The following is a 141,729-nucleotide window of genomic DNA, read 5'->3' as shown; positions in this document are numbered from 1 at the left end:
TTTTGAAATATTTTTTGACTCATATTGAGTTACTTTCTTCCTTAAAGTCATTTTAGATCACTAGTTTTACATTGACGGATTTCTATGTCATCATATTTTCCTTTTCTACTCCAACCTGATTGATTTTCTGTGAATGTTCATTCTAGATTTTTGTTGTATTTGTATTGTCTTTTTGTTTTGTGGGTTTTTGTCTTTATTGTTTCCATTTTGAGTAGTTGAAGGTTTTATACTTCTAGACTATATATACCTTAAGGGAATAAATTAATGTGAGAATTAATTAATGCGGAATAAATTAATGCAGGATTAATTAATGCAAATTTGGCCCTTTTTCGCAAAATTAAATTCCGCAAAACTCAAAAAATTTTGGCCATTTGCATTATAAATTCAGCATTTTTTTTCTAATAAATTGCTGATTTTGGAGGTGTCCAGACGATCTCAATCGAACGGAATCGATGATCGAATCATTCGAACCAAATCGAACGCAATCGACCGATTGAAATTCGATTGTCAAACGCAATCGAATCTCAATCGAACGTCAAAATTCTGGGTAATATTCGATTGGTTCGATTGTTGTTCGACTGGTTCGATCGTCGATTCCGTTCGAATGAGATCGTCTGGCTTTATTCTTGCAGCTTTCCAACATCCAAGCTCTCAAACATCACAAGCCGAATGAAATTACTTTCAATTTCCCGTAGAAATTATGCGATGAACAATTCGGGGGTCAATGAATCGACGATAGAACGCAATCGAACGCAATCGAACATCAATCGAACGCAATCGAATATCAATCGAATCTGAAAATTGCGGTAATATTCGATTGAGATTGCGTTCGACAATCGAATTTCAATTGGTCGATTGCGTTCGATTTGGTTCGACTGGTTCGATCGTCGATTCCGTTCGATTGAGATCGTCTGGAGGTGTAAACCCCAAATATTCATTTTCTGGACTCCAGTGCATAAATTATTCCCATATTTGACATTATTCTCTTACTTAATAAGGGCCCAATCAATTGCTAGAAAGACATCTGGGGGGGCACTCATATGGTCCGTCCTATGACATGTGCACTGTATAAAGGGTGTACTTTCAGACAGTTACATCAAAATGCCTCGAGAATGTCAATATGAAAATTGCGTAATCAGCCGCCTTCTTACAATCACTTCAGCAGTTTCATGAAAGATCCAAATCTGCATTCCATCCTCTTAGCACCAACCACTAATCAAGAAATTGCGAAGGTGATTGGCTCTTTCTCATTAAATAAAGCAAGTGGTCCTCATAGTATTCCTATAAAAATCCTTAAACTTTTAAGACTTGATATTTCTGTGCCAATATCGGCGCTGATAAACTACTCCTTTCTCAGTGGTATTTTTCCCTCTACTCTCAAAATATCCAAAGTTGTGCCTGTCTTCAAACACAAAGGTTCTCCCCTTGAAGTCTCTAATTATAGGCCAATTTCACTCTTATCTAACATTGAAAAAATTTTTGAGAAAGTGATGTACTCACGTCTTTCTGATTTTCTTGAAAACCATAATCAAATCTACTCTCGACAATTTGGTTTTCGTAAGGCTCACTCTACTGAGCATACACTCATTAATATTGTCGAACGTATCCGAAACTATCTTGACAATGGTGGGTTTGCCTGTGGTGTATTTGTCGATCTACAAAAGGCTTTCGACACAGTTGATCACGAAATCTTACTTGAAAAACTTGATCACTACGGAGTCAGAGGCATTGTTAATGACTGGTTCCGATCTTACCTCACTAACCGCTCCCAGTATGTTTCTCTTTCAGGCTCAAATTCCCTTTTAAAATCTATTAATCATGGAGTTCCTCAGGGTTCAGTCTTGGGTCCTCTGCTGTTCTTGTTGTATATAAACGATCTTCACCGCTGTATAAGAACCTCTGAAACATATCATTTTGCTGATGATACTCATTTACTAAATTTTTCAAAAACTGTATGGAGTCTTTGTGGGAGGGTTAATGCTGATCTCAGAGTTTTAGTCAGCTGGCTTAATGCCAACAAAATTTCTTTGAATGCTAGCAAAACTGAGTTTGTTATTTTTCGTTCCCCTTGGAGACAGATGGACTGTATTCCAAGAATTAAGCTTTGCGGGAAAATTCTATCACCAAGTAAGAGTGTGAAGTATTTGGGTGTTCACCTTGACAATCATCTAAACTGGAAGGTTCATACTTCTTTCCGTGCTGCTACATTGAGAAGGGCAAATGGGGCAATATCCAAACTTCGTCACTATGTTCCAATTCACATCCTTCTAAACATTTATCATGCAATTTTTGCTTCTCATGTTCGCTATGCTAGTCAACTCTGGGGACTGTGTGACAATACTGTCACACATAGAATTCTTACTCTTCAAAACACTGCACTAAGACTCATGACCTTTAGTGAACCAAGAACTTCTGCCACTCCCCTGTTTGCTGAACTTAAATTACTCAAAATCTTTGATCAGGTGAAAGTAATGAATATCTTATTTATTCAAAAATACCTCCAGGGTAATCTTCCATCTGATGTCCTATCAACACTTAATTTTGATGAAATTGATCACAAAACTGGCACCAGGGGCAAAGCTATTAAACTACTAAAACTTTCAACGGTCAAAACCACAAATTTTGGACTTAACTCTTGTCTTTCGTCAAAACAATGGAATGAGTTACTAATAAATCATCCTGACACTGATTTTCACAACCTTGATACTGATGAACTAAAATCTTTAGCTACAAAATTCTATTTAGACAAATACAAAGCTGAAAACGAATAATCTTTGTGTGTGTGTGTGTGTGTGTGTGTGTGTGTGCGTGTGTGTGTGCATGAGGCTAGTGTGTTTTCCCAGGGTGGGGGGGGTGGGTCGTAACAGGAAGAACTTATAGATAAAACTACTCAAAGAAATTTTCATAAAAAAAAGTAAAATTTCTTATATTCATTATTTTGTGTCACTATTAATATTATGATAATCGTTTATTCATTTGTTCTTTAGTTCTGTAATAATTTTTCAGTTTCTTCTAGGTTCCCCATTGTATTAGAGAAATCTATTTTTTTTTTGTAAGGGGTTATCCTGCTGTGTTGCAGCGAAAATATATTCAATTCAATTCAATTCAGAGAACGTATGTCTCGCTCATTATAAAAAGGCCCAGACAAACTTTCAATAATTGGATTGTAACATCGAGTTAAGTCTCTTTTGTTAAGTCACCAGGGGGTAAATAAAACAGACCTTGATACATTTATCGTTCGTTTCAACTTGACGATTCGTTTAAAACTCAGCCTCCTAAATATTTGGGGTAGGTAAAATATGTACAAAGAAATTCATACTTTTCCAACCCGGCGAATCTTTAAAAAAGAAGCGAACAATAAAATATAATTACCCTTTCCAAATAAACCTCTTCGGTGGCGAGCGTAGTCTACTCTGACGTAATTGTAAAATTTATGTGATGGGAGTTTGACATAGTAATGTAATGTTGTTTGGGGAATTATGAAGTTCTCTGGAATTTCGATTGCATTTATTCAGGTTGATTTTTTATGACTTCTAATGGTACTTTTTCTAACGAGTTTGATTACTCTGTTCTCACACTTATGTCCTTTTTTTTCGCATCCTTTTCCGTGATTACTTTTATTTATATTTTTAAAGACAGGTAAGAAGGCATATTGATGTAACTGTCAGAGGAGTGCACTGTAAGGGTACATTTTTACACGTTTTTTTTTTGTTTTTAGTTTGTTCTGTTTCTTGAAAAGGAAAAAAAATGATTTGAAAGGCTATTTCACATTAATTAATTCCGCAAAATCCCTTAAAATGGGCCTATTCGCACTAATTTATTCCGCAAAACATAAAATTTTTTGGGGGTTGCTTGCATTAATTTATTCCATATTTAATTAATTCTTGCATTAAATTCATTCCCTTAAGGCAAAGAAAAATACAAGAAAAAACACCTACTAACTAGCTACTGAAGAAGTTTCTGTAACGTACCTGCCCTGTATAAAAAATGTGACCTCATTCATTCAAAAAAGATGGTTATAAAAAGTAACTGAAAATATTTTCCCAACCTAGTGCCTTGAAACTTTATTTTCATATTTTAACGGGTAAATCATTAATGATCACTATGGAAGTCATGAAAAGCATATTAAAATTAATGAATTCTTACCATTTTGTCGGCACCAAAGTCAAGAAAAATCAACAAAACGGATAAAAATAGCGATGTTTCGAGATTTACCAATCCGCCATATTTGTTTACATCGTATCGAAAACATTCGAATTTTTTTGTTGATGATGACGTCAGCAGAATTTCGTGTATTTTTCACACAGAGAAATGAACATGCTTTCACTTTCTTAAAAAAATTTATTTCGCTGAAAAAAGGAGATCGAACCTACCAGGCGAAGCAAATAATGAATCGTTTGAAAAATTTTGAAAGGTTTAACATCAGCTTTTTATGCCCAAGGTAAGCTTCCATTCGTCTTTTCTAATTTTGATTTTATAGCTAGGGCTGTTTTTCAGTTTAGGGAGGACGATTAGTTGCAGGGATTTTTGGTGGTGCAGCCAGCCAAAATTCGGAAAAATTTAATAAACGCTCCTGCTCAGGCGTTTATTCAAAGTAATATGGTATGTCACCTCATTTGTTTTGTTAAATCTCTGAGACCTGAAAATGTTGCTTTGTTCTCTACTTAAAATTCAGCAGCATAATGGACAGTGTTGCTTGAATCCCTCAGATCCTTGGTTAGAAAAAGCTATACCTGTTTACTTTTTTCTTGCCAGATTCAACAAGCCATCAACCAACAAAATTAATACTGACATCAAAAAATTCACACGACCTTTCCAATAGACACTTCTAAATTATCTGCCATTATGAAGATGTTCCGAAATTAACCAATCGGGTTTACAATCGGAATTCCTCTGGGAGTTAGCGATTCGGGAAATGTAAATTTATGTAATAGGTAATACATAATTTTCCGGGGGTTAAAGATAAATAAAATTGAAATGGTTTGTTTTTTTCTTCATTATATATTTAAGTTTCCATTATCAAAATTCTAGAAATGCTAGTTTGTAGACCATATTAGAAAATGGTTATATATTTCGCAAAATAAACACTTACAAAAGCTATTACTTACTACTATTTTTACCCCCGCTTTTTAAACAGCGTCTTCTGTGGGCGTGATATCAGGCGGAGACAAAACGCCCTCATCGTAAGATTCTCGGGTCGTCTTATTGTTTGTTCCTTTTGTCGAGTCTGTCGGTCCTATTGTTCATCACGTGCGTTTGGTTTGGGAATGCGAAACACGAACGCAAACTACCCATGTCTAAACTGTTCAATATATCTCCAGAACTAACAGATTTTTTGAAATTCTGTAAAAAGGTCTAAGTTCCTGAATAGTTTTACTATGTTCTATGAATAAATCATAAGCATCAGTCAAATACTCTACATCTATTTAAGATTGAAGACAAAAATCTGCGAAAGAAAAATAAACCTTGAGCACAAAAAATGCTTTTTTAAATACTTTTTTCCACCGAAAAACAAATAAATTTTACAGACTTACCTTCCCCAAACATTGAAGAAGCCTCTACTAATTAAAGTAAATGAGATAAGATAAGATAAAACCTTAAAATCAACCAGAATTTACAACCTTTCGTCCAAAGCAAAAGACGTGCTTTTCTCGCCGCCATTTTGTTTTGGAATGAGAATTCTAGAGAATTCCATTCGTATCCAGCTCCCGCGGTCTTTTTTCATCCAATCAGATCGCGCGATTTCACTTTCGCTTTCTCTAGTCCAATAAGACTGCGGGATTTGAGTCATGTGACATCTCTATTAAAAAACCCGCGCGAAATACAGGGGGTCACAAATAGAAATACAGGGGGTCACAAATAGAAATACAGGGGGTCACACTACTGGCTACAGGAACTGAAAGAAAGCAATTAAGGCCAATATTTTTGGGTTTTTCTGAAGGACAAAAGGTATAGGAAGCTTTACTTAAAGAGGGATAAGGCTGGGACAATCTTTAAAAGATATGGACATAAAAAAGGCACTTTTTTGGGTGATAATTAAGATTTTACTTAGAAACTTTAATTCTCTTACCCCCGTCTCGGGCCCCCCTGATATGAGCAAGGGAACCATGATGGCCACCCCTACTGAAAATTTCAGATCAAAACAAACAAGGAATTAATTCCCGTAATTCGAAGAAAATTGGAAAAAGCTGGTTTTTGACTGTTTCTGATCCTAAAGTGCTATTTTTTGGTAAAAGCTATGCAATTTATGTTTGGATTTCTAGAAAGCTTACCCATTCATTGTTAATACATTTTTTATTTGAAAGTAATCTCTTCATGGAATAAAAAGATATAGTCAAATCTTGTAGGCTCATTTTTCAAAATTTTTTTGCCAAATTCGATTTTCGCATTTCTTCATTTTACCCTACGCAAACGCACGTGTCATGCTAAATCCATACACGATGACGTCAATGTTTGGCGGCATACCTGAAAATAAAAACAAAAGGATTATCATATTATTTTTGCATGAATTACGCTTATTATAAAAATTATACAAAATTGTACAAAACGAAAGCGAGTCTAGACCGCCCGCCTAGAGCGTGGGCCCTAATATTTTTTCTCTCTCGGTCTTCAAGGGAAAACAAAAGCGATCGATATTCTTTTAAGGAAGAATTTGCCAAACAAACCCCTAGACAAAAAGATGTATTTTGAGGTTGGGAATAGATCCTGCGAAGATGAAAAAATTTTGACTAGGTGTTTTTTTTGGCAAAGCCAAAAACTCTAATTTTTTTCTTCCCTCAAGCTAAAAAGGTTACGGGTTTTGGGCAATCAAGGCAAAAATGAGCAAAAAGCTGGTGTTTTCCGTAAATCCGAGAATCGCGATAAGATCCTCACTGATGGAGACAAATCAGGAAGGTCAGTCAGTTCCATCAATATGCCAAAAACATTTTGTTCAACCACCTTCACTTCAAGATAGGCCACCATAGAATGAACTTCCTTTTATAGGATGAACCATATTCATGTGGCTTTCAGCTTTGCACTCCATCGCAGAGGCTAATCAATTTTAATGACTTTTTTGACTAAAGTTTAAAACTTTACTTTAATGACCAAGTTAAAATTTTGGAACTGTCAGTAGAAATTTCAAACTCATTTGCAAAATGTCCCAGACCCAATCAATCGAACTTGTCGAGCCAATCGAAAATCGAACTAATCGAACAATCGAACTAATCGAACTCCATTGAAACGATCAAAGTTCGATTAAAAAAATTAGTCAAACCTAATCGAACACTCACAATTTTTGAAGCAATAGCAGTTCGATTAGGAGTCACTCACATATCGATTCTTCCCACGACTAACGTCAAATTGACGCTAATTTGAAAAAACACCCACCCCCACCTCTTAACGTCAAAGTTTAAAAATCATCAAAATTCAATGAAACTCCAAATTTTATCATTCACTTTCGCCATTGTTTCGTCAGCAATCTTTAATTCCTAATAAGCTACGGCTTGCTCAGTTTACATTTTAAAAATAATGGAAATAATTTCAAAACTTTTTTCGTGAAGTTGCCAAAATTGATTATCTTCGTAATCATAATCAACAGAATAGCGGCATTTCACAAAAAAACGACCGACCGTTGGCAAAATTCAAGAGCCGCACGGCCCGTCTAAACAAAAGGAACACAAGATATAAACATCAGGCCGTTTGTTTAATTGTTCTATAAAATAGCGAAGGGAACGAAAACTTAGGTGCTCTCGGGTACCTAATAGCCGTCTCCCCCGCTAATTAATTTTTCGAAAATTTTCCACCCAAGGGGGGCCTGCTTATTAATTTTTGGGAAAATGTTTTTGAAAGTTCCGTTTTTTGTCCCAATTATGCTGTATTAGCCTCCTTTTCAAAAATTTTCCACCCAGGACATTTTTATTCCAACCCCCCCCCTCGCTTATTAAGTTTTGAGATTTTTTCCAAACCCATCGTTTATTCCAACCCCCCAGCTATTAGGTACCCGAGAGTATATAAAAGGAGGAAAAAAATATGGAAAGTAACATTTGTCACAGAATAAACGTCTCAAAACGCTCAAAAATCGATATTTCTGGTGAAATTTCTTAGCGTCACAGACTCTAACCCCTGGGGACCCCTTCGCGTCAATTTGACGTTAGTCGTGGGAAGAATCGATATGTGAGTGACCCCTTAGTTCGGTCAGTAAAAAGTTGGATTAGTTCGATGATATTGAATCCTCATATGTTCCCTTGCTTGCAAAAACTTTGTCCTGGCACGCGATTTTTCAAACCAAGTTGTTTAATGGTGTTTAATGAAAAGTTCTTATCCTCAGAAAAAAATGAGTGGTCACTTTCAACCTTGAGTAGTTTTTCAGATACTCCATTTTAAAGTTCCATATTTTGGAGATTTTTGTAGTAACCTCCTGCAGGACCTTCCCAGCGCTGCGGAAACTTCCGGAGTTTTCTGGCGGAGCAGCTAAAAAACACTATTTTTCTCTCCGGAAAGTTCTGAAGCTCTTCAGATGCTTCCAGAGCAAGTGATTTTTAACGCGTTCTAAAAACCGTTTAAACATGGTTACAAAAATTAATATTTGTCAGGTGATGGACTTTGGTCAAATAAAATACGTTTGTCTTACAGTCTTTGACCTTGAGGATGATGGTTCAGCTATTAATGAAATTGAATTTGTCACATTATACCGGGTGCACCAAAAAAAAGTATACAGGTTTGTTGAGATAATGTGAGCTTCAGGATTTAAATTTTTTGTTGATTCTTTTTTTATCGTATAGAGGATGCTCTACAGTAACTTGAATTTTGAAAATATTTTTTGAAATTTCGACATGGAAAAAACTCAGTTTTTTAAAAATAACTTTCGAACTACTTTTTCAAATTTAATGTATGATAGCTCAAAATTCAAGCTAGAGCATCCTCTATGCAATAAAAAAAGAATGAACAAAGATTTCAAATCCTGAAGCTCACAATACCTCGACAAATCTGTATACGTTTTTTTGGTGCACCTGGTATTCGAAAGCATCACTGGTCAAAATATGGAAAATACCATAAGTCGGCAGATTTTTTAAAAATATGCGTGTGCACGGTTAGTTTTCGCAGATATCTTGCTCGGGAACTCCAGAAGAACACTGGAATATTCTGGAGTTCTGGTGCAGATCAATCGCCAAAAATCGTGCTCCAGAACAGAAGTGCTCCATAATCTATCGGTGTTCCGGAGCAAAAAAAACAGCATTTTTTGCTCTGGACCTTTCTGGAGCACTGAGAGAGGTCATCTCCACTGCACTGAAATGAAAAGAGTTTCACAAAAAAATTCACATGCTAAGTTTAGGCCAACAGTGTGTTCAGAATGTAGTCAGAATGTAGGGGATCACTATACCATAATAAGCTTTCTTTTAGTGCTTTCCATCCGAAACTCTTTGATTAGAGAATTTTTCACATTTTGAAAGAAACAAAACGTTTATCTTTATGAAATATTAACGTTTACCTAGAAAAAATGAAAATTTAGAGGAAGAAATTGCATTTTAAGTGCATATTTTAACTTCCTGGCAATTGCAGGTTGTCAGCCGAAGTGGTACATTTCTGGAGCTGAACTGTTACGGAACAAAATGCCCAAAAATTTCAGGCTATTGGATGTCTCTGTTGGCTAGTGCTTTTGATTTTAGTTCCAAAAATAAGAAGTGCTCTTGCAAAATATGAAAGACATATCTTGATAATCTTTTTGCAAATAAAAGCTGAATAAAAAAATGGAAACTTTGCACCCCATTTCAATTGAAAGATTGAATCTAGCCCTTTCTTAAAAATTTTCACCTTTTATATTGTTCAAGTTTTGGGAGGGATCTACTTTGTACAAAAAATGTTGTAAAATTGTTGTTGGAAATATTTTAGTCCTATCACTTTCAAAGTAGAACTGCAGCCCCTTCATTCGCAAAAGCAAGTATCAATTTGTGCAAAAGATGAATTTTATGTTGCAAAAATCGACCTTTTTTGAGAAAAATCTCAGTTGCAAACCCTCAATCATCAGTATTTTTGGCACGGTGCGTAAAAAAGCCGCGGTATTTTAAGAACAGTCAGTAGAAGAAGCCGCGGTGTTTTAGGCACGGACAACAAAAAGACGCAGTCGTTAAAGGGTTGAGTATTATATATGTGAAAAAATTCAAAGAATTTCTGTCCAACTATCTTCTTTCAGGAGATTAGGGTAGCAGAGCAGCATAAACATTTCGTCCTTATTAGGACGTCTGAGATTTTAGTACCACCCCTCTGATTGGGCTAGTGTATCTTTTGGTAGTAAGGCAGGTGCTCTTGTACACAATACTGATATGCACTTATGGAAAATAATAACTTACACTGATGAAATTATTTAAAATTAAGTTTTCAATAAGGTCATCCTTTATAGATATTTGTAATTTGCTAGAAAGTCAGAATTTTCTTTATTTTTAGGTATCTTTGTTTTGCTCAATCGCTTCATCAAAATAGAGGAACACTTTCTAATGAAAACATTAAAACAACAAATGATCTCTCCAAAGCTTCTTCAAAACCTGTATGGTATTACAATAACAAAGCTATCAGGAGACGCAAAATCAGTCAAGTAGGTATATTTCTAGTTTTATTTTATTGGCGTCAATTTCATTTCATGTCTTGCCAAATGCCAAAAAATAAAATCAGCAATTTTTATTTATGATATGCACCACTGGAGAGTCTTCTGTGAACTTTTAAAATTTTCCAACCAATACGTCACTTTAAACAACAGAAAAAGTGACGTATTGGGTGGAACAAAAACAGAAAAGTTGCATAATTTCGTGAAGTCATTGCAGAGGTGCATATCATGAATTTAACTTTGTATAAACTTCTATTTTACGAACTCTTCTGGGAATCAATCACCATACAATAGCGAGATTATGTATTGGAGATATTCTACGGCTACGGTTGCGGGGCTGCCCATACGGGTCGTCACCAAAGGCGACATGTCGTTGTCTACTTTGCTCTGTACGGGAAAAACACCAAAACACCGTCTAAGCAAAGTCGACATAATGCCATACGTCAAATATCGAACTTGCTTTCACCCGCCATTACTTGCCTTACTCGCCATTTCCCTCGCCACTTTAGCCGTAGCCGTAGAGAATTCCAGATACATAATCTCGCTAATATTGAAAACATGGTAAGCGTTGCTCGTGACGCAATTTATGAGAATGTCAATCGACCAGTGATACACGCTTTTTTTATAAGAATATCTTCTACTATAAGAATATCAGGGTGAAAATTGGCCAAATCGTAAGAATACCCTAAGAATAACCTCTAGGGTGAGTTTCACAGAATTTGATAGGAATACAGTCATTTTGTATTTGGTTACAGAAAAAAACTGCTTCCATTGTTAGACTTGAATTTAAACTTTGAGGCAGAAATGTAATTTTAGCTCCAAATATTCATTCAAAAGTCCAAAACTCTCAAATTGATCATTTCTCATGTTTGTAAAAAAGTCAAGTCTAAAAAAGTAAGAACACGTTAAGAATATTTCACCCTCAATTTTGGCAATTTCGTAAGAATACTTGACCCTCATCCAAAGTACACTATTCCTATACAAAAAAAGCGTGTAGATCTGATTACAAAAAAAGTGGATGAATAGAATTGCCATTGACGAACTGGGAAAATTTTTAAATTTGATTTGTTATCTACTGATTTTTTATATTCCAATTAATATATGTCATTGTGACATATGTGAAAACTTGTGTGAAACTTTGGAGACGGTAGAGCGAAGGTAGAGCTAGGGGTAGGGGGTAAAAGTCGGTATCTTCAAATCTTCTTCGCCTGGTGTTTTTTCTGTTCCATATAATGATAGAAGACATTTAAAAAAAAAAAATTTCAATTTTAATTTATGCATTTTTGACGAATTCCAGCCCAAAAAACTGCCCGGGGGACTTTTTTACTGAAAAATCAGCTTTTTTGAGTTTTATTCTTCATATCTCTTCCAAAACTTGCTCAAATTCAAGATGTAGTGTTTTTTATGAAAATTTAACCTATTGTGAGGCATTCTGCGCAATTTTTAAGGTCAGAAGTCCAAAATTGGCCGAACGCCCCTGGGGGTACTGATTCGCACTACAGGCAAAAATTGGAAAAAAATGGCATTTTATGGCCTTTTCAGGCCTGTAAACATGTCAAAACTATTGCAAATCTTATTTTTTTCACTTGCTGTACTAAATTTTATGAAGAAACAACAAAATAATCATATTGGATTGAAAATTGTGCCCGTTGGAGCCCTAAACGAGCTGTTTTAAGCCAATTTTGGGTAGCAAAATGCTTTTTAAGGCCAATTTTGCAAGTTCATAAACTTTAAACTAAATGATTTACACGTCTGAAATTTTCAGAGATGGAAGTCTTCAGTAAAGTCTTTAAGCAAAATGAATTTCAAGGTTTCCACTTTTTTCAAAAAATCATAATGGCGTCTTCAAAAATCGCTTTTTAGCAAAAAAAATCATATTTATCAAAAATAGCATTTTTTTAAGGCAAGATTCTACAAACTGAGTTTAAATGCTGATTGAAATTTTTTTTGCAGTGATAGTACTCTGGAGATACTCCAGGGAAATCAAAATCATTTGGGTCTGGGATGCGTCCATGTCCCCCATTATGAAAATAAAATCCCTGCTAAGAGCCATTTTTCAGGCAAAAATCTAAATTTGGACTGAAAAAATCTCTAAAATGGGCCCGAATTTTCTTGCAGTGATAGTATTCTGGAAATAATGCAGGAAAATCAAAGTCATCTGGGCTTGGGATTTGGGTATATCCACCATTTTGGAATTGAAATTCTTGCTAAAATGCAATATTTCAATCAAAAATCCAATTTTTGACTGGAAAAATTTAAAAAATGGCAATAGACATGATCCTAAAATCTTTTTGCAGTGATAGTCTTCTGGAAATACTCTAGGGAAATCAAAATCACCTAAACCCAAATGATTTTCATTTCCCTGGAGTATTTCCAAAAGACTATCAATGCAAAAAGATTTTAGGTTCATGTCTATTGCCACATTAGAGCAGTTGTTAAGTCAAAATGGGATTTTTGCTTGAAATGTTGCAATTTAGCCAGTTTTAGCACAGATTTCAATTCCATAATGGCAGATATACCCAAATCTTAAACCCAAATGATTTTGATTTTCCTGGAGTATTCCCAGAAGACTATCACTGCAAAAAGATTTTAGGTTCATGTCTATTCTCATTTTAGAGATTTTTTCAGTCCAAATTTAGATTTTTGCCTGAAAAATGGCTCTTAGCAGGGATTTTATTTCCATAATGGGGGACATGGACGCATCCCAGACCCAAATGATTTTGATTTCCCTGGAGTATCTCCAGAGTACTATCACTGCAAAAAAAATTTCAGTCAGCATTTAAACTCAGTTTGTAGAAGCTTGCCTTAAAAAATGCTATTTTTGATAAATATGATTTTTTTTGCTAAAAAGCGATTTTTGAAGACGCCATTATGATTTTTTGAAAAAAGTGAAAATCTTGAAATTCATTTTGCTTAAAGACTTTACTGAAGACTTCCATCTCTGAAAATTTCATACGTGTAAATCAATTAGTTTAAAGTTTATGAACTTGCAAAATTGGCCTTAAAAAGCATTTTGCTACCCAAAATTGGCTTAAAACAGCTCGTTTAGGGCTCCAACGGACACAATTTTCAATCCATTATGATTGTTTTGTTGTTTCTTCATAAAATTTAGTACAGCAAGTAAAAAAAATAATATTTGCAATAGTTTTGACATCTTTACAGGCCTGAAAAGGCCAGAAAATGCCATTTTTTCCAATTTTTGCCTGTAGTGCGAATCAGTACCCCCAGGGGCGTTCGGCCAATTTTAGACTTAAAAATTGCACAGAATGCATCACAATAGGTTAAATTTTCATAAAAAAACACTACATCTTGAATTTGAGCAAGTTTTGGAAGAGATATGAAGAATAAAACTCAAAAAAGCTGATTTCTCGGTAAAAAAGCCCCCCCCCCGGGCAGTTTTTTGGGCTGGAATTCGTCAAAAATGCATGAAATTAAAAATTTTTTTTTTTAAATGTCTTCTATCATTATATGGAACAGAAAAAACACCAGGCGAAGAAGATCTGAAGATACCCCCCAAAAAAGTTACTCTACCCCCTACCCCTAGTAGAGCGTCTTCGGTTTTTCAATCCCCAGGCGGGTTAAACCAAAGTCTTCGTACTTAGTATAAAATAATTGTATTTTTTAATGCCTCACTGTTTGACACTCAGCAATTTAAGAGCAGGAACAAGGATAAGTGGACCATTCTAGGGAGAAAGAGTTGAGCCCTCCCCAAGAGGAGCCTTCAGGTTGCCATCGAGTACGGTAGCAGACTTACTACTATGTGAGTAATCGACTGAAGCTGAAATAGTTTTTGCTGTCAAATTTGTGCTAAGCAAGTTTTTTGTGGTATGATATTTGTATTAACTTTTTGTCATCGAAATCGAATTTTATGACCTCACGTAACATAATCCTTTATCACTGAATTTTCATAACGTCAGCGATTTCAACCTCACTCTAGTTTATCATGAGACTTGCTTCTAACAAAAATTGCTATTAGTTGTATGCGATTTTTGAGGCAGATTCACTTTCCTATAATAAAACAGACAGCCAGACTACCATAAGTTGGTCTAATGTCGACATCCCTCATCTGATTTCGAAACCGATAGATAGAGAGAAATTCCTTCCTACTATTCGTATCTCTGAAGAAAGGATGTCAAAGTTAGAGAGGTATGTCGACATTAGACCAACTTGCGGTAGTATGTTGATGTATTATATAGCTTTTTCCTTCCTCCCTACAGCTCCTTCGCAGGGCTACAGACGAACCAAATGATGTAGACGAAACAGTGCTTCAAACAAGGCGTTTAATTGAAGTTTTCAAATCTTATGACTTCAAAGATGAAGATATCCATACTATATTCTATGTCAAACCAAAACTTTTACAATTATCAAAGTCGAAACTTAGGAAAAGGTTTTTTGGATTTCTGACACTCGATTTACCGTTAGATGTTGTTAGGGAAATGATTATCAAATGTCCAGGAATTTTATTGGTCAAACAAGAGGACCTGTCACTTCAAAAACGAGTAAGTTTATTCTTTTACGTCCCTAGATAAAACGAAAAAATTGAATATACTGTCAACACTCACGTTATCTAGAGCCCATAAACCGATATAGCTCAATTACCTTTTTAGTGGAAAATTGCTCGGTAAAAAGTGACAAAAAGTTGCCTCGGTAAAGAAATAATGATTTGGAAGGATTTCCTATGTAGAGTCAATTTTACATCTGCAATGAAAATTCTGCTGTACTGTATGTAGCATACTCTTCTAACTCTATTGACTCATTAAGTTTTATTCTGCATTTTCCCCCTCTTCTCAGCTCAACCATTTACAAGAATTGTCATTACAACCACGGCTCACCCAAGATCGATGCTTGTACCTCATTCAAAAAATCCCTCAAATTCTTCTCATCGATACTAAAAGCAATTTGACGGAGAAAATCAAGAATCTTCAAACACTTGGATTCAACGATCAACAAATCTTCGAATTGGTCATGAAACATCCAGCTATATTAACCTACAGCGTTGACAATGTTAAAGAAAAGGTATTAAAATTAATCAAGTTTGTTGGAGACTTCTTTCTGCTACTTTGAAGGAAAGAAATTTTGGCGAAAAGAAAATTTAACATTTACCGCCATCCGCCAAATTAAATTCCCGCCTAGTTTAAATTACTGTTTTGGCTTCCCCAAATGTGTGCTATTGCAGGCCATAAAACAGGTGTTATCTTATTTAATGGCGTTTTGGACAAAAATGTTCTTCATCCGCCAAATTAAATTCCCGCCAAAATTTCTTCCATATGGTACTTCACTTATATATGGACATGTTCACATTTTGACTGATTACTAAGAGATTTTAGAAGTCTGATTGATTGATTGATTGATTGATTGATTGATTGATTGATTGATTGATTGATTGATTGATTGATTGATTGATTGATTGATTGATTGACTGATTGATTGACTTCCATTCCAGGTGACGTTTATATCGGAGAAAGCAAATGGGCGTTTAGCATTGCTGGTCAAATTTCCACGTGTCTTCACATCATCCTTGGTAAGACTAGAAGAACGATATCATTATTTATTGCAGGAGGGATTCCTGACAGAGAAGTCACGTTTTACAGAAAACAAATTACGTGCACTGGTACTTACTAAAGACTCTGATTTCGTGTATCGCGTCACGAATGGTCGAATGAAAGATTACCGACAATTCCAGAAAGATTTTCAAACGGACAATAAACTTGATGATTTTAACGAGGAAGAAGAGGAGGAAAGTAATGATCAATTTGACTTTAACGACAAAGATGCTATTGAAATATCAAGATGAAACTGACGTATTATTGTATCTTGGAATATTGCCAGATTGGTATCTCAAGTATTCTTTTTATAAGCTTTTGTCAGTCATTGACTAGCCAATTCATCGTAAAATGTCATGTTTGATTTTTTCCTAGGAAAAGAAAATACTCGAAATTTCAGAATTTTACTCTTCTCGTCTTACGGGTTCGAACAAATTATAATTTTCACCTTTTTTCTTGTGATTGATTAAACCATAGTCATTATAAAAAAACCCTGGTCTGGCAATGTATTGTTGTAGCTTTTCGTTCAATTTTCTTTTGTTACAAACTAAAGATCACGTTACCAAATTCTCCTCTTGGGATTGGTCTATTTTCTAATCACATGATCAAAAAGTTTGCAAAATAAATCGATTTTGGTACGTACTCTCTCTCTGGGTACCTAATAGCCGCCCCCTGCTAATTAATTTTTTGAAAATTTTCCACCCAGGACATTCTTATTCCAACCCCTCCCCCCGCTTATTAATTTTTGGGAAAATGTTTTTGAAAGTTCCCTCTTTTGTCCTTCCAGACCAGGGGGGGGGGTCGGTAGTAAAATCTCAGACATAATGACGTTTACTACGGTGGTGGTGTGACGAAGAATGGAGAAAAAAATTTACTACCCAGGGTAGTTAAATACTAAAATGGGTGGTATCTATGTGTTAAATGTTGAAAAATTTTTACTACCTGGGTAGTTAAAACTGGTAAAATTAACAAATTTTAGCTGTTTTTGTAATTCTTTTAATTTTTGGATGATTTTCTGAAAAAAAAAAAATTATAATTCGAATATAAATTGTCAATATAAAAAAGACTTTAATTCTAAGAGCAAAGCATCAATTTTTGCACTAAATGAAAAATGTCTCACAGAAATAATCATTTTTTAGCTTTTTTTTGTAAAATCAATCCGAAAAGCAACCAAAAAATAGGTGGTCTCCATGACAAATTATCCCAAAAACTTTTACTACCAGGGTAGTAAAATACCTCTACCAAGAGTCTGGGTGGTGGTATGTAAAAATTCGTAAAAATCCTTTTACTACTCATATATGTCTGAGATTTTACTACCGACCCTCCCCCTGTCCAGACCAGTGTTTTTATAATGACCCTGATTAGACCTTATTGTACTCCAAAATGTACAATTACTATCTCTAATGAACTCCGTCAAGACATTTCATTGTAGGAGCTAAAGTGTATAAATCCCAAAAATTTGCCTTTAAAAGACCTCTATTTACGAAATTCTTTTTATAGTTTGAAGTTTCTTATGGTACAAAGAATAACTATTTACCTATATATAATTATGTATTACAAAAACATGATAAATTGTCCTGCAACCAGTTTACTTATCTGGAAAGGTATCTCAGGTACCTGCTGATTCTTTTCCAACCCCGGTCCGTATTAGGAGCCCCCTCCATTTATAATTTTTTAAAGATAAGTCCTAAAGTCTGTTCACGATAAGTGTGCACTCTTTTTTCTTTTACCTATAACTTTTGAAGGAATTATTCAATCTTTATAAATTTGGTGTCGTTGGAGAGATAATTGTGAGTGGAACAAAAAAGTCTTTAAAAAAATTATAAAAGTGAAGATGAAAATGAAGAAGAAAAAAATGAAGATCTTTTAGAAAAGTGCTATAACTTTCATCTTTCGCTGGAGAGATTCTTTGATCTTAGGAGGTCATCGCTGTGAACAAATTTCACTAAAATATTTATTCAATATGAAGTTATGATACAAAATAAGTGATTGACCCCAAAAAACAGCAAAAAACTGCAGAAAACAGCGTTTTTAGACGTCAATCAGCTTATAACTTTGTTTGATATCTTTTGACTGAATGATTATCTTTGAGAGATTTTTTCACTAATATCTTTCCAATGATACCAAATTTAAAAAGATTAAAGAATTCCTTCAAAAGTTATAGGTAAAAGAAACATCTTAAGAGCTTAACCCTATACGGCCTAGGGGGGGGGGGGGGCTGTTTCTGTTCGGAGGTCAAATTATTGGTAATAGCTCCTGAAATAACAGAGCTTTTGCCTTGAAATGTTCTGTAAATTCCTAACTTTTATTTAGCTTCAAAATAAAAGAAAATTTTGACACCTAAAAATTTTCACACCTTGAGCATGATGACATTTCAGACAGTAGGGTGTCACAAAAATTGACAATCTTACAAATTTATTTTAATGTCAAATATCATTTAAATCATAATTTATTGAATATTTATGATAAAATAAGCATTTTAAACTCAGGCAACTTTTTTCTAAAACCTTTGTTAAAATACAATTTATAAGAACAAAGGAAATTTTCGGTTTTTGCTGACTTTGGGCATGATGAGAGACGGCATCAAAAATTTTTTTTGTCAAAAGTTACCTTAGATGACAAGGATCTTGTGTGCCAAATTTCAGGGGTGGAACAGGAAAAGTCCCCCCCCCCCCTAGTTCTGAACCGCCCCTAAAAGCCTAGGTTGAATAGGGTTAAACTTCAGCTAAACCACCAGATAAATTGTACTGAATTAGGATTTTAAGGTTGTGATTTTTTATTATCAAATAGAAACATGATTATTATACAATCAAAGTAGGTGTTATATATACGAATCAAAGCCATTGTCGGCTGATCAGCAAATCATATTTTCACGATAAGTGCACACTTTTTACTGTCATGTGGAAAACATACCAGCGCAGTTAGGCTTTTCCCGTTAGGGTGGTTTCCACATAGAAGCTGGAAAGAGTGTACACTTATCGTAAACATACTTTAAATGTGCACTTTTTTTGTTATCATATGAGAACCATGTCACTATGATTTGACTACTTCCCATAAGAGTGGTTTTGACATGATAGCAAAAAAGATTGCACGCTTAAAGCAACTAAACTTTAGTTTGTATTTTCATCTCCAAAATTTGATTAAATGTTCATAGGTGCGTGTCTTTTCGTTTGTTTTAATTTTTTTTGTTTTGTCGTAGCATTTTAGTAGTTTTTGTTTTCGTTTTTTTATTGTTGTTTTTTGTATTTTTATTTGTTTTTACTCAGTTTTCTTGCATGTTTTTTGTAAACCATTTACCATAATGACGCTTGTGGAAGATCGTTGGTGAAGTATTCGATTATCGTCTCGATGTAAGTTTTAGGTGGTGGCTGCTCGAACAGAGATGAAAACAGGCTCCATCTAATAAGAAAATTGAATTGTGAATTAAACTATCGTAAAAGTACTTTTACTCTTAGATACCTATTATCTGGTGATATATTAGAAAGAGTTACAAAATTATTAAAAGAGTGGTGGTCTTTGGTTAGGCAGCTGAAAACTTGAAGGGTTGAGGTGCTTTAACCCATTTCGATCTAATTTTTAATAATCGCTGATGAAAGCTACAAATCATTCTTTGCAGAATTTGCAAAACATTGATATGACCATTGTTCCAGTGACCAGTCTAGATGTCCAATGTAAGAAACGTATGGAAAATTTAGTCCTTTTTTTGCGGGGATAGAATTGCAGCACAGTGGATTTTCTCATCGTAGACAATTATTAGGACGGTTTTCCATAATATACCTTATCGGGTCGGGGAAAGGTGACGAATATTTTTCCCCGACGAAAATTTTCCCCGACCTTAATGCGTTTACCCGGGGGGGGGGGCAGCTGGGCAAAAAGACCGACGGGTATGTGCGGGTCCTAAGGGTACCTTTTCCAATATGTTTAAAATGCGCTGTAAGGGTCAGAAAAACTAGAGATGCACTGTAAGGGTAGAAATTTCAGAAAATTTTTGAAAAATCTAGATATTTTGACCAAAAATGCTAGAATTTTGACCATATTTTGCACGAAAAGGATCGAAAATTTTGGGGAAAATGCACTCTAAGGGTATGATTTTCACTGATTTTTGCTGCACTGTAAGCAGTGGCGTGGTGGGAAAATTTCTCTGGGGTGGCCAAGGCAAATATGGTGCCCTTTTTAAAGATTTTTTGTTTTTTGGCGCCCCTCTCTATATATACGCTCATTTTACTTACGAATACAATACAAAAAAGGGAGTGTGCGAGCGAAGCGAGCCAGAAAATTTCGGGTTTTTGAGGTGATGAGGGGCGCCATTTTTGTTTTTTTCATTTGTTAATCTTTCGATATGGGCGCCTGAAAAATCCTTCTTGGCGCCCCTTATTTTTGCGCGCCCCTTCTCAAAAGGGCTCCGCTGGGGGGGCCTGGCCCCCCTGGCCCCACCCTGCCACCACGCCACTGACTGTAAGGGTGCAATTTTAAAAGCCAATTTTTGGCCCGCACATACCGTCAGTCCGCAAACCCAGTGCCCCCCCGGGTGCGTTTACCAACTACCAGCAAGTGACGAATATTTTTCCCAATAAGGTAATAAGGAATCCTACCGGCTCTGTTTCAAAGTGGAGTGTAGAATATGTTTATACTTACCCAGAAGATTTGTACGTAGCCTCTTCCTTTTGAAAATAATTAGAAACCCATTCAAGTTCGAAATAACTCGATGACTCGGATGGTGATTCATGAGGGCTGAATGAATCAACAAGCCAATTGAAACTGAAAATATTTAATAGAGAGAAAGCTGATTATATAAATTTGGCGGGTAGCAAAAATCCTAAAAAAAACAAATTTGGCGGGGAACTTATTTTGGCGAGACAGCAATCTTTAAAATTGGCAGAGGAAATAATATTCTCTTTTGCCTATAAAAATATAAGTGTTTTACGCAAAACTCAGGTCTTAGTATAGTAAATCATGAAAAATAATATTTTGTAGCGAGCACCTCACTAACAATCAAAAGACGCTGGTGACATCTAGTATATGCTTACTTATCTTGGCAATGTGGCAATATATTTTTTAATTTTGGCGAGAATTAGTCATGATAAGTTCCCTTAAAGTAATTAAACTAATGTTCCGACTAAAACCAATTTTGAATTGATGATATTTTGAATAAAATATGGAATTACAAAAACAATATTACCTTAAGGGGTTTTTAATGATTTCCATGTACCAGCAAAATGTGGTCAAAGATACCAATAAGAAGCATGTAAATGCAATGATAATACGGCTGAACGATTTCGGTTTTGAAATATTGATAAGATTGAGCTTCTGGGTTGATATCACAAATGATCCAACTAGACAAGCTACCACTGTTGAGATTACCATTGGTAAAGTGAGGTTGATGACTTTGTTCTCGGTAACTTCAGGTTCGGTTAGAGGGCGATCACCGAAGTGTGTAGTCTCGGAACTGAAAGAAAGATAATATATAACCAATGAAAAATATTTAAAAGATCCTGGTATTATCATCCTCCAAAATGTTTGTAGAAAATTGATAAATAGTGGAAGAAAAATCATTTCAAATTCAACCCTTTGATTTAAGCAACTTTAATAATTGATTTGTAAGGTGTTTTTCTTGTTTTTCTTGAAGATTTTTGCACGGCGATCTTTGCGTGGAACTTTAATGCGAAAGTGAAAGTGTTCTGCAAAATACTAAATTCAAATATTTCGAATTCCCGGTTTTCATTCACCTGTACATAGTTAGTGGCGGAGTTATATCTTCTACACACAGTATTCTTTGTGTTCAAAACAAAATGGCGATGGAGATCGAACGTAATGAACTGCTGAAATTTTTTGAAGACACATTTCGGGTCACACAAAAAGCAATTTCCAAAAAATTGAACAGCAATAATTCAATCAAAACAAATGCTGCCAATCCATACGACCGAACAGTAGAGTTACAAAAGATACATGTTTTGACATTAAAAAAGTACTTTAGTTCTATTCAATTTTTACATGGTGGTGCTGTCATTGATGCTTCTGAGGGTGACAATGTCAATGGTGTAGAAGATGACAGACCAAATAATTCAAAGAAGAACAAATGCGAATTACATTATACGATACAGACACTTGTTGAACTGCAAAAGCTGTTCCCCATGGAATCAATATTAAAACATCATCATTCAGGCGATCTCACCTTAATTACCCCATGGTTGAAAGTTGTTGCTGAGATGAGTGTTATTTTTTTAGATAAAACTCGTGGGACCTTTGAGGAAGGTTATTTGGTTATTCCGCTTGCTAAATTGAATGAATCAGAGATGTTAGTTTTTTTCCCAAGCAATGGGCTTGATGCCAATGATGAGATTCCTAGCTGGGTTAGAGATAAAACTCTAGGAAATTTACTAATTCGATGTGATCCATCCATCTTAAAGAAGACATCTGGTATCGGTACCGTCACATTGTCAGTTAAAGATGGTGATGAAGGACTTATTTTACGAAGTCAACCCATTTTACCTGGTGATTTTTTAAAAGTGCGTAGTGAATATTATCAAATCATTGGATTTTTCCAAGCTTATGATCAGCCTATGTACAATTCTGTAAGGTTCACAAAGAATATCAAAAGAAATGCAAATAATGCTAATTATGACATCATCCACCAGCCTTATTTCAAAGGCAATGTGGCAAAGTTATCATGTAAAGCCTTAACACTTCACCATGGTGTAACTATTGATTTTAGCAAACTTGATGAAAACAACTGTGGTACATTAAACATTGGATTTAAGAATGCAAGCTTTAATTTGTTGGGATTTCTAACACACGATGTTGCTGTTTGATTTTTACTTGTTTTGATCTTCTTGAATTGCACTCTGTGGGATGTGGGATTTGTTTACGATTTTATTTTGCCATCATGTATGTGAAGCTTACACAGTACATAAAAACTGAAATTCACCATGATTTATGTATTTTTGTTGCTACAAAGCAACTGAATTTATTTTGACGGTGCATGATTTAGAGTGCGTGGCAACGTCTTATGAACAAACAACAGCTTATTGAGCGTTTTTTTTGTTTATGGCATGTTATAGCTTTTTGTTTCTCTTGTTCACTTAAGGTTTACATACTTTTTTTCAGATCTTATATTGTTTATAAACCTCCCCTACTAGTGTATCACTTATCTAAAATTTATCTTTATCTTTTCATCTTTATCATTATCTTTTGCTTGACTTTTAAATCTAAGTAGTCTTTTTGACTCTCTGGTCTCTAATTGATGCCCTGTTAATTCATATTCCAAATCCCCCCGTAGAAGCAAGATTTTCAAAACTTGTTCATTTTGTCCAGATTCTTCTATAGCCCCATTTTCAAGCAATTTTAAGGAAAAAGGCAAAAGTTAACAAAAATGCCAAATTTGATTTGTTGGAAATAACTCAATTTGGGAATTTATTTTTTGTTTTTACATAAACCTGTTTGAACACTACTATGATAACTGGAAAAGAATCTGATTTCTGGACTAAGAATCTGGGGCATTTCATTTTCAGATACCTGGAGTTTTGATCTTTTTTTTTTATATGGGGTAATCAGATTCTCAGTACGGAAATCAGATTCTTTACCAGTTCTACAATATTATAGTTTTTTTCATTTTAAGCTTAGATTAGTTATTCTTTTTAATCAAATTACCATATTTTTGTGAAGATGAAAATTTGAGTTGTTCGTTCAATTTTATTTTATTTTTTAACTTTATTTAGTTTTAATTGGATCGATACTTTTCACTAATCAAAGTCGCCTGAGCTAGATTTTTGGAGTATTTTTTATCTTACATTTTTTTCATAGTTTTATTATTTCCAAAAGAGCTATGTTTTGTTTATATTTATTTATGTATGGAGTAAGAAACAGAAAACAGAAACTTTTTATACATACATTTTATTTTATGTATATTATATAAAACAGAAAAGAGACTTTATATGCATTTCATTTATCAAAAAACAACAAATTTGTCGTCTCCATTTTTTTCTATACTTTTATACAAAAATGTAGGTGTCGTCGTCACGAAAATTTAGGTTCCTCCAAGAAATTGTTTAAAAATCCTTCTGAGAACTGGTTTTCAAAATTCCAAGAAATTTAGTCCTTCCAACTTCTGAGAAATCGTTTCGAAAATTCATCCTTCAAAAACGTTGACTTCTGAAGTATAAGTAAGTTCTCCTAATCTTAAACTTCTTTAAATTTCCAAAAAAGGTGCCAGTATATGAAATTTTCGTCCTACTGTATAAGTGGGGAGAGTGAGCTTTTACAGAGGAACGGAATCAGCCTCTTTTTCGTCTTGAGTTTCGGAATTTGACGAAAAAATGGACAGAATTCCGGAATTAATCTCATGGTTGATTGAAATTCGATTGACGTTTTTGCTTACGTTAATTTGTAATTTCCCGCGAACTTGTAATTTCCCTCCTAGCTTTTGTAATTTCCCTCCTAGATTTTGTAATTTCCCGTAAAAGTGAAATTTTCATCGTTTGGAAATTCATCACTTTTTTCGACTTTCTTACTAACTTCGAAGGCTTAAGTAAATGGAATACTATCCAATTAAAACTCGATTCGCGTTTCAATGACTTTTTTGACCTCTTTTTTAATTTTCAGATTGATTTCCAGTGTTAAATTGACGTCTTTCAGAATTGTTAGAATTTCAATCCAAACCATGAGATTAACCAGGAATCCCATGCTTGTTTTCGTGAAATTCTGGATAAATTACCCTCGGTCAAGTTTTGAAATGTTTTAAATTTCCCTCGTTGCACTCGGGAAATTTCAAAAAATTTCAAAATTGACCTCGGGAAATTTATCCCGAATTTCCCTTATAACCATGAGATTACTAGTACTAATTTCTTTTGACGAAGACTTGGTATTTAGCTAAACGCTGGTCGGATTTTCAGAGTCTATATGAAATTAACAAAATTTCCAGAAATTTCTAGAAAAATCGTGAATTTCAAAGAAATTTTCGGTGGCGGAATTTTGGCTTTCTTTTAAGACGGTATGACCGGAAATTGGAGAAATACTCGGCATGACGGAAATGAGAACCTCTTCAAACCCCCCTATAAAAAGTCTTTCCTGCTAGTTTTTACAGATTTTTAGTGAAAATCGTATCTCGCTGTACACCCAAAACGGCGAAATTTAGTTCCGCAAAAATTCGTTTACCGTTTATACTTTTTTCACCACTCCTTCAATATTTCGAATTTTTTTCTTGCTTACTCTCGGGTACCTAATAGCCGGGGGTTTGGAATAAGCATGGGGGGTTGGAAAAAATCTTAAAATGTAATAAGCGGGGGGGGGGGGTTGGAATAAAAATGTCCTGGGTGGAAAATGTTCGAAAAGGAGGCTGATACAGTAGAATTAGTAGGGCAAACGAGGTAACTTTCAAAAAAAATGTTCCCAAAAATCAATAAGCGGGGGTGGGGGGTTGGAAATAAGGATGTCCTGGCTGGAAAATTTTCGAAAAATTAATTAGCGGGCCCCCCCGGCTATTAGGTTCCCGAGAGTAGACCCTTAAAATTGAATTAGAGAGCGTCAACTGTACTCAATCTCTCCAAGCAAGCTCGATAAAAATTATTGCCCTAAAACACCTCAATTTTCTAACGTCAGAAAAAAAGCATGTGAAAGTCCATTAAAATAGGAATTTCCATCAAAATTGTTCGTGTTGTAAAAAATGTAGAAATAAAGAATGAAAATGTATTGCGAGAGAAAAAAATTACTAGATGATGAAGATCTCTTTTCTTATCCATATAGAGGTATCTCTAGGAAAATATAAAACAAAATAACTTTAAACAAATAAATCAAATTTCAACAAATGTAAGAATACTTTCATAAAAAAACCTAAAAATAAATAGGAACCAAAAACTATCCGAGCTGGCACATAATGTTGTTTCAACGTTAATCTAACGTTATATGGGCGTTGTGAACGTTAGATAAACGTTGAAACTTATATAGACGTTGTGAACGTTAGATAAACGTTGAAACAGGACTGGGGCGGATAAAATGCAAGAAATAAGTTTTGTGAAAATTGGCTAGTTGAAAACTACATTCTGGAATACTCGTACATGACACCTCGTTTTTAAGGTCCCGAATATTAGGGGTTCCCAATAGTAGGGGGTTTGAATAAAAGGGAGTTCGAGTTTTTTTGAAAATTTGATAAATGAGGGGAGTCCAAAGGGTTAATCGCTGAAATAATTTTTTTAAATTTAATAAACGAGGGACTGTAATAAGAAGTTTTTTTCTTTCTAAAATTGATAAGTGGGGCAGGACGTTTATTCCCGAATAAATCAGGATACATGAAGAGTAACAGAACTTCCTAAATATGGAAAAAACGACGAACATATTAAATACGAGAAGGTAAAGTTCAGAAAAGCTGGGATTAAAGAAACAGATTGCTTAACAAGTAATAGCCAGGGGATTGTAATAAAAGTAAGATCCTCGTAAAAAATTACTGAAAAGAAGGCTTACGAATAACAAATGAAAATCAAGGGAAGAAAAGAAACTTAGATTTATAGATTTTTTCCCCAAAATAGTAACAATCAAGGTGGAGTGAGCATATTATTAGTGAGAGTTATTTGCGAGGAAATTGACAATTAAACAAAGCAATACAAAAATAATACCTTAGAATAAAGACAAAATTTAGTCAAAAATTTACCAAAAAAATGGATAGATTTCATACATCTTCAGTTTCATCATCTGTTTCATCAAATACCAGAGGCGGATGCGATGGGTGCATGGGACAAGATTTATTTTTCTTATTATGACCCTGCTGATTACAAGCAGAGCAAGTTATTGGTTTGCTTTTTGATGGCATTATTGAATGCGTAAATTCAAATTGTTTAGTGCGAAAGATGTGCATGATTGTAAAAAATCGTTTTTCGTCCATATTGGTATGAGACAATTCAGTTTGTTTAATTCTTTTGTTCAAATGTTCGCCAGCATTAGTTGAAAAGTAACCATATCCCCAGTTAAAGAGCCTCATATAGAGTTTCATTAAATCACCAACGTGGTTTCTAAGATAATGCAGATATGGCATTTTCTCATACATGATGTTTGGGGAGTGCTTCAAGAAAATCTGTACAAATGATTCTACTCTTTCTTGAAAGGTTGAAATGCGTTCTTTATCTGCATGAATGGCTCTCAAATCCCTGAAAAAATAACAATTAAAGAGTTGAACCTTTGAGCAAAATACACTATTTTGTCTCTTTTCCTAGGGCAATTTAACTTGTTTCAGCCTTCAGCCTCTCCACGTTGACTGTCGTCTCGCCGGGCCTGTATCAAGTAAAAAAATTTGGAGCTTTACCTAAAAAAATATGAAAGGGATATAATCAATTCATCCCTGTACAAAAAAAGTTTCCAACTTCTATGTCTCACTAATCACTCACGTGTACAGACTGATAAAAAATTCTCCTTCACAAAAATTAAGACTTTTCGTACCTAGCGATGTCAGTAAATAACTGGTAAAGCTTCAAGACATGTCTCAGCGAGCTCGCCTTCTGTGATTGCCAGGATTGTTCACGGTCTTGTACAAAGACATCGAGAAAAGAATCGATATTCTGTTCCATCAGCTTACAGTCGTTACCGATCATTTTCAATGTATCAGATCCATCGTAGCTCTTTTTCTTGCTGAATAAAAAAAATATATTTTTATTCCAAATTGCTCAGGAAAACTTCTTAAACCCAGGAGATTCCTCATTTTTAGGCAAAAAAAAAACCAGAGCAGCAAAAATGGTCGCTGTTGTCATATTTTCCCACTATCTTTCCTGTTTTGTAATAAATATTCAGTGATCAGATGATAAAATTTAAAATCCACCAATATAATATATTCACACAGTGACCGAATTAAAAGAACAATATTTGATTTGGTCAGGGGGTCAGTGTACAAGCCAGTGACATGTATTAGTACTATTGCATCAATTTTCCATTTTTGATAAAAAAAATCAAAAGAAATACACCCATATACTGCCTCAAAAATGAAAATAACTACCCCAAAAACATCAAAAGATTTGCAAATATTCTCATCGTTCTAACCTGTTTGTTCTAACAGGAAAAAAAAATTGATTTTAATTTTTTTACAAAATTTGCCTAAGAGTTTCTTTCTAAAATAAAAAAGGTTCCCTGATTTAATAAAGTTATATACCTCTTTTGATAAGATTCGATTTGAAATGCGAGATATGTACATCCTATCTTTCGTAAAGCAACTGGGAGCAGATGTTGTTGTGTTCGTCTTGTAATTGTTTCGTGTAAAAATTTCCATAAATATCTGTGGTGCGCCAGTATCATATGGAGACCACACGGTGGAGTGAATTCAATGATGGTTCCTTCAAAGAGGACAGGTGCCTGAAAATGCAAACTAAAATTCAGTTTAAAGTCTCCAAGAATTAATTTACCTTATTACACTTATATAACTACTCATGTTATTAACACGAATTGCTTATCCCGTGTAAATTACAAGCTTTTAAACAAAATTTGAGCCGTGGCAATTTTCGAAAACCCTGCCTTTCGCGTTAATAAATTCTCGCACTCATTTTTACAGGATTAAATACTTGATTAGTTATATAAGTGTAATAAGGTAGTTAGCAAAGACAACATGATGTAAATAAATGATGACTCCATTTCCCTGTTCCTTGAATATTCAAAAAAGAAGAGATGGCAAACTTCAAAATAATTCCAATCAAACTTTCTAAATGTAAAATCGTTATAAAATCGATTTTTAAAAATTTTGTTGTTTTTTATCAACGAAATCATACATACCCATTGAGCAAAATGTGTAGCAGTAAATTTCTTGTAGGGTGCACTATTTTTGTCTGGATTACTACCTAAATCTTTGAAAGCTTTTTTCCCACGTGTAATCATTTTTCTGTAGCTCTGGGGTGTTCCTTTTGTTGGTTTCAAAGAGCACCATTGCTTGTTATCTAGCTCACAGTGGAGACAGCCAAACGTATGGGTACATTGACATTTTCCAAGAACTTCTTTGGTAAAGCTCAAGTCTGCGACACTAATTACAATAATATTGAAATGTTCCTCGGCATTGTCAATTTTCAGTTTCACTCCATTTTTCACCAAGTGAGTAAGCTCTTCGTAAATTTTGCTAACATGCAGCTGCAGAGTTTCCCGCGACTCCTTACCACGCCATAGCGTTGATATAAACTGGCCGTAAGGGCACGTGACAAGCTCTTCAATGTTTAAGATTGAAAATGACGTTTGTTCAGTGGGGTACTTTGATGATGCTCTGAAGTTATCTCCAGTGTCTCTTATGATGATAGTTCTTCTAGTGCTATCAAAATTTTTATATAATTCAGCATCTTTTGAAATTATGAATTCTTTTATCGCGTTGCATTGCTCAATTGAAAAAAAAATCATTTTTGAATAAAGACTAGGGCATGATAGGATCATTTGTAATGTCTCTTTTACAGTGCAAAAATATCCCATGCAATTGCATGTACTTTCATTTTCGTGGTGTATCGGGACAATTTTTCCAACATTTAATTTATTGACATATTGCTTGACATTAGTGTATGATGGAATTTTCACAGATTTGGCGGCGAGAATGTTCCTAATGTTTCCATATCCACGTTGTGAGATATCGGCTTTGCCTATTAGCATTTCGGCTGTGTCTTTCTCATCCAATGTTTTGGGAAGAGTATGTAAATTCAATTTTGATACTATACGACACAAGGCCTTCTCATGAAATTCCAAATCCAATGCTGAGTCAATTATGTCCGGACAGTTGACAATGAGATGTTGGACGAAAGCTGGAAATAAAAAGCATATACAATTTCAGAAAGAATTTCACATTACTTTTTTATGTATCAAGTATTGTTTCGCAATAATTTTAGTGAATAGAGCAAATTAAGTGAAATGAGTTCTTGTCCAAATTATAGATATTGTTGCTTTGTCATTTAAGTTCTAGAGCCTATTTACCCTGCTACTGGCCAAATTAGCTCATGTCAAATTTAGAAAATTGCGTTCTCATAGAATCTAATTTATATTTAAACAGAATATATCCCAAAAAATCCCTTGTAATCACAATTAAACATTTAAGCAAAAAAGAAAAAAAAATCAAGGAGTAACACAAAACTATTTCACTGCTGCGGGTACAACTTTTCAAAATAAAACTTTAAAAAATAGTTACTAACATTTTACGTCTCCAAATGAAGTGTATCTGACAAGATTGTGGATGATTTCATTACGAGCCTTGATGGCTTTTGGGCATAAGGAACTAGTCGGTCCAGCATTGCGTTTCCTAATATTTAGAACATTTAGAAGTAGAGGTGCTTCATTAATTTGATCATTAGTATCCTTTTCATTGTCATCATCATCATCATCATCACTTATTTCACCTGGCTGCAAATCTTGAAGAAGCTTGTCACATTCTGCTGTCAGTTTTTGTTGCACTTCAGATTTTTGGAGTCCAAAATATTCAATTGCAGACCAGTTCTTTTTCGACTTGATAGCTTTAACACCATCCAACGCTTGTGAAACACATTCTTTTGGAATATGGGATTCAAAACTCATCACTGGGTCTTCCTCTGTGAATGCACAATACTTAGGCTGATTATCCACGTTGATAATTTTCAGATGTAAATTAATAAATTTGCCATTGGTAGTCTTAACTGAACGTAGTGCATGATAACCCGGTTGAAGGTAAAGATTTTTAGTTCCCACTTTCTTAATGAAAGCATCTTCATTAATTCTTACCCCAAAGTCTAACACACCTATCCAGTTCGAAATTCTAGATCGACATGAAGATGTTGCACAACTTTGAAAGGGAGCAGTGCTAGCATCACTACTATTTTCCTTGTTTGTGTCATTTGCATCATTACAATAATTTGGAGCATTTTGATATGTCTGTGTGTCATTATCATTGGCTTGTTTATGAAATTCATCCTTGTAAAATCCATAGAAGGCATTGCCAACAAGTGTGCCTTTGATTTCCACATTTAGATAGTTTAATAATTTTTTGTAGGCCGCCGTTGGATTAAAACAGCTGATAGTTTTTTCAAGCAACATTTCAATTTCATCATTAACATATGTCCTATTGTATATCTTAATCACAAACAATGGCTTTTTCAAATTAGATTCATTTATTTCTGCAAATATTTCATAGTAAGACTGGTCTTTGGAAAATGTTCTTTTACAAGTATAACCTCTCCGATATCTGAGCGTGCCTTTTTTTGATTTCCAATGTAGTTGCTTGTTTACTGATTCTCCGATATTGATTATCCCATGCCATTTAAAAACAGTTTCCATTTTATAAGTTTTACTCTAAATAAAAATTTAAATTCAGAAATGTACTGTTTTATTATTATTATAACTTAAATTTGTATTTTACCAGTGTTCCATAAATTTCATTTTTTAAATAGCTAAATTTGATATATATGCTTACCTTAAGGTCGAACTTATTCAAACTCATTAAAGATAAAAAATTCCTGGTATAACTTGCCAAAATAAGTTTCTGCCAAAATAAGTTTTTTGGTACAGTATTTTGCCTCAATATACCCTAAAATTTATCAAAAATTACTCAAGAAAGACAAAAAAATAACAGATGTATCATTCTCCAATTTAATACGAAAGTACATTTTCATTGCAAATGAATCATAGTGGGAGTGGAAATCAAATACTGTAGATATTTTTTCAAAGAGACCGCCCTGTAGAATAATTATGTACCTTTGTAGTCCAGCAGAAAAACAATGATAAAACCATGCATAATTGTTAAAATATGCATGATACAGTAATGATGCATGGCTGTATCATTGTTTTTATGGTTGGACTACATAATTATTCAATAGGGTGGCCTCTTTGAAAAAATATCTATTTTGACCGGCTTTTCTTGCCAAAATTGAAAAAATTGTTGATTTGCCAATATAAGTCCGCAGCAAAATTTAAAAAGTCGTTGATTCTTACAAAATTAATTCTCACCATTAGATTATAAAAAAAATTGGAATTCACCGTTCGTCAAAATTACCAGACAAACTCAATCGAACGGAATCGATGATTGAACCAGTCGAACCAAATTGAACGCAATCGACCGATTGAAATTCGATTGTTGAACGCAATCGAATGTCAATCTAACGTCAAAATTCTGGGTAATATTCAATTGCAATTGGATTGCGTTCGACGATCGAATCACAATTATTTGGTTGTGTTCGATTGCGTTCAATTGATTCGGGGTTTGATTTGTTCGATTGACACCGTCTGGACAAGTTCAAAACAAAATGTCCGCACCTTCATCAAAGGTCTATTTAAACTAACACTAACAATTCCTGAAATTGAGCATGGATGTAAAATATAGTTTGGGCCAATAATTTGAAAGTTACAAAGTGTTTCCACTGTCCGGCAGACTGTTAAAACTTTCTTCAAATTGAGACTAGTGAATACAGTACAGGTAATTTTGACTCCAAAGTTAAGTCAAGGTGGTCCCAGCACGTGTATAATATATAAAATGCAAATTTTATCAAAGTTAAAATATAATCACATCTGATTGAAAGAAAAAAGATACTAATAAGATAAAGAGCAACCCTGCCATGCAAGAAGGAGGATGCAATATGGAGGGGAGAGGGGAGCAGAAATAGTTTGGCCTTCTGTCAGCTAGCTTCTGCCTGCCTTTTGAGGAACTTCAAAGCAAAGTCGCCATTTTGAATTTCTCAGGGACATCTCAAATTAGCAAATTACAGAATAAAATGTAGAAAATACAGTCCCTTAAAAAAAATTAAAATTTTAGCATATTTTCTTTGCATAACATTAAATCTTTTAATGGCAGTTGAATCTATAATAGTTGAAGGCTTCTTCAATCAAAAAAGTAAAAGTTAAAGTCAATTATACAGCTTAAATGAGGTACTTGTAATAAAATCCCCCGAAAGTATAGAATACTCCCCCGAAAGTATAGAATATAAAGAAAGAAGCCAAAGACAGCCAATTTCTCAGCAATACCCAATGTTTTTGTTCCATTCCACAGCTATATCTACCATTTTGAAATTAGAGTTCAAATTAAAGAATGCTTGCTATGGTAACAGCAGAAAGAAAAGAAACATAACAAGCCACACAAGAGCAATTGGGAAGAAGCCGCGTTCAAACTTCCGCGCGCCTAAGCAAGCGCGGGCGGAAAAAGATCGCCGTGTTGTCTAAAAAACTTTGTTTTTCCACTTTACACTGCACTGTCTATACAGTAAGTACGTTAACAGTGATTAATGCACGGAAAACTTTCTGCTTGGAAGATATAAACGAGACACTTACCGAACGATATCATCGTCCAACTCAGCATAGCACAAACAAATTACTATGCTAAATGCTAAAAACCCGCACAGATAGTAAACAAGGTTGATGTTAAAAGAATGAATTTTTTGTTTTAATTTTGTCCATTTGGTGAGCAGGCCACCTAGAAAGCCTAAAATGGCTGCGTAGATGGTTGTGGCAAGGGCAAAGATATTGTCTTTTAAGTTGGTTTGTTTTTGGCCACCTAGAAAGCCTAAAATGGCTGCGTAGATGGTTGTGGTAAGGATCAAGATATTGTCCTTGAAGGTGGATGGTTTTTGAGGCGGTGTGGGCGTTGTGTTTGGAGTTGATGGCCTGGATGATATAGAAATAAAGATAGGAGTTTAAGCATTAATGTTTGAATTAGTACCTCAAAGAGTTCACTAGGTTAAACTATTTTGCTTTAGATTTTTGAATGATTGACTGCGTAAGATATTATATATTCTTTTACACAAAGAACGGGGAGATAAAGAGAAACTTTTGATCGTTGCTGCTCAGTAGAGTGGACTTATTTTCTAGACAATGTTATTTATTTAGCACGCAAATTCTTAACCAATTTCCCACAACAGAGCCCTTGCATAGGAATTTTGTACAGAATTAGAAAAGTCAAATCAATAAAATAGAATGCAATACTAAACAATGCTAAATTTTTGAATACTCTAGCAGGGCTCACGAAAAACCGGCATAATCAAGAATTGGCTTAGAGGAAATATGAAATACACTTCTTACTCGTTATTGTTGATGTCAACGACGTCGGTATTATTCACCGGTGTCGGTGATGTCGGTAATAGTGTCGGAGCGGGATCATCGAGTAATCTCTCACTCCCCCCTTGTTGGGGGTCGGTTGTGTTTTGTTGTTTTATGTGGAGAATCTATGGGTGGAAAGAATGATAACATAAGACCTTGGCTAAAGTCTACATTTTGCTGTGCTTTGCTTTTTGATAAGTCTTGATGACACTAAGTTCATTAAAGTTCGCTTAATCGCGCTATCCAGTCTATCAAAACATTATATTTGTAGTTGTCATTGATATGATTGATATTCTGATATAAGGTGGTTCAAACTTCATGACAGAGAGAGAGTTCGTTAACAATATTTTTTTAGAAATCTAATCAAAGAAGGGTGAAAAGAAGGGCTACTTTCGAAATGTTTTCCAAAGACTTTTACCTCCTTAAGGGAACTAATTTCCGCAAAATACAATTATTACCTAAAAATCCTCATAAACTCCTAGGAATATGTAAGAATTTCGGCAGAAAGTGGGTCTCAACCGCGAAAATTCCCCCCGAGAATTAGTTCCATTAAGGTGCCAGATGAAGACATCTTATTGTTTCACTGAGGGTATTCTTTATGTTTGAATTACTTACAGAGTCCATTTTGTTGAAGGTGTTGTATGACCTGTTAAATATTGATGAGTGATTGTTGGAATCTTTTTTAAAGTGATGCGGAGATGAAGTAGCCAAGGTGGAGTGTGGCGCGCCAGATCTTGGTAATGTAAAAACGGAATGTAGTGTTTTAACTTATTCTACTCTCCTTTTATAGCCGTCCATTAGAATTTTTGACGTCAAATATCCTTTTTTCGTAAGTTGACGTCACTTATTTAGAAGTATTTGATGTCATTGTCCTGGATTTTTAAATAAATATCCATTGATAATATCCATAGCAATCGCCATGGGAGCTTATGAAACTAGTCCATTTTTGCAAAATGGTAGCGAGAGCTATGGATCACTTAACCGTCAATAGAATATTTAATTTCATTTCTTTACTTTTTTTAACGTTCTATTTCCATCCTTCCAAAGCCTCTCATATGGGGAGTTCTTTTTGATTTTTTATAGCATGCCCTGGTGGTAAAGACCCTACCTATAACGAGGATAATACTATTGGGGGAAGGGGCATACGTAGTCTCTACACAGACCCGATATCTACGGCTAATTTCAAAAGTCAACGCCGTTAGGGTTTGTTGTCATTGTGTTTTTTTTATTTGAGATTTTTCAAACCGACCGCTGCAGTGGATTGTGAGTGAGAGAGGGTAGACGACGAGAAAAGTGCTGCTATTTATAAACCATACTTCGTTGCAGAGGTTTCCGTACGGGAATTTTTTTTATCAAACAGGCAATGTGCCCAGAACAAAAACAAAACGATAAACGTAAGATACAGTGTCGGGCGTGCGAGATTAAAAAACTTCATCAGCAACCATTTCTTGTGACGATATCCAGAACGATCAATAAAAACCAAGGAAATTAAATTAGCAAAATACCACAGTAATTCGATTCATGACTTTTGGTTAGCAAAAGTGATATTTTCACTTGTAACCTTGCACATTTTTCGATCGGATCAAGTATATATGAGGCTCCCGCCCCCCCCCGAAATTCACGCTTTCACGCAATAACCCGATTTTTCAGAAATCGGAAATCGGAAAAACTGCACATAATCGGTGGTAATTCACGCATTCACGCAATCAAAAAGTGGATTTTCATGTTCACGCAAGTTTTTTCAATTCACGCATTCACGTATTTTATTTTCAATTTTCACGCATTCACGCAACCGAAAATGGCCATTCATTCACGCAAACCGCTGGCGGGGCCCCATACACAACAAAATTTTTCGCGGATCTAGGCAAAGGATGCTCCACTCACTATTCGCGCGAGTATCGCACCCAAACACTTGTTCCGCAAAAATAAAACAACAAAAACCTATTACAGGCATCGAATAAGAATCAAAATGAGCATCGAGCTTGCTTGACTAAATGTATCTATCCAAGGTTAAGCAAGGTTAACAATTTTTATGTACTTGATTTCGTCGTTTTTCGAACCTAGTCGCTCGGGCGGGGTCCACTTTAAGGCTTTTTGATGGACTGAATGGCGCGTAAAACAGTCTATCACATTCTAGTAGTTTTTTGAAGGTAAAAATAGGATGCAGCAAGGTTTTTATTTGAAAAAAAGGGATTGCAAATCTGTAACTTGGTGTTGGTTTCCATATTCTTAAAAATATATTTCTCAACTGCAAGCTCCGTTTTGTTATTTGGAATTTTATGGTACTTTTTTTCAAACGGGGAGGGGGCGTACGGAGTTTGCAATTTCTGAAATACCGAATAGTTTTGCTAAAATATCCGAGATTCTGTGTAAAAAAATACTTGCAATTCCGATACCGAATTTTTTGAGTATTTTTCCTCGTTTTGACTAATTTTTAATGAAATCTGATTTTTTCATGTATTAATTCCGAAAAAGGGGGATAAATACTTTTTAATAGCGAAATTCCGAACCAAAATATCATGGATTTCCGCCGAAACAATTTTAGCATTCCGAAATATCGAAGAAATTTTGCCCGATTTCCGAAATTCCGAAGAAAAAAAGGTCAATTTCCGCAATTTAAAATACCGTACGCCCCCACTTCAAACGGCAACTTCAGAACTTTGTCAAAAAAATTGTTTCAAAACAAGGCAAGGCAGGAGAGATTATAACGGAAAATATCTTTTTTTTGGGGGGGGTTGGGGTTTGCTTCAAGGGGTTTTCGATTCCACAATGACGCCAATTTTCTCCAATATCCGTGAAACCGTCCTAAAAAGGACCAAAATTCCGCCAGCGAAAATTCCTTTTGAAATTCATATGATTTTTGTCAACTCAATCAAATCAAATCAAAAATTCTGCGAAGGCGCGCGGCGAATTTCCGCAAATCTTTTTTGTTTTGTTTATCTGAATTTTGCAACAAATCTGAGATTGTTCCTTCAAAACGTTGTTCAATTGTCAACATTCAGATTTTATTTTCAAAATCAAAGTTCAATCAGATTAGCCTAGAAATCTAAGCTAGTTTGATTCAGTCAAAAGTATAAATCTGATGGTAAGTTGTGACTGAATAACTAACAGTATTCCAAGGCAAACTTAAAATCCGTAAATATAAAAAATTTTTAAAGCGCCGAAAAACGCTATATTGCCATAAGCCGTGTGTCCTAGCCTTGTGAATACGGGCTTAGTTAACTAGGCTACAATCAGATGAACAGATAATGGAACGCTGATCAGAGGGCGGGCAACGCCCGTTAATGGAGGGCGTACAGTTTCGTGCATTTTTTAACACGGCACCAAAACAACATTTTTTCAAGATGGCGGACAACACGAGCTCGAAAATTTTGAACTCTGCATCTTCAGAATCTACAAGCAAAGAAAAGGAAACTGCTGCTTGTGATACAAATGTCAACGCCACAAAGCTTACTTTAAGAGCTGTGAAGTCTGGTGATACATCTGCGTGGACACCGATTGCTGTCAGTGAAGAAATCTCCCCAGAGGAACAGTCGGTAAAAATTTATTGTTTATGTTTTGAGTTTTTCACAGAATTCTTTTGTCATACTTTATAATTCTCAAACTACCACATTATAGTTACCGTCAACTGCTCTAACTTGGGACTATCTGACAAAACATGGGATGGCAATTCGGCCACCATTTCATCGAACCTCCAAAGTCATTTGATTTGAATTGGTGAAGGCTTCTTCGTGCTTCTTCATAATAAAGACGAAAGACATGTATCTATTTTTCGGATCTGGTATGAGGGAATAGTGTCAGGACCTGCAGGCGACCTAGTAGGGTTGGGTATGGGTGTGGTTTAGGTGTGGTTACGTATCAGATTGGCTAGGAATTGGCAGTGCAGCTGGAACCTCGATATTCATTCCAGGATTAGAAAAAGCTATACAGGACCCTGCCGACGCACCGGACTTAAACGAACACCGGACACGTGAAAGTCCGGTGTAAAATGAGAATTTTTTTTACCACCGGACAATTTCAACACCGGACTTAAGGAAGTCGGATGTCCGGTGTCAGAGAAGGATATTTTTTCCCACCGGACAACCAAAACACCGGACATGACCAGTCCGGTGCGTCCGGTGTTTCTTAATTTTTTGTTTCATAAATATCCGGCGTCCAAAATTCCCTGTATGCAACACCGGACTGACACCGGACTTATTGCGTCCGGTGTAGCGAAAGGATACTTTTTGCCACCGGACAAATACACCGGACAGTCCGGTGCGTCGGCAGCGTCGGCACTTTTTAGAGCTTTAGGTCTACACTGCCTAAAGCTCTAAACCAGCATCTAATAACATGAAAACCAGAATATGATTCTTCAATGGGAATCAAAACTATAAAGTGCACTTACAAACATCAATTTGTCAGATCTAACAAAATTAATAACCACACTGTCATCATTGACAATAAAACAAACGATTTTCTGTCAAGAGCCTTGTAAACATTCCAACAACTTCCATCGAAATGATCTATCACAGCTCAGTCTACCATTTTTAGCGCGGTCCGAGGATTGAGCCGAGAACGCTCCGCAAACTCCTGCGCGGGTGAAAAACTTCAATCTGTCAATCATTTTCTCAAGCGAAGAGTACGCGAAGCGATTCTAGCTTTACGCCAGTGCCGCGGGTCATCAATGGATAGTATTCAATTACCATTATCACTTTATTTTCATTCCTAGAACTTTTGCAAAAAAAAGGAAAAATAGAAAAGTTGTATTTTTTACTGCTCTATTCACATACTGAATTTGAAAGATCTTCTATGTGGCGTTTTTTTACAAACTTCAAAAAACTGATTTTTGTCCCGCATTTGCGGGACTTTGGCTTAAGTGCAGCATAGGGTACAAAGTCCAAACATGCGTTTCCCGTAATTTTTGTGTGACGAGTTAGGTCTACACTGCCTGTATACCTGTTATCTTTTTTCTTTAAAGAATCAACAAGCCCTGACAAGCCATCAACATCGATAAATTACACACATTTCCTCAGAAACTTTCAAAATTATCTGCCATTATGACTTTCTTAAAGCCGTTCCGAGATTAACCAATCGGGTCGTGTATCGGAATTCCTATGGGAGTTCTTTTTTTCCGAGATTTGTAAAATAGCTAAGTCGGCAAAAAACTTTTTCCGGGGGGTTTGAGGAAAAAACAGAACTGCTATCATTTGCTTTTATTTAACCGTGTATTTAAATTTGCGCTCAAAAATACTTAAATAAATAAGTTAATAATATTCAATATATATACTATTTGTATATCACTCAGAAAAATAAATACTTACAGAACGACATTGTTTATCATTTGGAATCCCCATTTATTTGGACCATTCTATCATGGGCGCAAAATAGGGCGGAAACTAAGTAGCACCCTCAATGCAAGATTGCCACCTCATCATTATTCGCCCGCGCGAGAACGCGAGCTAAAATAATTTTTTTCTCACACGCTCAAGGGGAAAAAGAAAGTGGTCGATATTCTTTGAAGGAAAAATGTCAGAAACAAACCCAAAGACCAAAAGATGTATTTTGTTGTTGAGAATCGATCCTGTGAAAATGAAAAAATTTCTGCTATGGGTTTTTTCCGAACGCTAAAAAACTCTAATTTCGATCTTCCGTAGGTAAAGAGGTTGCGAGATTTGGGTTAGCAAGGCAAAAATTGCTAAAAAGCTGGTAAAATCGTAATCCTCAAAAATCGAAGTTCCAGCTTCACTGATTGGGTTATTATCAGTTAGGGTTAGGGTTGGACCTCGAAACAAGCACTATTTTATGATTTTCTCTTAATACAGTCTGGTCTGCAGTTTGTACAATATAAATAGCCGTCAGAAGCGCTATCCTGGCATGAATCTTTGGCGTAGTGGATAAGGCAATGGGTTTCAAAACATCGGAACTTTGCATTTAGTGGGTTCGAATCCCACCGGTGGCGATCTGTCGGTAAGTCAATCAGTAAGTTAGAAAACATAGAAAATAACTAACAAAGAACCAGAAAGTCAGAAAAACTACGAACAAGAGACTGGAAAGTACAAAATAAGTCCAGATCTGTCTTTCGTTTTTGTGAAGAAGCCACAAACATTTGATTTCAGGAACGGTGTAGTAGGCAACAATCTAAAATATGTTCTGTTCGCGTCATAAAACATCTGCAAATCCAGTCGGTTGGTCGGTCGGTAGTAAATGTTGTCAGGTTTTTTAAATCTAGTAAATCACGAAGAATCAACTCGGCAATTAACAAAATCTATTGCCACCATCTTTGATTTGCCAAATTAAATGTGTGCGCGCATGTGTGAACCTTAAAAGCGGACCTTATTTTCGGCTCTCGGGGTATTGGCCCTACCGCGTCGCTGAATTTCGACTTGAAAATTTCAATAAGGGTACATGAAAAAACTCAAACAGGACTCAATGTGGGTTAAGTAAACAAAAACTCGTAGCGAATGATGATTCAAAGAAGTGCTTAGCTATCAAAAACTTTTTCCGACATTTTTCCGGCTTGTCCGACTCAGGATTAATGTTTTGAAGGTGAGTCGGTCGGACGACGCGAACGGAACATATTTTAGCTTGCAGCCTATTAAAAAATACATGATTTCTCTTTCAATTTTACAGTAAGTGCAGGTAAGTGAAAATACAGACCAGATATGCAACAGTCCCATTTTTCGACCAATTGTCCCAATTTAGAGCAGTTGATGGTAGGAGACTTATTTCATAATCTTAGCATATTTTAAGACACAATAGACTTTTTCACATTTCATTTTCATCACATGACCCTTGACGGGCGGGTGTTTAACGAGAATGGAAATGCAGTCCAGCCAGCTTTCTGTGTGATTTTGAGCTGGATATTTTGTGCCGTATGGAACAAGAAAAAATTAAGTTAAAGCTCTAATAAGTTTACTGTTTACTGTTTTCCGGAGAGCAGCTAAAAAAAAAAGAACTATTTTTCTCTCTGGAAAGTTTTGGAACTCTTCCGGTGCTTTCAGAGCAAGTGATTTTTAGCACGTTCTAAAAACCGTTTAAACATGGTTACATACACAAAAATATAAATTGTCCCCAGGTAATGGACTTTGGTCAAATAAAATTCTTACAGTCTTTGAGGATTGATGTTTTTGGCTCATTTGTGTTGTTAAATGGTGAGTTTATGAACACAAAAATACAAGTGTGTGCCCAGCTGCAATGTGAATTGAATGTGAATTCTATGATTATGAACAATACATTAGAAAAACTTTTGGATATTTGAGTTCCCCAAACATTGTAGAATACATACCGTGAGTGGTCCTAAATCCGACAGCCCTGCTTAAATCCGACCCCCCAAATAACTGCTATGAAAAAAATTTTTATGTTTACAAACATTCCCTCTCCAAGTTGAACAATAAACTATTGCAAGAACTCTCGAAACAAAACATCTAACAAGATGACTAAAATGTCAAGATGTCAATTAATGTGATCAAAAACGTGTGAATTGTAAAAAAAAATTACCTATATTATTGATTATTCTGAATCCGTTGCTTGTGTTTAAAATGTTAATAATTTTGTAATAAAAAATTATATTTTGTATATAAGAAGCAATTATTGTTATTTGGTCCAATTGGTTCAGTGTATCAAATCTCTCAGTTTAGTTGAATCTGTGGTATCTTCATTGCGTCACAGAAAAAGAGTGAATTAAAACCTTTAAATCAACCAAATTCTTTCCACCATTATCCATATAGTCATTTGGGAGAAAGCGGCAGTCTTTTGAATTAATAATACCCCATATTTCCCCTACTATCTATCTATCTATATATTTAAGTAGTAACAAAACATACATGTTCGTTCTCCCTATATATAAAAACATTTAACAAAAAAATATAAATGAAAATGAGTTAAAATAAAATGTTCTTTATTCAAAAATAATTTATAATATAAAATTCCTAAAGAAAAAGCTCATATCAAACCGAGGATAAGTAGTAAAGTTGAGAATTAAAGGCTGAGAATATTGACACAAAGCTTAACATAATGGCTTGGTGCTGAGAATACCAAAATGCCGCCCGGTATTGAAAACTAGGAGTTGAAATTAAGTTGAATCCTCAAGCTAAAAATGTAAATTGGCGGTGATGAGAAGTTCAAGTCAAAAAAATAAATACTAAATGAGTTAAATAAATTAGATAAATAGCTATAAACATTTAAAATATTTTTATGGTTTCAGAGAGAAAGGCTTCAAAATGAGTGATGTAAGAAAGAGTAAGGTGAACAAAGGCAAAGAATTTAAAATTAGTGAGAATAAAAACATGGGTGAAGGCTAGCCTAAACTTGCAACAAAATAGGAAGTTTCATTAGCTTCATGCAAAATAAAAAGGTAAGATAAATTAAATAAATAAAAATATATATGTAAATAAATCACTAAAAGTTAGAAATGCTAGAAATTATACTAGAAATTACTCCTTGTGTTAAGTAAGAGTTTTAATTAGAAAAGGCTTCAAGAACGTAAATTGATGCTGACCTGGGAACTAGTGTTAAACGAGCTTGAACTAGGGCCAAGGCAACCTGGTGTTAGTGATTAAGAAAACACAAGAGGCTGATACACAAGGAAAAAAAAATAATACCATATGATCTAGTTTCTGTCAAAATAAGACGAAATTTCGATTTTAAATTAATTTCTATTTTCAATATTCAATACTTCTTTTGGCAACTCATTCCACCATTTAACAGTTATACTACTGAACCAAATTTAAAATAACAAATCAAAATTTAAGTACCTTCCTCTTTCTTATTGTATTAAAATTCAAGTTCATATCTTGATCCTGATGGTATTGTGTTTTTTGGACCACCAGGTATAAAGAAATCTTGAAAGGTCATTTTGTCATTTTTTTGTCATTCTGGTCAGCTGAATAATTGACACATTTTTGCCTATTTGACCGGGTGTTTTTGTAAGATAAGATGCTGAAGTTTTATTAAATAAATTATGCCAAACACAACTGTCCTAAGTTTTCCCAGATTTACATATTGCAGAAATTGTTGACACCAGACAAGTGTGATTTTTAAATAATTCAGGTTCAATGTTTGGATTGTCTGGTTGTAAAATGCAGTTGGGCACATTCTTACGATTGAATGTGGTGTGTACCGTGAGATCGGATAACTTGCATCAGTGGAGGCTAATATGCATAGCCCTCAAATGAATGACCTGGCTGGTCATTAAAATACAAAATTAAATCAAACAAAAATGGTAGAGTAGAGCTGTGAGTGGAGCTGCAAAGTTCATTTGTTTTGAAATTTTGCTGCTTAGATGGGTCAGTCGTTTGAGGGCTATGCGTGTTTGCCTCCACTGATGCAAGTTACCCGATCTCACGGTACATACCACAATGTGAACAAAAAAATTGATGTATCATACCATCGTATTTATATTTATATTGATAGGTCGATTTTTGACGTTTTTGACGTTTTTGACCACTTTCTGAAAGTAAATATTTCATTCTTTTGATCATCACTTTAAAGATCCAGTGGTCAAAATAAGGTTTTTATCCTGTTCGGTTATTTTAGTGATTCAGTCATGTTTAGTGTCACCCGAAGCCCGACCATGGTATGGCCTGAGGGGCAGAACATTTGTCCCTTCTAGATGCATGGCTTTAAAACCCTTTTTTTTCACGTCCATTAGTTTTTCTAAATGGACTTGGAACAAAGAATGGCATCGAGTGCTTTTCAAAGCTTTTTGAATTATCAAAACAAATATATACAAATCTCTCGACTTGAAAAAGAAAACATAAAACAAACTGTCATTATCAAGGAAAGGTTAAGTTAAGTTAGGATGAGAAATAAAAGAATAAAACTTTATAAAAAACTCCCCTTCGAAAATTACCCTTCTATAACCCAGCTGGCACACGGCGTTGTTTCAACGTTCATCTAACGTTATGTGAACGTTATGAACGTTAGATAAACGTTGAAACAATGTCGTGTGCCAGCTGGGAACGTACCAATAGTTATTAGAAGAAATAACGTCAACTTCAAATACACCATGTATGCTACTTTTTTGAACTGGAAACATGAACTTCTAACGACTGGACGGAGAGCTCCTCATATATGCGCGTAGTTTTCATTGTTTCAAATAAATAGGATGATGACGTTCTGTTCACGTGATATTGCATCAGAAAAAGTCGAGGTCTCGATAACCCAGTTGTTGTGATTTGTATGAATGTCGGGCAAAAAAACATATCAGTGTGAAGTGGAAATTTTTGACTTTTACAAGCTTTTTCATCAAAATATCGACAATATCTATTGGCAATCTTTTAAATACAGATTCACATCCAAATATAAAGGTAGAAGTTGAATATTTATTTCTTTTTTCTATGAAAAGAGAGGGAAAAGTATGTTGTTGGAATGAGAATGCTGACAGGCTGATGAGGTTTCTTCGACTCTCTAACTAAAATCATTAAATTTTTTTTGATTTTCACAAATCTTCCCTCTTATTACATTACTGATAGTACAGGAAAACAATTTAGCAAATGTGCTTTCGAAGAACTACTACCCTACTTACCTTCACTGTCCTTCACTCAAATGTATAGAAAATTAAATAATATATACCTTGTCAAAATTGCTTTTTTTAAAGAGTACATTTCTTTACATTTTTAGGATTCTCATTCTGTGGTGTCAACAACAGAAAATGGTTATATCCACGACTAACATTTATTCATTGAACGGGATTTGTACGAGGAGCAGATGAGAGATGCTGATGTCAAGAAAGATGAATTACATGTATTTACGATAAATCATACGTTATGATGTTTGACGTTACTCCCCAGCTGGCTTGATCTAATCAATGTCGTTAATCAATGATTTTTGGACCTACCGGGAGGTCCTTTAATTTGACCGTTGTCCGTTCGTCTGTTACAAGCTTTTCTCGGGATTAGCTCATTAGTTTTTTTTTATTTTTTAGTGCAAGGTACCCTAAAAAGTGGCTGAAGTAATTTTTCTCGGAAAATTTTTTTTCGTCGTAAAATACGGATTTTCGTTTTTTGGGGAAATTCCCTTTTACCATTTTCCTGTTAGCAGCTTTTCTCGGGATTGGCTCATTAGTTTTTTTTAATTTTTTGCACAATGATACAAAATAGCAATGCCTAAAAAGTGACGGAGCCCGATTTTTGAAAAAAAAATTTCGGGGGCAAATTTGGGTCAAAAACTACCTAAAAATAAGGTTTTTTGGACTTTGTGCAAAAATGCTTCATTAGTTTTTCTTGATTTTTGGCAGAAAGATAGAGTGCAAGGCACCCTAAAATGTGGCTGAAGTAATTTTTCTCGGAAAATTTTTTTTCGTCGTAAAATACGGATTTTCGCAAGTTTGGGCCAAAAACTACCTAAAAATAAGGTTTTTTGGACTTGGTGCAAAATTGCTTCATTAGTTTTTCCTGATTTTATGTATAAAGATGGAGGGCAAGGTTCTCTAAAAAGTGGCTGAAGCAGTTTTTTTCGGAAATTTTTTTTGGCCGTAAAAATCGGATTTTCTTATTCGGGGAAATTCCCTTATATCATTTTTAGGGAAAAAGAGCATTTCTTGCGATTGGATTGATATTTTTTTCTGAATTTTTGCACTTTGATGTAAAATGGTAATATTTAAACTCTGATGAAGCCTGATTTTCAAAAAATAATTTATTTGGGCAAATTTGGGCCAAAAAGTGCCTAAAAATGGGATTTTTGGACTTTCTGTGAAATTGCTTCATTAGTTTTTTCTGATTTTTGGAGAAAGATGAAGGGCAAGGTTCTCTAAAACGTGACTGAAGTAGTTTTTTTTCGGAAAATTTATTTTGGCCGTAAAAATCGGATTTTCTTATTTGGGGAAATTCCCTTTTGTCATATTTAGGGAAAATGAGCATTTCTCGAGATTGGCTTGGTATTTTTTTCTTATTTTTTGTATAGTGGTAATTTGGGTAGAAAAGTGCCTAATGTTTGTTTTTTTTTTAGACTTTTTTGACTAATTTGAGTTCTGAAACTCACGGTAATCTATTCAAGCTGCTCACTACACTTTCTTATTCCCTTGCTATTTGTCCTATTTTTTTCTGATTTTGATCGACAGGTAGGTCCATTCAGCATGTTGCTTGTTTATTTTGACATGTGACATTTGTTTTGATTTTGTATCCGCTGCATACAGTTTGTTTACAAATTTCGCAAGTACTGTTATGTCCCTTTAAATTCTTTGCAATATTCACTTTTTATTGCTTGGAAAAACCTCCAAACACGCCATTTAGCCCTTCGGGCTTTGCAGAAATCTTCTAATTTACCCATGCGATGTCACACAGCTGGCACACGAAGTAACTTTAACTTTCGTATGCTTTATTCTCTTAAATATAGTTGACGCTCTCTAATTCGACGTTCTACTATTCGATACGCTCCATTGTTCGATAATATTGAAAGTCACCGTCAACAAGAAACCCTCATAAACGACGCTCTACTATTTGATACACTCCCTTATTCGATGAAAACCCTTTTCCCCTTGAAAATCGAATTAGAGAGCATCAACTCAAAGGGCAGTTGTTTCGATGTTTTTGTCTGCCATGTGTTTGCTGTGATATACAAGGGAATTCGTACAACCTATGTTTTCGTGAATTGGAATTGTATTTTTTTTCAGGCTTGGCATAGTTACAACGGATACTGGTGAACGAAAAGTCGTTTATTTTAAAGGTATGATAAGTACACTTTTCCCGTAATTCAAAACTGGAGCCGCACTCCATCACTTTGTTGGGGGGGGGGGCAGACAAACGTTTTACATGTGAGGGGTTAAGGAAAGTGGGTTTTCAGCATCAAACTTTGGACATTGATCTTTGTTCATTTTGGGGAAAAAATTTTAGGTTCATGCATATCATAAACACTTGAAAATTTGAGAGGGTTTTGTTTGACCGAACTTACGAAAAGCTCATAAAAGATGAACTTTTCCTGAGGAAACACAGTCAAAAACGTACTTGTTCACTTCCACAGATCAAACAGTGGAAAGCAATAAAATATATGCGCAACTGTTTTGCGGATTGTTGGAATGGTGTATTTGTATTTGAATATTTCTGATAGGGTTTATTTTATGTTTTATTGTATGGGACAAAGTTAATGTTTTGCTAAATTCGACCAAATCGTACTGTGAAGCGTCAAGTTTTTTAGATACTGTCGTTTTTATTTGTACTTTTCAACGCTACTGGGTGCTGGCCCCTTCTTTTTTGTGCCTAATAAACAGGGTGGTAGGAAATCAAAGGGGGTACTGGAAAAATCTTTAAATCTTAATAAACGGGGGACCTAAATAAACGGGGGGAGTTGGACATTGTACCTCTAGATACCTCCAAAATAAAGTACTGGCTATTTAGAGCAAAATAAGGGACCCATCCTTTTACAGCTGAAAGTATTTTCAAAAATTAATAAATGGGGGTCTAAATAAGGTCCGAGGAGGTTGGAAAAAAATTAAACTTACCAAGCGGGGGGCAGGCGTCTATGAAAGTAGCTTTAATGAGTGTAATTACCTTTTTATTACCATTAGATTTAGTCACACTTATCCAACAAGATGACCTCGAAACTTTCGTCCAATACACAGCAACGGCAGAAAACCTTTTCAAATTAGTTGATGGTAGTGGTGACACCCTCTTACACCATGCAGCCCAAAAGAAACGCCCTGAAATTGCTTTCTGGTTAATTCAAAATGGTTTAGAACCAAGCACCAAAGATCACAATGGATTCAATATCGCTCAAATAGCTGTTAGCATTGATACGTTACCCATATTGAAGGTAGCTTTAGATACAGACTCTTCTTTGACCAATATCCAGGACGGAAATGGCGCCACCTTATTGCACTGGGCCCTAGAGTTAGACCACGTGGAAATAGCTAAGTACTTATTATCAAGAGTAGACCTTGACGTGGATTTGAAAAATAATTCGGATAAAAAACCAGATGAGATTGATGGTTTGAATAAAGAAATGAAGAAATTGATCAAAAATCATCGATAAATAAAATGGTTTATCTGTCAAACGTCAATAAGTAGCCGACAATCTCTGGTAGAAAAAACCTCCAAACATTGTGCTTTTCCTGAAGACTTACGGATTCGCTAACTATGAAATATCAGACCTTACAGATTCGCTAAGTGTAAAATGTTATACTTTACGGATTCGCTAAGCGTATTTCATGTTTGAAATTTGTTAAGTACAAATCTGAAGTTTTTAAAAAATTTGAAAAGTCTCCAAAAATCTTAATATTATAGACCTTATCAGAGTTTTTGATTTTTCTAAAAAAGCGATGCATTGTGGGATTGTTTCGAGCGAATCACAATAGAATTCCCTCGAGGAATTCCTAAGAGATTTCTATTGTAATACACTCGAAACAATGCATCGCTTTTTTAGAAAAATCAAATTTCATATATTTTACAAGAATTTGAGAATTATGAAAATATTTTCTAACATTTTATAATCTATCATTTCACAGCATAAACACTTGTATTTATAGTAAAATATACTAATTTTATAGGCCCTTATCGTTCATTTTTTTTGTAACTTCGCCTCAAATTTTGACTTAGACTGTGCTATAGTTTAAGACAAATCACTATCTAAGAAATAAGCCCAAAGCCGAAGAAAATTTGCAAGCGATAGAGTTTGCCAGTCTTCTTCTTGGAAACTCTCCCTCCCGCCGATTTTTTTTCCGTATACCGCCATAACGCCATATCACCATATTTTCCCGCCTTTACTATCGCTGTAATGGACGATAACATCGTCTATCTTTTTCCTTTTTAAAAGCAGAGCTTGATTTTCGTCTAATTTTCATCGTTGCTTTATTTTGTTCTTTCAGTGAAAAATAAAAAATAATAAAAATAAAGATCAAAATATTACCTTTACGAGAAGTAATCAAACTACCATGCACACACACACATGTTTTGTCAAGTTTGTCTGTGAGGGGCTGTGAGGTCATGGATCCAGAAGGTATTTCTTTGCAGCGGAGACGGTTAGTTTTTTCTTTTGACCAGATCATGGCTGACTAAAATTACCTTTTTAAGCCTCGATGGAAAAATGAGTGAGCCCGGTCAAAATTTATTGAATTTTCCAATCCCCGACAGAATTTTTCGTCCGCATATTCTCAACTATTAGAAAGATATAAACTTTTTTTTTTCAATTATAAAATCGAGAGATCCTTGCGCTGATGAAAATCGAGGTTAACCCAGGAGACCTAAAAACCAGGCCTGATGAAATTTTTACTATTTTCACTATTGTCACCCCTTTGGGTTTCAAAACGCACTGAGCTATTAACTACCTTAGGGGAAGAAAATTTGGTGGATTTTGCGGATCCGCCAAATTAAGTTCCCGACAAATTTATATCTGTATTCATTCCCCGAATATGTGCAGTTTTAGGCCTTAAAACAGTTTTTTAATTATTTGATATCCTTCATCCGCCATATTAAATTTCTCCTGAAAAAACTTTTCGACCAAAATTCCTTCCCTTAAGGTATCCCCGATCTCGCTTCGGTTATTCCGATAAATTGTTTCCAGTCACTATTTCTTTCTCTAAAAGGGTAGATACAAAAATTCTACAGCTGTAACCGACGAAACGGTGCAAGTCTCTTTGGAACAGACTATAATATAGTTCTGTTCATTTCTTCATACTGGCCCCTTAACAAATTACGTAGATATAGCATAGAGCCATCTAGTCTGATTCGCTTCCTATAAGAAACTTTTTTCGCTAGAGGATGAGCAGAAGCCTAAGAGCCATCAGTTTGTCTTGTTGCTTGAATGCACGAATGGGATATTTATATTTCCGTGTCAATACGTGAATTTTCTTTATTTCCACCGATTTTGTGCAAATTCTCCAATTTCTCGTAATTTTGGAAAAGTATGGGTCATTACACTTTAAGAATTAAGAATTTTCAATGAAGCGCTGAAACAGGGTGTAAAGACCCTTTATGAAACAACCGCTGGTGACCGCTGGGGTAGTTGCCATCCCCTGAATCTTTGATGCCTTCCTGCTACTGTTCATTATGTATTCAACCCCAACCCCAAAGGGGTTTAACACAGAACCTTTGTAAACTACCAACTGTATAATTGGTTGTGTTTTGAGGGTACACGGGGTGAACCACGTACTCATCCTACCGGTGGGAGTCTAAAAGTTGGAGTCTGTTGTTCTAGGAAATGAAAAGTACGACCTCGCCAGGATTCGAACCTGGAATCCCCTGATTCGTAGTCAGATGCCTTATCCGTTGGGCCACGAGGCCATGTTACTTTAGAAACCAGAGAAAATTCAATCACTTGAAAGTTAAAACCGCTTATAAATCAAAACAATGAAAGTGTCAGCTACGTGTCATATCAAATTTCAAACGAAAATGTCAAAAGGTTTTGATTGTCTAAAGGTTTTACTACCAATATACCACAAATTCTAGCTCAACGTTTTTCTCGCTCACTATGTAGTTCAATAAATTTCTCGTTTGAGGTTATTCAATTACAGTAGTCCGTGTAATTACATTTTTAAGCACGCGTCATATCTATATCATAATTCGTCGAAGACGAATTACATGTTTGTTTTTTTTATAAGCAAGTGTATGCCCCTTGGTCAGACTCGTGTATGCTTAAGTTCTCAAAGCATCCAGGCATAGCATATGCTTATTATATGCTTATGAATCATGCTCATGATTCACCCCGAGCCAAGTTTTTAGTGAAATTTCAGAAATGTCGTAAAAATTTGTTCAGATTTTGGGAGCAGTGAAATGTAGCAAGCTTGACCTCTACCAAACCTTTTTAAAAAGATAAGAAATGGCAACTTGGAAAATATTTCAGGCTGACATAATATGCTTATGCTATGCTTAGGAATTCTGCAAATCTGAGCCTTCATACGCTTATAAGCGTTATGCTTATAAAAAAACATGTACTATAATCTAAGAAATAAGTTCAACGCCGAAGAAATTCAAAAACGGATTTTTTGCCGAAAAGAGTTTACAGTCGGTAGAGTCAGTTTCTTCGAAACTATTCCGCCGATTTTTTTTCCGTATACCGCCATATTTACATATATATTGTATGTAACAGATGATAACATCGGGTATATCATAATACGCTTAAATCGATACTCTTCCATTCTCGCGTGAAGCTTTTTCGCTAGCGATTTTCAAAGTGGATTGCGATTCCTTTTTGCGCCTTTTTCTTTTCATTTTCTTTTTCTTTTCAAAAATCTGATTTTCAAATTTTTCAAAGCTATTAAAAGTCTTTCGAAGTCATCTTGTTTGACACCTAATGTTTTTTATTTAATTTTCCTTGGAAAATACAACAAATTTTCCGTGAAAGATATAAGACATTTTACCTACTTAACTTTCCTTAGAAAATGCAGGAAAATGTTTTGGATGTTTTTGACGTTATTTGACAATTATTTTTGTCTATTTTCCTAAAAAACTCGGGATTTTGGCGTCCGCAATGCCTTAGAATGTTCTTAACTTTTTCTTAATATTTTGCCTATCGTATCGAAGCCTTAAGTTTGTTCTTAAAACGTGTACCGACGTTATCGGAAGCTACCTGATGCATCCTCTTTCGATATTACTACCTGAAAGTAGGAGAGGGCGTTACTTTCCTTTGATTCGTCTCTTCAGTTGCTGTGCAATAAGGCTATTAAGCGGAGAGGCATCAAAGTACCCTTCTAGAGCCCTTTGTCTTTGTATGACCTGGCCAAGGATAGAACCCATACCCTTGCATTCTGTAGCCAAATAATTCTAACCTTTACTCTCCCAGCTGACACACAACGTTGTTTCAACGTTTATCTAACGTTATATGAACGTTGTGAATGTTAGAAAAACGTCGAAACAACGTTGTGTGCCAGCTGGGCTACGGTTTGCTGATATTTCTATCGATATCATTTTGAAGTTAACGAATTTTTATTATTATACCTTTAAGTGTGCTTGATTCATTTAGGTATTTGTTTTTTCAGCAAACAAATTAGAATATGAAATAAACAAAATTGAAAACCCAAAATGTAAAACCAAAAAAGATGGAAGCGAAAGGCTACAGCTTCGAGCTTGCTGGACAAGAAGTCAGTGAATTTCGTTGTAACATTTGCAAATTGCTTTTACGAGAAGCAACCGAACTACCATGCACACATATGTTTTGTCAAGCTTGTCTGTGGGAATGGCACATGGATCCAAAATCGAAGTAAGAGCTTTAAAGCCTAAACCCGGGGGGGGGGTGCTTTGGCAAAAAAGGGGTACAGGGATGTGCCGCTGATCAGGGTACCTTTTTTCATCTCCACCAGTCCCACGTAGGGTCCATTTTCAGATATCAGTGGAACACCCCCGTCGGTGGGCAAGGGTAGTATCCCCCACCGGGAGCCGAACCCTACAGTAACCTGGTACCTTCCAAAGCAAAAGTCTCTTCAAGTTTTTATGTGGTGGGTAAGAACTTTTTTAGTCTCTAGAACACCCCTTACCAACATATGTCCATCTACCGTCCATACAATGCTGGCATGGTTCTCATCTGCCAATCTTAAATCGTATGCGAGTTTATACAGTGGAGTCTCTTCAACTAGAACCTCCATAACTCGGATGCCTCCATAACTCGGACAAGTTTTCTGGTCCCTTCAGATAACAATGCCTTCTATAAACCTTACTCCATAACTCGAAGTTTCCTTAACTCAGACAAATTTGTGTTCCCCGTGCTCACCCCGTGCGTGTTCGAGTTATGGAGACTGCATTGTATATGCTGTGTTCTCTGTGGCAGGGCGGTTAATTTTGATTAAGTTTTGTGGGTTATAATTGCGGATTGTTATCAATTGTTTCAGTTACTTTATGCGTTGATACATAAACTCGCTTGCTTTTTAGGGCTGGAAAGTCTTTGGATGAACAGACTGATTTTTATGAATGTCCAGATTGCCATCAAAGTTACTTCATCGAACAAGTATGTTTTTCCTTCCCCGTTGTGGATAAAAACTTTTGGTAATTGCATCGTTGTGTCTTACTATTTTCTACTTAGCACTTCTTAAAGATCAGGGATTTATAAGGGCTACTTAGACTACACAATATATTGACGAACAATATTCGACAATATGGTTTGCGGACCGTAATGTACGAAGTAAACAACTGGTACTCTATTATAAAAAGGAATTTTTTTTCGGTAAACAATCCCCCTATATTGTTAGAATATTGCAAATCAAGCTGAAAATATATTGCGGACACCTTTTCAATATATTGCCGGCACTCAGTAATATATCGACAATATATTGCCCGACAATATATTGTGTAGTGTATGTAGCCCTTCGAACCATTGTTATAAATACTCTCAAGCTCTTGACAAATGAACAATGAACCAAACAAATCATCCTATAGGCTGCTTACATCCTCTAACGAATTCTTGCTTCTATACAACCTGCGGTTTTGTAGAGGTCTGCGATTCAGACTACATACAAGAATAATCACGACGACGGACGAAAAATGTAGGCTAGTGAAAATACGAGATTTGATTGGTTGAAACTCACTAGCCTGTTAAATTTTCGTTCGTCGTCGTGATTTTACCGGATTACTTAACTTCACTATTATACTACCTGCGGTTATGTAGAGGTCTGCGATTCAGACTAATCATCCTATTGATTCAGCAAAACGACTCGCTTTAACTCTATGTGACCTTTCCCACTCCGCCCAGATGACACACAACGTTTTTTCAACGTTAATCTAATGTTCACAACGCCGTTATGGATATGTCCCTAGGATACTTTCAAGCGTATCCTACAACTTTATTTTGTCATTTCTTGATTTTTAGATTCGTCGAAGTGCAGTCACCGACAAAGTGATCACAGCTTCATTGATGATTAAATGTCATTTCTCAAAACATGGGTGCTCTTGGAAAGGACATATTGTACAATTTCAGGTTAACTTTAACCAGATATTGTTTAGTCTCTGTACAAAGGTTTAGCTGAATGGGATCTTCCAGAAAATGTTCGTACACCCCGGTGGAGGATATATTGTCCGGGGGGTAGCGAAAAATCATCAAAATTTGCCTTGTCCGGGGGACATTGTTATATCCTCCACAATTTTTTCTGGAAGAGCCCAATACTCGTAAGTCAGAATCTCTATTTGCCAGTTTAAGAGTAGTGTAGCGAAGTAGAAAGTATAATTGCAGTACACTTTTTTCTTGGAATTTCAAGCATTATCCGCTGGTATCAATCATTTTCTTTGAATTCATTTTAAAAAAATCATCAATTTTTACCTATTTAAGAAGGTAAGGGTTTAGCTTGAAATGTCCGTTTTGTTGACTGAAAAAAACTTTTGCCAGTCCTAATTCTCAAAATCTTATATCTACTTTCAACCGATAATCACATGCACTTGTGTCCAAACGAAAGGTGCTACGGATCCTAAGGGTTGGTTCTCTACTTGACATGGGGGTATGATATGGAAATTTTATCGAGTGCTAACTCATTCTTTTCCAGAAATGTAGTGTAATTTGAAATTAAAACGATTTAAGTTTTAAAACAATTTTTTAACAAAATATCTTGTTCAGCTTATTAATTTCGCTTAGCGAAAGTATTACGATAGCCTTCCGTGTGTCTGGCTGGCGAGACATTTTTTCGGGCGCAAATTATGGCGTGGGCGTTTGGCTGCGGGCGTACTACGGCCAATATTCAAAAGGTGGACTCGCTCACAAAGATAAAAAGTGATATAAAACAGGGCTTTTCTGAATAAATAAAATACGCTAGTGCAAGAAGTGTAACCAAGCCTTTGTAAACATTCTTCGTGAGAACTTTTTAATGGCTGCTTGATTGCACATGCTTTTGAAGAGTCTGCTAAATTGCGTGGGTTGCGTGGGTGCGTGGGTCAATATTTTTGCGTGGGTTAATATTTTTGCGTGGGTCATTTTTTTGCGTGGGTGCGTGGGTCAAAATATTTTTTGCGTGGGTCAAATTTTTTGCGTGGGTCAATTTTTTTTGCGTGGGTCAAATTTTTTGCGTGGGTCATTATTTTTTTGCGTGGGTCAATTTTTTTTACGTGGGTCAAATTTTTTGCGTGGGTCAAAATTTTTGCGTGGGTCATTATTTTTTGCGTGGGTCAAAGTTTTTGAGTGGGTTACTATTTTTTTGGCGATTTTTTAGCTAACTCGATTTTTTTACCAAATTAAAACTTTCGAGTTAGCTTAAGACGTTTTTTTTGTCAAATTAAAATTTTCAAGTTATCTTATACAAAAATGTGTTGTGTATATATCTACGAAAACTAAACAAAGGCGCACAGTTTTTATGTAGTAACACCTTGTGGTTTATTTTACATAGCTGCACTTATTTACTATAACATTATACAGAATCAACACACACCCGTCTAATTTTTGTAGACACACTTCAGGATCACACTTTTGAATTTTAGCATGCTATATTTCAGGATTCCACTTCCAGTGTCATGGAAATAAACACCATAACTTTAATTTTTTCCTCCCTTTTCTATTACTTTGAAAAAAAGTACAGCGTCTTTATTTCGTCCAAGTTTTTAAATTGGCCTTTAATGTACTTAAATCAAAGAAATTACAAGTTGGGTGGACGAAATAATTGACAACGATTAAATTATTTAGTAATCGGTCGCCTAATGAATATAACTTTTGTAGAAAAATTTTCAGATTTTGTCGCCATTTGCTTTGTTCTTTAACACTCAAAGGAAACCCAAAAGATTAAAGCGTGCTATGGTATAAGAAGCTTTAAAGCTTCTAAAAATATTCTATAAAGCTTCCTCTTATAAAAAGACAGCTACAGCTATGTAAAATAAACAAAATAAACCAAAACGTGTTATGTAACCCACATCCAACATTTTGGATGTGACCAGTTCGAATTTCAAGGGAAGGCATTTTTTCGAATTACAGAGAGAATTTTGACCCACGCAAAAATTTTGACCCACGCAAAAAATAATGACCCACGCAAAAAATAATGACCCACGCAAAAAATATGACCCACGCAAAAAATAATGACCCACGCAAAAATTTTGACCCACGCAAAAAATTTGACCCACGCAAAAAATATGACCCACGCAATAAATTTGACCCACGCAAAATTTTTGACCCACGCAAAAAATATTTTGACCCACGCACCCACGCAAAAAAATGACCCACGCAAAAATATCGACCCACGTACCCACGCACCCACGCAACCCACGCAATTTAGCAGACTCGCTTTTGAACAGTCAGGGACAGTCGCCTTATTAGGAGACGCCTCCTGATTAGGAGACGTCTCCTGATTAGGAGACATGTAGGTCGCTTGGGGTCGCTTGATTAGGAGACCCGTCTCCTAATTAGGAGACATAAAACTTTGATCTCAATTTTAAGGGCTTTAGGCTTTTCCGCGCATTTTGAAACTAGTTTTAATGGAAAGAGCAGCCTCGAATTGGTAAAGTTTTAAAAAAATTATCAAAATTTCTCGGTGCAATTGATCACAATCCTAATATAAAGCACTACAAGGAAGCCCCTCTTGATTTTTTTCATGTCCGCCATTTTTCTTTTTGAGACGCTTTTGTTCAGAAGACAGATTCTTACTTCTGATTGGTTCTTATGGATTATTAGAATTGTGATTGATTCCACCGGTGGATTTTTCTGAAAATCACCATATGGAATCAATTTTTTGTGCTCTTTCCATTGGGAACAATCAAATCATGCGCAGTTTGCTCGTTCACGAGATAATTACACCCGTCTCCTGATTAGGAGACGTGAACCTCCTGATTAGGAGACGGGTCTCCTAATCAGGAGGCGTCTCCTAATAAGGCGACTGTCCCTGACTGTTGAAACTTGCTGCTGCTGTATAAATTTTTATCATATTTTCTGTTTTTTTGTAGAGTGTTTAAAGAGGTTTAATATTTGTTTACTCGTAAGTATTTTATGTTTGTGTAGTTAGTGAATGCACCAATAAATTGATCATGCTCAGTAAAAGTAGTACAAAAAGAGTTAATTTTCCACAACAAACAACAACATTACTCTATCTTCTCTTCTTCACCAAAACTACAAACAGCACAGGTATGATCTTTTTTTCCTTTTTTCACCAGATATTATGTGTTAATAGTAAAACCAGTTGTGACAAACAGTCAGTTTTAGCAAGTACCGTGAAGTTGGGTAACTTGCATCAGTGGAGGGTAACTTGCACAGCCATCAAATGACTGACTAATCAAAGCAGCAAAATTTCAAAACAAATGAACTACACAGCTCTGCTTGCAGCTCTAGCCTACCATTTTTGTTTTGATTTAACTTTGTATTTTAATGACCAAACGGGTCATGTATTTGAGTGCTATGCATGTTAGCCTCCACTGATGCAAGTTACCCGATCTAAATGGTATTTCTTAGAAATCATGTCAATTGAAATTCAGCAATCATTTTTGTATAGTCGAAACGACCCTGCCTAGACACTACCGTACATTGTCATTGTACGATGATTTACGGTGGGTAAAGTGGGGTGTACAGATAATACAGCAGGTTTCAAATTAACCTATTTCTACCGCCATACAAAGGACATTTAGATCCAGCCCCACCGTACACCACCGCACAATGTACAGCGGTCCCTCTCGTTAATGATGACAGTTTTTTATCCGATGAAGTTTGATTGGTCAGTTGGTGTTCGATGAGTTTGGTTAGTAAAAGTTTTTCCTTCCCGATGGAATGATAGATATTGGCTCTCTCTTTTAGCTTTAGCGTGGGCGTCTGCTAATAAGCCGTTGGAATGTAAATATGATGGGTAACAAGGTAATAAATTAAACTAATCGAGCTTCAATCAAACTTCACCGATCTTGATCCACCTTTTGTTAATTAAAATTTTCATTTTGAATCATGGTACCATTATTTGTATAAGATTCCCATTTCCGCACTAAGATTTTTGTTACTTTTCTGGAATCTTTCCCCTATTTTTCATGGGAGGGATAGTCGGCAAGAGATTGGGTAGGGTTTGTTTAATGGGATGCAGTTTTTAAAGCAGTTATAAAGGGGTTGGTGTAATTTAAGATGCACGATCTAACGATTTACGATGCACGATTCGCGATCCGTGCATAAAATATGTTAATTCATGCGTAATTATACTAATCATGATAAAATATTTAGGCAATTTACAAACTTTCATTCGCTGAAACTGAATTATTTTTAAAAACATAATTTATGTAAGATTATACAAATTATGTTTAAAAAAAGTTTTCAGTGCGTTTTCATAGATTAAAAGAAATGAAAGCCACGTGCATTCACCTTCTGTACTCTCTCTTTTTCATAACTTGAATCAATATAGGGGAATTGTTTACCGAAAGAAAATTCTTTCTCATAATAGAGCATCCGTTTTTTGCTTCGTACATTACGGTCCGCAAAACATATCATTCTCCAATATATTCTTTTATTTGCTTTAAGAAAGAAATTCCTATATTCGATTATTGATTGTTAAAATTGAGAGCAAAAATGTTTCTTGTGCATTGTTTATTATTTTCACTTTCTTTCTATTGTAAGTTATTTTTTCCATAATTTTACGGTCGTAATTATTTGTAGTTCCATCGCTTACTTATTCCTTTTTTTGGATAAATTTACTGTGGTAAACAAAAGCGAGAAAAGATTATGCCATTGTTTTAGAATTATGTTATATAATTTAAGTTTTATGATAATTATTAGGAATAATCAGCATATTTTATGCATGGATCGCGCATCGTGAATCGTAAATCGTTAGATCGTGCATCTTAAATTACACCAACCCGTTATAAAGGAGTCAAAGTTTAATCTCAAGGAGTATTATTTCTTTAAAGCTTAAAGTTGGCTAGTTTTTACCCTGCAATTTTCTAGTCCAGAAGCTGGAGCTCAACTACAACTACTTTTTATAAGCATAACGTTTACAAGCATACTGAAGCTCAAATTTCTAGAAAAATTAAGCATATATGCTAAGCATACCTTGAGGCTCAGCCAAAGAAATTTCTGGAATCATAATTTCCCAAACTTTAGAAAATAACAGAAGAATGAAGAAGAGAATACACTCTTCTCGAGATGCATAAATTTATTGTTGTCCTCGTTTTCAAACAGATTCCATTGCTATAAAATTACACATTTAAACCAATTTAAATTCCCAAAAGGCAAACATTAACTCTAAAACAAAAGTACTTGAAATTCAAAATGTCTCATGAGGTGTAAACAACACAATTATCATTGTGAATATGTAATTTTATAGCAATGAAATCTGTTTGAAAACGAGGACAACAATAAATTTATGCATTTCGAGAAGAGTGTATTACAAACAAAATTCGAAAAATTGGTGATTTTATTTTGTTTAATCTCTTATAAATAACACAACTTGGTCTCTTAAGAATGTACACTATCTAAACTTACATAATTTTTTTACCAAGCATAGGGTTAAGCATAATTCGAGTCTCAAAATTGAGCTTTACTTAAGCATAGTGAGCTTCAGCCGAAACTTACCGTATGCTTATTTAAAAAAATGAGTGTACTCAACTGCTTTTTGCCTTTATTGGGCTCTTCCAGGAAATGTCTGGAGGATATAGTGTCTGGAGGGGAGGATAGTGAAAAATCTACAAAATTTGCCTTGTCCTGGGGGGGGGGGGGGGCGGGGGGGAAACTTGCTCTCGATGGGATCAACTGATGCTTGTCCGGGGCGGGGGGGGGGGGGGTGTTTAGACCTGCTGTCCGGGGGATCAATACAGGCGGGGGATTCCCAAGAAATGTTATATCCTTCACCCCCCCCCCCATATTCAAATTTTTTCTGGAAAAGTCCAATGATTTTGATGGTGGTGGGCCATCATTCATATCAGATAGCGAAGATAGTATACAAAATATTTGTCTGACGAGCCATTTTTCTCAATTTTAGATAAATTCTACTGTTTATAGAAAGATGAACTTTGCGCAAGTGAAAGAAGTCTTAATGAGCCCCCCTCCAGCGGTTTGCGTGATGGCGTGATTGGGACTTTTTTCTTGCGTGATGGCGTGATTAGAGATTTTTTTGGCGTGATGGCGTGATCAAGATTTTGGTGTGATGCGTGATATGGCAAAAATTTGAGGCGTGATGCGTGATTTGGGCTATTCTTCGCTATTTTTTGCGTGATGACAAATTTTAGCGATTTTCGTGATGCGTGATGGAGAACTCTCTTTTGCGTGATGGCGTGATTAGGGGTGCCGCTGGGGGGGGCCTCCTTAATCACAAGTTCATCCAAAGCACAAAATGAGGTTTCTGGCATCAAAGAATGAAAAGTTCTTTTTTCTTCTTCGTTTTCCATTTTTCTCAAGTATATTGCAGTTCTCTGAATTATTCTGAATTGAAAGATTTTGTTTACGCTTTATAGAATGGAATTCTTTAGTCGCATTTTTTAAGGAATCTTTTTTTTAATGGATTGAGATTCTTCATTAAAAAAACAGGGTCTATGACCTGTGTGTACAATACATTGTGTATATTTTGTGTAACGCTTCATTCAAAATGCATAATGCTGCAGGAGTCACGTTTCACGCGTCTTCGTCGTTGATGTTCAAGTATTATGCGAAATTTTCGACTTTAAGTCGTCTTGTTTGATGTTTGATGATATTTTTATTGTAGATATTTCTATCTTTTTCAAATCATTTATTGGTATATTCAGGAGCACAAGCTTGAGTGTGATTTCACGCCAGCGAACTGTCCTTTTCAAGGATGCTACAAAGTCTTGAATCGTGGACAACTCGAAGAACACAAAGAAAATTGTCAACATCGTTTTGCAACTTGCAAAGAGTGTGGAAAAAATTATGAAAGTAAAAAAGTACGTTTATTTTTTTATATTCTTTCTCAAAAAATAACTAGCTTGATGACACGCTTTGGGATCCAATAAATATTATCACCTTTCTTGTCTTTCTGAAATCAATAGACCTTATCGGAGTTTTTTATTTTTCTATACAGCTATATACAGCTATACATTGTGGGATTGTTTCGGGGGTATTACAATAGAATTCCCTCGAGGAATTCCTAAGAGATTTCTATTGTAATACCCCCAAAAAAATCCCACAATGCATCGCTTTTTTAGAAGCATTAAAAACTCCGATAAGATCGATTCTGTTGAAACGATTTCGTTTTTTGTTATTTTTCACATTTTAATTTTAGGGTCACTCTTGTACAATAGAATGTCCAAACAATGGTTGCTTTATTCAAGTTCCAGAGGATAAGGTTCTTAAATTTGTTATATCCTTTGATGATTATTTATGTGCCGAACAGGTCCCAAAGTGGGAGGGCTTTGGGGGTTCAGAAGATGCCTGTTTCTGCCATGCCGTCATTTTTTCCGAATTCCCATTACACCGTTTAAAATAGAACCAAAATTTCACCACCTAAAATTCAAGGTTTTCGCCACCCTTTGAATAATTCTTGCCGATCCCGAAATTATGACTTATTGTTGGCCTTCTCTGGACTAAAATCACGACATCCATCTACGACAAATTTTCGAAATTCAAGTCCACCTTTGCATGACTTTAGATAAATTCATTTCTTTTTCAAGATGGCTGCCCACCGGGAACGATGTCTGAAAGAACTTGTTCGCTGTGGATCATTTATGTGCAACGCATCGCGCTCTGGAAAGGTAAGAAGTCCTAGCCTTCCTATTCTTTGCCACGGCATGACGTCAGAACTGGGGTACAACAGAACAATTACTAAAGATTAATTATGTGTTTTCAGTAAACATAATCTTTTCGTGAGTTAAACCATAGTGTTTGTTTTACCCTCGAAATTATTAAATCTTATTGGTTGAAAAGGATGTCACATGACTTTCCGTGGCAAAGAATAAAAAATCAAGCTGTTTGTTTTCTCAATGAAGGGAATAAGCTTCGAATTATTTGTTATTCACCCGGTAAAGCATAGCCAGTACCTTCCCACTAAACCAAATTTTTTATTTGTCCTAACAGGCTAAGTAGAACATTCATCTTACTTTGGTTTCCGACAAAAAAGCTCAGTGGGTTTTAAACTCGCACTCTTTGCTCTCTGCTACCCATCTGGCACGCAACGTTTTTTCGACGTTTATCTAACGTTCACAACGTCAATTTAACGTTAGATGAACGTTGAAACAACGTCGTGTGCCAGCTGGCTAACAGTTTATTTTATTTTCAAGCTTAAAAGAGAAGATCTTTTGAAGCATTGCATCAACTGTTCAGACGCAAAGACGATAATTCTCATAAAGAAAGATGAATATAACGAACGAAGATGGAAAATCCGTAAATCAATTGGTGAAGCGCGCGATATTCTTAATCAACGGGTTAGCGATATGGAGAAATATGAGAGGGAGATTGAAGACCTTACTCCCAAGCTAGAAAAAGTTCGAAAGTAAATTTTCTTCTCAAATATGGATTTTCATTTCTTTATTTTCTGACAGTAGGCATAATAAGGAGGCAAACTTTGAATCAGTGGGCAGGACCATTGACTTCAAAACCCCGAAGGGGCTAGAACCGAAACTCCTGGATTGCATATGAAGCCACTTATTTCCCGTCCAAAACGTGTGGCCCGCGTGGTTTTCAGTAAAATCTATCGCCAGATTTCGAAAAATGTGCCGCTTAAAAAACAAAGAACGGACTATCTAGTAAATCCATCATTCTCAATGTGGCGCAAATCTTAAGGCTTCACATTTTCTTGCTTGAAAAGGGTTAAATATTCATCTTTAGCTCCTTCGTGGCTTTAAACTTAATGGGCGGGACGCACCCAACCGCCCCAAGAATTTTTGAAACCGTAGAAAAACCATAGTAACACGGGAGATGAAATTCATTATGTTTAATTATTGTTTAAGGCTTCAAGACGCAAAGAAGAACGGCGATCAACCTGCAAGTTTGCCTGTTGAGAAGTAAAAAAAAAATTTAAAGAAAATTTATAAAGCGAGTTTAAAATCTGAGAGAAAAGTCTGTGGGATTTGCTTAAACAATACACCTTTTCGGTCGTAGTCGCGCGGTCAGGCGCGCGCCACTTAATCATTTAATTATCCCCTAAACTGGATCCAATCCTTTTTTGACATATTTTTCTATTGTCTATAGGTGCAAAAAAAGGACTGGGATGGTTTTAGTGGGATAAAGTGGACAAAAAAATTCCCGTGCGGCAATTGGCGGCTACGGTCGAAAAGGTGTATAATTGATTTAATATGAAGGGAAAGAAGTTGAAGAAATTCTAAATGCAGCATCTCTTTTTCTTTTTAGTTTTCAAGGTCACTTGGAGGATCAAGGTAAAACATTTGTTTTCGTAAAAAAAACGATAATCAACCATAGGCAATATCTTTACCCTTTGTTTACAACAAATTCACCCCTGTCTCGGTGACCCAGTAAAGTTTTGAAATCCACCGAGTTGGCTATGAAGAATAAAAATTTAATGCATTGATTTGGGTGAGATAACAAATTTCCATGTTTTGACCTGGATAGAGAATGTCAATAACTATTGACCCGTTTAAATCATTATCTCATTGGGGCTTAAAATCAGGCCATTTTTGGCAAGTTTTTTCACCAGTTTTTTCATTATCCAAACGGGTTTGATCTTACCGGGTTACTGATACACGGGCGTACAAATGTTTTTAAATATTTCCTATCTATATAGGAAATATTTGTTAAAACGGTAATTTTTCTTCTCCTTCTTCTCCTTCTCCAAGTCTAACGCTCGGTTTTGGTCAATTTCGTGAGTTTGTACATGAGCCTCTTTTTAAATCAAGTTCCGGCGGTAAAAACAGTAGGATGTTCTTTATTCGAGGCGGACAACGTCATTTCTTCGAGAAACGTCTGTGGTAAATATCCGAACGGCGCTCCATTCTCCTTGTCGATCGGGCAACGTCGGCCGTTTCAGAAGCGTATTATTGATCGGACTGTCAAAACAAAGATGGCAGAAAATAGACAACTTTTGCTCTTTCGCTACTTTTCTTTGCCTTGATTTATATGCTTTGATGAGTTGAATTGGATCATGATTTCTGTACGATTGTCACAAGGAATGGTCGATAGTGAATTTTTATTGATATTCCTTTCTGGATTTGATGTTTCGTTTACATTCTGTTGGTTTGGCTGGCTGAAATGAGCTGGAAAATGAGAGATGATACAATCTCTTGGTCTTGGAAAAACAGGACATTTGATCAACTTTCACAACAACAAACTAACTTCAATTTTGTTTGTATATTTACATAAATCGTACGAAGGCAACTGACCGTGAATAAATCTGACCATGTTATACCTGAAAAATTACATACTTGGCGCATGAGAAAAGTTTGCACCTAACGAATGCAACGCCGACAATGCAACAATGGGAATGGTTGATGAACTGATTTTAGCTAGAAATTTAAACATGGAGCAAAATTGACTGGTTAATGATTGAATTTCCCTTGGTTTTTTTATCTACTAATAATGAATTAACTGCTGGGGTTAGTGACAGCTACAGTGAAAACTCGTTGCGGTTATAAACTTCAAATTTTAAAGCTGATAACCGGATCCGGAACACCACGGCCCCAATATGAAGAATGTTATGTTATACTTCTCAAAAGGTTTATTGCATTGAATATGGATGTAAATAATTTTAAAACGTGGAAAACTTTAGTTGTGAATTTAGAGATCTTTTGCAACTTGTGTTTTAAACGTGGAAACTTTTGTCGTGAATTTGGAGATTTTCTTTCCGTCAACTGCTCCAACTTAGGACTATCTGACAAAGCATGGGACGGCAATTTGGCCACCATTTCACCGAACCTCCAAAGTCATTTGATTTGAGTTAATGAACGGCGTATTAAAAAATGGCAAAACGATGGAGCGTTTGATGTCACTTGCGCGGCAAGTTACACAAGCGTTATTTGTTAATCCCATCGGGCGATAGGCGGTTAGGCAGCGGGCGTTCTCTAATTCTCCAATCGGCGCCATCAGTGAAAGTGATTGTGACATGTTATGATATGAAAGGAAGTATGATTGATAAACTTGGTGGAGTTATCAAAACAAATTTGTTGTCAAAGAGATTTAACAAGTTAGTGAAAATACAGACCAGATATCAAACAGTCCCATGTTTCAACCAATCGTCCCAAGTTGAAGCAGTTGACAGTATGTATATACATTTAAAACGTGGTAACTTTTGTGATAAATTTGGAGATTTTCTTACACATGCATTAAAAACGTGGAAAACTTTTGTCGTGAACTTGACATTTTCTTCCACATGCATTTAAAAAATGAAGAAAACTCAAGTGATTTCCTGGCATGACAATTTATTTTTTTTGGAAGTTTTGATTGTTTCCAAGTATGTGACATTTTTTGCTCTTGCAGCATGCTTTTGGAAATCATAAAATGGCTTCTGTTAGCCAGTATATTAAAATGAGATTTTTTTTTTTTTGCATTCTGTCGGAAAATATGAAATTGTTTCCCTGTTTTGAAAGATTTTTACTTTTTAGCACGTACATTATTTCAAAAAACCCCAAAAGTTACTTTAAATTTTTACATTTTTTACAATATTTTATATATGAAAGTATAATGCAAAATATTTCATCTCATTTTGAAAAGATATAAAATTTTCTTTGGTTTTCTTACTGTGAAATATTTTCCTTTTTGTCATTCTTTCATTTTAAATATTTGCCTTTTTTGGCTGTATAATATTTCTGGAAGTCAGCGCTTAAAATAATAATTATATAATCAGGTCTTTTGATGTGTTCAACAGCACTCTACTTGGCGGTGCGACGCCGGGTGACCGCTAGTATAATACTAAAATCCATTAAAGTCCACCTAACGAAAAGTTCCAGCCAATTTGGTTTTACTGCATTGTTGTTCTCAGTCGGGTCCAGCTTGGATATATTCCGTGATCCGTAGCTTTGAACCTACAGTCATCTTATGAATAATCCTGTAAATACTGGCAATAACATAAATGGAATTTTGAAATTCTTAGGGACTTGTGTTGCTTGATGTTATCTGAGATTTAAAGCACTTTGAAATCTTTTGAGGACATCAATTATTATTTTAACATTTGTAAAGGAAATATTTATCCGCATCTTTGCGGCTCTTGTTTATTTATTTACCTCGCTTATCTTGAGTCTAAAACGAGACAATACAAAAACATTAAAATGAAAAACAGACACACGAGTAACACATTAGCCTGGTTAACCAAGCCAGTTTTTACTAGGCCAAGATACGGCTGACGGCAATATAGCGTTATCGGCGCTTTAATGATTTTTATGATGTACGGAATATTAAGTTTGCCTTGAAAAAACTGATATTCAATCACAACTTACCATCAGATTTTACCAAGTGACTGAATCAATCTGGCTTAGATTTCTAGGCTAAGTAAAGGCCGGGCTCCACTTTCACGCGAAATGGGCGAACAGTTTTTTTCTCAACCCTTTTTGCCTGAAGAAAAGATTACGTCATAAAAAAGTTTCGCGCGAACAAAAAAAAAAGCTGAGGGAAGTTCTACTTTTTTCATCCGTTACGTCAATTTTGACCAATGGAATTGCTTGATTTTTCAACTGACCAATGACCTTACAAAAACGTCAAAAAGTTTCTGCTCATGTTGCGCGAAAGCGGAGACCGGCCTTAACACACGAGCTCCATTTTCCTCTACTTTTTTGTTAGGAATACTGACTAGCAAATTGATAAGTGGTCCAACTAGTGTTGACGATGTCATGGAGCTTGCGGAAACGATCAACAAACACCGCAATGTGAAACCAATAATCAGGGATTTAATCAACCATTCCATAATGTCGAGAAGTAACAAATGTTTGGCTTTTCTTTTAGTGAGGTATCATATCTTTTCTTCTTTTAATGATAGTCTATTAACCAGCATATTTACAAGCACTGATTGCATTGATTGACTAGTAAAATTCATGATATTCATGACGTAATGTTTTCTACGGAAAGACCCCAGTTTTTGTCAGTAGTGGCAAATTTTATACAACTTTTGTCTATAGTTTAAATTTGCCACTACTGGTGTATTTCCGTAGAAAACATTACGTCATGAATATCATGGATTCCTTAATAAGAGAATATGTCAAGCATATGCAGACGGGATGCAGACTCAATGTTTGGTACCGAAACAATGACTCTATTGTTTAAGAACAAAAGAATGCTAAGTATAATGTGAGCATAATATAGGGGGTAGACACTTGCTTATTTAAAGATGACATGTATAGTAACGTCCCTCCCCCAAAGCAGCTTGCGTGATCGCGTGAATAGAACTTATTTCTTGCATGCTGGTGTACACGTTTTTTTTTTATAAGAACAAACTATATAAGAACATAAGGCTTCGAGGCCCAAAAATTTAAGAGCATTCTAAGAACATACTAAGGCTTTGGAGACTTAAAAACATGCAATTTTTTAAGAAATTACATCAAAATGCTCAAAAAAATGCTGAAAATAAGAACATTTTAAAAACATTTTTAGGCTTCAAATCCAAAAACTAAGAACATCCGAAGGCTTCGAAAATTTTTGACGTTCTTATAAAAAAAAAACGTGTAATCTTTTAGGCAGGGATAAATTTTACCTTCTAAAAGATTTCAGAATTATTCTTATGAGTATGATAATTATGTCCCGAGTTCTTCAAGAAGTTGATTATAGAGCCCCCCCCCCCCGGCTGACCATTCACGCATTCACGCAAACCACTTGGGCCCCATTATATTCATGATATTCATGACGTAATCTTTTATACGGAAGCACCCGAGATAACCCGGAACTAGTGGCAAAATAACAAAAGACTAGTGGCAAATTTTGCCACTACTTCCGGATAATTTTGTGTGCTTCCGTATAAAAGATTACATCATGAATATCATGAATTCTTACTCAGTTTTTTGTTTCGACAATATCCCAAAATGTGAATTAATTTTTAAACTGCTATTTAATTCTTATTTTAATAATATTTAATTTTTTTTTTGTCCATGTTGCAAATCTTTTTGAGACAGACTTTATTGACATTTATCGATCATAGCTTTTGAATATTTTCACAAACAATATCACCACACGTAATCTCACAAGTGATACATGTTTTTCATAAGCATAACGCTTATTAAAAGCATATGAAGGCTCAGATTCACAGATTTCCCAAGTATAACGTAAGCATATATGCCAGCCTGAAATATTTTTCAAGTGATTTTTTCTGTTCAAAACGATTTAGAAGTGGTAAAATAAAAAAAAGGTACAATTAGCCACATACCACTGCTCCCCGAATCTGAACGCTTTTTTAATCAAATGTTTAAAAAAATTTTGAGATTTTCCAAAAAGTAATTTGTATAATAAGTATAGACTCTGCCTGGATGCTTTGAAAGCTTAAGCATACACGAGTCTGACCAAGGGGAAGACACTTGCTTTAAAAAAACATGTATCAATCAGGCAGCCAGATGATACCTTACATTGTAAAATGAGTCATTGCTGTTATTGTATAAGCAATTCTTCCCACAGACCCGGTAGGTTTTTTTCAGCCAGTGGGGATAGAAATAATGAACTGAAACTCGATGGGGATTGATATTCCTATATTTTTTATGATTGGGGATTTCAAATCTTTTGTTCTTAAAGGTTTTGTTTGAAGAGTAATAACGTTTGCCTACTCATCAATTTTAATTCACAAGCTTTTTTTTTCACATTGGAATGACACGGATGTGGAGCAAGATTGGTCAGAAAGAGGAAAAGAAAACATTTTTTTTGCTTATATCAGCATAATATAACACTGTCCTGATATAAAATATGTGTCTGATATGAAACGGGAACACTTATGTAAAAATAAAACCTATGAGTCAGAAAATTCACTCGAATGGGGGAAAATAGTAAATATTTTGCAGCGAGGATTGTTTTATTTGATTATTTTCAGTGGGGACAATAATTGGAGAATAATTTTCCACCGGAAAGATATTTTGACCAATTTTTCCAGTGGGAAGGGGTCCCAATGGGTATGTGAGAAGTGGATGTGTATAATTCATCACTCCTACTAGCAACAGTTTCCTCCCCGTACACCCATAAATGACTTTAACCTCAGTATGATATATTTACCGCCCGTCCGCCCTTATATAATACAGTAAACTGTCACTTATTCGAACTTCCATTATTCGAATCTCCTTTAGTTTGAAATTGTTTCCGGTCCCCTAAAGGAGAAACCCTTTCAATATACTTTCTATAAATTCGAATCTCTCTAGTAATTCGAACAAATAAGATTCATCTTTCGAGTTCGAATTAGAGAAAGTTAACTGTAGTCAAATATTTTTTCTTTAGGTATAAAAGCGAAATTACAGAAAAAGATATGAAAAGATATTGGTCAAAAGCTTTGACATGTAGTCATCACGGGATCCACCCATCCATACCAATCCTACTACAGTTTCATCCTAACCTTTTGAACGCCAAAGCTGGAACAAACAAGCACAGTGGATCAGCACTTAACATAGCAATGTTTTCACATTTACCAGAGCTTTTTAAATATTTAATTAATCAGCCTGGGATCGATTTAGAACTTCTTGAGTTTGAAAAATTTGAGAAGGAAAGTCGGAAACAAATTTACGAGTTCAAGCAGATATTGAAAAATAAAAAGTAAGTACAAAAGTCTCGTCGATGCCTTTTTTTTGATTTCTGCAAAAAACTAGGTACGGTCGCAAAAAAATAGACACTTTAGTCAAATTCAATAGAACGGGCTCTTCCAGAAAATCATTGTACGGGATATTGGATATTTTGTCTGGGGGTAGTGAAATGAAAAGATAACTCGACCAGTTGGTTATCACTAACAAAAAATATTTGAAAGTTTTTGCTCTTGGGATTTTTGAATTCTTTGAGGTCTGAGGCCACTTGAAACGAAATTTCATCAAAATGAAATATAAGCAAGTTGCAGTTCCATTACTAAACTTTCTTTCATGTGGCCCATCCACCTCGGAGAAATCTCAATAAAACTATTTTTGTCACTATCACGTAAATACAATGAACTGTTTCAGTTTTCTGCAACTGTTTTTGTTTAGACCGTTATCTGATTATTTTCAGCGGGGACAAAAATCAGAGTATAATCCTCCACTGGGGACGATGTTTTGGCCAATTTTCCTAGTGGGAAGGTTTCCCAGTCGGTCTGTGAGAAGGGGGTGTTTTCAGAGACCGATTTGTATAATGTGTCTTTCGTTTTCGTCTTTCGTGCCACTAATTGTATCGCTTTTCTTGTTTCAGTTTTCAAATGTTTCTATATGCATATAAAGATTGTTTCAAGTGGCCCCAGATTTTTACGTTTCAGATTGCTTAATGTTTTTTTTCATTTATTTTCTTATATTTTCAGGAAGATCTTCAAAGAAGAAGGAGGACTATTTGGTTTTCTCAAACATTAGCATTAGAAATTGCAACCTTATTGCGTAGAGATTTTTTTTAAACAGAGGTATATTATTTGAATTTCACAAAATTGCCTTTAAGTACTTTGCCGGGGGGATACTTAGCCAAATGGAGGGTACGGCATGTGCTGCCCTTCAGGTAGCGAGCACCTCACTAAAAACCGGGATTTTTCATCTCGTTTCTTAGTGAGTTCCACTTTGACGATTTTCGAAAAATAGAAGCCTTTCAAGTGCTTTGACGCAAATTCGATTATTTTGATACTGCAGGAGCTTCGAAAGTTAAAAGTGACGTCAAAAAATTGAATGTTTAGAGCCCGAAAACCTGGGCTCAAAACATTCGAAAAAGTCGCAAAGTGGAATAGACGTTAATTGCGTAAAAAACGCGGGTGACGTCTTGTATAGGCTACCCTTCAGGGTACCTTTTTTGGATTTCCAAAGTCCCACTAAGGGTCTGAGAAATAGGAAAATTTCAACTTTTTACCCTCGGAAAGATCGAAATTTGGTCAAAATTGGTCAAATTTGTTCCGGTAAGGGTCGTAAAATTCACAAAATTCCCTTTGTTTTCTCCATTTTAGTCCTGGTAAGGGTCCGAGGATCAAAAGTCGGGTGGCACCCCCCCCCCCCCCGTCAGCTTGTAACCCTAGTACCCCCCCCCCGGGAGTACCTTTTTTATAGAAATGATTCAGTTTTGTAATGTATATATTTATGATAATTTAGTTTTCAATGAAAGAATGACATGGGATTTCTTTGCTGGTTATTCATGAGCCGGGAATCCACTTTGAAAGTGATAGGGCCATGATATACTGACTAAGGAGGCACTACCATGGTAAAATTTTTTGAATGATTTTAGCTCCTCTAGATCGCCTAAAACAAGACTGCTTTAAGGTCATTAAACAGAGTAGGCTTGGTTAGGGCGGACCACCCACCTTCTTCCTTGCTGTCATGCAGTTTGTTGATTAAATATTTCCCTACTATAGGGGAATATTTATTAAAACGGCCTTTTTCCGTTTCTTCTTCTTCGTCCATTTTCGATGTTAATGTTTTCTTTATTCGTGCTGCACATTATGACTAGGCTCTTCAGTCACGTGACTAAAAATCATCGCGAAGATTTAGCGGGGAAAAAAATAGTGTCCTTTGGGCAGTTCCAGAAAAAAACCATTACCCCCCTGTGGACAACAGGGTTTTTTGGAATTTTTTGTCACTTGGAAATCCTGAGAAATTTGAGAAAGGTCTCGGAAAATCCATTATTTTTCTTCATTATTTTGTCATCCGTATCGGAAAATCCTGGAAAATCCATAAAATTTGCTCTATTTTCTTGCAAAGTATCGGAAAATCCAAGATTTTTCCTTAAAAAATCTTGAATGTTACGGAAATCCTTAAGTTTCTCAAAAGTAAATTGTTACGGAAAATCCATGTCGTCCACAGGGGGGTAACGGACTATAACTGGAACCGCCCTTTGCAGGGGTTTTTACCAGTTTTTACAGCTTTTCATAAAACAAATGATTGTGTGTAAAGCTCAGAGGACTGCCTCTTGTGTGTGCTGTATTTGTTGTTTTTCCCATAAGGAGAAGAAGAAGGGTGGAGAAAGAAGCTGAAACACATGGAAATCCAATCCATTCCTATCTTGACTTGAGAAGAAGGTGAGCATAAATTTCTTTCTGATTTCCATCATGTATATATTGTCTAGATATTAATCGTCAAAACTTGGAAAAGCTTGCACTCTTCTCAGTGCCCCATTTTTAGCCTTGATGCCAGATGCTAAAAAGAAAACTAGATCATAATAGATGCTTTTACTCCCTGTTTACCTTTTTGTATGCTCCCCTCCCTTGTATCTTTTGTGCGCTCTCTGGGATCCTTTGGTACGTTTTCCTTTTTGTACACTACCCATGGTCCTTTTTGAATGCTTTCAGGGTACCTTTTGTACGCTCTCCGTTGGTCCTTTTTGTGTGTTCCTGGGTACCTTTTTGTACGCTCCCTGTGTATCTTATTGTACGTTCCAGTGTATCTTATTGTGCAGTTCCCCGTATACATTATTGTATTGTACGTACCCCATCCCCCATGTACCTTATTGTACGTTCCCCAGTACCTTATTGTCCAGACCCCCGCGCTCGATAGGATCGATCATCGGAACGGCTCGATGACGGATCGATATGTGATCGATGGATTACTTATCGATCCGGATAGGAGATCGATAGAGGATCGATACTCAAGATTTTTTTAAGCTTATGATTAGTTATCGATCTATCGTCCATCTATCATCGATCTTTTATCGATCTTATCGACTCTATCGAGTATATCGATTCGTCATCGATCGTTAATCGATTCGTCATCGATGCATAATCGATGACGAATCGATGACGAATCGATGACGATTCGATTAACGATCGATGACAAATCGATTAACGATCGATGACGAATCGATTAACGATCGATGACGAATCGATATACTCGATTGAAATACTAGCTCGATAATGGATCAACGAAGGATCGATACTCAAGACTTTTTAATGGCTGAATCTTCCATCGATCTCCTATCCGGATCGATAAGTAATCCATCGATCACATATCGATCCGTCATCGAGCCGTTCCGATGATCGATCCTATCGAGCGCGGGGGTCTGGTATTGTGTGTTCCCCGTGTATATACCTTCAACCTTATTGTACATTCCCTGTCAGTTAGTCACACTAGGAAATCTAGCTTAAAAAAAAACAACATCAGTCATCTACAGGATATATTTCAACAACAAGGATGAGAGTTACCGGAATCAAGTTCGCAAGACAATATTAATTAAAGCTTGAAAGTTGGAAACAAAATAAAACGTGCAGCAGCCAAAATCAACCAACCAAAATTTGTCATTCAATTCCCGAGACAGCGCTTCGATTTTTAAGGCCTTGTTTATACGCTAAAAATAATTCCACATATGTAAATGGGTCATTATTTGAGGTCCGGCAAAAATTCCGGGAGATAGCATATCCGGCAGTGCGCGGATCTAGGTGGGTTCCGCCTCCCCCGTAGATCTTTTTCTTGGTAAGTTGATCTTCAAATTAGTTTTCAAGGTTGGCTTGGCTCAAATTTTTTCATCTATATATGGCTCAAATTTTAGGCAATTTCTCAAAGTTTTTGAAAATGTTAATTTCATTAAAAAGCGCCAGGTTATTTTTTCACGAATCCCTTTAGAAGTTTTGCGGTGCATTTTTTTGCTTGAGAGTCAAGTAAACGATATAGCGCTTTCGCAGCATTAATCTTTGATACGCATTTTGGCGGGACGCTAGTGTGGCTAACTGCCTGTAGGTTCCCTGTGTTCCTTATTGTACTTTCCCCTTGTACCTTATTGTACGTTCCCCGTGAACCTTATTTTATGTTCCCGTCTACCTTATTGTATGTTCCCAGTGTACCTTATTGTACATTCCCAGTGTACCTTATTGTAAGTTCCCAGTGTACCTTATTGTACGTTCCCAGTGTACCTTATTGTATGTTCCCCGTGAACCTTATTGTATGTTCCCCGTGAACCTTATTGTACGTTCCCAGTGTACCTTATTGTACGTTCCTCGTGTACCTTATTGTATGTTCCCCTTGTACCTTATTGTACGTTCCGCTTGTACCTTATAGACCTTTTTTCAAAGAGGACGTCCTGTTGAATAATTATGTACTCCAGCCATAAAAACAATGATAGAGCCATGCTTAATTAATGTATCATGCATATTGTAATAATTATGCATGGTTTTGTCATTGTTTTTCTGCTGGACTACATAATTATTCAACAGGGTGGCCTCTTTGAAAAAAGGTCTATTGTACGTTCCCAGTGTACCTTATTGTACGTTCCCAGTGTACCTTATTGTATGTTCCCCGTGAACCTTATTGTATGTTCCCCGTGAACCTTATTGTACGTTCCCAGTGTACCTTATTGTACGTACCCTGTGGTCCTTTTTGTACGTTCCCAGTGTACCTTATTGTACGTTCCTCGTGTACCTTATTGTATGTTCCCCTTGTACCTTATTGTACGTTCCGCTTGTACCTTATAGACCTTTTTTCAAAGAGGACCTCCTGTTGAATAATTATGTACTCCAGCCATAAAAACAATGATAGAGCCATGCATAATTACTGTATCATGCATATTGTAATAATTATGCATGGTTTTATCATTGTTTTTCTGCTGGACTACATAATTATTCAACAGGGTGGCCTCTTTGAAAAAAGGTCTATTGTACGTTCCCCTTGTACCTTATTGTACGTTCTCTGTGAACCTTATTGTATGTTCCCCGTGAACCTTATTGTATGTTTCCCTTCAACCTTATTGTATGTTCCCAGTGTACCTTATTGTACGTACCCTGTGGTCCTTTTTGTACGTTCCCGTAAACTTCTTTAATGGCTCAGTATATATGCATGGCAAACATAGCTCAAACCATCAAGCAGAGTCTCACTTTTTTAAAGTCTTTTTTTTTGGGAGATTTCAGTGAATGACCACACATTTGGCATTGATTACTGTAAAGAGATTATTTCCCATTATGAAATTTTGAATTTTTCTTTCCTTTCACATTCAGGTGCCAGGATTACAAATTCAACAAAGTTTGACGACCTCTAAAGCTGACAATACAATGTAACTTGCTGGCAATGATGTAATGATAATGTTGCACATAATGAGAATATGAACAAAGATTAACATTCTTGCAATAATTGAACCAAGGAACTCTATTGTTCCAAGATGTGATTTAATGATCAATGATACAAATGTCATGGAGTTTAGTTTATCAAGACACAAATTTCACAAAAAAGTTTGCTGGAGAGTGTTGTAAATATTTAGCAATACTGTAACTAAATGTGACAATTTCAAGGTTGACAATTTGGTATATTATCACATGAATACTAATGTAACAGATGTTGTGCACTGGAAATCTAAATCTGTAAAGAAGGAGATCCATTTTTAAGTAACTTTTTATTTGTGAATGGTATAATATGGTGCTTTAAAATATTGATGACAAGGAAGTTTTTCATATGAAACTAATGTGTACAACATTAAAGCAGATATTCGACAAGAAAAATCGGATATCGAAAATTATTCAGTCGAGCTTGATGATATTCGACGAAGCGAAGCTGAGTCGAATATCATTAAAGCGAGACTGAATAATTTTATATATCCGATTATTCACGTTGAATATATGGTTTATCGTTCACCAATTAGCAGAAAAGCATTTAAATTTTTCCCTATTTCATTTCTCTCTTTTTATGACATTTTCGAACGTGTTATTTTCAAGGATGTCAATTTCATTTTTTTTTTCTCTTTAATTACAAAACGTTCGAATTTCCTTTCTCTTTTGTTAAAAAGTTCTTTTCCTTTTATCTGTTTTTATATATGTGACATTTAAATAATCATTTGATCAAAAAACTATTTTCTTTATGCTCACAGCTATAGAAGAGATATTTTGCTATCGGATATCTAGAAATATTCGACAGTACGTTTTGCCTAGAGGTGGACGATAAATTTCGATATCTCCCAAATTCATATTGCCATATTTCCATATTAGTCCCTTAGTAGACAGTCTCAAGATATTTTGGCACTTTCTTACTCAGATGAGTCTTAGAATAATATCAACTTGTAAATCTAAGATTTTATTTCCTTAATGAAGGTAAAAACCAATATTAGTTGAATAAAATACATTTATTTTTGTGTTAAAATGCGGTTATCATTTGCATGCAATTTTTTAACAAGTTTTTAGACTTATATCATCTGTGAACATGTCTATGAAATAACGACAATTTTTAGCAGGAATATGGTTGTATTTTGTTTTGCATCGGATATTGCTTAATATAAAGGCTTTAATAAATCTAAGTTACTAAGTTGGGGCTTTAGGATAATCTGTGGGGTTCGACTGCGACTACAATCTATGCTCTAAGCTATTGGAGGAAATATTTAACCACATCTTTGTGGCTCTTGTTTCTTTTTAGGAAGCGACTTGAGCTCCTGAGCGTAGGGGTTCGGGCCTTCTGTGTCCGGCTAGAACACAAATCAAAAAGATAATATCAAATTACAATTACGACGGCAGAATTCCGAGGCAAAATGTTTTTTTGAAATTCCTGGATTTCCAATACAAAAGCAATTGAAACTTAAGCGGAATTTCCGAAGCACTTTGAAAAATTGACTGGATTTCTGAGTGCTTTTTTTATCTAAAAATCCCTGTCATCCACCCCTTATATAAATTTTTTTCTGGAAGAGCCAATTTCTTCATGAATAGTGCTGATAAAAATCATTTTAAAATATTCTTGGCAGTATTTCTAAGCTTATTATAATCCCCCCATCCCCAACCTAAATTTAACATTGTATTTCATACGTCAAGCAAAACTATGGTATTTTTGAGTAGAGCGATGGTAGGGGGTGATTTGCCATAAAATTGGTATCCTTAGGTTTTTATTCTAAAAACGTGTATCTCAATATATATGGCAGTGTATGCAGTGTTGACGAGTCCTAATAAAGACGAAATGCATATATGCTGCTCTACCGTCCAAATCTCCTGAATAAGATAATTGGACAGAAATTCTATGAACTTATTCGCATATATATAACATTGTGCTTCTTGCTCGTACATCACCCGGGGGGGGGGGAGGAACTCGTATGGTCCGACCCACGACATTTACCGCCCTTAAGGGTAGGTTTTTCGAGACCCTCGAAATACACTGTGAGGCATGTACTTTTGATAGAATATACTACAAGGATCTTCTTTTAGCTGAATACACTGTAAGGGTGTGTTTGGACTGCTGACAGTAAAAATCTAATGTATCTTTACAGTTTTGACTCACACTCAATTAGATTTATTTTGCACATTGTGTCGACATCTCAGCCTCATATTTAGGTGGTTTCAGCAAAAATAAGATATGCGCGATCAAACTACACTGTAAGGGCGAGAAACGTTCGGTAAAATACACGTGTAAGGGTACTTTTTCACCGCTTAAGAGCTGCACTGTAAGGTTACGACTTTGAAAGCCAATTTTTTGCGGAATATGCCGTCGTTTAGAAATTGAGTGCCCCTGGTACATTATCAAACGTTTTTCTCTGCTTGACTAATCTGTATATTTTCTTTTCTTTAGGTGAATAAAAAACAATTCAAATTAAATCAAATTGAAAAGAAAAATCTACAAAACAAAATGGCTGAGGTTGAAAATGAGAAAATGGACAGTTGTCCCTTTTGCCTCTGTAGGAAAAAGGTAATCAGTAGCGGTCTACTTGAATTTCACTAGTGGTGCCCTCTCTTTCTTTTTGTTTTGTTTTACTTCCTCGGTTATTTGTAATTATTACCATGTTATAGGCTAAGGTGATTTGATATCTTCCTTTTAATAACCTATTTTTCATGATATCTGATGTACACGTTTTTTCATAAGAACAAACTATATATGAACATAATGTTTCAATTGGCCAAAATGTTTTAAGAACATTTTAAGGATTTTGCAGACTCTAAAACACCCAATTTCATAGGAAAATGAACAAAAATGCTCAAAAAATGGTGAAAATAAGAACGTGCTAAGAACAATTTTTAGGTATAAAACTCGAAAAGTTAAGAACATCCGAAGGGTTAAAAATTTTTGGATGTTTTTACAAAAAAAAAAGCGGTCTACTTGAATTTCACTAGAGGTAACTCCCGTTTTTTGTGTTTTACCACATTGGTTATTGGTATTAATTACCGTGGTATAGGCTAGGGTGATTTGAGATCTTCATTTAATGACCTAATTTTCATGGTATCTGATATACAGCATACCTAGTGTTGCGTGTATTTCTTCTTTTTTATCATAGGTCGAGCAGTCTAGCCTGTTGTCACATACAAAAAGCTGTAGGTTGATGCAGAAAGAAGCAGAAGACAATGTCATGACATTACAAGGTCGTAAAATCAAATGTTCTGAAGCTTATGAGAGGCTCTTGGAAAGTCGTGACTCAGTTACCAATGCAAATAAATTGATTGGGAAGTACAATCAAGAAATTGAAAATTTGACTGGGAAATTGAAAATACTCAAACCGTGTGTAAAATTATTTTTACTCTAAGAAACTTTCTGATACATTAAATTTTAGAAGATTCCAACTAGCACATAACGTTCTTTCAACGTTCGTCTAACGTTAAATGGACGTTGTGAACACAAGATAAACGTTGAAAGAACTTTGTGAGATTCATATTATCTCATGATATTATGATTTCATCCGTATGTTTGTGATTTAATTTTCAGAACTAACAAAGAAGTGTCAGACTTTGAAGAAAATGAATTGCAACTTACTCCTATAAAACCGTGAGTGTTAATAGGCGTTAGGCCATCTTTTTATAAAGAGTCGTTAGAGTGTAATCCACTCCCACCCGAGTATTAGCAATGGGCTTTTCAAGAAAAAATTGAATATGGGGGTGGAAGATGTAATATTTTTGGAAATTTACCACCCGGACATTGTGACTTTTGACCCCCCCCCCCGACAGCAGATCTACCCCCCCGTACAAGCATCAGTTGACCCCCCTGGACATTTGAAATTACCCTAAAACTCTGCAAAAAGTGTCCCCAAACAGAGCAAGTTTACCCCCCCTGGACAAGGAGAATTTTGTAGATTTTTCACTACCCCCCCAGACACTATATCTTCTACCCACACTATATACAGACATTTCTTGGAAGAGCCCAATGTGAAATTTGTGAGATCGAAACCCATTCGAATCGTTTCGCACTTCCCGTAAGTGTATATTCCAACATATATAGGGGGATTTTTAAAGAAAGAAAATTCCTTTTTATTATAGAGCACCTGCTGTTTACTTCGTACATTACGGTCCGAAAACCATATTGTCAAATTTTGTTTGTCAATATATTGTGTAGTCTAAGTAGCCCTTTAGGAACCAATTCATTTGTATGACCAGGTCGGGACTTGACCGACAACCTTGCCCACCGGGACCGAATGTAGTTCTTCCAATACTGTGTTTAAAAGCTAAGGAAAAACATATGTTTTATTCTATTTATTCGTCCATCAGGTGGTCAAAATATGATCGTAATGACAATCAACAAAATAGCGGTTTGTTTTAAATATAATTTCATTCATTGATTATTTATCATATGTATTGGTTCTTTGAAACTTACCTTAAATGAATTAATTTACACGAGAATTATATTTTGCGAGTTTCCCAAAATTCGTGAAATTCGCGAAATTTGATTCTCGTAAAATCTTTCAAACCTGAATTCTTCCCAAAAACCAATTTTTTGCCAAAACCCCTAAGAAAATTATAGATATTAGTTGAAAAAGAGGCCGATTCGCGAAAATAAATCCCACAGAAAATTTTTTTTGAAAAAAAATTATCTCGCAAATATTGAGGTAATTAATATTTTTTAGTACGCCCATTCTTTATTTCGAGTACCCTCATAGGAGCCCTCCCCCCCCCGCTTTAAAACAATATCATTGTAGTGGACAAATACCTCTTTCCATTCCCATCGCAAAATTCATCCCGACTGAGACTGGTAATTGGCAACCTTATTACTTGGGAGAAAATGCTCTGAAAATGGCATTCTCAGCTTCAGCAGCCAAACTCCATGATGGTGATATTCTTAGCATATTCTTAATTTTTTGTCCAATTTCATCATGAACATTCTTATAAAGTAGGTTCTTACAAAGAAAAGCGTGAATTGTCATCTTTTAGTAATATTCAACTCTTTCTTATTAGATTCTATCACAACGTTGCTTCTCGATCACATCAAGGGAAACAATCAGCAAGCTCTAACCTATCTTCTTATTAAATACAGCAAGGAAGTAAACAAAACTGATCTCATAATTTTGTTTACCAAAGCTCTTAGATTGTGCACACATAATGAAATACACGTTGCTATTCCTATACTACTACATTACCATCCTGAACTACTGGATATTGAGTTACCAGAGTTTCAAAACACTAAACCAGTATGTGCTGCTCTATCTAAAGGGAATATAATCTTGTTCAAATACTTGTTAGACCATAGTAATCAAATTGATTTGGGAAATGTTAATGTTGACATGTTTCAAGGACTGAAAGGCGACGAGAAGAAAATGGTTAAGAAATTGCTGAAAAAGAAAAGGTGAGAAATTTCCTCTTTTGGTTAAACACGTAGGAAAATTACAGAGACTAGTTCACAGGGGATGCATTTTAGGTACCTTTGAGTAGGTGATTTAAACATTGAATTTCAAATGGGGATGAAGTTAAAGTCAATTACTCAGTGGGGCTGAAATTGGAGGGTATTATTCCCACTGAAAACGAAATTTTGGCCAAATTTTCCAGTGGGGCTGGGTCCCAGCGGGTCTGTGACACATGGGTGTGAAAAGCAATTTGCAGCAGCCTACAGCCTCATCCCCAGCCTATTTATCTTCACTCTACTTCACTCTATGTTAGCTGATGATGCCAGATACTACCCTGGCACTGTCTAACTTCCAACAACAATAATGTAACAAAACCTAGGAAGTTGAGCTAAGTCAGCCTATTCGGAATTTGAAATATTGTTTATCATTTTTTAGGAAACTATGTGGCGATACTAAAAGTTAGCCTAACAGGAGAGATCAATTATATACACAAATTATTGGCTACTTGAAGAACGCATATTTTTCAAATAATTTATCATAACGCATTTACAGATATTTAAAGTTAGCTTTTCTTCAGTACTAGGAATAATAAAACTATGTTATTCTTTTCTCTTGTCATGCATTTTTATTTCATTACCCTTAGCACCATAGGTATAAAACGTGAGCCTTCCAAATTTAACCGAAAGAACGTTTTTGTTGAAAGCCTTCAAATATAGCATGCAGTTCTTCCACGCTGCAGTACAATAAGAAACTTCTTATTTCTTTATTCTACAAATATTGTTAAATTTCTTAATGACCTTTAGTGTTTTTGCCTGATTTGGGTAAGCAGATCAAAGGGGAGCAACACGCTTCGGATAACCGATTTATTCGAATAAGTGCAGGTTTGAATAACCGGGTGTCTATTGTAATTACCTTATTTTGGGGGTATTTAGAGGTACAATGTCCAACCCCCGTCTATTTAGACCCCTACGTTTATCAAAGTTTGAAAACTTGAAAATTTTTAAATTTATTTAGATTAAGACCAGAAATCACAATATAAAAAAAACAATAAAGATTTACCTGAGCTACTGGTGATACCGATAATTTCAAGATGAGTGGAAAAGATGTGATGGTTGGATGCGTGAATGTCATGTGCGGTTTTCACAAAGGGAAATGTGTAAGTACTTTGCTGATTTTGCATATTTTTTTAAGCACACATTTTCTTATAAACAACTGCAATTTTCGGGTCAGCCTTTGGGGGTTGTTTAGCATTCTAGCTAAGGGGTTAGTTTGTTACAGGGCGCTATGGGTGTTTGTTACAGGGCGCTGTGGGTGTTTGTTACATGGCGCTTTTGAGAAGGCGTTGCGGAAAACAAGTCACGTACAGATAGAAAATCTAGAAAATGATTGAATTGAAATGTTGGGGCGCTCCTCGTTAAGTTTTTGAAACCCAAAAAAAACAGAACTAAGAAAAAGAACTATTGTACTTAGTATGTAACTAATTTTAAAAATCGAACCTTTACAAAAGGAATGTATCCTTAATAACTCGAATAAGTTTTATGATCCCTTCCGTTTGCAATGCCTTATAAACCTTACTCCATAACTCGAATTTCCTTAACTCGAACAAATTTGTGTTCCCCTACGTGTTCGAGTTATAAAGATTCCACGGTTGTAACAGTTTTGACATTCTTCCATCTAGCACAAACTAGAAGATTTACTAAGTCATTCATTCCGTTGTGGGAACTTGGAGCTGTGTGCCAAGATGGATGAGAGTAAATACAACAGTGCAATATCGAAGTGTGGAGACGCTGAAAGATCTCTTGATACAACTCGGTTAAAAGTCGAAGACGCTGAAAAAGAAATTTCTCAATTTGAAAAAGAGTCAAAAGAACTTAATGCAAAGATTGAAATAACTCGAAGGTAAAGAAGATTTTCAGTTTGATTTCGTGTATTTTTCTAAAGAATCATAGTTAACCTTGCTGTTATTTGGGATACTCGGCTAAGATGTTGTACTATTTCTGGATGACAGGCCCCTCATAGATTTTTCACTAAAACTCATCCCCAGAAAGATATGATTAGGTACTAGAATGAAAATAGATCAGGGCTTAAAGTCGTTATCATTAATCGAAATAATAGATGAATGTATTTTTAGTTTCTTCTGGATAAACTCAATTTACCTAGACTGTAGTGGCCTGAAGATATAACTCAACCAATAAAATATCGAGAATGTACAACTAAAAGATGTTTTGGACTGAGGACTCGAATACAACACAACCAATGAAATATTATTTTTAAGGTTCAACAACGAGGTCATCGAATTGGAGGATCGAAACTTAACACCGAATGCCTTGCCAAGGTAATTAATTAATCAAGTTCCACTCTACCACAAAGAGTTTCTCATTTGTGAAAGCTCGGACATTTTTGGATGATTTCGAAAATAGTAGAGTTTAAGAAAGATTGCGGCTTGACTTATAAGGAGCCGTATTGTATATGTTTTTTATAAGCATACAAAAATTTGAAAACAGTTTGGAGATGCTTAGGGCGAGGGCTTCATAAGGCTGAAAAAATGCTTATAAGGATGCTTATATTGGAAGAAAAATTTTAGGGGATTCCAGAAAATCCGTTTTCGTAGGCTCAAGGTAATGCTTGATAAAATATTTGCCATATCTGAGCCTAGATATGCTTATGATTGCAATGCTTATAATAAAAACATGCAAAAGACTATTGGGTATCATATTCTATTTATTCATAATTTGACTCTTTCATAGGGAAATGAATGTTGAAGAAAAAGAAGGCACCCGAAACAATGGTAAGTTGGTAATTAATAAGTTTATTAGTTTATGTTTACATTAACTAAGGTTTTAACTGCAGAGTCTTTAACCCGAATTTCTATAGCTTAATACCCTTAATACATATCATCTCCCAAAAAGGCCAAAAATACAGTTCACGAGGCTTTTCTTTATAAGAATAATTTTAAAAGAACACGCAAGACTTAATTTTGGGAAAAACTTAAGAACAAATTAAGAACAATTCCTCAGATTTCAGAAATGACTAAGATTCCAATTTTAAGCCCCTTTTTAAGTCAATGAGTAAATAAAGTAAGTATGCTTGACTTTAATCAGATAACTTCTTCAGAGATTTAATTTCGCGTTTTCGCAAATATAGGCCTTGTGAAAATAAAACTCGCGAAATCACGTGAGATTGCTAATAACTTGCAAAATTAAATCCACGCCAAATTTATAAGTTCAAATATGTTTCTTAAAATTTCCTGTAAATTTACTTCTTTTGATAAAAATTAGCCTGTTCAGGGCCTTTTTTAACTGATTTTTGGCCGTTCGCTAAATTAAATTTATGCGTTATATTTGAAAACATTAATTAGCGAAAATAAATCCATAAAAATTTTCGCGATTTTTTATATCTCGAAGTTATATCTCATATGAAAATTAACCCAATTAAAGTTAGACCTGAATATCACGAAAAAAGTTAACAGCCTAGGATTAGCCAAAATTTACTGGTTCCTTCACCCCCTTCTCACAGACGCGTTGGAATTTTATCAAACAGTGGGGGTAAAAATAACGGACAAAAACTCAACGGGGATTGATATTTTCATTTTTATGGCTTGGGATTTCATTGTTTTCTATCAAGAAAATTCAGTGGGGATGGAAAAATAGCACAATATTTTGCAGTGGTGATTTGCTCGTCTAACTATTTTCAGCGGGGACAAAAATTAGAGACTGGGGACAATATTTTGGCCAATTGACCCAATAGCTCATTGGTTGGAAGTGACGTAAAAGCAGTCAATACGTCACTTTCAACCAATCAGCTATTAGGTGGAACGGAATACATTGCAATGGTGCATATCATGAATTGGGAAATCAGTTTTTTTATTAATTTGTTTATTTCTCAGACCGAATCAGGACGGATCTTCTCAATTTGATCAGGGCAAAAAGCATTCCCGAATTTTACACCACGTTATCGAAAACCAGTCATCTTCTAACCATATCTCAAATCAAAGAGCTACAAACTTGTGCAGTCCAAGAAAACAATCCGGCTATTCTGACTTATCTTCTAACCAAACATAACTTGGAGATCATAGAGGCTGATTACATAAGACTTTTTACAAAGGCATTGAGAATGTACAAAAACAAGCCAACTGAAATATCACCATGCATACCAGTGTTACTGAAATTTCATCCTAAATTACTGGTAACTAGGCTTCCAGAAATGAAGAATGGAACAGCATTTCATTGTGCTCTCTCAGATGGAAATTTCACTTTATTCAATTATTTATTGAATTATAAGGAAGAAACTGATTTGAAAAATTTCGATGTATCAACATTTGAGAATCTACACGGCGATGAGAAAAAGATGGTGAAAAAGTTGGTGAAGGATAAAAGGTATGTTTTTTGATATCACATTTCGTATGATCTACATTCCCTAATTTTCAAAAGTGAATCTAATTAGTTTCAATCTAGGGGTGCCGGGTATGTGCGAGCCATAAGGGTCCCTTTTTCACACCCACGAAAGTCCCTCAAAAATCATTAAAAAGTAATCGAGTCTCTGTAAGGGTTCCAAAATTACAAAATAAAAAATCTACTCTCTCAGAGGCTCATAAATTATTGAAATTTAGACTAAAATTTGGTGACTGAATTAAAAAAAATTGAATTGAAATTCTAAGAAAACTTTGAATATTATTGATCTTAAACTTGGAAGAAAAAGGCTAACTTGAATTTTGAGCTATCATGCATTAATTGGTTCAAAAGTTATAAAGAAAATACGAAAACTTTGTTAAAAAACGTCTGATAGCATTTTTAGTTTTCTGTGAGTGTTCATTTGAACTTGTACTCTTAGGTGCCAAATAAACGCCCCCCCCCCGCTTGTTAATTTTTCGAAAATTTTCCAATCTCCCCCCCCCCACCTTATTAGGACACCTCCGTTTATTAATTTTTAAGAATATTTTCAGTTAGCAAGAAGAAGTCGCCTCATTTTGCTTCAAAAAACCTGATTTTAGCCTATATTTACCTTATTTTTGGGTTTTCAGAAATACAATCTCCAACCCCCCGGCAATTATATCCCCCCGTTTATTCGAGCCCCTCCCGTTTATTTGGCACCTAAGAGTACATTGATTTTGAAACACTCGTTGTGCAAGACTTTAAATTTCATTTTGCATTATTTTTTCCGAAAAACCGAGAAAATAAGGTAGAAAATTCTCTGATTAATAATTCTCTGATTTCTTTTCTAGGAAACTACAAGGCGATGGTGGAGGATTTCTTGAAAAGCTTGGATTATAAGTTTTTAGTTTTTTGAGAATATTTTGTCAACACAACAGTTGACTTTCTTTGAAAATATTTTAAATATTTACGGATACGCGTATGTAATCATATTAATAAAAACATTAATCAAATTCGAGTATAAACTATTTACAGTCATTATGCATTTAGTATATTTTATTTACAAAAAAAATTACATTTGAACATCAAAATATATTCAAAATATCAGTAATTAAAATCAATTTTCTTCATTCAATATAATGTAAGCAAATATGTAAGCAAATATGTCTTTTGGGCCACAATTTTATAGTGTTATGTCTTATTCTACGTTCGGCCAACGTGGGATGATATTTTCACATTTGAAGGAATGATTACGATCTATGGCTTTCACCATACATGGTAGAAAAGCCACCTCGTAGAGAGCAAACTCGGATTTACATCAAGTATTTAATGCACGAGAAGTATTATTGTAATATTTTATAAAAGGTTCATTCCAATATGCATTTGAAAATCTTTTACAACACAGTTTACGTAATTATACGATGAATTCAAAAGTTCAATAGAATAAGGTATCAAAAAGCAGTGTTCAAGTTTAAAATCTTTAATAGAAAAAACTGTTAATAAAATTCACGAAATCCCTAAAATCAGGATGTAGACATGAAATTATAATCACAGCCAGATCTAAACATTTTATTTACAACAGGGCATTGATTGGTGCCTACAGCTACTTTTTCAAGTATTGGGCTTTTCCAGAAAAAAAATTGAATATGGGGGTGGAGGATATAATGCTTTTTGGAAATTTACCCCCGGAAAACGGGGCTTACCCCTGGACATTCAAAACTACCCCTAAACAGAGCAAATTTTCCCCAAAGAACAAGGCAAATTTGGCAGATTTTTCACTACCCCCCCCCCCGGACAAAATATCCAATATATCCTCTACCACCCAATTTAAAACAATTTTCTGGAAGAGCCCATTTTTAGGGAAAAATATTAAGAGTTTTGTTGAGGAAATCTTCGAGTTACACTTCTTAACCAAAGAAATTTGGTCCCGTATGATTCATTGCATTGTATGTAAACCCTCTATTCGCAGCAGGAGTCCTGTTGTTGATGCCATTGAAAGTTTTTGCCTTGTAAGGATCATTTCCTTGTTGCCTTGGACTGCTCCTGCTAAAACTTTGTTTACTGGAAGAGGGCGTGTCGTAATTTTGATATCCTCGGTCGATAGTTGGACTGTTATAACCCCCACTTGATGATTGTCGTAACAGGTTATTGTTGGAGCCTACTTTTTGGTTGGATGGTTTCTTTCTAGCTGAGCTGACTGGTTTAGATGTTGTTTTGGGTTGTGGTTTTTTATTATAGACGTCTAATGCTTTCTGTTTTGGTGGTTTTGGTCGATTCTGTGTAGTAGCACATTTAGGAATATGTCGTTCAGCAACTTCAGGGTTGAATCTACGATCACAGTACTGGCAATGGACGTAATTAGGATTCAAGGATGGTGGTGGCGGAGGTAGATCTGATGCTTTACCACCACTTGCCATGTGTTTGGTAACTTGTTTAGCTGCACGAATTGAACGAATAAAGTCCTCATGCGTTTGACGCCAGTTACCACCACCTTTCTTCGGTGCTGACGAAGAACTACTAGACTTTTTGAGCGGGTTAGCATCACTTCCAACAGAACGTTGTTTTGATGAATCAAATACTTTACGGTTTTTGGAACTCGTTTTCTGGCATATAACCATATGTTTATCGATACGATCTGAAGCAAACTTTCGATTACAAAGATGGCACGGTGTTAACGAAACGTCACCTTGTTGTTGATCTACCTGGTCTGCAAAATCATTGTTGGATGATGGTGCTTGGTTGATTGGAGATTTCTTTGGTTTATTTGTTTTGCTAGGTTTTGGTTTTGGAGGAACAGGATCCTCGTCTGGAGAATCGACATCGTAAGTCCCTTGTGTGTTATTAGATGGTGTTCTTCGTTTTAATGTTCTGGTTGACGGCCTTTCTACGGACTGTGAATCATCTAGATCGTATGTTGATTGGTTGACACTTTCCTGCGAGGATGTCGAGCTTGATGCTTTTGGTTTCTGAGCGATTTTTCCTTTGTTAAAAGTATTTTTACGTTCTACACTTGACGAAGGTGATGGTTCTGATAAATCATCAGAGTTTTTCAATTCTACTATTTTAGAGTCATTACATTTTACCAAATGATTTGGAAGAATAGATGTTGGAATCTTTTTCATACACAAACAACAAAGTTTGTTTTTATGAATTATCTTTGATGGTGTATTTGATTGTGTTGGATTAACACTATTCCCATCACTAGTTGTCGGCCTGTTGTTATTGATTTCAGGATTGGATGAACTACTTGAAGCTGGTTTTCCTCCTGTCCTACTTTTCATTGGATTGTCAACAGTGCAAGACTTCTGATGAACTTGTAACCGTTCCGGTAAAAAAGTTCTACCACAATTCCCACAAGGAATCAATTGTTCTTGTGCCGCTTTATAAGCTGCATCATTCATTTGATCAACATAATTGCCATCGTAATCACCACTTGCTAATTTACTGTAATCAGGTTTCGTTGGCATTTTACGTCTCAAATGTTTGGGTAATTTCTTATTTTCAGCATGCCACTTTTTAATACAGCTTGGCTCATGAATGACAATCGATTTGGTGCCATATTTTCTTCCACATAAATAACACATGACATATGGCGGTGGTTTTGGTGGCATATTGTTGAGATCCTAAAAAAGTAAAGATAATAATGCCGTTAACACAGCCCTGGACTGTCTACCCATTTCCCCTAACGTAGCAAGGGTCGACCCGTGTGAAGTGAACAAGTGAACTTTAATAAGTTGAAACCAAACTTTGGGTTAATAAGGGTTGATGATGACCACTGTAACACATATTTTGGAAAAAAAGTTTAAGTGGATTGCATCATTTTAAACAAAATCAATTTATTCCCTTTTATACTGGCTTGCTGGGTAAGTGTTTTATGCTTAAGTGCATTCACTTTAAAGTAAAGTGTGCGCTAATCTTTATTTTGCTTGTCATTTCTTAACAAGTTAATTCAGAATACTGGTACTCTAATTTTTGTGAAAAATAATTTCAAATAAAATGGAGATGAAAAGTGAAAGAATAGTGGAAGCTATTGTTTACTTTATCATTTTGATGCTACAAACTTCCTTTTTTTGTATGGAGGTACTTTAAAGCCCCCTATCTGATTTTTATTCTAATTAAATTTTTGACACAAAGATAAATGTGTCAGAAGTATTTTTGACTCTGACAAGCTCTTCTATAAGCTGAAATTAAGGCTAGATAATTTATTATTTTATTGTTATTATTAGACCGTAGCCATTGCAATGCAGACTCGAAGGGATAATCAGATGGTTTGATATATTTAGCTTGCAAAAACCTTCTGCGGGGTGGGGGGGGTAAAACCTTTGATTTTTTTCTAACTTTTTTCCAAAAGTTGAGAAATCACAATTTGAAATTACTAAAAAGGGGTTCTTGACACGGTTCTTAAGTTTTTGAAATTCTTTATTTTCTTACTAAAAGTCAAAATAAAATAGATAGAGATATAAACAGAGATAGAAAAGAGATCTGGAGAAATAGATATTTTGATTGAGGTTTTGCTATGCTTTGTTCAGTTACATGGTGGAAATTCATTGTAAAATATTTCAAACCATCTTCTACAGTATATCCATTTTTTAAAGAAGGCAGTAGCTTAAGATTTCAGGTGACAACCCACAATTAGTATGGCTTGAATAGATATACCTGAACATTTTTGGGTCATGTTACAGGCTAGCTGAAATAGCAAAACATTTTTTTGTCAAAAAATCAATGCTTGAACCAAGTTTGAGCAAAAAAGTCTTAGATTTTCCCTCTAAAACCTGGCTTGAACATGCCCCAAACGATCGGAAAACGATATCATACTCCAGGATGCATCCTCTCTTATTTCCCTCCTAATTTCGACTTTGATCCTATTTTCTATTCTGATTTTCTAACTTTTTCAAGTGTTTCTAACTGCTTTCTAAGTATTTTTCTGAAACTTGCCCATACAGGCCCATACTGGTGAAATAGATAGTCTCCCACCTCAGCTCGAACCCCCAAATGCAAGCAATCTTGGTTTACAAATCCAATGCCTACCTGATTGCGCCAACAAGACACTGCAGAATGCTGTCATTCACAAATACCTATAGCGTGTAATTTACAGGACCTTAATTAACAAAGCTCCCAACCCTACAAGGATCCCTGGGATCCTAAGTTAAGTCTAGCCTAGGGGGGCACGAATACCCTAGTGTGACTCTTAAGCTCCAACCCTAACCCTACTAACTGATTATAACTGAACCCCGTCTAGGTCCACAGATAGAAAAATTTCACTTGCATCCTGGAGTACTTTTTTTGTTAGATAATTAAATTTAAGTCTTTCTGTCTTGTTCGATTTTCCCAGTTCTTGTTCTGTTCATAGTGGCCCTTTGTGGAAACAATTCTTCAGCTGCCTAAACACTAAAAGCTTTAGAATTTTTTGGAGCATGCCACTTAAAATATATGTTATTATTATTATTATTATTATTATATTATTATGATATCGTTTCAGATCGTTTTCCAAACGCCCCGAACGTGCATGGGTCAGCTTGTCTTGTGCCGTCGGGAATTTGGGTCACGCTCAGAATTTTATTTTCAAGCTCTCAAAATCATTACATCGTACCGTGATACATGTCTCAATCATTGAATATATATAAAGAAAAATACAAGAAAAAACACCTACTAACTAGGTACTGAAGAAGTTTCTGTTACGTCTGCCCTGTATAAAAAATGTGACCTCAATCATTCAAAAGATGGTTAAAACGGAAAATATTCTCCCAACCTAGTATTCACTTTATTTTCATATTTAACGGGTAAATCATTGATGATCACTATGGAAGTCATGAAAAGCTTATTAAAATTAATGAATTCTTACCATTTTGTCGGCACCAAAGTCAAGAAAAATCAACAAAACGGATAAAAATAGCGATGTTTCGAGATTTACCAATCCGCCATATTTGTTTACATCGTATCGAAAACATTCGAATATTTTTGTTGATGATGACGTCAGCAGAATTTCGTGTATCTTTCACACAGAGATATGAACATGCTTTCACTTTCTTAAAAATTTTTATTTCGCTGGAAAAAGGAGATCGAAGTTGAAGCTCAATTCAAACCTATCCGAAAGGCGAAGAAAACAATGAATCGTTTGAAAAATTTTGAAAGGTTTAACATCAGCTTTTTATGCCCAAGGTAAGCTTCCGTTTGTCTTTTCTAATTTTGATTTCATAGCTAGGGCTGTTTTTCAGTTTTGGGAGGACGATTAATAGACCTTTTTTCAAAGAGGATGTCCTGTTGAATAATTATGTAGTCCAGCCATAAAAACAATGATAAAGCCATGCATAATTACTGTATCATGCATATTGTAATAATTATGCATGGTTTTATCATTGTTTTTCTGCTGGACTACATAATTATTCAACAGGGTGGCCTCTTTGAAAAAATGTCTATTGCAGGGATTTTTGGCCAGTATGGATTTCGTGTAACTAACGCCGAAGATCTTCGGCGTACAACTGAAACGTTTTTGGCACATTGGCGTAAGGGTACTTACAAAGATTGTTTGATTTTCAGTTGGCTTAAAGTAATAATTCCAGCTCGGCGTGAATGACTCCATAATCCATCGATTTTTAGCTTTCATTTGGCTAAATTTGCTTACGCTAGCACCCTGCCCTGCCGACGCACCAGACTTACCAAACACTGGACACGCGAAAGTCCGGTTTAAAATGAGAATTTTTTTTACCACCGGAAAATCTCTACACCGGACTAAGGAAGTCGGATGTCCGGTGTCGGAGAATGTAATTTTTTTCCACCGGACAATCAAAACACCGGACATGACCAGTTCAGTGCGTCCGGTGTTTCTTAATTTTTTGTTTCGTAAATGTCCGGCGTCCAAAATTCCCTGTATTGCAACACCGGACTGACACCGAACTTATTGCGTCAGGTGTAGAGAAAGGATACTTTTTGCCACTGGACAAATACACCGGACAGTCCGGTGCGTCGGTGTTGGAGATAGTTATACCTTTAGTCTTTGTGTATATACTTTGTATCTCCTTGTACCCTTTGTATTTTATTTGATATTATTTCTTAGTATTTCTAGAACGAGAAATGATATAATTGTATAACAGGATAGCATTTCATTTAATTAGTATATTTCAGATGTCTCGCTCATCTGAGCTCCCACACTTGTTGACTGCTCAAGGTCTATATTGAAAGTGTTTCTCAGTCAGCAAGTCCCCCTGTGACATTTTGCCTCGCCTGCCCAACTGGCTGTCATGTCTCTGTTAGCTCTCCCCAGTCTTGGAATGTCTATATAAGTCTGACAGGCAGCACAGTTGGGTGGAGAATGTGAAGCCAGCTACCGGTCTGTTATCTTAGTTGAGCACCTATAACTATTAGAACAGTGGCTATGTTTATAAGAGATATTTTAAAGTGAAATATAACACAATAACTTTGTACTTGGACTGGTCTCAAATGTTTAGATTCAACCCACCTAACATTTGGTGCATAGTGTCCTCCTGGGTTGGTTCCCCCCACTAAAAATCCAAATTTTTCTCCATTCCCCCCTCTTTTCTTTCCCCCGCCATATTTCAAAATTTTTCGGTTCCCCCCTCTTTTTGGAATTTCCCCAGCTATTTGAAGATTTTGCGGTTCCCCCATAAAATCAAATTTGAAATTTTGGGAAAGCTTGAAAATATAGCCTTGAAAGTGCTGGGAAAATGAAATTTTATTGACAAGTTGGTTTATTTAAAAAGGTTTGCTGATTTTATTGCTTAAACAGGTTTTGCAATAAGATAACCTTGAGATCAGTGAAGTTCCCCCAGTCAAAATTTCCTAAATTTATGGTTTTCCCCCCTCTTTATTCCCCCCCAGCAAATTTCAAATTTTTCATTTTCCCCCATACTTTAAAAATAGGGCCAAAATCAGAATCCCCCCCCTTTATAAAGGGGGGGGAGGACACTATGTGGTGGCAGAGGGTTGTTTCAGGAAAGACCAGTTGAAGAATTGATTGAGAAGGCTACTTGGCAAGGAGAGAAGGCTACTGTACTTGGCAAGGAGAGATTGATGGTCAAGGTGATTGCTGGTTGGTTTATGATTGTGTGATTGCTCTCGTAGTGGTTGGTTTTGCTGGAAGGTTTGTTGGTTTGTGATTGCTCTCGTAGTGGTTGGTTTTGCTGTTGGTTTGTGGGCGTGGTCAAGTGGTTGGTACAAGAAGTCATCATGAACATTGAGAAGTTAGAGCAAGAGGTCTTTGATATGGTGAATGACTTGGGGGAACAACACTTGGGTCAAGTATGCGAACACTTGGAGATACCAACACAACAAGGTAATTCATCTTATCATCTGAGACGGAAGGTATTCCGGAAACTAAGTGCCATGGAGGGGGAGGATTCCGAAGGGGAGGAGGTTCAGATGGGATTATTGACCCAAGTTAAAAGCTTTATTGACCATATACAGTCACCACCACCACCATTGTCATCTCATAGAAGGGGGAGCATAGGTTCTACCAGACAACCACCGGAAGACATCGATGAGGACGAGGAAATGACTAGACAATTCCGAAAGATGTTTATGAAAGAGCTTAAGCTAGGGGGTCGAATTGGGGATACTGGGAACAAGGATACTATGACTTATGCAAGTTTGTGCTACCAAATCCGAGATGCACGTCAAAAAGGTTACGGAGACAAAGAAATCACAAGCGCAGTTATCAAGGCCATTAACCCGAATCTAGAGATCCGGGCTTATCTTGAGGGGAGACCAGAATTGACCTATAAAAGTATGATGAAGACCTTAAGGGCTCACTACAAAGAACAAGATGCAACCACGCTCTTCACCACTCTCAGTACAGCTAAACAATTGGGACATGAATCCGCCCAAGATTTTACGATGAGGATGATGACTTTGAAACAAAAGATCCTTTTTGTGTCAGAAGAAGAACAATGTGGGTATAACGAGACATTGGTGCAAGAGAGGTTCCTTCACACACTATTGACTGGACTACGTAGTAACGGAGTTAGAGCAGAACTCAGGCCACTGTTAAGGATTCAAGACACAACTGATGATGAGATCCTAGAAAGCCTGACACTTGCAGTAGCAGATGAGACAGAACACGATGAGAAGTTCAAGAGAAAAGCAGTTGTCAACAGTATTGAAGAAGACAGGACAAGTCACAACCCAGGAAAAACCAAGAAGGAAACCAAGGAGAATCCCATTCTAAAAGAATTGGGGGAACTAAGAGCACAAGTGATGGAATTGTCTACAAGATATGAAAGTCAGAATCAACGTTCCAATCAAGTTTTATACCCACCTCCTGGTCAAAACAGCGGCCATCTTGGAAATCAACAACAACAACAAAGTCGAAACGGAAACAATCAGGATAATCGAAACCGATACAACAACCGAAACGGGAATCGTGATCAAAATCGGGAACAATATCGGGAAAATCGGTGTGAGTTGTGCATTCGAGAGTATAAACAAGATTGTGACCACTGTTTCGTCTGCTTTTCAACAGAACACTTCATGAGGGGATGCAAGCAAAGAAGAGTCGGAGATCAAATCCTACCCAAGTCAAAAAACGGTCAGTAGTTGTTTCGGGAAACAGGGCCGGGACAACACAAAGATTTTCTCCTGTTGGAAAAGTTTTACCGGTTGGGGATCCCTTAGAGGCAAGTCAGGAACTACCTCAGGGGAGAAAAGGACCAAAAATTCATTTGAAGGCAAGTCAGGAACTACCTTCTGGGAGAAAAGTTACATTCAAAGGGAATCATGAACTACCGCTTGAAAAGTCTGGAGGGGCAAGTCATGAACTACCGCAAAGGACAAAATCTATCTTAAAGGCAAGTCACGAACTACCTAAAACTGCGAATGCAAATGCTACCGTCGCTGGCGCTGCGGCCCGGGCTGCGGTGAAAAATGCAAAATTAACTAAAGATGACCAGCATGCTGAATCATCAAGCGCTGTTAGCTGTAAAAAAGAAATAGAGGTTTGCTCTATTTCTGATATCGCAAAGTCGGGATTAATCAAATTGGTGGGACCAAAACCACTGGTGAAATTTGAGATTGGGGAAAAATCGTGTGTGGGATTATGGGATACGGGAAGCATGGTCTGTCTTGCCAGTCAAATGTGGCTGAAGTCTGTTAACCCCGACACCCCGATCGTCAATATTCATGAAGTTTATGATGGTGATTCACCAGTTTCCTTGAAAGCGGCGAATGGAAGCCACATTGTGATGAAAGGGGTTGCTATGCTGGATTTTTCCTTACCGGGAGATAATGGTTCTTACACCGTTCCTTTCTTGATTACAACCCAGTCTTTGACCCACCCAATCATTGGATACAACCTCATTCAGTATCTTATTTCAGAGGAGAAAGTGTCTTCAGAGAAACTAAAGAAAATAATGCCTTCCTTAGCTGATCCTACTGCTCTGATATTTCACATACATATGGAAGACAAGAGTGTCAATGTCACGACAGTTGAAGAGGTGGTCATTCCAGCAGAAAGTATTGTTATGCTCAATTGTTTGGTAGCAGGAAAATTCAAGGCTGGTCCAGTGGCATTTCAACCCAATTTGTTGCTTCATGCTGAATTATCAAGTCCTGAATTTGTCACAAGACAAAGTCTAAAAAAGTTGCGCATCCCAATTCAGAATAACTCCCAGTTTGACGCCACTTTGCGGAGAGGAGAAATCTTGGGTACAATTCAACAAGTAAAGGAGGTCTCAGAATTATGGGGAAGAATGTGTCCTACGCAGAATATTGATTGTAGTCAAGTGGCAGTATCAGAAACACCTCCTGAGGACTGGATGCCACCAGTTGATCTATCACATCTAACAGAGGAACAGAGAATCAAAGCGGAACAGTTAATCGTGAAATACAAACAATGCTTTGCGAGAGATGAATTTGACATTGGCAACATTGAAAGTCTTCAGATGAAAATCAATTTAAAAGATGAAGTGCCATTGAACAAACCATACAGGAAGATTCCAGCCCAGCTCTATACGGAGGTCAAAGAGTTTCTCAACACCCTGTTGATGAATGGTTTCATTCAAAAATCACAATCCCCTTACGCAAGTCCAATTGTATGTGTTCGAAAATCCTGCGGAGGATTGAGACTGTGTGTGGACTATCGTGAGTTAAATCAACGAACAATTCCAGATCGGATGCCCATACCCAGAATTAATGATGTGATTGAAAATCTTGGGGGGAAGAGATGGTTTAGCACGTTGGATTTGACAAAAGCATACCACCAAGGATTTGTACATGAAGACTCACAGAAATTCACAGCATTTGCTACACCATGGGCCCTGTAAGAATGGGTGAGGATTCCGATGGGTTTGACAAACTCTCCCCCGGTATTTCAGCGGAAAGTCAATGAGATTATGGAGGATTTGCTACATCAAATCTGTGCAGTTTACCTTGATGATGTGTTAGCTTACAGCAAAACATTTGATGAACACCTTTCGGACCTGGAACAGATTCTGGTGAGAATGGCTACCCATCACATGAAGCTAAACCCACTCAAGTGCAAAATATTCAAAAACGAAGTAAAATACCTTGGGAAAATCATTTCCAGTGAAGGATACCATGATGATCCAGCAAATGAAAAACTTAAAGATCCACCAACGACAGTCAAGGAGTTGCGAAAACTGCTTGGGTTTGTGGGATACTATAGAACGTCAATTCCAAACTTTGCAAGACTAGCCAAGCCAATGTACGACCTGTTGGTAAAACCTAAAGATCAAGGTAAAGGACACAAATCTCCTAATGAGAAGGTTATCTGGTCAGAAGAGTTACAGAGTCGGTTATTGAAATTGCTGGAATATTTGGTTTCACCAGTTGTAATGGCATATCCTGATTTTGAAAAGCCCTTTGTCCTTCATTGTGATGCCAGCGAGGATGGATTGGGATCAGTGTTGTATCAGGAGAATGACCAATTGTTGCTGAAAGTGATTGCCTATGCATCAAGATGCTTGTCACCATCAGAAAAGAATTATAAGTTACATAGTGGAAAGTTGGAGTTCCTTGCTTTGAAATGGTCTGTATGCGACAAATTCCGTCCCTATTTGTATTACAGTCCTTCATTCACAGTGTTTTCAGATAACACACCCCTGTCTCAGTGCCCCGGTGGCCTGATTTCAGTACATGATTTTTTTCAGTACATGGTTTCAGTACATGATTTTTTCCTACGTCACTGCAGTAATCAAATTTTTATTGCACTCATTTGTGAATTGAGATATAAATTGAATAAAGACAGCGACAATAAAAAACAGTTCTTGAATTCCCAAGCCATTTAGGATGATTACAAATGAGTGCAATAAAAATTTAATTACTGCAGTGACGTAGGAAAAAATCATGTACTGAAACCATGTACTGAAAAAAATCATGTACTGAAATCAGGCCACCGGGGCACTGAGACAGGGGTGTGATAACAATCCCTTGTCATATGTTTTGCAACAGCAAAGTTGAATGCAACTGGTATACGATGGGTTGGAGAGTTGGCTGATTTTAACTTTAAAGTCAAATATCGCCCGGAAAGGATAGCAGTGATTGTGATTTTATGTCTCGACATCCAAAACTGGAGGAATTCACGGAAAGCCTTGATCTAGATGAAGTTATGTCTATCCTTAGCAGCTCTTCAAACGAAATTGCTTGGATAAATCACATACATGCAGAGGAGGGGAAAGTGATTACACCTACCTATGCAGACATCCAGGTGATTGAGGTTAAAGACCTCAAAGCAGCCCAGCTGAGAGATGCCAACATTTTCAAAGTATATGAAACAGTGCTACAAGGAAACAAGCCGAGAGTAAAGATTATGAAACAATGGCCAAAGAAATCTAGGCAACTCATGCGCTATTTTCAAAAGTTAAGAATCGACGACAAAGGAAGTCTGTTGAAGAAAGCAGGAAATACCCATCAAATTGTGCTGCCAACAGAATTATATAAGGTAGTATATGAAGAATTGCACGAGAATATGGGCCACTTGGGCAGTCAACGGGTGATAGACCTGGCCAGAGAAAGATTTTTCTGGCCAGGCATGGCGAAAGATATCGAAGAATACATCAGTTGAAGATGCCGTTGTGTGAAGGACAAGAAACCAGTTATGCCAGAAAAAGCCAAGTTGGTGAATATTCAATCCACCGCCCCATTTGAGATAGTCACCACCGACTTCTTACATCTGGATAAATGCAGGGGAGGCTATGAGTATCTTCTGGTGGTAACGGATCACTTCACCAGATTTGCACAAGTCTTTCCGACGAAGAACAACCGAGCAAAATCAGCGGCGGACAAAATTTTTAATGAAATAGTGCCAAACTTTGGGTTCCCCCAACAGATCCATCATGACAAAGGAGGAGAATTTGTAAATAAAATTTGGCAGAGTTGCAAACTGTTGCCGGCATCAAAGCATCAAACACAACGCCCTATCATCCAATGGGAAACGGACAGTGTGAGCGGATGAACCGGACATTGATTAACATGCTCAAGACTCTCGACCAATATAAGAAAAGCAATTGGAAAGACCATGTAAAGCATCTAGTGTGGGCCTACAACAACACGAAGCACAAGGCTACAGGATACTCACCACACTTCTTAATGTTTGGTAGAAATGCAAAATTGCCAATTGACATGATGTTTGAAGGGAAAGAAGAAACCAAACACCAATCGTATGGAGGATATGTTGACGCATGGACTTCATCTATGCGGGAAGCAGCCAAATTGGCAAAGGAGAATGCAGAGAAAGTAGCAAAACAAGGAAAGAAACATTACGATCAAAAAGTGCGATGTAGCTTCATAAAAGTAGGAGATAGAGTGTTGGTACGAAATTTAACTCCCAGAGGTGGAACTGGAAAATTACGATCATACTGGGAAGAGAAAGTTCATGTGGTAGTCGACAAACGGGATGATATCCCCATATACAAAGTTAAATCAGAAGATGGAGTAGGAAAGGTGAGAGTTCTACACCGCAACTTGCTAAAATAATGCAATGACCTACAAAAGGAGGAAGTACCGGAAAAAGGCAAGAATAAACTTACAACAACAGAAAAGAAGGACAAGATACAGAATTCAAACAATGACGTAGAGCTGTCGGATGACACGGATGAAGAAAATGAAGTAGTGGCATACAGACTCTGGAAAAACCTAATCGACTCCCCTAGCCAGTCTACCAACAAACTAAGACAAAACCATGCAATGACCCAACTAGATGCCTCCCATCAAATGGAGGAAATGCAAGAAGAAATACAACCAGATGTACCATCCGAAATTGAAGATCATGAGAAAGCCGACCAAAACCACACCCCCAATGAGATGGAGGAAATCCAAGAAGTACCATCTGAAGTTGAGGACAATGACCACAACCTGATGCCACTGAAGAGGGTGATTGATTTACCAGAAGCTCCACAAGTGGATGTACCATCACCCTCCCCCCTCGAAATCATTCAACCATCAGCACAAGAATTGTTAGATGACATTGAAGTTGAAGATGCGCCAAGCTCAGACAGTGACGTTCCAGAACCCCCCAGGAGATCAAAGAGAGAACGTAAACCAGCTCAAAGATTTACCTATGACGACTTTGGGCAACCTTCAATAAAGCCAATAAGGAACATGAGAAATTGGCTGAACGAATCGAAAGAAGCCCTCTAAATTTTGTTGAGGAGGGAGAAAGGAAAAGTATAGAGACATAATGTGATTGTTTTCGGAGAAGAATATTTGTTCTGAAATCGGACTGTTAAATATAAATGTTCAAATTTAACGCTACATTGTCTGGTGAGCTACAACTGATTATGTATCTGGTAGCAAGAAATCATCACAGTTATTAATCGTGTATTTTCTTCGTTTTATGTACCCCTCCATGCGCACCTCGTCTCAATTGCAACCAACTCAGCACCAACGGAAATGAAGTCACTTGTCCAGTGGAGTACCCCCCTGAAATAGACCTCTTGCTCTTCAGATGATCAAAAAATGCTGTCAAAGACGATACTTTGGTCGACTGGCTTCCGCCATTGTGCATCCAACATATTCGGTATGTTATTGCATTCGTTCACCCTGGAGTAGATTGTTAATCCTCCAGGGCTCAATTGATTCTGTTGTTGATATACGTTCAATATGGAGAAGAATGTTGATCTTCCAGCTTCAATTTCGTCGTCACCCTGGAGTAGATTGCTGATCCTCCAGGGCTCTATGGACTTTCGTTCAAACGTTTTCGTAAAATGATTTATAAGTTCTTGATGAAACCTAAACGTATTCTTCAAGTATGTATTGTTACATCAATGAACTAAATGAACTTTTTGAAATTCCAAATGGACTCTCCGCATGATATCTGGCACGCCACCAAGGAGCATTGTTGGGCGAGGGTGCTAGGGGTGACGATTGGTATTCCGCAAGGGATACTGATCTAAGGACCTAAGCCGAAGACCATTGTTGGACGAGGGTGTCAGGTGAAGGGTCTCGGTGACCTGAAGGACCGGACTGAAGATACGGGTGGACCAGATGTCATTGGCGGTAATAGACTAACCAGTCGATCGAGTATTGTTTGTCATTCAAATGTTGATGTTTATATGGTTGATGTTGTCACCCTTTTTGAAAAGTTGGGGTGAGTGTTGGAGATAGTTATACCTTTAGTCTTTGTGTATATACTTTGTATCTCCTTGTATCCTTTGTATTTTATTTGATATTATTTCTTAGTATTTCTAGAACGAGAAATGATATAATTGTATAACAGGATAGCATTTCATTTAATTAGTATATTTCAGATGTCTCGCTCATCTGAGCTCCCACACTTGTTGACTGCTCAAGGTCTATATTGAAAGTGTTTCTCAGTCAGCAAGTCCCCCTGTGACATTTTGCCTCGCCTGCCCAACTGGCTGTCATGTCTCTGTTAGCTCTCCCCAGTCTTGGAATGTCTATATAAGTCTGACAGGCAGCACAGTTGGGTGGAGAATGTGAAGCCAGCTACCGGTCTGTTATCTTAGTTGAGCACCTATAACTATTAGAACAGTGGCTATGTTTATAAGAGATATTTTAAAGTGAAATATAACACAATAACTTTGTACTTGGACTGGTCTCAAATGTTTAGATTCAACCCACCTAACATCGGCAGGGTCCTCTTACGCTCGCATCAATTTTATTTATTAATCATACGTTGGCGCATGCGTCTCTTTTCCCATCTTGCACCCTTATTGAAAAATTGAATGTTGGTACAAAAGAAATTTTGCTTGGCGTGAGGCTTGCTGTACGGAAAAATATCTTCAGCGCAAGATTTTGTGGAATCCATACTGGATTTTTGGTGGTGCAGCCATGCCAGCAGCCAGCCAAAATTTAATAAACGCTCGGGTGTTTATTCAAAGTAATATGGTATGTCACCTCATTTGTTTTGCTAAATCTGAAAATGTTGCTTTGTTCTCTACTGAAAATTTAGCAGCTTAATCGAGACAAAATAGACCTTTCATATCCGCCATCCTAGGGGAGCCGTCCATATTCATTTGACAACGCAAAACGTCAAATTGACGTTATGAGGGGGTCATAGGCCTCCAGAGGATTAGTGGTTGTAAAGATATTCAAATTTTAGTGTCAAAAATTTGACTAAAAATGTCAAAAAAAAGGTTAGGAAAATAGCTTGGAAAAATTCGAAAAATGTGTCAAAAAAGAAAAAAAAGAAATTTTCCAGTCATGCTTCTTAAATTTTGCATACCTTAAGGGAAGAAATTTTCGCGAGAAGAAATTTTCGCGGAATTTAATTTCGCGAATCAGAGTTTCAAAATGGCAAATTTCGCGGAATTTAATTTCGCGAATGAGCCGATTTCAAAACTTTCACGGAATTTAATTTCGCGATTGAGAAGAAGTTATCAAGTTAGGTTAACTTTTAAGCATCACGGAGTTGCTTATATTTGTTTATATTTGATAAAAAATACACGTTATAATGCTTAAAAATCAATTGTGTCCATTTTGTTTGGTAACACCTGGTCAAAAACAACAAAATAAAAGAATAAGAAAAAAAATTTAATTTCGCGATTTAACAATTTTGGTGTGTTCGCGAATTACGCCCCAATTCGCGAAATTAAATTCCGCGAAAATTTCTTCCGCGAAAATTTCTTCTCGCAAAAATTTCTTCCCTGAAGGTATCTCTTTTTCTAGCTAGAGACCTCAAATTTGGAGGGAGAATTCTTTGATGGTGTTAAAATATTATTATATAAAAATATTTGTAAAATATTTAGTCAAAATAACGAAAGATATATCTTTTTTTTAAAAAAGAAGACATTGCATTGTTTTATTTTTGTTTTTGAAGAAAATAGCTTGGAAAAGGTTGAAATGAGTCAAAAAAGGTGGTAGGACCCATTTTCAAGGGGCCTCTGGAAATGGAGGAACAAAAACTTATGAGTAAAGAATAAGTTTTTCTGAAAGGAGAAACCCCAAATGAAAAGAAAATCCATTTCGGCAGAAATAAAAACTTTTTTTTGGGACATTCCCATGCTAAAGAAGCAAAAAAGTTAAAAAAACTACATAAAAATGAAAGAACTGGAATTAGCGATTGTGATTTTTGAATTCCTCACCCTTTTTCTGATAAACATACAAAGTTTCAGCCTCCAAATACATTTTCCTCCATTTCCAGACACATTTGTTTTTAGATAGTTTTTCTCCCGTCGGCAAAAGTGTTATATACCGCTGGAAAGCTAAGATCACGGGCTTTCATTTAGTAAAAAGAACGCTTTAGCATACATAGAAAAAAAGTTCCAAGGGTTCAAAGTTCTCGGAAAAATGAAACATTTGGTTTGACGTCAACGAAAGTTGCATGACCTCTGGAGTCGCTAGCCATCTTGAATTGTATGCACGCATCACGCCAAATTCTTGATCACGCCATCACGCCAAAAAAATTCTCATATCCTTGCACCGTGAAGTTTTTGTGGGTTTGATTCTCTCTGATCGAAAGTGATCGTTTAATATCGATGCAGTCGATCGCTCGAAGTCGATCGAAGTCAATTGAAGTCAATTGAAGTCAATCGTAGTCGGTCGATCGAAGTCAAACGTAGTCGATCGAAGATTTACATTTTTTTAAAGGTTTGATCGACTTCGATCGATTCGACAATCACTTCGATCGACTTTGATCAACTTCGATTGACTTCAATTGCTTTGATCGCTTCGATCGCTTCGATTGACATCCCCTGGATTAATTAAAACTTGAAAGTTGGAAACAATATAAAACGTGCAGCAGCCAAAATCAACCAACCAAAATTTGTCATTCAATTCCCGAGACAGCGCTTCGATTTATAAGGCCTTGCTTATACACTAAAGTAAAAACAATTACGCACATGTAAATGGGTCATTGTTTGAGGTCCGGCAAAATTTCCGGGAGATAGCCTATCTGGCAGTGCGCGGATCAAGGTGGGTTTCGCCTCCCCCGTAGATCTTTTTCTTGGGAAGTTGATCTTCAAATTAGTTTTCAAGGTTGGCTTGGCTCAAATTTTTTCATCTATGGCTCAAATTTTAGGCAATTTCTCAAAGTTTTTGAAAATGTTAATTTCATTAAAAAGCGCCGGGTTATTTTTTCATGAATCCCTTTAGAAGTTTTGCGGTGCATTTTTTTGCTTGAGAGTCAAGTAAACGATATAGCGCTTTCGCAGCATTAATCTTTGATACACATTTTGGCGGGACGCTAGTGTGGCTAACTGTTTAAAAGATGGAATTTTTTAATCCAAAAAGAAATATTTACAGAATAACAAAAGCCTTTTAGAAATTTGTTCTTAAAGACATAGCATATTTTGTTTTCATGCCATTAAAAAACTCCACAAAAACGGAGTACACACATCAAATTTTCAAAACACGCAAACTGAAAGCAGTAATTATGACGTCACACATCATCAATGTTTTGATTTGATCATTTGGTGGCTCTATTCCCAGGAGAATAATTTACCGTCAGCCGAATAAGGATTATTTTTTACCTTCGCGGGTGATTTTTCAGTTTGAGTTTATGTCTAATGTTATGGTCTTTTGAAGTGCCACTAAGAGATGAGTGAATATAATTGTTTTTAGTTTTTAAGAGAAGCAAATTTAATCTTTCTTCTACAAGATTACACTTTTAATATAATACCAATTATGCATGTAAGTTTTATATTAATACTTTCTTTTTGCATCTGTTTTGCATACTTTCTAAGGGAATCTCACCACGGCAATTCGGCCACCATAATTTTTGCATACAATTCAATATGGCGGATGGAAAGTCGAAAAGGTCTATTAGGTAGGTCAGTAGAAATTTCAAACTCATTTGTAAAATGTCAAACCAAGTTTAATGTAAAAGTTCTTATCCTCAGAAAAAAATGAGGGGTCACTTTCAATCTTCAATCTTTAGTAGTTTTTTCAGGTATTCAATTTTGAAGTTTCATTTTTTGGAGATCTTTGTACTATAAACCTCCTGCAGGACCTTCCTGGCGCTCTGCTCTGGAAAAACTTTCGGAGTTTTCCGGAGCAGCTAAAATTACACTATTTTTCTCTCCGGAAAGTTCCGGAGCTCTTCCGGTGCTTCTGGAGCAAGTGATTTTTAACACGTTCTAAAAAACCATTATTTAAACATGGTTAAAAGAAATACATGCAGTTGTTTTTAATAACATACTTACAGTCTTTATTGGAGGATGATGGTTCACCCATTAATGAAATTGAATTTGACACATATTCGAAAGCCTAGTTAAAATTTCGAAAAAATAAAAAAAAACGTGAGGTTTCACTGAGTCACCAGGCCATATTTTAAAAAGGCAGGGCAGCGTCCGTTGGTGGCCTAAAAAGGCTGTTTTTACCTAAATTTTACTGATTTCAGGAGGGGCAGCGTCTGATGACCGGACGCTAAAAGAGCATGAAAAATTGCCTGGTCACATGAGTCGGCGCTATCGTAATTACATTGCGGATATCTTGCTCCGTAACGTTCCGGAGTTCCGGTGCAGACCAATTGCCGAAAATCAGGAGGCTCCGGAACACCGGAAGTGCTCTGGAATCTTCCGGTGTTCCGGAGCACAAAAAAACAGCACTTTTTGCTCCGAACGTTTCCAGAGCGCCGGGAGGGTCCTTTTTTAACGCGTTCTAAAAAACGTTTAACTAAGCATGGTTACAAAAAAAGAATTTGTCAGGTGATGGACTTTGATTAAATAAAATACTTACAGTCTTTTAGGATGATAGTTCAGCCATTAATGAAATTGAATTTGTCACATTATATTCGAAAGCATCACTGGTCGAAATATTGAAAATACCATGAGTCGGCAGATTTTTTAAAAATATGCTAGTATATACCGTCAACTGCTCTAACTTGAGACGATTGGTCGAAACATGGGACTGTTGATATCTGGCCTGTATTTTCACTTACTGTTAAATCTCTTTGACAACAAATTTGTTTTGATAACTCCACCAAGTTTATCAATCAGTTAGTGGAAGTACTTTGATTTGCGAAGCATCTTACATCACACAGAGCAAAAGAACAAAGGAATTACCAATAGCTACCATTTCGCAACCATGGGAAATCGCGATTTACAAAAATGGGAATCCTCATATCGAATAAAACATCTTCTGAAAATTCATTCTTCCCCATAAATGTGAAAATTAAAAACGAAGAAACTTTCGTTTTCTAATTGTCTTTTTAATCTGCCATGAAGTGTTATAAAATTCCTTATTGAATGATACATTCTTCTACTAAGAGGTTTAAAAAATGACGTAGAAACAAGAAACTGTGAAAATCGATTACAAAACCTACGTCACAACCACAGAGTGCTGACTTTTAGTTAATGACTTGTTCTCACTTGTTTGGTTTCCGTAATAAAAAAAAAGTCGTTATTGTGAACTTTTAACATGCTTTAAGTGGAGGTATTTCCACTAACTGTCAATCATACTGCCTGTCAATCATACTGCCTGTCATGACATGTCACGATAAATTTCCCTTTTCAACTTTTTTGTTTTCATTCAAAATGACTGGATGCAGATTAGAGATTGCCCACCGCCTAATATCAGGGGGAGTCAGGGTCAGAATTTGCCAGAAATTTGGCTGTCGAAATAGTTCCTCGTTCGGCGGAATAGTCGTCCGACCTGTGGAAATGTTATCAGGCCGGCGAAAAATTGGCCGTCGGAATAGTTATCAGGCAGTCAGAACAGTTATCCGGCCACCGAAATAGTCATCCGGCCCGCGGAAAATTGGCCGTCAGAAAGTTATCTGGCAGGAAATGTGGTTGAGTGATTTTTTTTCCAGTTACTTTTCAGCGGCTGGATAACTGATCCGACGGCCAATTTTCCGGCGGCCGAATAGCATTTCCGCAGGCCGGACGACTATTCCGCCGATCGAGGAACTATTTCAAGGAACGGCCGAATTTCTGACGAATTTTGACCCTGACCCCCCTGATAGCCTAACCGCCTATCGTCAGATGGGATTAACAAATAACGAGTGAGTAACTTGCCGCAGGAGTGACGTCAAACGCTCCATTGTTTTGTCACTAATTTGGTCTTCTTCGTTCCAGACATTCGCATGTGTTCCACTACGGATTTTTTTTTCATATTTTTATTTAGAAGCCTACTGGATGCGAAAGAGAAATCGTGTATTTTTTAATACGCCGTTCATTAACTCAAATCAAATGACTTTGGAGGTTTGTGAAATGGTGGCCGAATTGCCGTCCCATGTTTTGTCAGATAGTCCCAAGTTAGAGTAGTTGACGGTTCACAGTTAGTTTTCTCGGATATCTTGCTCAGGAACACCAGAAGTGCACCGGAACATTCTGGAGAAAAACGGCACTTTTTGTTCTGGACATTTCCGGAGCGCCTCCTCCTGCCATCTTATAACATATCCACTGCACTGAAATGGAAAGAGTTTCACAAAAAAATCCACACGCTAAGTTTTGGGCGACAGTGTGTTTCTGTAGTCAGAATGTAAGGGGGTCACTATACCATAAACTTTCTTTTAGTGCTTTCTATCCGAAACTCTTTGATTAGAGAATTTTTCACATTTTGAAAGAAACAAAACATTTATCTTTATGAAATATTAACGTTTGCCTAGAAAAAATGAAAATTTAGAGGAAGAAATTGCATTTTAAGTGCATATCTTAACTGCCTGACAATTGCAGGTTGTCAGCCGAAGTGGTACATTTCGGGAGCTGAACTATTACGGAGCAAAATGCCCAAAAATTTCAGGCTATTGGATGTCTCGTTTGGCTAGTGCCTTTGATTTTAGTTTCAAAAATAAGAAGTGCTCTTGCAAGTAATCAAAATATGAAAGACATATCTTGATAATCTTTTTGCAAATAAAAGCTGAATAAAAAAATGGAAACTTTGCACCCCATTTCAATTGAAAGATTGAATCTAGCCCTTTCTTAAAAATTTTCACGTTTTATATTGTTCAAGATTTGGAGGTAAATTTGGCTTCCCATCCAGTATTTGTTTTGAAACCACACGGACCATTCCAATTTACATCTATAAATATGTGGCATTTAAAAAATCCTATATATAAGGTTCATCTTTAGCCTTCATATCTGTTTTGTGCTTAATATATCTTGAAACAGCTTGAAATTGAAAAAAAGAGAGTTAACCTTAGAGGGATCTACTTTGTACAAAAATTGTTATAAAATTGTTGTTGGAAATATTTTAGTCCTATCACTTTCAAAGTAGAACTGCAGCCCCTTCATTTGCAAAATTAAGTATCAATTTGTGCAAAAGAAGAATTTTATGTTGCAAAAATCGACCTTTTTTGAGAAAAATCTCAGTCGCGAACCCTCAAACCAAATTATGACGAGAGATCTAGTCATCAGTATTTTTGGCACAGCGCGTAAAAAAGCCGCGGTATTTTAAGAACAGTCAGTAGAAGAAGCCGCAGTGTTTTAGGCACGGACAAATAAAAAGACGCAGTCGTTAAAGGGTTAAGTATTATATATGTGAAAAAATTCAAAGAATTTCTGTCCAACTATCTTCTTTCAGGAGATTAGGGTGGCAGAGCAGCATAAACATTTCGTCCTTATTAGGACGTCTGAGATTTTAGTACCACCCCTCTGATTGGGCTAGTGTATCTTTTGGTCGTAAGGCAGGTGCTCTTGTACACAATACTGATATGCACTTATGGAAAATAATAACTTACACTGATGAAATTATTTAAAATTAAGTTTTCAATAAGGTCATCCTTTATAGATATTTGTAAGAAAGTCAGAGTTTTCTTTATTTTTAGGTATCTTTGTATTGCTCAATCGCTTCATCAAAATAGAAGGATATCTAATGAAAACATTAAAACAACAAATGATCTCTCCAAAGCTTCTTCAAAACCTGTATGGTATTACAATAACAAAGCTATCAGGAGACGCAAAATCAGTCAAGTAGGTATATTTCTAGTTTTATTTTATTGGCATCAATTTCATTTCATGTCTTGCCAAATGCCAAAAAATAATATTGTAAAAAATCAGCAATTTTTATTCATGATATGCACCACTGGAGAGTCTTCTGTGAACTTTTAAAATTTTCCAACCAATACGTCACTTATACGTCACGACATATTGGGTGGAACAAAAACAGAAAAGTTGCATAATTTCGTGAAGTCATTGCAGTGGTTTCACAGAATTTGATAGGAATACAGTCATTTTGTATTTGGTTACAGAAAAAAACTGCTTCCGTTGTTAGGCTTGAATTCAAACTTTGAGGCAGAAATGTAATTTTAGCTCCAAATATTCATTCAAAAGTCTAAAACTCTCAAATTGATCATTTCTCATGTTTGTAAAAAAGTCAAGTCTAAAAAAGTAAGAACACGTTAAGAATATTTCACCCTCAATTTTGGCAATTTCGTAAGAATACTTGACCCTCATCCAAAGTACACTATTCTTATAAAAAAAGCGTGTAAATCTGATGACAAAAAAAGTTGATGAATAGAATTGCCATTGACGAACTGGGCAAATTTTTAAATTTGATTTGTCATCTACTGATTTTTTATAAATTCCAATTAATATATGTCATTGTGGACATCTGTGAAAACTTGTGTGAAACTTTGGAGACGGTAGAGCGTTCGTCTTCGGTTTTTCAATCCCCAGGCGGGTTACACCAAAGTCTTCGTACTTAGTATAAAATAATTGTATTTTTTAATGCCTCACTGTTTGACACTCAGCAATTTAAGAGCAGGAACAAGGATAAGTGGGCCATTCTAGGGAGAAAGAGTTGAGCCCTCCCCAAGAGGATCTTTCAGGTTGCCATCAAATACGGTAGCAGACTTACTACTATGTGAGTAATCGACTGAAGCTGAAATAATTTTTGCTGTCAAATTTGTGCTAAGCAAGTTTTTTGTGGTATGACATTTGTATTAACTTTTTGTCATCGAAATCGAATTTTATGACCTTACGTAACATAATCCTTCATCACTGCATTTTCATAACGTCAGCGATTTCAACCTCACTCTAATTTATCATGAGACTTGCTTCTAACAAAAATTGCTATTAGTTGTATGCGATTTTTGAGGCAGATTCACTTTCCTGTAGTAAAACAGACAGCCAGACTACCATAAGTTGGTCTAATGTCGACATCCCTCATCTGATTTCGACACCGATAGATAGAGAGAAATTCCTTCCTATTATTCGTATCTCTGAAGAAAGGATGTCAAAGTTAGAGAGGTATGTCGACATTAGACCAACTTGCGGTAGTATGTTGATGTATTATATAGCTTTTTCCTTCCTCCCTACAGCTCCTTCGCAGGGCTACAGACGAACCAAATGATGTAGACGAAACAGTGCTTCAAACAAGGCGTTTAATTGAAGTTTTCAAATCTCATGACTTCAAAGATGAAGATATCCATACTATATTCTATGTCAAACCAAAACTTTTACAATTATCAAAGGCGAAACTTAGGAAAAGGTTTTTTGGATTTCTGACACTCGATTTACCGTTAGATGTTGTTAGGGAAATGATTATCAAATGTCCAGGAATTTTATTGGTCAAACAAGAGGACTTGTCACTTCAAAAACGAGTAAGTTTATTCTTTTACGTCCCTAGATAAAACGAAAAAATTGAATATACTGTCAACACTCACGTTATCTAGAACCCATAAACCGATCTAGCTCAATTACCTTTTTAGTGGAAAATTGCTCGGTAAAAAGTGACAAAAAGTTGCCTCGGTAAAGAAATAATGATTTGGAAGGATTTCCTATGTAGAGTCAATTTTACATCTGCAATGAAAATTCTGCTGTATGTAGCATACTCTTCTAACTCTATTGACTCATTAAGTTTTATTCTGCATTTCCCCCTCTTCTCAGCTCAACCATTTACAAGAATTGTCATTACAACCACGGCTCACCCAAGATCGATGCTTGTACCTCATTCAAAAAATCCCTCAAATTCTTCTCATCGATACTAAAAGCAATTTGACGGAGAAAATCAAGAATCTTCAAACACTTGGATTCAACGATCAACAAATCTTCGAATTGGTCATGAAACATCCAGCTATATTAACCTATAGCGCTGACAATGTTAAAGAAAAGGTATTAAAATTTTTAAGCGTGGTGGAGACTTCTTTCTGCTACCTTGAAGGGAAGAAATTTTGGCGGAAAGAATCGGATTTGTTCAAAATCCGCCAAATAAAATTCCCGTCAAATTTTAATAACTGTTTTGATTCCCCCAAATGTGCTATTGTAGGCCATAAAGCAGTTGTTTTCTTATTTAATGGCGTTTTTGCACCACCTGAATAAATTCCCTTTGAAAAAGATTTTCACCATCCGCCAAATTAAATTTCCGCGAAAACTTCTTCCTTTATGGTACTTCACTTATATCTGGAGCTATGAAAAGCGACATGTTCACATTTTTGACCGATTACTAAGAGATTCTAGAAGTCAAGGTCCTGAAGATTGATTGACTTTCTATTCCAGGTGACGTTTATATCGGAGAAAGCAAATGGGCGTTTAGCCTTGCTGGTCAAATTCCCACGTGTCTTCACGTCATCCTTGGTAAGACTCGAAGAACGATACCATTATTTACTGCAGGAGGGATTCCTGACGGAGAAGTCACGTTTTACCGAAAACAAATTACGTGCACTGGTACTTACTAAAGACTCTGATTTCGTGTATCGCGTCACGAATGGTCGAATGAAAGATTACCGACAATTCCAGAAAGATTTTCAAACGGACAATAAATTTGACGATTTTAACGAGGGAGAAGAGGAGGAAATTAATGATCAATTTGACTTTGACGACAAAGAGGATATTGAAATATCAAGATGAAACTGACGTTATATTACATCTTGGAATATTACCAGATTGGTATCTCAAGTATTCTTTTTATAAGCTTTTGTCAGTCATTGACTAGCCAATTCATGGTAAAATGTCATGTTTGATTTTTTCCTAGGAGAAGAAAATACTCGAAATTTCAGAATTTTATTCTTCTCATTTTACGGATTCGAACAAATTATAATTTTCACTTTTCTTCTCGTGATTGATTAAACCATAGTCATTTTAAAAAAACCCTGGTCTGGCAATGTATTGTTGTAGCTTTTTGTTCAATTTTCTTTTGTTACAAACAAAAGACAAGTTGCGATTTGCATACTTTTTGATCACGTTACCAAATTCTCCTCTTGGGATTGGTCTATTTTCTAATCACATGATCAAAAAGTTTGCAAAATAAATCGATTTTGGTACGTAAGCTCCGTCACAATAAAAAGAGACAAAAGCCTTCCAGACTAGTGTTTTTATAATGACTATGATTAAACCTCATTGTACTCCAAAATGTGCAATTACTATCACTAATGAACTCCGTTAAGACTTTTCATTGTAGGAGCCAAAGTGTATAAATGGGCTCTTCCAGAAAAAATCCGTTCATGGGGGGTGGAGGATATATTATTTTTTTCATGAATTACCCCTGGACATTTTGATTTTTAACCCCCTGGACACGGGTTATACCCCTGGACAAACATCAAATCAGCCCTGTGGACACAAAAAATTACCCCTGAACATTGGAATTTACCCCCTGGACATTGCAATTTTTTGGTATTTTTTAAATACCCCTGGACAATTCATCCTCCACCCCCCCATGAACGGTTTTTTTCTGGAAGAGCCCAATCCCAAAAATTCGCCTTTGAAAGACCTCTATTTACGAAATTTTTTTTATGCTTGTTATGCGGCTCAATTTTCTTATGATACAAAGAATAATTTTTTACCTATATACAATTATGTATCACAACAAAAGGATGACGCAACCAGTTGGAACAAAAATCATAATTTCCAAAAAAATAAATGTCAAAAAGAAAGTCCATCTACCTTATCGAGCCTTTTTAAGCTGACCCTTACACCTTTTTTTATAAGAAGAACAAACTATATAAGAACACAAGGCTTCGGTGGCTAAAATCTTAATAACAAGTTGAACATTTTAAGGCTTCATGGGCTCTAAAACACCCGTTGTCTCAGGAAAATGGACAAAAGTACTCAAAAATGCTGAAAATAAGAACATGTTTTAAGCTTGAAACCCGAAAAGTTAAGAACATCGAAGGCTTCAAAATTTTTGGATGCTCTTATAAAAACAAACGTGTATTACGCTAAAGCTCGTTTTTTTTTCCATTTTCCAAGTTTAGTTCTTGAGTTTCAGCGGGTTCCAGGTGTTCTTTTCAGACCGATAAATAAGCCGAATTCTTTTGGGCACTTGTCATTTTTCTCGACAAACCAGTCTTCAGGAACGAATTCTTGCGGAATCTACCAAGTCTTTGGTTTGGTTTGGAAACATCTTAAGAGCTTAAACTTCAGCTAAACCACCAGATAAAATGTACTGAATTAGGATTTTAGGTTCTGGTTTTTTATTATTAAATAGAAACATGATTATTATACAATCAAAGTAGATGTTATATATACGAATCAGAGCCATTGTCGATTGATCAGCAAATCATATTTTCACGATAAGTGCACACTTTTTGCTTTCATGTGGAAACCATACCAGCGCAGTTAGGCTTTTTCCCGTTTAGGGTGGTTTCCACATAAAAGCTAAAGAGTGTACACTTACGGTGAACATACTTTAAAATCAATTCCCTTTAAATGTGCACTTTTTTTGTTATCATGTGAGAACCATGTCACTGTGATTAGACTACTTCCCGTAAGAGTGGTTTTGACATGATACCAAAAAAGAGTTCACACTTAAAGCAAATGAACTTTAGTTTGTATTTTCATCTCCAAAGTTTGATTAAATGTTCATAGGTGCGTGTCTTTTCGTTTGTTTTAATTTTCTATTGTTTTGTCGTAGCATTTTGGTGGTTTTTGTTTTCGTTTTTTTATTGTTGTTTTTTGTATTTTTAATTGTTTTTACTCAGTTTTCTTGCATGTTTTTTTTGTAAACCATTTACCATAATGACGCTTGTGGAAGGTCGTTGGTGAAGTATTCGATTATCGTCTCGATGTAAGTTTTAGGTGGTGGCTGCTCGAACAGAGATGAGAACAGGCTCCATCTAATAAGAAAATTGAATTGTGAATTAAACTATTGTAAAAGTACTTTTACTCTCAGATGCCTAATATCTGGCGATCTATAAAAAGAGTTACAAAATTATTAAAAGAGGGGGTGGTCTTTGGTTAGGCAGCTGAAAACTTGAAGGGTTGAGGTGCTTTTTACCCATTTCAATCTAATTTTTAATAATCGCTGATGAAAGCGACAAATCATTCTTTGCAGAATTTGCAAAACATTGATTTGACCATTGTTCCAGTGACCAGTCTAGATGTCCAATGTAAGAAACGTATGGAAAATTTAGTTCATTTTTTGCGGGGATAAAATTGCAGCACAGTGAGTTTTCTCATCGTAGACAATTATTAGGACGGTTTTCCATAATATACCTTATCGGGGAAAACTTCGTCGGGGAAAAGTGACGAAATTTGGCCAAGTGACGAATATTTTTCCCCGACGAAAATTTTTCCCGATAAGGTAATAAGGAATCCTACCGGCTCTGTTTCAAAGTGGAGTGTAGAATATGTTTATATTTACCCAGAAGATTTGTACGTAGCCTCTTCTTTTTGAAAATAATTAGAAACCCATTCAAGGTCGAAATAACTTGATGACTCGGATGGTGATTCATGAGGGCTGAATGAATCAACAAGCCAATCGAAACTGAAAATATTTAATAGAGAGAAAGCTGATTATTTAAATTTGGCGGGTAGCAAAAATCCTAAAAAAAAAAATTGGCGGGGAACTTATTTTGGCGAGACAGCAATCTTTAAAATTGGTAGAGGAAATAATATTCTCTTTTGCCTATAAAAATAAGTGTTTTACGCAAAACTCAGGTCTTAGTAAAGTAAATCATGAAAAATAATATTTTGTAGCGAGCACCTCACTAACAATTAAAAGACGCGGGTGACATCTAGTATATGCTTACTTATCTTGGCAATGTGGCAATATATTTTTTAATTTTGGCAAGAATTAGTCATGATAAGTTCCCTTAAAGTAATTAAACTAATGTTCCGACTAAAACCAATTTTGAATTGATGATATTTTGAATAAAATATGGAATTAGAAAAACAATATTACCTTAAGGGGTTTTTAATGATTTCCATGTACCAGCAAAATGTGGTCAAAGATACCAATAAGAAGCATGTAAATGCAATGATAATACGGCTGAACGATTTCGGTTTTGAAATCTTGATAAGATTGAGCTTCTGGGTTGATATCACAAATGATCCAACTAGACAAGCTACCACTGTTGAGATTACCATTGGTAAAGTGAGGTTGATGACTTTGTTCTCGGTAACTTCAGGTTCGGTTAGAGGGCGATCACCGAAGTGTGTAGTCTCGGAACTGAAAGAAAGATAATATATAACCAATGAAAAATATTTAAAAGATCCTGGTATTATCATCCTCCAAAATGTTTGTAGAAAATTGATAAATAGTGGAAGAAAAATCATTTCAAATTCAACCCTTTGATTTAAGCAACTTTAATAATTGATTTGTAAGGTGTTTTTCTTGTTTTTCTTGAAGATTTTTGTCTAAAAAACTTTGTTTTTCCACTTTACACTGCACTGTCTATACAGTAAGTACGTTAACAGTGATTAATGCACGGAAAACTTTCTGCTTGGAAGATATAAACGAGACACTTACCGAACGATATCATCGTCCAACTCAGCATAGCACAAACAAATTACTATGCTAAATGCTAAAAACCCGCACAGATAGTAAACAAGGTTGATGTTAAAAGAATGAATTTTTTGTTTTAATTTTGTCCATTTGGTGAGCAGGCCACCTAGAAAGCCTAAAATGGCTGCGTAGATGGTTGTGGCAAGGGCAAAGATATTGTCTTTTAAGTTGGTTTGTTTTTGGCCACCTAGAAAGCCTAAAATGGCTGCGTAGATGGTTGTGGTAAGGATCAAGATATTGTCCTTGAAGGTGGATGGTTTTTGAGGCGGTGTGGGCGTTGTGTTTGGAGTTGATGGCCTGGATGATATAGAAATAAAGATAGGAGTTTAAGCATTAATGTTGGAATTAGTACCTCAAAGAGTTCACTAGGTTAAACTATTTTGCTTTAGATTTTTGAATGATTGACTGCGTAAGATATTATATATTCTTTTACACAAAGAACGGGGAGATAAAGAGAAACTTTTGATCGTTGCTGCTCAGTAGAGTGGACTTATTTTCTAGACAATGTTATTTATTTAGCACGCAAATTCTTAACCGATCTCCCACAACAGAGCCCTTGCATAGGAATTTTGTACAGAATTAGAAAAGTCAAATCAATAAAATAGAATGCAATACTAAACAATGCTAAATTTTTGAATACTCTAGCAGGGCTCACGAAAAACCGGCATAATCAAGAATTGGCTTAGAGGAAATATGAAATACACTTCTTACTCGTTATTGTTGATGTCAACGACGTCGGTATTATTCACCGGTGTCGGTGATGTCGGTAATAGTGTCGGAGCGGGATCATCGAGTAATCTCTCACTCCCCCCTTGTTGGGGGTCGGTTGTGTTTTGTTGTTTTATGTGGAGAATCTATGGGTGGAAAGAATGATAACATAAGACCTTGGCTAAAGTCTACGTTTTGCTGTGCTTTGCTTTTTGATAAGTCTTGATGACACTAAGTTCATTAAAGTTCGCTTAATCGCGCTATCCAGTCTATCAAAAAGCCTAAAGTGGACTACCTGGAACATTATATTTGTAGTTGTCATTGATATGATTGATATTCTGATATAAGGTGGTTCAAACTTCATGACAGAGAGAGAGTTCGTTAACAATATTTTTTTAGAAATCTAATCAAAGAAGGGTGAAAAAAAGGGCTACTTTCGAAATGTTTTCGAAAGACTTTTACCTCCTTAAGGGAACTAATTTCCGCGAAATACAATTATTACCTAAAAATCCTCATAAACTCCTAGGAATATGTAAGAATTTCGGCAAAAAGTGGGTCTCAAACGCGGAAATTCCCCCCGAGAATTAGTTCCATTAAGGTGCCAGATGAAGACATCTTATTGTTTCACAGAGGGTATTCTTTATGTTTGAATTACTTACAGAATCCATTTTGCTGAAGGTGTTGTATGACCTGTTAAATATTTAAGTTTGATGAGTGATTGTTGGAATCTTTTTTAAAGTGATGTGGAGATGAAGTAGCCAAGGTGAAGTGTGGCGCGCCAGATCTTGGTAATGTAAAAACGGAATGTAGTGTTTTAACTTATTCTGCTCTCCTTTTATAGCCGTCCATTAGAATTTTTGACGTCAAATATCCTTTTTTCGTAAGTTGACGTCACTTATTTACAAATATTTGATGTCATTGTCCTGGATTTTTAAATAAATATCCATTGAAAATATCCATAGCAATCGCCATGGGAGCTTATGAAACTAGTCCATTTTTGCAAAATGGTAGCGAGAGCTATGGGTCACTTAACCGTCAATAGAATAATTAATTTCATTTCTTTACTTTTTTTAACGTTCTATTTCCATCCTTCCAAAGCCTCTCATATGGGGAGTTCTTTTAGATTTTTTATAGCATGCCCTGGTGGTAAAGACCCTATAACGAGGATAATACTATTGGGGGAAGGGGCATACGTAGTCTCTACACAGACCCGATATCTACGGCTAATTTCAAAAGTCAACGCCGTTAGGGTTTGTTGTCATTGTGTTTTTTTTATTTGAGATTTTTTAAACCGACCGCTGCAGTGGATTGTGAGTGAGAGAGGGTAGACGACGAGAAAAGTGCTGCTATTTATAAACCATACTTCGTCGCAGAGGTTTCCTTACGGGAATTTTTTTTATCAAACAGGCAATGTGCACAGAACAAAAACAAAACGATAAACGTAAGATACAGTGTCGGGCGTGCGAGACTAAAAAAACTTCATCAGCAACCATTTCTTGTGACGATATCCAGGACGATCAATAAAAACCAAGGAAATTAAATTAGCAAAATACCACACTAATTCGATTCATGACTTTTGGTTAGCAAAAGTGATATTTCACTTGTAACCTTGCACATTTTTCGATCGGATCAAGTATATATGAGGCTCCCCCCCCCAGCGGACCCTCGATTCACGCAATCACGCAATTCTTTTTCGAAATTCACGCATTCACGTATTTTATTTTCAATTTTCACGCATTCACGCAACCGAAAATGCCCATTCATTGACGCAAACCGCTGGCGGGGCCCCATATACAACAACATTTTTCGCGGATCTAGGCAAAGGATGCTCCACTCACTATTCGCGCGAGTCGCGCCCAAACACTTGTTCCGCAAAAATAAAACAACAAAAACCTATTACAGGCATCGAATAAGAATCAAAATGAGCATCGAGCTTGCTTGACTAAATGTATCTATCCAAGGTTAACAATTTTTATGTACTTGATTTCGTCGTTTTTCGAACCTAGTCGCTCGGGCGGGGTCCACTTTAAGGCTTTTTGATGGACTGAATGGCACGTAAAACAGTCTGTCACATTCTAGTAGTAGTTTTTTGAAGGTAAAAATCAACCTCGTTCCCTGCGCATTATCAGCTTTTTGATGCTTACTGATAGCGCTAGAGTAGATAATATTCTCTGGCGTCAATCAGTAACATAAATAAAGCCTGGGATACACTGGGACGAGGTTGGGTAAAAATAGGATGCAAAAATAGGTTTTTATTTGAAAAAAAGGGATTGCAAATCTGTAACTTGGTGTTGGTTTCCATATTCTTAAAAAGATATTTCTCAACTGCCAGCTCCGTTTTGTTATTTGGAATTTTATGGTACTTTTTTTCAAAGGGGGAGGGGGCGTACGGAGTTTGCGATTTCTGAAATACCGAATAGTTTTGCTAAAATATCCGAGATTCTGTGTAAAAAAATACTTGCAATTGCGATACCGAAATTTTTGAGTATTTTTCCTCGTTTTGACTAATTTTTAATGAAATCTGATTTTTTCATGTATTAATTCCGAAAAAGGGGTATAAATACTTTTTAATAGCGAAATTCCGAACCAAAATATCATGGATTTCCGCCGATACCGAAACAATTTTAGCATTCCGAAATATCGAAGAAATTTTGCCCGATTTCCGAAATTCCGAAGAAAAAAAGGTCAATTTCCGCAATTTAGAAATACCGTACGCCCCCACTTCAAACGGCAACTTCCGAACTTTGTCAAAAAAATTGTTTCAAAACAAGGAAAGGCAGGAGAGATTATAACGGAAAATATCTTTTTTTTGGGGGGGGGGGGTTGGGGTTTGCTTCAAGGGGTTTTCGATTCCACAATTACGCCAATTTTTCTCCAATATCCGTGAAACCGTCCTAAAAAGGACCAAAATCAAAATTCCGCCAGCGAAAATTCCTTTTGAAATTCATTATGATTTTTGTCAACTCAATCAAATCAAATCAAAAATTCTGCGAAGGTGCGCAGCGAATTTCCGCAAATCTTTAGATTGTTCCTTCAAAACGTTGTTCAATTGTCAACATTCAGATTTTAATCTTCAAAATCAAAGTTCAATCAAATGAACAGATAATGGAACGCTGACCAGAGGGCGGGCAACGCCCGTTAATGGAGGGCGTATAGTTTCGTGCATTTTTTAACACGGCACCAAAACAACATTTTTTCAAGATGGCGGACAACACGAGCTCGAAAATTTTGATCTCTGCATCTTCAGAATCTACAAGCAAAGAAAAGGAAACTGCTGCTTGTGATACAAATGTCAACGCCACAAAGCTTACTTTAAGAGCTGTGAAGTCTGGTGATACATCTGCGTGGACACCGATTGCTGTCAGTGAAGAAATCTCCCCAGAGGAACAGTCGGTAAAAATTTATTGTTTATGTTTTGAGTTTTTCACAAAATTCTTTTGTCATACTTTGTAATTCTCAAACTACCACATTATAGTTACCGTCAACTGCTCTAACTTGTGACTATCTGACAAAACATGGTATGGCAATTCGGCCACCATTTCATTGAACAGTCTCCAAAGTCATTTGATTTGATTTGGTGTGAAGGCTTCTTCATAAAAAAGACGAAAGACATGTATCTATTTTTCGGATCCGGTATGCGGGAATAGTGTCAGGACCTGCAGGCGACCAAGTAGGGTTGGGTATGGGTGTGGTTTAGGTGTGGTTACGTATCAGATTGGCTAGGAATTGGCAGTGCAGCTGGAACCTCGATATTCATTCCAGGATTAGAAAAAGCTATACCTGTTAGGGGCCGTCGACAAACGACTTTCCTTTTTTTTAACGGCCTGAGGCCGTTAAGGTTCAGACCCCCTCCCCCCCTACGTCTTAGCGGCCAAGAAAATTCTGCAAAAGTAAATACTTTCACTGGTCCATGGCCGCCATGTTCTTTCGATTCGTAATCCTCAAAGTTCTTCTTTTCGCATGGAAAAAACATGTGGTTTTGAGCCGTGACCTTTCAATTTTGAAACTCCAAGCCCCGCAGCAAGTCAGGGCGGGATGGGTGGAGCAAGGAGTCAACTGAGGTGGAGGGAAAAATTGCCAACTTTCGTCACGTGACCAGTCATTTTTCTCGTCGCAGCATTAATTGTAGACTGGAGTCGTTTATAATGCGTGTAATACTAATAATACCAATACCAATACTAATAATAATAATACGGGATTTAGTTTGTATAAACGACTGGAAGAATCTGGTGTTCCAGCCTTATAGATACAGGGGCTAGCTACGCAGAAACTTGCGTAGCGAGAAAACAATTTATCAAGCAACAACAAACTCTCAAAACGAAATCAACTCAAATGAAAAACTTTCATTCAATACACAAGTCCACACATATTTTTTTTCTCAAGAATTATTTTGAGCAGGAAAAAATTATAATTGCAATATTGACACTTTTCTTTTGTTTGGAGTTAGTGCACAAAGGTTTCTAGACGACTAAAATTGTTCCACTCAATACTTTTTGCTTTATTTCTACTAGTCGTCTAGCTTGCTAGACTACATTAATTGGTGACTGGGAATAAGGTGAATGTCGTGTGGTTGCTTTGGTCTTAGCCTTTCTTCACATGTTTCTACTTTTTGGACTGATGAAATTTGTAAGTGAGACTTTCCTTTTTTTTAAACTTTTTTAACGGCATTGCAGTGACCCCCTCCCACCCCTTACGGCCAGAAGCCGTTAAAAAAAAGGAAAATCGTTTGTCGACGGCCCCTTATCTTTTTTCTTTAAAGAATCAACAAGCCCTGACAAGCCATCAACATCAATAAATTAGACACATTTCCTCAGAAACTTTCAAAATTATCTGCCATTATGACTTTCTTAAAGCCGTTCCGAGATTAACCAATCGGGTTGTGTATCGGAATTCCTATGGGAGTTCTTTTTTTCCGAGATTTGTAAAATAGCTAAGTTGGCAAAAAACTTTTTCCGGGGGGTTTGAGGAAAAAACAGAATAAGTGCTATCATTTGCTTTTTATTTAACCGTGTATTTAAATTTGCGCTCAAAAATACTTAAATAAGTAAGTTAATAATATTCAATATACTATTTGTATCACTCAGAAAATAAATACTTACAGAACGACATTGTTTATCATTTGGAATACCCCTGTATTTGGACCATTCTATCGTGGGCGCAAAATAGGGCGGAAACTAAGTAGCACCCTCAATGCAAGATTGCCGCCTCATCTTTATTCGCCCGCGCGAGAACGCGAGCTAAAATCATTTTTTTCTCACACGCTCAAGGGGAAAAGGAAAGTGATCGATATTCTTTGAAGGAAAAATGTCAGAAACAAACCCAAAGACCAAAAGATGTATTTTGTTGTTGAGAATCGATCCTGTGAAAATAAAAAAATTTCTGCTATGGGTTTTTTCGGAATGCTAAAAAACTCGATTTTCGATCTTCCGTAAGGTAAAGAGGTTGCAAGATTTGGGTTAGCGAGGCAAAAATCGCTAAAAAGCTGGTAAAATCGTAATCCTCAAAAATCGAAGTTCCAGCTTCACTGATTGGGTTATTATCAGTTAGGGTTAGGGTTGGAGCTCGAAACAAGCACTATTTTGTGATTTTCTCTTAATACAGTCTGGTCTGCAGTTTGTACAATATAAATAGCCGTTAGAAGCGCTATCCTGGCATGAATCTGTGGCGTAGTGGATAAGGCAATGGGTTTCAAAACATCGGAACTTTGTAGTGGGTTCGAATCCCACCGGTGGCGATCTGTCGGTAAGTCAATCGGTAAGTTAGAAAACATAGAAAATAACTAACAAAGAACCAGAAAGTCAGAAAAACTACGAACAAGAGACTGGAAAGTACGAAATAAGTCCAGATCTGTCTTTCGTCTTTGTGAAGAAGCCACGACCATTTGATTTCAGGAACGGTGTAGTAGGCGACAATCTAAAATATGTTCTGTTCGCGTCATAAAACATCTGCAAATCCAGTCGGTCGGTCGGTCGGTAGTAAATTTTGTCAAGTTTTTTAAATCTAGTAAATCACAAAGAATCAAGCGGCAATTAACAAAATCTATTGCCGCCATCTTTGATTTGCCAAATTAGATGTGCGCGCGCATGTGTGAACCTTAAAAGCAGACCTTATTTTCGGCTCTCGGGGTATTGGCCCTACCGCGTCTCTGAATTTCGACTTGAAAATTTCAATAAGGGTACATGAAAAAAACTCAGACAGGACTCAATGTGGGTTAAGTAAACAAAAACTCGTAGCAAATGATGATTCAAAGAAGTGCTTAGCTATCAAAAACTTTTTCCGACATTTTTCCGACTTTTCCGACTTGGGATTAATGTTTTGAAGGTGAGTCGGTCGGACGACGCGAACGGAACATATTTTAGCTTGCCGCCTATTAAAAAATACATGATTTCTCTTTCAATTTTACAGTAAGTGCAGGTAAGTGAAAATACAGACCAGATATGCAACAGTCCCATTTTTCGACCAATTGTCCCAAGTTAGAGCAGTTGATGGTAGGAGACTTATTTCATAATCTTAGCATCTTTTAAGACACAATAGACTTTTTCACATTTCATTTTCATCACATGACCCTTGACGGACGGGTGTTTAACGAGAATGGAAATGCAGTCCAGCCAGCTTTCTGTGTGATTTTGAGCTCGATATTTTGTAAATAAATTGCCGTATGGAACAAGAAAAAATTAAGTTAAAGCTGTAATAAGTTTACTGTTTACTGTTTTCCGGAGAGCAGCTTAAAAAAAAAGAACTATTTTTCGCTCTGGAAAGTTTCAGAGCTCTTCCGGTGCTTTCAGAGCCAGTGATTTTTAGCACGTTCTAAAAACCATTTAAACATAGTTACACAAAAATATTTGTCCCCAGGTAATGGACTTTGGTCAAATAAAATACTTACAGTCTTGATGGATTGATGTTTTTGGCTCATTTGTGTTGTTAAATGGTGAGTTTATGAACACAAAAATACAAGTGTGTGCCCAGCTGAAATGTGAATTGAATGTGAATTCTATGAACAATACATTAGAAAAACTTTTGGATATTTGAGTTCCCCTAACATTGTAGAATACATACCGTGAGTGGTCCTAAATCCGACAGCCCTGCTTAAATCCGACCCCCAAATAACTGCTATGAAAACTTTTTTATGTTTACAAACATTCCCTCTCCAAGTTGAACAATAAACTATTGCAAGAACTCTCGAAACAAAACATCTAACAAGATGACTAAAATGTCAAGATGTCAATTAATGTGATCAAAAACGTGTGAATTGTAAAAAAAAATTACCTCTATTATTGATTATTCTGAATCCGTTGCTTGTGTTTAAAATGTTAACAATTTTGTAATAAAAAATTATATTTTGTATATAAGTAAGAAGCAATTATTGTTATTTGGTTCAATTGGTTCAGTGTATCAATTCTCTCAGTTTAGTTGAATCTGTGGTATCTTCATTGCGTCACAGAAAAAGAGTGAATTAAAACCTTTAAATCAACCAAATTCTTTCCGCCATTATCCATATAGTCATTTGGGAGAATGCGACAGTCTTTTGAATTAATAATACCCCATATTTCCCCTACTATCTATCTATCTATATATTTAAGTAGTAACAAAACATACATGTTCGTTCTCCCTATATATAAAAACATTGAACAAAAAAATATAAATGAAAATGAGTAAAAATAAAATGTTTGGTTCTTTATTCAAAAATAATTTATAATATAAAATTCCTAAAGAAAAAGCTCATATCGAACCGAGGATAAGTAGTAAAGTTGAGAATTAAAGGCTGAGAATATTGACACAAAGCTTAACATAATGGCTTGGTGCTGAGAATACCAAAATGTGAAGGCAGGGCGGTATTGAAAACTAGGAGTTGAAATTAAGTTGAATCCTCAAACTGAAAATGTAAATTGGCGTGATGAGAAGTTCAAGTCAAAAAAATAAATACTAAATGAGTTAAGATAAGATAGATTAGATAAATAGCTATAAACATTTAAAATATTTTTATGGTTTCAGAGAGAAAGGTTTCAAGATGAGTGATGTAAGAAAGAGTAAGGTGAACAAAGGCAAAGAATTTAAAATTAGTGAGAATAAAAACATGGGTGAAGGCTAACCTAAACTTGCAACAAAATAGGAAGTTTCATTAGCTTCATGCAAAATAAAAAGGTAAGATAAATTAAATAAATAAAAATATATGTAAATAAATCACTAAAAGTTAGAAATGCTAGAAATTATACTAGAAATTACTCCTTGTGTTAAGTAAGAGTTTAATTGGAAAAGGCTTCAAGAACGTAAATTGATGCTGACCTGGGAATTAGTGTTAAACGAGCTTGAACTAGGGCCAAGGCAACCTGGTGTTAGTGATTAAGAAAACACAAGAGGCTGATACACAAGGGAAAAAAAAATAATAATACCATATGATCTAGTTTCTGTCAAAATAAGACGAAATTTCGATTTTAAATTCATTTCTATTTTCAATATTCAATACTTCTTTTGGCAACTCATTCCACCATTTAACAGTTATACTACTGAACCAAATTTAAAGTAACAAATCAAAATTTAAGTACCTTCCTCTTTCTTATTGTATTAAAATTCAAGTTCATATCTTGATCCTGATGGTATTGTGTTTTTTGGACCACCAGGTATAAAGAAATCTTGAAAGGTCATTTTGTCATTTTTTTGTCATTCTGGTCAGCTGAATGATTGACACATTTTTGCCTATTTGACCGGGTGTTTTTGTAAGATAAGATGCTGAAGTTTTATTAAATTATGCCAAACACAACTGTCCTAAGTTTTCCCAGATTTACATATTGCAGAAATTGTTGACACCAGACAAGTGTGATTTTTAAATGATTCAGGTTCAATGTTTGGATTGTCTGGTTGTAAAAAGCAGTTGGGCACATTCTTACGATTGAATGTGGTGTGTACCGTGAGATCGGATAACTTGCATCAGTAGAGGCTAATATGCATAGCCCTCAAATGAATGACCTGGCTGGTCATTAAAATACAAAATTAAATCAAACAAAAATGGTAGAGTAGAGCTGTGAGCGGAGCTGCAAAGTTCATTTGTTTTGAAATTTTGCTGCTTTGATGGGTCAGTCGTTTGAGGGCTATGCGTGTTTGCCTCCACTGATGCAAGTTACCCGATCTCACGGTACACACCACAATGTGAACAAAAAAATTGTATCATACCATCGTATTTATATTTATATTGATAGGTCGATTTTTGACGTTTTTGACCACTTTCTGAAAGTAAATATTTCATTCTTTTGATCATCACTTTAAAGATCCAGTGGTCAAAATAAGGTTTTTATCCTGTTCGGTTATTTTAGTGAATCAGTCATGTTTAGTGTCACCCGAAGCCCGACCTGATGGGCAGAAAATTTGTCCCTTCTAGATGCATGGCTTTAAAACCCTTTTTTTTTCACGTCCATTAGTTTTTCTAAATGGACTTGGAACAAAGAATGGCATCGAGTGCTTTTCAAAGCTTTTTAAATTATCAAAACAAATATATACAAATCTCTCGACTTGAAATGCGGCGCCAATGTTTAAAAATTGACTTTAATGTTTTTTCTTACATTTCTTTTGCATCGAACGTTTTAATTGCATTCGAAATTTATTTTGTGAGAAAGAAAATCAATAAACAACAATAAAAGAAAGACATAAAGAGAAGAGAAAAATATAAAACTCTCAGTGTAATTTCTGTAATTTACTTTCCTAACTGGGAAAAAGTAGTGAAAGCCATTGTGCGATTAGCTCGTAATCACATACACGTTTTTTTTCTTTAACCCTATTCGTACTAGGGGGGGGGGCTCTTTCTGTTCGGAAGTCAAACTATTGGTAATAGCTCCTGAAATAATAGAGCTTTTGCCGTGAAATTTTCTGTAAATTCCTAACTTTTATTTTGCTTCAAAATAAAAAAAAATTTGACACCTAAATATTTTCACACCTTGAGCATGATGACATTTCTGACAGTAAGGTGTCACAAAAATTGACACTTTTCCAATACAAATTTATTTTTAATGTCAAATATATCGTTTAAACCGTAATTTATTGAATATTTAGGATAAAATAAGCATTTTAAACTCAGGCAACTTTTTTCTAAAGCCTTTGTTAGAATACAATAGCTATTTATAAGAACAATGGAAAATTTCGGTTTTTGCTCACTTTGTGCATGATGAGTGACGTCATCAGAAAAATATTTTGTTAAAAGTTACCTTACGTGACAAGGATCTTGTGTGCCAAATTTCATCCAAAAAGACCCACTATATAAAAAGTTAAGGGGTGGTACAGGAAAAGCCCCCCCCCCCCTAGTTCTGAACCGCCCCTAAAAGCCTAGTTTGAATAGGGTTAAGAAACACACTTTTAAGAAACATGAGGCTCAAAATGCCTAAAAACTAAGAAACATCTAAGAAACATGCTGAGGCTGAGAATGAAAAAATAGCATTTTTTCCAATCAAGGTTCCAGAAATATACATACATAACAGTTAGAAACACTTGAGAAAGTCAGAAAATCAATATAAAAGATAGGAAAGTACCGTAGATTAGTCTATTAGACTATTGTATTATCGACATGCGTCCTTTAAGCTTGACAAAGTTTAGAAACATGTAAGAAACATTTAAGGCTCAAAAGGCCAATTTCTTAAGAAACATCGAGGCTGCTGATTTTTTCGTTTCTAATTAATAAAAAAAAATCACTCGTGCAATTATATTCGAATTGCACTCGTTATCATGTGATTACATATACTTATGCTTATGAAAAATTCCAGAAAATTCATGTATTTAACAAATTGCAAAAATTCTTCGTCGCTGTTTTTTCAATGGCGACACGAGAACCTATTTTTTTAGCTTAGGAAACACACAATAGAAACTCGACTGCTTAAATTTGAACCTACTTAAAGTCATCATACATTCTTGGGCCATGCCATTTTATATTCATACAGGAGGCGGACCAACATAAGAACGATTTTAGTTCACCTAGCCTCCACCCTCACTTTATGGTATTAATAATTTTTTTCAAATTTTTGCCATTTTCCAGGGGGTATACTCATATTTCTAAGAACCTTTTTTTGCCTTGAAAAGGTTCGTCTATCCCCCCTGTATGGAAATTTAACGGAACAGCCTATTCCATTTTTTAGGAAAAGCTGAAACGTGAAATGCAACAATTGGTGTTCTACAACCCTGGGCCGTCTACTCAAGACTTACTTGGTTTCAAACCTGAATTCAGTAACCGTGAAAAGCGAAAGTTGAACCGTCTTCTTGAAGACAAGAATGGTGGAAGTTCAGGGTATGTTTTATATTATTCATTTTATAAGTTTACATTAATTTTAAGGCGTACCTATACAGTGTGTCCCAAAAAAAAGCGAACACATTTATACAAAGTAAAATCCTCAAAACTCATTATCTGAACTGGGCTTAGAATAATTGATTGAAGATATAACAATTCTCTGTTCAAATTTTAAGCCCAGTTTAGATAATGAGTTATGAGTAATTTACTTTATATAAAAATTTGTCCGTTTTTTGGGACAATTTTCTACGGATTAGTTCGTAGATTTGAAGTGATCTGAACAATGACATCATATAATGATATTAAAAAACTCCGGATATTTTGAAATGGTCAGGGTAATATTTTGGTGAAATGGGTTTGAAGTCTGAACAAATAGCCTGTTGAAAAAGGGTTTTATCATTAATTTTGTTCACACCAAACGTACTGTGGCTAATTTTTCTGGACCATATTTTTTTAATTCTGCCATAGAAAGACGAATAACTGTGATAGAGTAATGTTCTATTAAGTGCAATATACGAGCAATAGACGATATCGGCTTTACATGAAAACTCAGATTTGATCCCCGAGAATTCCCCACAATGCTTTGCGCGGAAAAAAGTTCACGGTAAAATTTTTTCCGCACAAAGCATTGTGGGGAATTCTCGGGGATCAAATCTGAGTTTTCATGTAAATCCGATATCGTCTATTATTATCCGTGTGAGAGGGCGATACTCGATATAAATAAAATGACCCAATCGATTTGTAAAAATTTTGCAAATCAAAGTGACGATAAACTCGAGATATAATCTATATACTATCTCTCAAATTCGGGATTTTGGCTTCGGTCAATATTTTACCATATTGCCCTCTTAAACAGTCAATAGGGTTATTAATAAATGTAGAAGTAAATAAAGAATAATTTAATAATAACACACAGGGACGAAGCACCGAAACGGTCTGGACGTAAACCTGCGAAGCAAGTCATAACACTACACGATGAAAAAGGTTGTGTTCGTGAAACCGGCGAGGACGTTTGTGATTGTATGATCACTGACTGTCCGGGTTGTCACTTCCCGTGCGGCAAGTGTGATTCGGAGAAGTGTGGCTCTGTTTGCAGGAATAGTCGGCGATGGACGTACGATGTTGTGTATTATAATATCAAATGATCTCTAATATGGATGGATAGGTGAGACTTAGATTTGAATAATCGAGCACGATATTTCCACTAAGTGAAGTGGGGTAATCGAGAACACTTTGAATTTTCCAATAATTGACCATCACTGTTTATTTTGAAATGGATTTTCGGACCATCATGAACAATGCTTTAGTTTTGAAGCAAGAAAGTTTGAATAATCGAGTAAACAACATTATGGATGACAAAGAGTATTATCCCAATCATTGATCGTACTGAACTTGAGTTCGTAAACAATAGTGAAAATATATTGTGCTTTATTTTTGAAAGCAAACCAAAAAAATACTCACACGTTTTGGAAGACAAACCGTAGGTACTTACCATAAATTATGTACACGTGTAAAGACTCTTCATTGAGAAACTATGGTGCAGTATGGGTAAAAATCACCAGTATGAAAAGGATGGATTTTGAGACCTGAAAATATTGACATGAACGAAATTGCGGACAAGATTAAAATTTTGACAAGAGATTGTAACGATAGTTTTCCTGTTATTTCTGGTTTAGAATTTTTGTCTTTTTTTACATTTTTTATTTTTTTATACACATGTAAAAAGTGCATTCTTAAAAAAACTAAGCGTTATGTACATAGAATTTGTTAAGAAATAAAAAGAAACCTATAAAAATATTTAAAACCTGACCTACTAAATTGTACTTTTACCAGTAGTGTTGCAGGTCAACCAATATTCGGGAAAACTGGGGAGGCAATTTTACGCTGGGTATTGTTGAATATTTCCCTCATTTTGGCTGAAAACTGCAGATTTAAGGGTGTAAGAAAGCAAAGAAGGTGCTGAACTTAGCAATGAGAAGCCGCTTTTTGAGCCCCATGTTTTTCGGCTGCTTGGGGTAGGTAATTACTTCCTGCCCCCTGTCACCACGCTACTGACTTATACCCCTATGTTGTCAAAATAAAAAAATAAAAAGACCTAACTGAGACCATATTGAATGAAGTCGTAAAAAAATAAAAACGTACACCCTATAATAGCACAATGCATATAACTGCATACAAAAATATCAAGAGGTTGTTCCAAGAAATGACGTTGAAAGATTATGAATCAAAAAAGCTTTGTTGGTAAGTCATAGTTTGTAGAGAGGTTCAGGTTCCCAAGTTCCCAAGTTCCCAACTTACTTGTCAGGCTCTTTTCATATTTTTATTATGTTTATGTGTAATTAAAATTTGTAATATACATTACCGTTTCTAGTTAACTTAGTCTTGGCAAGACCCTATGTACTTAAAAAACTAGAAGTTTTGTGTTCCTCTTCTTGGATTTCATAAAAATCCTAATTCTCCCTAAAATTCGAACAAAGCCCACCTTGAATAAAACCAAAATGGGCTCTTTCAGAAAATATCCGTACATGGGGGTGGAGGATAAAGTGTCCGGTGGGTGGTGAAAAATCTACAAAATTTCCAAAAAATACTACCCACCAATGATCCACCCCCCCCCATATTTAATTTTTTTTTCTGGAAAAGCCCAATCCTATGAAATATAATCTTTACAAAAACAAAATTTACGCAAGTATGGGTATCTCTGTTCAATACACTTCGGTTGTTTCCCGTAGTGATTTAACCGACTGAAATTCACGTTCACTTTTATTGTTTTATCCTTTTTATTTAATTCAGCGGAACTTTCAAATATACCTCCATTCGGCTTCACTTTGAATACTATTTGATAGGTATCGTATAACCTATCCCCATGTTTTAGTGACAGAATTCCTGCGCGGATGATTGAATCTAGTTCAAGTTCTACACATCGGTCACGCGACTCAGGTTTGGAGGTTAATTTATTATTTATTGTTTTAACCATTTCCTTAGCAACGTTGAGTACCTGTCCGTTGTTTTTCTGTACCGGAACAAATTCGGTACATACACACCACGTAAATGGAACTCCTGCATCAGCACACGTTCTATTATGTTTTACAATGTTTTGAAACAGGCTCTTTCCGTATGTATGCTTGACCGGTGATTTTGTCAAATCCAATATATGCTTCAGTGTTACATGCATGTCATAGGGAGTTGTTAAAACCTCAGAATTTCGTTTCAAGTTTCGTATTTTATTTGGATGCTCGGCGTAAAATCTAGGTGGAAATGTTAAACTCATAAACGGGAGTCTTTCTTCAGTTGTGCCTTGTGCTGTATGCCGAAAATTGCCGTCCCTCATACCATGATCACCAAAGAAAATTACTATAGTTGAATCCAGTTTCCCAGAATTTTTCATGTCTTTGAAGAAATTCAAAAACCCTTCATCGAACATATGAATCTTCTCAGGCTCATTATGTGTTAATGCTGACGTCGACAAATATGCTAAACTTAATTCTTTGTCATATTCTAGTCGAAAGTCTTTATAATAATTCAAAACGTATTTAATTGGGCACGAGTCCGCCCGCGATTCATTTGTACATCGTAAGTCCGCCGAGCGTTGCCACCAAGAACGGAGATACTTATGCGCAGGTGGTTTAGAGAATCCCATCAGTCGAAAATTGAAAGCGGCAATCCATGCTTGATCTTCGCTGTGCATTGTGACATAACCGTCTTTCTTGTAATCTTTGAATATAGACGGCCAACTATCGATTGTTTGGGCTCCTGAAATTGCGATTTAATGGAGAAAATTATTTGGATTTGATTTCTTTTACAAACTTCGATGTGGCCAATATACCATCGGAGAGGTTAAGTAGTAGCCCTTCGATGTGCCAACAACAGTCGGGTTCAATGGCTATATCTTCGCTTGCTCAAAGAATTCTGTTCGTCCCGACTGGACAAAAATTTAGCATGAAAATCTCTGCTGCGCTAACCGTCAAAAACTACTAATTTTATAGTTTCGGCGCTTCAATGACAAAGCAAATTTCGGATTCGAGAAGGGCAAGTAGTGAAGAACTTTTGTTACATTGATTTTTACTGAATTTTCTCAAAGCCAGACTCAAAGATCATAAAGAAACAGTAACAGGTATGATCCTTATGCTTTTTAAGTAACTTTTATGTTGGTATAATCTTGTGCGGTTCTACCGAAACGACTGTTGACCGCCAGACAACTGAACACAACCGACTGACCGACAACAGTCAAAGTCAGTCAAAGTCTCTAGCAGCAGTACAAACATGTGTACAAAACAGACAATTTTGTCTTCAGATAGATCTATAGACTTGTTTACAGACTTCTGTATAGGTAGTTTGTATCTTATTAACGATTAACTTCACTTTTTGTGTGCCAACAGAACAAGCCCAATTTTGTAATTTTACAGAGCACATTGAAAATTCACTTTTGAGGTCCTGAAAACTATGAAGGTTAGTGTAATATTTACCGAGTATGTCTGGGTAAGTAGGAATAAGCAAGAAATTTATGTTTTAAGTTGTATTTTCATGTAAATGAAGCTAAATTAGGGATTGTTTATGTTTGTTTACATATAAGCAAGCTAGCACATGATTCCGAACCATATACGAATATGGTGCTAGCCAGAAAATATAACAACTCATAATTTGTTATTTTTTCTGGGTAGCACCTGTATCCGATTTGGAATCAGATGATAGCTTGCTGTTGATCGTTTCCAAGCTCCGAGCAAAATCTTTGAACGCGGTCAAGTCAAATCCCGTAATGCCTATCCCGTAATAACCTTTCAGATGTTATAATATGCCCGACCTTCAGAGCAAAGCATTTTTATTACTTCAAATGACCAATTATTAAAGTATATTATAAAAACTCCATCTCATCTGGAAAGGCTCCATACTGCTATGTTCTTACCCCTTTCTCCTTTTCGTCCTTCTGGCGTTAAATGTTCTGGTTTGCCGCCAAAGAACATGGCGGAGATTTGTGGCGTGGTGGCGTCACCAAGAATAGTATGTCCCTATAAAGATTAATAATGATATATTTAACTCGTTGAAAGATCCTTAACTCAACATGGCTGGTGGGTCAGGATGGGTAGCTCTCTCAATCCTTTACGAAGACCCTACTTTCTTTTGAAGACTTTGAAAATCCCATTTCCTTTCCCTTAAGAATTTTATCGCAACCTCTATCTGGAGGCGATCAAGACTCAAGCTTCACAATCAATAGTCGTACATCTTTAAGTTGGTAAATTTTGACGTTGCCTCGTGGCGTTGCCTTGATTTAGCGATTAGCCAAGATAACTTTTTTTGGCGGGGAATCAATTTGGCAATTTGACCAATCTTGTAAGATTCATTGTGTAGGTAGAACATATTTTTCAGAAAAATCATTACCTTCATAATGACAGTGTGTGGATTTTCTTGCAAATATTTGTACGTTTTAGTCAGATATCTTTGTGCGCATGCGTGAGAAACCGAATCTGTCATCACCATCAATACGTTGTATTTGTCTTTTTGGGCGTCATAGTTCTTGAAGGGCGGCTCGCCCTTTTGGGGTGGCTTTTTGACAGGATACATGAGATATTCGGAGAAAGGTTTCTCTTTTGTTTTGGTTTTGATGTCAACTCGAATGAAATCATCTTCTAGTTTGATGGCCAATTTATCTTGAAAAGTGAAAAGAATATAAGTTGACAATCGTTATACTGAAAAAAAGATCAAGTGTAAAATACTTTGCGAATCAAACAAATGTGTTACTGTATTACATGTTTTTTCTTTTATAAGCATAACGTTTATAAGCATATGCAGGCTCAGTTTTGGGTACCTAAACAATGGCTCTATTGTTTGAGAACAATTGAATGCTAAGCATAATGTGAGCCTGATATAGGGATAGACACTTGCTTATAAAAAAATATGTACTCGACTATCGAGATATTGATCCGGAAATCCAATTCACCTTTTAGGCCGTCAGTCAAATAAGGAAGCCAGTCAAAAAGTTCAAAAAACAGTTAATCCGACCATGTTCGGTCATGACGGTCAAATTTTAAGAGCCAATTTTTGTCCACACATACCGTCGCTTTTAGATCAAGATCAAAGGGAATTGATGAAAGGTTAATTTCAGAAAACAGACCCATATACAAAAAATTTAAGCTCCAAATAAAAAGAATCGAAGAGGTGAGGTTGCGTGTCTTTTCTGAATTTCAACGACTAGAAGCTTCTTCCCTCAAAAACATTGTTTAATTTTACAACCTTTTTTAGGTTTTTGAGAATCCATCCAACTTTTTTGACTAAATGATATTTCATAGTAACATTAAACATGGGAACGTATAAATAAATGAGCATTTCCGAAAATGCAATAAACAGAAAGAAAAATAAATGCAATCCCGCACGGGTCAGACATACAGAAATCTGTATGTCTCTCCTTACGATTTTAGGTGAAGAAAAAAAGGTGTTGGAAGAAGCTTCTAGTCGGTTATTTTCCTTTTCTCTCACGCGCGCTGAATATAATTAGTGTTTACATTATTTGATTGACAGTTTTATTATAAGTAATAACCGACTAGTTTACTAGTCTAGGTTAATTTAAGTATAGATGTGTAAAAAGATTCCATCTGCACGGAGTGTACTCATCATATCATATATAAACACTAGATAGAGCTTAGGCTGCGAGCATCCCCAGAATTTATTTTGTTATAGGAGATGCGTATCGTGTTTGAAATTCTCGTCCGAGAGTTACCTCAAATTGGGGTAACCAAAATTTGCATAAATTTACATAATTTCGTCACATCCAATCAAAGAATGATAAAAAATTGTGCTGTTGTTTTCATAATTATCAATTTTCATTCATTGATCAAAGAAAAAAAGAAGTCATTGTATTGCTATGACGCATAATCAAAAAAGAAAAAAGAAAAGACGGGGGTAAGTTGGGACAAATATTTTAAACGATACGCATCCCCTATATCAAATCATATCAGAGGGGATGGTTGCAGCCTAGATAGAGCTCTTCCTTTCCTAATGCCACGGAGACATCTTAGAAAGGTCACAGTAGAAACCTTGATTTTTTTGACACTGCAATGACTTCCAAATTTCAAGACTAGCGCAAGAAAAACTGTGACGTAACTCTTTAAAAGATGGCGCGTAATTTTTCTTCAGTTAGGGACGGAGATGCTCCAGGTAGTGTTTTATTTAAAGGGATAATCAGATGGTTCGAGATATCAAGATTACAGAAACCTTCTGTGGTCCTTAGTAAAACCTCCAAGTATTTTTGATGTGTAACAATTTTCCAAAATCGAGATATCAAAAATTGAAATTTTTGAAAATGGTTTCTTACAGGGTTTCTTACGTTGAAATTCTATTTTTTTCATCCTTAAAAGCCAAAAACTTGTAACATAAATATCTGGACTTTGGAAAAATAGTGAGGCAAAAATATTTTGAGATTTTGCCTGAGACAATAGAAGGATCCAAATACCAATATCTCAAACCATTTGATTATTTCTTTAAGCCTTTTGCCTTACCTTTCTTAGACCTTGTCGAGGTCGACTCATGATAAATATTCCGTGTGTCCAATTCATTATCCTCATCACTTATACGTTTTATGTAACTCATATTTACCGCCGACACATCTGCAAGGTCTACGTACAAGAACCCTTTTTCCACTCGAGATTTCTCCCAGGCTAGAGTACATTTTTGCGTCCATTTGTAAGTAATGTATGGTCGAACTTCGCGGTGAAAAGGATCCACTATGGGTATATTGCATTTCTGTGGCTTGCGCCGGTAGCCTGTTGTTGGAATCCAGGTTGAAGATGGTGTTTTAGTAGTCTTTGTTGGTCTAGCTGTACTCTTGATTTCATGGTCTATGCGCTTCAACGATGTATCTTGTTCTTGTTTATTTCTTTTGTTGTTGAGTTTGACTTGTTTATTAAGTTTGTACTGGTTAATCTCCTTCTTAAGTTTTTCTTTCAATTTCTTTCGCACTATTTTGTCTAAAAGTTTATTATCGTTGCTCTCAATCTTATCTGCAAGGACCTCTTCCTGACGACACCAGGCCGTCTGAAGGCCTTGATCAATACATAATTTATTAAACAGACTATATTTGATATATTTCAAATGAGTGGATGTTTCGTTGTAGTGCACGAAATAGATATAGCCTAGTGTTGTGATTGAAAGGATACATATTGCAGTCAGGTAACGGCTTAATTTCATTGTGTAAGATAACGATATAATGCGTAATGTTGTGTATACGTTAAATGTTGTTTATTATCTACAAGTGTTCATGCACTTTTATTTATTGTGTGTATGGGTCTCTTAGTGTATTTGTACCTTTGAATGTCTCAGTGTAATTCTAGTTTAATTTTGATCTAAAAAATCATACATTCAAGTTCATGAAATTTTATTTGTCGTGTGTATGGGTCTTCTAATGTATTTGCACCTTTGAATGTCTCAGTGTAATTCTAGTTTAGTTTCGATCAAAAATACAATAAAATCGATGCCATATTTCGATTAATCTTCTTTCTTTTCAAAACATCTTTCATTGAAATATATATTTATTTCTTCTTCAGTTTCTCAACTCTGAATTCATTAGTGTTCTCTAAAATGAAACAAAAACAAAAAACAGATTTCAAATAAACGAACGTAAAAGGCATCTCTCTAATTCGACGTTCTACTATTTGATAGGCTCCCTTATTCGATGAAATTTAAAGTCCCCGTCAACAAGAAACTCTCATAAATGATGCTCCCTTATATGATAAGCTCCCTTATTCGATGAAAATCCAATTCCCCTTGAATATCGAATTAGAGAGCGTCAACTGTAATAATAATCTCGGCCAGACACAACATGTCATCACTATAAAAAGGTCCAATACAAAAAAAAATCTCAATCTTTTTTTCATGTTATTAAAAGGTTTCAATTTTCTTGTATAAATATCATCATCATCTCGATTTGAGCAAGAATGTTCCAATGTTAAACAGTTTTAATGTATGTTACATACGATACACGTTTTTCATTCAACATACAACCCAAACAGAAATAAAACACATAACACGAACTTGTCCACTCTTTAAAACGTGTAGACTGTTTAGGCCTTGAATTTTTTGTTGTGCTGTCAAGGTAGAAATATTACAAAAACAACAAAACACTAGAGAAAAAGCACTTGAAAATTCCTGTTTATTGAAAATTTCGCGCGTTGTTATTATTGTTTATTTAATCGGTCTAACGGTCTAACGTAATCTTTACAGGGAAAATTTCAGCGAGTATCAGATATCATTCCATAACTCGAACACACACGGGAAACACAAATCTGTTCGATTAAGGAAATTTCGAGCAATGGAGTAAGGTTTTTTAAGGCATCGTTAACTGAAGGGGCCATAAAACTTGTTCGTGACAATTGAGAGTTCGAGTTAAAGAGACTCCACTAAGTAGAATGAATCGAAAGAACTGAAAAATAAGTCTTCTAATAAGTCAAACAAAAAGTACAGTAGACGATCCTATTGTCTACACAAGATCACTAAAAAAGGGAATAGTTTAGGAGAGGCGTTATAAATTCGGGTGGAGTAAGCAGTGGCGGAGATGTTTACAGTTTTGTTCCAAAACCCTACCGCCACTTTTTTCCCGTAAACCGCCCTGACGCCCGAACTTTTTCCCGCGTTTACTGACCTTTAAACGGACGATAGCATCGTCTAAAAGTACAGTTAAGTCCAGTCAACTCTCTCTATTTCAAACTTCTTTAACTTGAATCTTTTTGTAATTCGAACTAAAACAAAGGTATCCTCACCTGAAAAGTGGTATCGGATACTCTATATTTTACTGTGATTCAAATCTTTCTACTTAGTGAACCACTAACTACTAAACTGGGACTAGAGCAGACTAGAGTGAGATATGTGCTCGGGGGGGGGGTCACTCTCAAAGTGAGTGACCTACTCTTGTCTCCCGAATAGACGGGGGGGGGGTCCGAATAAGCAGAGGGGTAGGAAAATTTTCTAAATTCTTATGAGCCGGGGGAAGGGTCGCAACTAGAGAAAGTGCTAAAAAGTACTGTGCAAGGGTGTAAAAAGTGAGAACATTGAGAAATTAAATTCAACTCCTCCCGAAGGCTTACTATTACATCGTATACATCGTAAAGCGCGAATCTCTTCTACCAAGAATCAATTAAGAAATCAATTCGAAACATGGAAAGAATAAAAATATAAACAACATTCCAATCATAAAATAAGCTTTTCGAATTTTTGTGATCAAAACATTCGAAAAGTGATCAAAACATTCCAAATGTTTCGAATTGAAGTTCGAATTGAAGTCTAAAGTTTCTCTTGTTATCATTATCAAAGCAGATTGAAAAAAAATCTTCCTGCATTGAATATGATAAATCTTCTTTAAATTAGCAATATAAACAAAACCAGCTTCGATATCAAATAATTTGTATAATATTTACACCTCCGTTTTTTCATTGAATAACGAGGATTTACATTACTTCATTATAATCTCTCAACTTCACCTTGGCAGCTAGATAAATATACAATAGAAAATCTTTTTAATTTGAAAATATTAGCAAGGAAATGTTTACGATATTGTGAAAATTTGAAATATATATTTCCAATACAAGGGTTGCGGTTCTGAAGTTTAATCTTCTTAAACTTTGTGTACATCGACAAACTCCCGCTGCATTGCATTTGCTATATTTTTTATTTGAAAAGATTATCTTAAGTGGATATTATAATCTTCAAGGGTTAGTGAAAGAAATGGAGAAAAAAAACATTTCAACTCTTCAAATTCCTTTTATTGTAAGGAAAGGAATCTTTAATCACTGTACGTTAAAAATTGTCAGAAAATTATCAATTTTTTTTAAAACTTACTGTACAAGATTTAACGATTACCTTTCCAACGCCCGCCAAAATCTCAAATCCAATTCAATCCAACTCTATCAAAATATACAGCTAACTTGAAAAATATCGATATATTCTAGAACTGCAGTTATGGACTGAGGTCAACTCCAAGTGCCTGGGTGTCTTAATTAACCATAGGTAGTTTGAATTAATTCAATAACAATTAGACTTATATAATTATATTGGACATACGACGGGACACGTAAACAAATTTCATAAGAAGGAAATTAGAAGATTACACTGCGATTAGATTCAAAGGTTTTATTGTTACGTAAGTGTTCCCGTTTCACTTCAAGACGGTGTCTCCCTATTGTTATATTTTGCTGAGTAAACAAAAAATTGTACTTCTTTTTCTCTTTGTGACCAATCTTGCTCCACATCCGTGTCAATTCGATGTGGAAAAAACCTCCAAAATAAAATTGACGAGTAAGCAAACGATATCACTTTTATTTAAAAACAAAGCCTTTAAAGTTTTTAATTAGTTTTTAGAGTTTTTCAAAAGCCTATGTTCTTTCTTTGGATTTCGTTGTTGGTTGGAGTTCAGAAAAAGTTCACGTGAATCTAATAAATACATGTGTGCTTTAATCCGAATTTTTTATAAGAACAAACTATAAGAACATAAGACTTCGATGGCGAAAATGTTAAGAACAGGCCAGGAATATGTTGAGGCTTTGCGGGCTCTAAAACGTCCAGTTTCTAGGGGTATAATGGACAAAAATGCTCATGAAATGATTGAAATAAGAACATGTAATGAATGTATTTTTAGGCTTAAAACTCAAAAATAAAACCCGAATAAACGTCCCGGTTATTAATTTCAAAAAATGTTCGGACCACCCCATTCTTTTTAGAACCTCCTCCCCCCTCGTTTATCTATTTTGGGTTATTAAAAGTTGAATTGCTTTAAAAATAGCCTGGTTTTAGTATTTATGATTACTTTATTCCGGAGTTTTTAGAAATATTACAATTTCGGACCCCCCCCCCTTATTCGAGACCTTAGCGTAGCCAAATTTGAGTAAATAGCGGTGAAAGATGAACCCTTACGGTGCATTTTCTTGAAAATATTTGTCCATTTTAAGGCAAAAAATAGTCAGATTTTCTAAAAATTTGCTTTTTTTCATGCACCCTTTAGTGCACTTCTCTCGTTCCGACCCTTACAGTGCACTTCCACAGCCTGAAAATCACACCCTTAGGGGCCACACCTACCATAGGTCGCTTACCTTGAGTGAACCCTCCCCCGGTCTCTTTTTATAAGAACAAACTGTATAAGAACATAAGGCTTCGATGACCAAAATGTTAAGAACAAGTTAAAGGGACATTAAAGTAGTAAAATTTAAACATTGCGCGAACCACATGTTATTAAAGAGAACAATTAAAATCACGTGCCCAAAACAAACTTGTAAAACAATTGAACAATCAAAGTTAGCCATATTTGGTTTGTTTACAAATTTCGCAATGCTATGCCCTTTTAAGAACACTTTAACGTTTTGCGGACCCTAAAACACCTATTTTCCTAGGGAAAATGGATAAAGATACTTACAAAATGGCGAGTATAAAAACATGTTATTAAAAACATTTTTAGGCTTAAAACTCAAAAAGTTAAGAATATACGAAGGCTTCAAAAATTTTGAATGCTCTAATAAAAAAACTTGTACTTAGCATAAAATAGCCAACTGGGGCGCCTTCCATTTGTGTTCAACCAAAATTTAAAATATAATTTCAAACTACTATACTTTCACTTTTCCATGCGCCACCAAAAAAGGTTTTAATTTTAAAATATAAATTTTACAAATTTTATTGTATATAATTACATTTTAAGTACAAAGATGTTTCTTTTATTATGCGGCAATAACAATGCTAATTGTTTGGCTGACCTTTTGAAACAAACAAACAAAACAAACTGAAACAAACAGAAACTATCAACACTGTCAAACTGATTTAGTGCAAAAAAATCAGGAGATTTCAACATGGTGATAAGAGGGGATTGAATAGGGTCAGTTGATTTATCAATATTTAGAAGTATATAAAATTCTTGAAGCATTATTTACTGTATGCCACAGAATACCAACCTCTTACCAAACATAACAATTGTTGAATGTAAAACATTTAGATTTTTAAAACTTCAATTTTAGCAAACTGTTTGCCGCAAACAAGCAATCTAAACAAACAATTCTTCTAGAAAAACCATCTTAAACAATTTAACTATAATTTCATTCAAGAGACTTTATTAGGCCCATAAGGTCCCAAATATAATTTCTCAAGATTTTCAAATACATATAGAAATAAAAAGTACACCTTATTTTTAAGAACAAACTATATTGGATGGCCAAAATATTAAGAACAAGTTAGGAACATTTCAAGGTTTGCAGACCCTAAAACATCTTAAAAAGAAAATGGATACAAATACTCACATCAGGATGAAAATAAGAACATGTTTAGCCTTGAAACCTGAAAAAGTTAAGAACAGCCAAAGGCTATGTGTATGTATAAAGCGTTTGCTCCCAGAACAGAGAAAATTTGGCTTACTTGCCAAAAACATTCCATAAAGGAAGAGAGATGTTATCGAGAATTTTATTTGGCGAATGGCTAGAAAAAAACTAAATTTAGCGGGTATTTAATTTTGCGGTTGTGCGAAATTTTTGGCCAATAATCCCAAAAAAATAAGTAAAAAAGCTGTTTTGAAGCATGAAATAGCACAAACTTTGAGAAATAGAAATAATTTGGCGAGAATTTAACTTGGTAGAAGGCAGAAAAAAATTGGCGGATTAAAGTATAATCTGCCAATTCCACCATTTACTTTTACATCCGTAAAAGCACTTTTGGAAGAATATTTGCAAGGGCTGCATCATCAGTTGGTCACTTGAGCCTGACATGAAATCCAAAGTGGCACCCCTCATCACCATTACGCTAAATTTTAAATTTTTTTAATGCTTTCCATACGATCACGATATAGACCAAGCAAAAAATAGTGAAATATATCCTATATCACGTATCAAGCTCAATATATTATAACTTTATTTATTTGCTTTGTTGACTTTAAAAAAGCCTTTGATTCCATATCTCGTGTAAAAATGTTTGAAATTCTTTAAATTGTACGGCATTCCAGAGAAACTCATTTCAGCCATCAGGGCACTCTACGTGTCCACCAAAGCAAAGGTCATTACAGCTGACGGAGACACTGATATTTTTGACATTCATGCTGGAGTTCTACAAGGTGACACCTTAGCTCCCTTTCTTTTTATCATTGTTTTAGATTATGTTTTAAGAATTTCTGTTGACTTATCTAATGACAAGGGAATCAAAATTAAAGTTCCCCTGCGCAAGCGTAACCGCGGCCTTTTTCTGACCGATCTTGACTTTGCTGACGATCTTGCCTTAGTTTCTGAGAGTATTCAAAATCTTGAAAGTCTTCTTCACTCACTTGAAACTTCGGCCAGTCAAGTCGGTCTTTATTGCAATGCTGGAAAAACTGAATTTATCAGCTCCTCTGGGATTGTTCTCCCTTTAACTTCCAAGAATGGTGTCAATATCAAACTTGTGAAGGATTTTAAATATCTTGGCTCTCATATTAACAGCTCTGAAAACGATTTTAAAATTAGGAAAGGTCTAGCTTGGAAAGCTTGTAATAAGTTAAACAAGATATGGCACTCTAATTTGTCTAACGCTCTTAAACTTCAAACTTTTAGAAGTCTTGTCGAGCCCATTCTTCTATATGGCTCGGAGACTTGGACCATGACAAAAACCATGCTGAAGAGCCTTGATGGCTGCTATACAAATCTTTTGAAAAGAGTCCAGAATCTTGATTGGCGCAACCACCCAACCCTTCAAGAGATATATCATGGACTCCCAAGAATTTCCTCTGTCCTGACTAGCAGGATGCTCTCTTTCTCAGGTCACTGTTTCCGTGCGAAAAACGAAATGGTGTCTGAGATCTTACTTTGGTGTCCTGCGGGCACTATAGGCGCTCGAGAAAGCGCACTTTTCTTGATACTTTGAAACGAGAAACAGGGCTAGAGATTGAGGAACTGGGCACTGCAATGGCTGATCGAGAGCTGTGGAGGGAGGGTTATTGTTTGTTTCCGACCTAGGTCCATTCGGACCTAGGTCGAAGGATGATGATGATTATAACTTACAGTATCACACATCACTCCAAAATCTTGATCACACAGTCACGCAAAAGAATGCTAGATTACACCAGAATGCAAA

General features: G+C 35.9%; 14 protein-coding genes and 1 non-coding gene across 17 annotated transcripts in view; 7 read left to right on the top strand and 8 right to left on the bottom strand.

Moving 5' to 3' along the window:
* LOC136802152 (zinc finger protein 474-like) overlaps window positions 1-4,232 on the bottom strand; it is a 7,910-nt gene extending 3,678 nt beyond the window's left edge. Inside the window, exon 1 of one of the 2 annotated variants that reach the window (XM_067058872.1) lies at window positions 4,147-4,232. In XM_067058872.1, the coding sequence (XP_066914973.1) occupies window positions 4,147-4,149 (3 nt within the window). In that variant the 5' untranslated portion in view covers window positions 4,150-4,232. Of the gene's footprint in view, window positions 1-3,971; window positions 4,009-4,146 lie in introns of those variants that run through there. The other variant, XM_067058873.1, reaches the window with a different exon arrangement.
* Window positions 1-48,292, top strand: part of LOC136802156 (acyl-CoA-binding domain-containing protein 6 homolog) — an 87,342-nt gene extending 39,050 nt beyond the window's left edge. The window contains exons 3-4 of the mRNA XM_067058878.1: window positions 46,700-46,752; window positions 47,591-48,292. Of these exons, the coding sequence (XP_066914979.1) occupies window positions 46,700-46,752; window positions 47,591-48,054 (517 nt within the window). The 3' untranslated portion in view covers window positions 48,055-48,292. The remainder of the gene's footprint in view (window positions 1-46,699; window positions 46,753-47,590) is intronic.
* Window positions 4,332-16,524, top strand: LOC136802151 (uncharacterized). Its single transcript, XM_067058871.1, has 5 exons — window positions 4,332-4,441; window positions 10,423-10,570; window positions 14,797-15,078; window positions 15,371-15,595; window positions 16,023-16,524. The coding sequence occupies exons 1-5, from the start codon at window positions 4,389-4,391 to the stop codon at window positions 16,371-16,373; spliced, it is 1,059 nt and encodes a 352-aa protein (XP_066914972.1). The 5' UTR covers window positions 4,332-4,388; the 3' UTR covers window positions 16,374-16,524.
* Window positions 18,893-21,856, bottom strand: LOC136802162 (uncharacterized). The gene is made up of 4 exons (XM_067058883.1): window positions 21,849-21,856; window positions 21,302-21,568; window positions 20,758-20,880; window positions 18,893-19,521 (listed from the first exon to the last, which is right to left on the bottom strand). Exons 1-4 carry the CDS (start codon window positions 21,854-21,856, stop codon window positions 19,416-19,418), a joined length of 504 nt encoding a protein of 167 aa, XP_066914984.1. The 3' UTR covers window positions 18,893-19,415.
* LOC136802150 (uncharacterized) lies at window positions 25,847-31,370 on the bottom strand. The gene is made up of 5 exons (XM_067058870.1): window positions 30,246-31,370; window positions 28,861-29,861; window positions 28,247-28,446; window positions 27,544-27,732; window positions 25,847-27,254 (listed from the first exon to the last, which is right to left on the bottom strand). The coding sequence occupies exons 1-5, from the start codon at window positions 31,357-31,359 to the stop codon at window positions 26,780-26,782; spliced, it is 2,979 nt and encodes a 992-aa protein (XP_066914971.1). The 5' UTR covers window positions 31,360-31,370; the 3' UTR covers window positions 25,847-26,779.
* Window positions 33,339-34,838, bottom strand: LOC136802160 (uncharacterized). The gene is made up of 3 exons (XM_067058882.1): window positions 34,723-34,838; window positions 34,090-34,232; window positions 33,339-33,675 (listed from the first exon to the last, which is right to left on the bottom strand). Exons 1-3 carry the CDS (start codon window positions 34,729-34,731, stop codon window positions 33,339-33,341), a joined length of 489 nt encoding a protein of 162 aa, XP_066914983.1. The 5' UTR covers window positions 34,732-34,838.
* Window positions 48,293-50,227: 1,935 nt separating the features above from the next.
* Window positions 50,228-50,300, bottom strand: Trnar-acg (transfer RNA arginine (anticodon ACG)). The gene has a single exon. It is a non-coding gene; the product is annotated as a tRNA-Arg (tRNA).
* A 1,683-nt stretch (window positions 50,301-51,983) lies between these two features.
* On the top strand, window positions 51,984-67,026 carry LOC136802173 (TNF receptor-associated factor 5-like). The gene is made up of 11 exons (XM_067058894.1): window positions 51,984-52,215; window positions 52,881-52,956; window positions 53,815-53,922; window positions 60,615-60,770; window positions 61,109-61,171; window positions 61,497-61,577; window positions 62,103-62,314; window positions 62,772-62,825; window positions 63,172-63,197; window positions 66,547-66,712; window positions 66,915-67,026. Exons 1-11 carry the CDS (start codon window positions 52,055-52,057, stop codon window positions 67,024-67,026), a joined length of 1,215 nt encoding a protein of 404 aa, XP_066914995.1. The 5' UTR covers window positions 51,984-52,054.
* A 10,364-nt stretch (window positions 67,027-77,390) lies between these two features.
* On the top strand, window positions 77,391-80,310 carry LOC136802172 (uncharacterized). Its single transcript, XM_067058893.1, has 5 exons — window positions 77,391-77,450; window positions 78,034-78,254; window positions 78,459-78,518; window positions 79,235-79,275; window positions 79,919-80,310. The coding sequence occupies exons 1-5, from the start codon at window positions 77,391-77,393 to the stop codon at window positions 80,308-80,310; spliced, it is 774 nt and encodes a 257-aa protein (XP_066914994.1).
* A 1,006-nt stretch (window positions 80,311-81,316) lies between these two features.
* Window positions 81,317-85,783, top strand: LOC136802149 (uncharacterized). The gene is made up of 6 exons (XM_067058869.1): window positions 81,317-81,460; window positions 81,983-82,203; window positions 82,580-82,639; window positions 83,052-83,092; window positions 84,191-84,680; window positions 85,526-85,783. Exons 1-6 carry the CDS (start codon window positions 81,395-81,397, stop codon window positions 85,572-85,574), a joined length of 927 nt encoding a protein of 308 aa, XP_066914970.1. The 5' UTR covers window positions 81,317-81,394; the 3' UTR covers window positions 85,575-85,783.
* Window positions 85,784-86,104: 321 nt separating this feature from the next.
* Window positions 86,105-90,622, bottom strand: LOC136802148 (zinc finger protein 474-like). 2 transcript variants are annotated; one of them, XM_067058867.1, is made up of 2 exons: window positions 90,517-90,622; window positions 86,105-88,297 (listed from the first exon to the last, which is right to left on the bottom strand). In XM_067058867.1, exons 1-2 carry the CDS (start codon window positions 90,517-90,519, stop codon window positions 86,582-86,584), a joined length of 1,719 nt encoding a protein of 572 aa, XP_066914968.1. In that variant the 5' UTR covers window positions 90,520-90,622; the 3' UTR covers window positions 86,105-86,581. The 2 variants fall into 2 exon arrangements, with proteins under 2 accessions (XP_066914968.1, XP_066914969.1); XM_067058868.1 differs by lacking the exon at window positions 90,517-90,622 and adding an exon at window positions 90,325-90,349.
* A 13,215-nt stretch (window positions 90,623-103,837) lies between these two features.
* On the top strand, window positions 103,838-110,976 carry LOC136802171 (uncharacterized). The gene is made up of 5 exons (XM_067058892.1): window positions 103,838-103,869; window positions 107,812-107,956; window positions 109,306-109,587; window positions 109,874-110,098; window positions 110,483-110,976. The coding sequence occupies exons 1-5, from the start codon at window positions 103,838-103,840 to the stop codon at window positions 110,831-110,833; spliced, it is 1,035 nt and encodes a 344-aa protein (XP_066914993.1). The 3' UTR covers window positions 110,834-110,976.
* A 1,876-nt stretch (window positions 110,977-112,852) lies between these two features.
* LOC136802170 (uncharacterized) lies at window positions 112,853-116,203 on the bottom strand. Its single transcript, XM_067058890.1, has 6 exons — window positions 116,075-116,203; window positions 115,419-115,561; window positions 114,672-115,004; window positions 114,105-114,371; window positions 113,565-113,687; window positions 112,853-113,037 (listed from the first exon to the last, which is right to left on the bottom strand). The coding sequence occupies exons 1-6, from the start codon at window positions 116,081-116,083 to the stop codon at window positions 112,932-112,934; spliced, it is 981 nt and encodes a 326-aa protein (XP_066914991.1). The 5' UTR covers window positions 116,084-116,203; the 3' UTR covers window positions 112,853-112,931.
* Window positions 116,204-118,601: 2,398 nt separating this feature from the next.
* LOC136802180 (ARL14 effector protein-like) lies at window positions 118,602-128,101 on the top strand. Its single transcript, XM_067058899.1, has 3 exons — window positions 118,602-118,808; window positions 126,530-126,678; window positions 127,595-128,101. The coding sequence occupies exons 1-3, from the start codon at window positions 118,617-118,619 to the stop codon at window positions 127,821-127,823; spliced, it is 570 nt and encodes a 189-aa protein (XP_066915000.1). The 5' UTR covers window positions 118,602-118,616; the 3' UTR covers window positions 127,824-128,101.
* Window positions 128,102-129,255: 1,154 nt separating this feature from the next.
* On the bottom strand, window positions 129,256-135,240 carry LOC136802147 (uncharacterized). Its single transcript, XM_067058866.1, has 4 exons — window positions 134,166-135,240; window positions 132,052-132,320; window positions 131,579-131,681; window positions 129,256-130,428 (listed from the first exon to the last, which is right to left on the bottom strand). Exons 1-4 carry the CDS (start codon window positions 134,851-134,853, stop codon window positions 129,326-129,328), a joined length of 2,163 nt encoding a protein of 720 aa, XP_066914967.1. The 5' UTR covers window positions 134,854-135,240; the 3' UTR covers window positions 129,256-129,325.
* Window positions 135,241-141,729: the final 6,489 nt, after the last annotated feature.

The sequence above is a fragment of the Clytia hemisphaerica genome, unplaced genomic scaffold (genome assembly GCF_902728285.1).
Source record: "Clytia hemisphaerica strain Z4C2 unplaced genomic scaffold, Clytia hemisphaerica genome assembly, whole genome shotgun sequence".
NCBI classification, from domain to species: domain Eukaryota; kingdom Metazoa; phylum Cnidaria; class Hydrozoa; order Leptothecata; family Clytiidae; genus Clytia; species Clytia hemisphaerica.
The sequence above is the reverse complement of the archived record's forward strand: the minus strand, read 5'-3'. Positions and strand labels throughout refer to the sequence as shown.

Excerpts from the sequence above, each read along its gene's own strand:
- LOC136802170 (XM_067058890.1), bottom strand. Across the intron at positions 114,372-114,671 it reads TTGGACGATGATATCGTTCG|TTCCGAGACTACACACTTCG; the intron begins GTAAGTGTCTCG and ends TCTTTCTTTCAG. Across the intron at positions 113,038-113,564 it reads GCTACGTACAAATCTTCTGG|ATGGAGCCTGTTCTCATCTC; the intron begins GTAAATATAAAC and ends TTTTCTTATTAG.
- LOC136802147 (XM_067058866.1), bottom strand. The coding sequence starts at position 134,853 with ATGAAATTAAGCCGTTACCTGACTGCAATATGTATCCTTTCAATCACA. Across the intron at positions 132,321-134,165 it reads CTCGACAAGGTCTAAGAAAG|ATAAATTGGCCATCAAACTA; the intron begins GTAAGGCAAAAG and ends TCACTTTTCAAG. Across the intron at positions 131,682-132,051 it reads CACACACTGTCATTATGAAG|GGACATACTATTCTTGGTGA; the intron begins GTAATGATTTTT and ends TAATCTTTATAG.
- LOC136802151 (XM_067058871.1), top strand. The coding sequence starts at position 4,389 with ATGAATCGTTTGAAAAATTTTGAAAGGTTTAACATCAGCTTTTTATGC. Across the intron at positions 4,442-10,422 it reads ATCAGCTTTTTATGCCCAAG|GTATCTTTGTTTTGCTCAAT; the intron begins GTAAGCTTCCAT and ends CTTTATTTTTAG. Across the intron at positions 15,596-16,022 it reads TTGACAATGTTAAAGAAAAG|GTGACGTTTATATCGGAGAA; the intron begins GTATTAAAATTA and ends CTTCCATTCCAG.
- LOC136802172 (XM_067058893.1), top strand. The coding sequence starts at position 77,391 with ATGGCTGAGGTTGAAAATGAGAAAATGGACAGTTGTCCCTTTTGCCTC. Across the intron at positions 77,451-78,033 it reads TTTGCCTCTGTAGGAAAAAG|GTCGAGCAGTCTAGCCTGTT; the intron begins GTAATCAGTAGC and ends TTTTTATCATAG. Across the intron at positions 79,276-79,918 it reads TGACAATCAACAAAATAGCG|ATTCTATCACAACGTTGCTT; the intron begins GTTTGTTTTAAA and ends CTTTCTTATTAG.
- LOC136802149 (XM_067058869.1), top strand. The coding sequence starts at position 81,395 with ATGAGTGGAAAAGATGTGATGGTTGGATGCGTGAATGTCATGTGCGGT. Across the intron at positions 82,640-83,051 it reads ACACCGAATGCCTTGCCAAG|GGAAATGAATGTTGAAGAAA; the intron begins GTAATTAATTAA and ends ACTCTTTCATAG. Across the intron at positions 83,093-84,190 it reads AGAAGGCACCCGAAACAATG|ACCGAATCAGGACGGATCTT; the intron begins GTAAGTTGGTAA and ends TTTATTTCTCAG.
- LOC136802162 (XM_067058883.1), bottom strand. Across the intron at positions 20,881-21,301 it reads ATCATTAAAAACCCCTTAAG|TTTCAATTGGCTTGTTGATT; the intron begins GTAATATTGTTT and ends AAATATTTTCAG. Across the intron at positions 19,522-20,757 it reads GCTACGTACAAATCTTCTGG|ATGGAGCCTGTTTTCATCTC; the intron begins GTAAGTATAAAC and ends TTTTCTTATTAG.
- LOC136802180 (XM_067058899.1), top strand. The coding sequence starts at position 118,617 with ATGGCGGACAACACGAGCTCGAAAATTTTGATCTCTGCATCTTCAGAA. Across the intron at positions 118,809-126,529 it reads TCTCCCCAGAGGAACAGTCG|GAAAAGCTGAAACGTGAAAT; the intron begins GTAAAAATTTAT and ends TCCATTTTTTAG. Across the intron at positions 126,679-127,594 it reads AAGAATGGTGGAAGTTCAGG|GGACGAAGCACCGAAACGGT; the intron begins GTATGTTTTATA and ends AATAACACACAG.
- LOC136802150 (XM_067058870.1), bottom strand. The coding sequence starts at position 31,359 with ATGGAAACTGTTTTTAAATGGCATGGGATAATCAATATCGGAGAATCA. Across the intron at positions 29,862-30,245 it reads TTCATTTGGAGACGTAAAAT|CTTTCGTCCAACATCTCATT; the intron begins GTTAGTAACTAT and ends TTTTATTTCCAG. Across the intron at positions 27,733-28,246 it reads ATCGAATCTTATCAAAAGAG|CAAGAAAAAGAGCTACGATG; the intron begins GTATATAACTTT and ends TTTTTTATTCAG.
- LOC136802171 (XM_067058892.1), top strand. The coding sequence starts at position 103,838 with ATGGCGGATGGAAAGTCGAAAAGGTCTATTAG. Across the intron at positions 103,870-107,811 it reads AAGTCGAAAAGGTCTATTAG|GTATCTTTGTATTGCTCAAT; the intron begins GTAGGTCAGTAG and ends CTTTATTTTTAG. Across the intron at positions 109,588-109,873 it reads ACTTGTCACTTCAAAAACGA|CTCAACCATTTACAAGAATT; the intron begins GTAAGTTTATTC and ends CCCTCTTCTCAG.
- LOC136802173 (XM_067058894.1), top strand. The coding sequence starts at position 52,055 with ATGGAAGCGAAAGGCTACAGCTTCGAGCTTGCTGGACAAGAAGTCAGT. Across the intron at positions 52,957-53,814 it reads AAAGTTACTTCATCGAACAA|ATTCGTCGAAGTGCAGTCAC; the intron begins GTATGTTTTTCC and ends CTTGATTTTTAG. Across the intron at positions 62,826-63,171 it reads GCAAGTTTGCCTGTTGAGAA|TTTTCAAGGTCACTTGGAGG; the intron begins GTAAAAAAAAAA and ends TTTTCTTTTTAG.
- LOC136802160 (XM_067058882.1), bottom strand. Across the intron at positions 33,676-34,089 it reads GTTGACATCAACAATAACGA|GCCATCAACTCCAAACACAA; the intron begins GTAAGAAGTGTA and ends TATATCATCCAG.